At 41.8% G+C, this 121,896-nt stretch overlaps 2 protein-coding genes across 9 annotated transcripts; one reads left to right on the forward strand and one right to left on the reverse strand.

The window, feature by feature from the left end:
* Positions 1–26,896: 26,896 nt before the first annotated feature.
* On the reverse strand, positions 26,897–83,743 carry LOC127568130 (endoplasmic reticulum membrane-associated RNA degradation protein-like). 8 transcript variants are annotated; one of them, XM_052011486.1, is made up of 19 exons: positions 83,693–83,743; positions 60,696–60,768; positions 59,987–60,178; positions 59,756–59,898; positions 56,710–56,811; positions 52,811–52,900; positions 52,525–52,622; positions 49,393–49,514; positions 44,747–44,861; positions 43,052–43,154; positions 41,095–41,124; positions 36,957–37,025; positions 36,190–36,360; positions 36,017–36,100; positions 35,284–35,363; positions 33,841–33,975; positions 31,639–31,857; positions 30,019–30,132; positions 26,897–27,792 (listed from the first exon to the last, which is right to left on the reverse strand). In XM_052011486.1, the coding sequence occupies exons 3-19, from the start codon at positions 60,153–60,155 to the stop codon at positions 27,651–27,653; spliced, it is 1,986 nt and encodes a 661-aa protein (XP_051867446.1). In that variant the 5' UTR covers positions 60,156–60,178; positions 60,696–60,768; positions 83,693–83,743; the 3' UTR covers positions 26,897–27,650. The 8 variants fall into 8 exon arrangements, with proteins under 8 accessions (XP_051867446.1, XP_051867445.1, XP_051867447.1 ...); XM_052011485.1 differs by lacking the exon at positions 83,693–83,743 and adding an exon at positions 62,049–62,308; XM_052011487.1 differs by lacking the exons at positions 60,696–60,768; positions 83,693–83,743 and adding an exon at positions 83,619–83,662.
* Positions 83,744–84,135: 392 nt separating this feature from the next.
* On the forward strand, positions 84,136–121,631 carry phf10 (PHD finger protein 10). The gene is made up of 12 exons (XM_052011493.1): positions 84,136–84,245; positions 87,951–88,060; positions 88,649–88,779; positions 91,310–91,393; positions 96,391–96,524; positions 98,765–98,914; positions 101,628–101,737; positions 104,223–104,379; positions 107,295–107,447; positions 117,829–117,937; positions 120,613–120,801; positions 121,388–121,631. Exons 1-12 carry the CDS (start codon positions 84,174–84,176, stop codon positions 121,471–121,473), a joined length of 1,485 nt encoding a protein of 494 aa, XP_051867453.1. The 5' UTR covers positions 84,136–84,173; the 3' UTR covers positions 121,474–121,631.
* The last annotated feature ends 265 nt before the right edge of the window (positions 121,632–121,896 follow it).

Here is a 121,896-nt window from a genome sequence, read left to right on the forward strand (position 1 = left end):
CTCCCCTTCCATCAGACAGAAGATACAAAACCTTGAAAACACATACCACCAGGCTCAAGGACAGCTTCTGCCCCCCCTCTTATAAGACTATTGAACGAACTTCTTGCACGATAAAGATGAACTCTTAACCTCACAATCTACCTTGTCATGGCCCTTGCACCTTATTGTCTACCTGCATTGCACTTTCTCTGTAACTGTAACACTGTATTCTGCATTCTGTTATTGCCCTTCCCTTTGTAATACCTCGATATGCTTATGTTTTGAGGTGATCTGTATGGATGGCATGCAAAACAAAGTTTTTCACTGTATCTCGGTACATGTGACAATAATAAACTAATTACCAGAGGAGAGAAGGTGAGAGCAGAGATGTGTGAAATGGATGAGCATGCAATAGAATCAGAATCAGGTGTATTATCACTGACATATGTCATGAAATTAGTCGTTTTGCAGCAACAGTACAGTGCAAGACATTAAAATTACTATAAGTTACCAAAAAATAAATAAAATAGTGCAAAGGAGGAATAATGAGGTAGTATTCATGGGTTCATGGACTGTTCATAATCTGATGGCAGAGAGGAAGAAGTAGTAGAGGTGATGCCACGGTTCAGAATGATAGAAGACATTTCAGAGACACTTCTACAGAAAGTCTCATCATCGGAGAAAATAAAACAGAGTTGATGGAACTGGGAGAATGGATTACCCTCACAAGAGGCAGGAAGGGATAAAGAGTGAGGGCTTGAATTGTCAAGACAGAGAAGGCTAATAACCAAGTGCTGGTAAATAGGATTAATGTAGAAAGGTACTTGATGGTCTCCATGAAGCCCACAGACAACTGACTTTTTGATTGTTTCTTCTATGGAAATTTCAGGATTTCTGTGATGATTTGTGAATCTCCAACCAACCTGGTAGGCTCTGGTGACACACTAACTCTAAAGCCCTTTGCATTATTCCAAAAGAATCACATGTCCCAGGGTGCCAAGCACAGCCTGCCTGCACCCTGGGACAGGTCATGTGAAATATCAATGGATATACATTGTGGTGTGCTGCAATTGATGGAAGTTTGATTGTTCAGAGTGGGGAGAATATGTAGAAATAAAACCTTTGGCAGGTGGGGTGGATCATTACACCCTGATTGTCCACACAATGCCATTAATGAAAACCATTTCATTAATCGCTTGTAATGAGCATGAATAAACTATGCACCTATCAATAATGCAGGGCCCCTCCCATTTGATACGAGCAGACAAATCCAGTTGATGCTGTCAGATTTCCCAGATCTGGAACAATCTCATTAAGCAGAATTCTGCAGAGGAAACTTCCAGGGGACTCGAATGTTAATATGATCCTGCGGTGGTATACACTTCAACCTGTGGGATTCCTAAATTGAGACAACTCCATTTGATATTTTGCAAAGCATTTAACATGAGTGTGTAGTGACAGGTAGCAGGGAGCTGATTAAAAATTAAATTTAATGACATTAATTTATAATCAGCTCTTGAATGAACAATTTGTGTTTATATCATGCCTTTAATGTAGTAAATAATTCCAAGTCAACTTGCCTCATCAAACAAATATTTGACACCCTTTATGACAAGATGTAGGGCAGGTGAGCAAAAGTTTGGTCAAAGAGAGAGGTTTTAAGGAGTAAATTGAGGTTGAGAGGCAGAGAGGTGTAGGGAGGGAATTCCAGGAGGAGAGCATCGGCAGCTGAAAGCGTGATAGTGAAAGGTGGAAATGAGCAAAATTAGGAAGATCATGAAGCCTTGAAGCAAGAATGAGCACTGGGTATGTTTGAAACTATGGTGCCCCCTCTTCCTGCACACCACCCAGCCCCACTACCTCCATCCCAAACCCAATGGGCTGTTGGCACTCACTGACAGGGCTCCCACAGACATAGGTACTTAATAATCTTGAAAGATGAAAGTTCCCAAAGTGTGGTAAACTCAGGCGCAGTTCCAGTGTAAGGCTTTGCAACAACACATATCAGGGAGGATTCAAAAGAATAAAATCCCATCCTATCTGCTGGTTTGGGATAGCAGTGGGTGTTCCAGGTCTCCTCCAAGGCCAGACTTAAACCCATAGTGCCCACCTGCCTGACGAGATAGTTGATGGAAGTGACGGGTGGATATGAGACTGTATAGGATCCAGACCCTCAGACGTAGAGAGGGGAGGAAATTGTCAAGGAAAAAAGTAATCTTTGGAAGGATATTTTCATAATGACTGTGGGTGAGGAAAATAACAAAAGTATTTATATAGAATTTAGATAATACCTTTCACAAACAGAGCAACTGCCTGGATATCAATTAGTTTAAACTGCTTCTGGGTCATTTAAATTGTGTTGCTATTCCTTTAAAAGCCACAATTGAAAATTACATTCATACAATTTCCCATTTGGCTTTGAACTGGCTGTAGTTATGGATCTGCGAGTCTTTGAATGAAATGCTTCACATGTTTGATAATCCATCCCTCCACTCAGTGCTTTACACATTTACTTCACATAAAAGCTTGAAAATCTAACATTTATATAACAACTTTTCTCCACCTCAGGGCATCTCCAAGTGCTTCGCAGCCAATTAATTGGAGTCTATTTGCAAGAAACAACAAGCACATTTGCACACAGCAAGTGAATTTGCACACAGCAAGCTCTCCCAAGAGTCAGGAATCACCTACACCTATGGATCTGCACTCCAGCGAGAGCCAGCATTTGGAATTGGAATTGGTTTATTATTATCACGTGTACTGAGGTACAGTGAAAAGCTTGTCTTGGAGCAGCAGCTGAACTACACCAAGAGAAAGCTTATGAGCTGGGATTATGCTGGGTGATGTTAGCAAGGAAGTAATGTCAGTGGGAATTTGTGAAATTCTTCAGGAAGTCTTTATTGTATTTGGTTAGCTAATTTCAAGTAGGCCTGGATCTTTTCAATGCGAGTTGGTTTGTTGGGACATCCCCTTCAACCTCTGATCCTGCAACAAAAGATCTTTATTAAAGTGCAAGGTGTTAGCTGTGCTCAGCACTTAATATTCCAAGATGTTTCCTCCTCGTATTTCAGGAGCAGTCTGTGGTACATCATCCCCCACAGGGACTCTCTGTCAATCCTACTCATTTAATTAGCTAATTACAACCTGCTGACATTAAACACTGAATATGGTGTTCAGAGGAAGATCTTTTTTCAATTCAAATATTATTTAGCACCAGTGAACATCTGATATGTACTCCCTAAGGGTATTATGTGGTAATTGGTCCCTCCAACATAGAGAACCCCTTGCTAATCTGTTTTGAGCAGCGACCAAATGTTGCCATCTGTCATTGCTTGTGCAGTAAGATTACATAGCAATACTGTGATGAAATGACTGGGAGAGAGCTGATGTCAAGGAAATCGTTTGTCTGAAGGCCATACTTTGGTGGTTCCATATAAGGATGGCCATTCTATCCATGTGGTGTTAGATGGTCACATGTTTCTTGCAAAGCAAGTCTCACTGGTGGCATCTCATTAGAATATTGTGGGTTCAGGTTCTTCTGATTACAAAATGTCAGGCTGCTACTCCAGTGCAGTACTAAAGGAGTGCTTAAGTGTCAGGGTGCACCCTGACATTTAAGCACTCCTTCAGTACTGCATTGGAGTATCAAATATGAATGTGAAACTGAGACCCATGCCTCCTTTCTGGGTTGACAAGAGGATCCACAGCACAGCTTTGAAGAACAGTGTGTTCCCCACGGTATCCTGACCAATATCTATTCTCAATTGACAAAATGAAACAGAACTAATTATAACCTTGCTTTATATAGAATTGTGCCATGTGCACATTGCTTGCAATGTTTGGCATATCCTGTTGTGAAAGGCACTGTAAAAACATATCTCTTTCCTTTGGATGAATGTATAAAGATCAATTTGCCCTAATACAAAAATATTTCTTCAGTCCTCTGTCACATATGAAGAGACCAATTTAAGCTGAGGCTTGACAGACACAAGCCTTCTTCCTCTTTATACCTGGTCAGCACTTGACATGGGAATGGAGTACCTATTAAACTATTCACTCCTCAAGTCTGTACCACACTCAGTTAGATCATGACCAATCTCTGTCTCAGGTTTCCAGGTATTCGTAGTTTGTCCAAGACCCTTGATATTTTGGCCCTACACGTATCTATCAATACTCTTGAAAACTTCATTTGACCAAACACAAGAGATCTTGTGAGAGTGAGATCCCAATTTCTGCTGTTTTGTAGAGGAAAAGTGGTTTCAGATTTTACTCCTGAATAGTCCAGATCTAAATTAAGATTTGGCACTCTCAGAACATAGAACAGTACAGCACAGGAACACGCCCTTCTCTTCACCATTATGCCAATCTAAACTAATCCCAAATGACCCATATCCTTCTATTCCCTGCCTGTTCATGTGCCTGTTTAAATGCTTCTTAATGCAATTATATTGTATTCTGTTGCTACTGTATCTGCTTCTACTACCTTCCCTGGCAGCACTTTCCAGGCATGTACCACTCTGTGCAAAAAACTTGCCACATAAATCTCCTTTAAACTTTCCTCCTCTCACCTTAAACCTATGCCCTCTTGTATTTGACATTTCCACCCTGCAAAAAAGACTCAGACTATCTACCCTTTCTATGCCTCTCATCATTTTTTCTATTTTTATCAGGTCGCCCCTCAGCCTCTAAGCTCCAGAGAAAACAATCCAAGTCTCTCCTTATAGCTAATACTCTCTAATCCAGGCATCATCCTGGTGAACCTCTTCTGCACCCTCTCCAAAGCCTCCACATCCTTCCTGTAATGCAGCAACCAGAACTGCACCCAGTACTCCAAATGTGACCTAACCAAAGTTTTATGCAGCTACAACAATCTGGATTGTTCCACCAGAGAAGATAATTTCTTTAATAGAAAAGAACACTCTCATCTATACTGCTTTCCTAACCTCAGATACTCCCAAAATGTTAAACAGCCAATGAGCTATGAAATCAATTCTTTTTCAGAATGTAGGAAATGGGGCAGCAAATTTGCACCTAGCAAAATCTTACAAACAGCAATTTGTTACACAACCAAATAATTTGCAAAAATGATTGGAGCAAAAAAAGCTGCAGAAGTTGGTGAAGGGTTCATGACTTGAACCATTGGGTTTGTTTGTCTCCTCGCTGGTGCCTCTTGTTGAATTCTTCCAGCATTTCCTGTTTTGTAGTCTATTATAATGATACTGTTTGAGGAGTAGATGTTGGCCAAGATACTGGAAAGATTCACTCCTGTTTTCCTGCTTTCCTTCTGTGTTGGAAACTTTTACATCCACCTGAGGGGGCAGTCAGGTTTTTAGCTTATCACCGCATCCAAATGATAATGTCTTGAGCTGTGTAGTGATCCTCAATTCTGCACAGGTACATCAGCCTAAATTACATGCCCTTGGAGTTGGACTTGAACCACCCCTACCAACTGAGCCACAACTGACACCTACCCAGAACAATGTCCTTAAGCATTTTAAGTGTTTTGATTAGATCAATCCTCTGCCTCCAAGAGAATACAAAACAAATTTAAGTGTCCAATGTTATAAGGCAGGTATGAAAGAGGCATTTAAGAGACTCTTAGAAAGGCACCTGAATATGCAAAGGATGGAGGAATATGGACCATGTGCAGGCAGGAGGGGTTAGGCATCATTAGCTTAAGTAGTTCAGCACAACATTGGTATTGGAATTGGTTTATTATTGTCACTTGTACCAAGGTACAGTGAAAAACTCGTCTTGCATACCGTTCGTACAGATTAATTCATTACACAGTGCATTGAGGTAGTACAGCGTGCATTGGGGAAATTTAAAAGTGTAGAACGATTATAGTAAAAGTAATGAGTAGATGTGCAGAGAGCAGCTTGCAACGAGTCACCATGCTCCGGTGCCATCTGGGCCGAAGGGCCTGTTCCTGTGCTGTACTGTTCTGTGTTATATAATTTAACCCTGCAACTCTGGACTACCTTTTGGGGTATCCAGTCAGTACATTTCTAAGGCTAAGGTACCCTGAAGTTTGGAGACTGAAACTGAATACAGTACTTCAGATGGGATTTGGTGAAGGTTCTATAGAACTGAACCAAGATTTCTCATTTTTATATTCCAATTCCCCTGAGATAAAGACCAACCTCCATTAGTTTTAATTACTTTATTGTACCTAAGCTTTTAGTGATTCATACAAATTGACTCCCAAATCTTCTGCTGTTGCACAGCTCTCTCAATGTTCTTTCTTTTATAATATATTTATGAAGGCTTTTACTGCTAGTTTTGATTTGCATTTGCATGTTTTCTTCTTGCTATCTGCATGTTGGTGGTCAATTTGATTGCTAGAGCATCATGTTCAAAATTAATGTTGTTCCTGTCCACAGAAAGACATTTTCCATTTAGGACATTGACAACCAGCACAGGAACCTCAGCTGATTTTTGCTCTCCAATGCTACCTCAGATTGAACTAACGTTGAAGATACTCATGTATTGTGTCCAACACCAAATTTTTTAACTGTTAGTTATTGTAGTAGAGATGAAGAAACTTTATGGGCCTTGTGCTGGTATTTATCATTAATGCTGCTGGAAACTTACAGCACACATTGTGAAACAGCTATCAGTAATAAGAACCTAGCTAATTTTTCCTTCGAACCCAGTGTCAGTAAATCTAATTGCAGTAGTCTTGTGGCCACTCCAGTTATGGTCAGCTAACTGTACAGACTTTCCCAGTCACTCAGAATCAACCTTTGCAGTGGTTAATTTGTGAACTCCTCAGTTTTGAATCAGAGATACCCAAGCAATTGAGTTAGTCATAGAGTTGTACAGCATAGGAACAGCATAGCCTCACTGTGTCTATGCTGACCATCATGACTATCTATACTATTTCCACACTTACATAAATTCCATATTCCTGTATGCCTTGCTCATTCAAATACCTTTCCAGATGCCTCTTCAAAGTTGTTACTGTTCCTGCCTCCAGCACCTCCTTTGCCAGATACCCACTAGTCATTGTGTGAAAAAGTTACCCCTCAGATCCCCTTTAACCTCCTCCCTCTCACATTAAACCTGTGCTCTCTAGTTTTAGACACCCATAATATGGGAAACAGACACTGGCTATCTACACTGTCTATGCCTCTCATAATTTTATACACCTCTATCATGTCACCTCTCAACCTTCTTCACTCCAGGGAAAATAGACAGGGAAAACAGACCCAGCCTATCCAATATCTCCTTATAACTCCAGCCCTCTGGTCCGGCAATACCCTAATTAATCTTTTCTGTACCTTCTCAAACTTAATCATGTCCTTCCTGCAGTGTGGTGATCAGAACTGCACACAATGCTCCAGTGTGGCTAGCTGACTTATTGTGCAAAATGATAGCCCAACTCTTATACTCGATGTCTTGACTGCTGAAGACAAGTACACCATACACCTTCTTCACCACCCTGTCTATATCTGTTCCCATTTTTAGGGATCTATGTACTTGTATCCCAATGCCTCTCTGTTCAACCCCACTCCCCAGGGCCCTGCCATTTACTGTATGTGTCCTGCCCTGCTTTATTGGAATTGGTTTATTATTGTAACATGTACTGAGGTACAGTGAAAAACTTGACTTGCATACCGTTCATATAGATCAATTCATTACACAGTGCATCAAGGTAGTACAAGGTAAAACAATAACAGAATGCAGAATAAAGTGTAATAGCTACAGAGAAAGTGCAGGTAGACAATAAGGTGCAATGTCATAACGAGGTAGATTGTGAAGTCAAGAGTCAATCTTACTGTACTAGGGAACCGTTCAATCGTCTTAACGCAGTGAGATAGAAACTGTCCCTGAGCCTGGTAGTATGTGCTTTTGGGCTTTTGTATCTTCTGCCCAATGGGAAAGGAGAGAAGAGAGAATGTCCAGGGTGAGTGGGGTCTCCAAATATGCTGGCCATGCACAAAAGCATGTTGACTATCCCTAATTAGTCTTTGCCTTTCCAAATGCAAATAAATCCTGTCTCTCAGAATCTCTTCCAATAACTTTCCCGTGTAAGGCTCACTGGTGTGCAGTTCCCTGGCTAATCCCTGTTGCCCTTCTTAAATAAAGGCACAACATTAGCTATCCTTCAGTCTTTCAATACCTCACTTGTGGCTAACAAAGATACAAAAATTTCTGCCGAGGCCCCAATCTCCTCTCTAGCTTCCCATAACATCCTAGCATACACCTGGATACACCTGGGATTTATCCACCTTAATATGTTTCAAGACCTCAAACACTTCCTCTTTCATAATGCTGATATGCTCCAGGATATCACCTGAACTCATGAGCTTCCTTCTCCATGGTAAATACAGATGAGAAGTATTCATTTAAAGATCTCGCCCATTTCCCATGGCTTCACATCTAGATTGCCATGTTGATTCTCGAGGAGACCTACTCTCTCCCTAGCTACCTTTTTTTGCCCTTAATATACTTATAGAATCTTTTCAGGTTCTCCTTTATCTTATCTGTCAGGGATGGCTGTGGGCGCCTTTTTGCCATTGTAATTTCCTTCTTGAGTATACTCCGACATCCCTTATACTCCTCAAGGGACTCACTTGGTCCCAGTTTCCTATACCTGACATATACCTCCTTTTTCCTGATCAGAACCTCAAATCTCTTTCATCAACCAAGGTTCCATAATAATGCCAACCTTGTCCTTCACTCTAACATGCCGGCCCTGAACTCTTCCTATCTCACTTTTAAAAGCCTCTCACATGTCAGACATCCCTTTACCTGCAAAACAGCCTCTTTCAATCAACTTTTGCGAGTTCCTGTCTGATGCCACTGAAATTAGCCTTCCCCTAATTTAGGACTTTAACTTGAGGACCTGGCCAGTCGTTTTCCATAACTATCTTGAAACTAATAGAATTATGGTCACTATCCCAAAGTGCTCCCCCACTGACACATCAACCACTTGCCCACACACATTTCCTAAGAGGAGATCAAGTATAGCCCCTTTTCTAGTCAGGCCATCTACATACAAGCGACCCCCATGTTACGCAGGGATTGTGTTCCTAGAAAACGGTCTGCATCATCTGTGCATATGTCAAGAAATGCAAGTTGAAAAAATATTTGTGTTTATCTTTTTTTACACATAGATTTCATAAGAGTGAATTTTCATTCCGTATCCCAGATTTTTCGGCAGTGATTTGTGAATTCCATAAGGACGAATTTCTGCTGCCCAAATTGCCGTAATGCAGGTTTCCTGTATTGCTTCAGGAAACCTTCCAGGACACACTTCACAAATCCTACCCCATCTAATCCCTTCGCACTAAGGTAGTCCCAGTCAATATTAGTGAAGTTAAAAATCACCTACTATTGCAACCCCATTATTCCTCTTTGTTTCCCATTATTTCCCTACAATATATACTCCTCTAATTCCTGCTGACTATTGTGGGTGCCTATAGTATAATCCCATCAAAGTGATCATCCCTTTCTTATTTCTAAGTTTAACCCACATGGCCTCACTGGATGTTCCCCCGGGACATCCTCTCTATGTACTGCCATGATGTTCTCCTTAATAGTGCAACTCCCTCTCCCTTCTTACCTTAAAGTAAATGCAGTTTAGCCCATTAGACATTCTACACTCCCTGTCCTATCCCTGCCTGGCCTGCCGACTGGACTTACTCGCTTTAACCTCTATATTTGTTTATTACCAGTATGGAGGGGCATTGGCAGTGACAGGGGCGGCAGTGTAGAGTGAGGTGATAGGGAGATAGGATAAAGAACTGTAATTAGCAAGGTAGGGCTTTAGCTTATATAAAAACAGAAAATGCTGAAAGTATCTCAGCAGGTCAGTCAGTATCTGTCGAAGGAGAGACTCAGTTAACATTTCAGATTGAAGACCTTTCCAGCATCAACAGATTTTTTTTTGATTTTCCTTTAAGGATTTGGCTAACTTGCTATCTATCCACCCTTGGCATAGAGATTCACTTGTGGCTGGTATGCCAACAGAACACCCTTTTCATTGTTAATGTTCACTCCTACCAAATCTTCCTAATTTCTCTTTTTATAGGTCACCCAATGTATCTTCTGGCCCAGAGATTTTCTGGATTGGTAATGACCCCTGAGAGAAAATCGCATAACCATTGAAGACAATAATAACTTTTGTCTTATTGCAGTAGAACATCACAGTGTTATCAAATTAAAGGCACATGAGGAGATAAAAGGACAGATGTTCAAAAGCGTGGTCAAAGAATTAGATTTTAAGGAACACTATAAAGGAGGCACGAGTTGTGAGATAAAGCTTTAGAGGATACATCAAAGCTTACAGCCCTGGTAGCTGAAGGCACGGCCACTAATGGTGGAGCAAGAGGCTGGAGGATTATAGGAGATTACAGTAATGGGGAGGAGCAAGACCTAGGAGGAATCGGAAAACAAGAATGAGAACATTAGGAATTATTGGCAGTTTTCTGGGTATAAAGAGAAATTACCTTGTTATTTCAAGGTCTTTGTATTTGTCGGCCTTTTATTTGCATTTATTACCTGATACTTTTCAGTTCAAGGAGCTTTTAGAGAGGTGAATGAAGAACTATAACATGCCAGTTCCTCTGATTTTCCTTTAGTAAATGAAACTTGAGAAGAGGCCAGAATTGGGGCAGAGACTAGACCCAATGAAAAGAGGGAGAAAATAACTAAATGGAAAAAAATCGCAGGAAACTATCCACAACCAATGAGGAAGAAAAATAGCAATAAACTTAATTGAGATGACAAAGAGACATTTACTCGTCACAAGGCGTGTTACAAGGGTAGGCATCAGCACTGCCGGGGTGGTGGTAGAGACTGATAGAATAGGGACATTTAAAAGACTCTTAGATAGGCGCATGGAAGTAAGTAAAATGGAGGGTTATAGGCTGTGCAGGATCAGGGAGTAGGTGTTTATATAGGTCAGCACAACATTGTGGGCTGAAGAGCCCGTACTGTGCTATACTGTTCTATGTTCTATGTTCTGTATAACCTGCACATACACTGAACACATGAACAAGGTATACCAATTAAAAAAATCTCGATAGAATCTTCCACAATTTCATGCTTGCCTCTGTGACCTACAGGAAATAAAATACTTTTGAAGCATAGTCATAGTTCTAATGTAGGAAAAGGGACTGCTAATTTATGCACAGCAAGCTCCCACAAACAGCAGGGTTGTAATGAGCAAATAATCTGAATTCCTTTTGGCACTGGTATGGGGATAAATATTGGACAGGATGCCATGTGCAGATTCCTCTGCACATCTTCAAAACAATGCATGACATCTTTTATGTTCATCTGTGTCTAATCCAAAAGACGGAACCTTCAACAATGCAGCACTCCCTCAGTACCTTGACTGAAAATTGCCCTGAAGTTTTGTGCTCACAGCTTTGTAGTGAGACCTGAACCACAGATTACCTTTTCAGTAGCTTCAACTATGCAAAATTACTTAAAAGGCAGTTTATTTTGGGAGGAATTTAATGTCAATGCATTAAATTTCACCTGCTAATCAACACAGAGCATCATTTCAAAGTCTTAGTGCAAATATATTAGAGGTGTCAGATATTTGGTGGTGAGAGAACACAAAGACTGTTCACTGCACCACTATCATATTGCATATAATGGCTAACCTCTTCTCATTATGAGTAATGTGTTTTACTCTAATCCAACAGCTTTGCCTTCCATTTAACTAAGAAAGGAAAAATGTTGAATGAAACTGTTCACAGTATTGAAGTGATAATTTTACATCTGAGATTCCACAGTTGCAACTGGTTATAAAAGCTTCTCATAGTCGCTCACCTCAAACGCTGCCTTTCTTCTGTGCCAATGTACCGACTGATGTGCATGGAGGATACCTTAGTAGGTCACTGATCCCTTCATTAAGAACAGGTGACATCCGATGTTTTGTGTGTTTAAATGGTTGCACCATGTATTCAGTATCATTAGATCTAATTACATCCCTAGTTAATTATAGAAGATGATTAATTACAACAGGTACTCTCTGGGTTAGTGCATCTCCCAGATGTCATAGTTATCTCTCCCTCACATCTCCTCGTGTTTGAGTTTCAGAGAAAGTCAATGTAACAACATCTTAGCTGCAACCTTGTACAGCCGTTTATATTACAACCTGCTCTCAATTGCATTTGCCAGCCACTTCTGGGCACTCATAAAAGAGGGATGTGTTATTTATCAGATTTATTGGAGGCTTAAAGTAGGAGTTTGAGCCTAGATCTTCATTTGAAGCGGCTGTTTTATTGACACCCTGCTACACTGCAGGTAACAGGTCTACCAAGCAGATGGCTTGTAAACAATGACAGTTATTTTGGTCAGCCAAATGATGTTCTTCAGCTGCTTTGTGTTTACACTCTAATCTAAATTAAGGTGTTTGAAAATAGACAGGAGAATCACACTTCAGTGAGACTGGGAAATCAATGTAATTTAATCTACCTTGTGCCCAAGATTCTCTATACATTAGTGGATGACTGGTTTGGAGGGAGCAGGTAGATAAATGGATTTAATCTTTTGTTTTTACCCCTAACTCCAGTCTTTGGGGTGTCTGTGAGATCTTGTCCAGTCAGCATCAATTTATATACTATATGCCACAGTTCAGACATTAGGTTATCTGAAGACAGAGGCCTGGTTTATATCGGGCTTGCATGTTGATGAGAGGCTAATTCCTTTGATGGTTTCATTAGTTCCCCATTTATTCTTAGTAGCCCTGCTTTGCTGATCAATCACTGGAGCCCCAATGCCTGTTCATGCATTACATAATTGTAGTGAGGGAGTAAGGCCCTTGGTGCATCTGCATTTTGAGGTATATTGACAGGAATGGTGAGATGGAGGTACAACCAAGAACTATGCTAAAGTGGCAAGTGTCAGGCATGGCTCAACCGCTGACACTCTCACAACTCAGTCTTGTGTTGTTCACTGGAAGGGAACAGAACAGATTAGAAGGGCTTCTATAAGTATGTAAAAAGGAAAAGACTGGGAAGGGCAAATGTGGCTCCATTACAGACACTAAAAAAACCCTGCCATAAATATTAGAGAGCCAAGAGTCCAGTGGGAACAATGAACTGAAGGAAATCAGTATTGGTCAATAGTAGGAGAGAGGCTGGTGAATTAGAAAGTAAATACATTTCAAGGACCTGAAGACATGTTTTGAGCAATTAGGAAGGCAAATTATATGCTAGCCTTTATTACAAGAGTATTTGAATATGGGAGAAAGAAAGTCTTGTTGCAACGTGTATGGTGTTGGTGAGACTGGATCTGGACTGTTGTGTATATTTTTAGTACCTTACCTCAGTATTGATGGGCTTGCCAGAGGGGGATTGAAGTGAAGATTCATTAGACCGGTGCCAGGGATAGCAGGTTTGCTGTATGAGGGGAGATTGAGTGGCCTAGGCCTTCATTCTTTCATTTGGAGGACTGAGTGGCCTCATTGAAACATTCAAAATTCTAACTGCAGGAGGGATGTTTCCCCTAGATGTGGAGTTTAGAGCCAGGGGTCAGAGTCTGAGAATAAGGAGTTGGCTGTTTCGGACTGAGATGAAAAGAAATCTCGTCTTTCAGAAGCTGGTGGATCTTTGGAATTTTGATAGGTTGTCAATAGTAAGGGAATCAAGTGAGATGAGGATAGTGCAGGTAAATAAGGTAGATTGGCCATGCTCCTGCTCCAGTTTCTTGCGTTCTTATGTTGCTTATCCTAACTGATATATGGAGTAGCATCAAGAGAATGCTACATTGACGATGGTTCAGTTATGCTCTAAAATAAAAATGGAAAATGCACAAAATACTCAGCAGCTCAGGTAGAATCCGTGGCTAGAGAATCAGAGTTAATGTTTTGAGTTGACGTGTCCTATCTGCTCTCTCGTGGATATAATAGATTATTGTTTTGAAGGGCAGTTCTCTCTGGAGATTTACCAAGTTAACATCCCTAAAATAGATTCTCTGTTCATTACGAAATTGCTGTTTGCAAATTGGCTATCACATTACAAAAGAAATTGCATTCATAAGTGTTTCTTTGCCCATAACCTAGAATCTTTTCCTCACTCTTAAGTTTGAAAAATATTGGTTGGAACTGTGAATTGATAATTGGTCCAAGGATTAGGACTCCTGGGATGGAGTGAACTAGGGTCACTCATCTTTAACTTGTGAGATTTAAGGGTATGTGGAAAGATGGAAAAGATAGTCAGTTAGAGTCAAATCAGGTAGAGAAAGTGAAATAAAACAAGGGAAAGAAATGTAGAATTAGAGAGACAGAAAGGATTGGTTAGAACAATATTAGAATATATAATTGTTGAAATTTTAGAAATTTCTATGACCTCTACTAATGATATAGAATATAGAACAGTATTGCACAGGAACAGGCCCTTCAGCCCATGATGTTGTGCTGAACTAATTAAACTAGTCATTAAAGGCCTAACTAAACTAATCCCTTCTGCCTACACAATGTCCATATCCCTCCCTATATTCCATGGTTTAAATTATTCAGTCTCTGGGTAGGAGAGGTTAAGAGGGATTTTTGGAATGAAAAATCAATAATGAGAGGGTTCTAACAGTGTGAAATACCAACTCTAACTTGTTGGGTTATTAATTCAGGAAGTTCTTCAAACTCACAGGGAAGTTGACAAAAGGCCAGCAGGAGAATGATGCAAATTCAACAGTAATTTGAAAGTATCCACAACCAGTTCACATCTTTCCCTCAGCACAGATTGCTAAGTTATTTACATGTTAATAGTAACAAGTATCAATAGGCACATTTCCCAGGAAATTCCATTCCAATTTTAAAGTAAGACCTCGGTATCCTTCAGGAATTCATAGTACAGTTTTACATTTGGTGGGCCATGCCTGGAAATATAGAGACAGGAGGTGGATTTTCGGTCCCCTGAGCCTGCTCTGTTATTCAATAGGATTATGGCTACTCTGTAACCTAATTGCACATACCCGCCTTTTTTCTACTTCCCTTACTACTCTGGTTACCAAACTCTCAGATTTAAGTTTAACTATTGGCCTTGCTTCAAAGCCTTTGTGGAACAGAGTTCCAAATTTCTACAACTCTTTGCATATAGAAGTGTTTCCTAATTTCTGAAAGGCCTGGCTCTAATTTTAGGCTGTGCCCTCTGGGTCCAAGAGTCCACAACAAGGGAACATCCGCAACCCCCTCCATCCAGTGGAACTAACTAAATTAGCAAACAAGGGCTAGAAATTAATGGGAATTCCTTGGTGTTTTTATTTTGAAAGCTGTTTGATAAAGTTCCAGACTTTTAAAATCAGATTAATGAATGAACAGAGGGTTAGCTCTGTAACTGAAATCTGACAGCATTGGTGATTTGTTTTTCACTTCCGGTATTCTTTGATGTTACGATACTTATCAATTATGTGGGAACTAGGACATGGAGTGGGTTAGTCCCCGAGGCCATAATATTTTTTTCTCTGTTATGTTACACCCAGACATAGCTCGAGAGGAGTTCATCATAAAATCATGTTTCATGTCTCACTGCCAGCTCCTTGCTTTCATCTACCGTTCATTGCCCATCCCTAACTGCACTCGAGAAGTCCGTGTGATGAAGGTATTCCCACTCAGCTGTTGGGAAAAGAGTTCTAGGATTTAGACCCTGGAAAAGAAATGAAGGAAAAGCAATCTATCAAGATGGTGTGAGATCGGGAGATCAAAGCAGGTAGAGGTCTTTCCATTGCACCTTTTGCCTTTGTCCTTGCAGGGGGCAGAAATGATAACCTTGGGAGGTGTTGTTGAGAAAACCTTGCTCCCATCAAGCATACCATTATTCCCCAGCAGAGATATCAGCCATGTGCCTACAGTGGACCGAGGGAATTAATGAAGGAATCCTGCTGATTTTAACAAGACTCCAATTCCATTACAACATGGTTGAAGGTTAACTACTGCTTGCAAGTCTCGCAGTTGTTTTGGAGCACTAACCCACAGTTTGAAAGTGCAGAACATAGGATGGGCAATAAATGCCAACTATGACAATCGAGGCCTACTTGCCTCTGGAGCCATTATCACTGGTGGGAGCTTCATTACCCCGTTTCCTACATTGCAATTTACTGCACATCAAAACATTATTCTTTGGCTTCATTGGATCTTCTGAGTTCATGAAAGCCAACATATAAATGTAAATATTTGTTTTCATCTGGGTGCAAATGCTGGTGTGGACTAGTGGTGATGAAGATCCTGGTTTACCGCTGTGGCTTTCATGTATTTCATGCTCCACGTGCAAAAGATCTGAAACAAATTCACACACAAGGCTCTGGTGACACTAGTGTATTTTGCAGTGGAAGTCTTTCCTCTGTCGCAATTACTGTCAAAAAGCATGAATCAGTGATAGCTTGTGGTGTCCAGGGGGCAGGGTGAACATTCAGAGTGAGAATTGTGCCTGATAACAAATGAACTAGAATAGCAAAAAAGATAAGCAGGATGAAAGAGCTGTGGTTCTACCAGATCCCTTTGACACACAAACACATATCATCACGCACCTTATCTGGGTGAAGTAATGAACACATCTGAGCAAGGAGAGAAATATTAACCAAATCTAGTCATGCTGACAATTCTTGTTATCAGACAAGAGGAATTATTTAGAGAATTAATCTGTTTAAGTGCTCACCTGCCGTCCTTGTGAATGCTTTCGTCTCCAATAGCCACAAAATAAAAAGGCATCTTACTTAAATGTTCACCACACAATTGAAAGATTACTGCAGGTCAGATGCATTCAAATCCAGCCAGTGCACGGTAGCGTAGCGGTTAGCGCGACGCTATTACAGCGCCAGCGATCGGGGTTCGATTCCCGTCACTGTCTGTAAGGAGTTTGTACGTTCTCCCATGTCAGCGTGGGTTTCCTCCGGGTGCTCCGGTTTCCTCCCACATTGCGAAGACGTACGGGTAGCTTAATTTGGGTTTAAAATGGGCGGCGCGGACTCGTTGGGCCGGAAGGGCCTGTTACCATGCTGTAAATAAAATTTAAATTTAAAAAGTTTTTAAAAAATTTAAATTTAAAAAAATTTAATTTTTAATTTAAACCAGCAGTGAAATGCAACGGTCTGGATTGGGCACCTTGCATGATTTGAAATCATTAACAACACAATATTGATGCTGTAACTTGCTTTATTGCTTTTGTTGATGCAGCAACTCAATGCAAATTTCACTGGGTGAATTAGGACGAGTGAAAGGTGCAGAGCCAACAGAAGGCTTTGGGCTCCATCTGAACCAATTATTCTTTCTCATGGCACTTTCTTTCTCAGATAAGTATCTACTGAGTTCTTCATTCAATTAGGCAATACTTCCTCTCCAGGTATTCTAGGTAGAGAAGCTAAATCTAAACTGACTGTCCATCTTCTGTATCTTGGATTCCTCAACAGGATTAGTAAATCTTGATAGAAGAAAGAAGATGCAACAAAGTCAGCCCATCAATAGCACTTGGCACTGTTGTAACTGGGCAGTCTGATGTGTGAGTGACAAACCTTCCTACTTCAGGTCCACTGGCCAGATGAAAGAGAGCAGAATACTGGCCTGCCCATGGGCCTCAGCCTGGGCTCTGGTGTCTAACCACACGGAGGTGGTGAAAGGGTCAAGAAATAAGGCAGAATTGTAAGTTCTACAAATGGAAGCTGACCCACATCGTCTGCTGAGGGGCAAAGGGGCAGCATGGATGTGAAAGAGGAGCGATGCTTGACGAACTTGGTAGATAACATTTCAGGAGTAAAGCCCTTGTCCTGGCTGTGGTCAGGTAGTGGGGCCAAGCTGAGGCAATGCTAATCAACTGAACAAGAAGAAAAGGATGCTGTGGCCTGGTTGTGTTGACTATCTTACAGATTTTTGACAAAGAGGCACAGCCATAAGTTTGCCATCTTTGACTTTGGTTGGGGTTGCTTCAGAGGAGGTAGAAAGTTGAGTGGACCTGTTTAGATGTGTGGTAGCAAGGAATTGGGCAGAGATATGGGAGGCACTAACAAATTCAAGAAGGTTGGAGCTTGATGGCCTCTAGGGCTGTGAGATTGGAGGGATGTGAAAGAGTTTGTGTTGAAGTTTTTTTTTGTAAAGAGGCTGTAATGATGACAGTTTATATTGTGTCACTGAGATGCCATCTTGTTAAAGTCATAGAGAAGTTACGAAACAGAATATGCTAAAGTGTTGTGTGGGGGGGGGGGGAGTAGGAAGTGGGGGAGGAAGGAGTTGGTAAGTAAATCTTGTGACATTGGAGACTTAGGCTATCCATGGTACTGTTGTGTTGGATAGTCTTCCTTTGCTTGAGCCCCTTCAATGTACATTCCCAGGTCTATTAGAAGGCTGTAATTGCCCAGATATGAGCATCTGTGGCAAGGCCTGAATTATTGACAATCCTGCATTGTCTTGAAAAGGAGGCAGTGAGCAGCTCTCTCAAACCAATGCGCATCACGTGGAACAGCTATCATGGTGCAAAGCAAGACATATTTATCAAGCAGGTGTATATGTGTAACATTAATTATTTGTCCATGTTTTTAGGTTTATTCCATGGTAGTACTCATCCAAAAGACATGGTAAAAGAGACAGGATGCTGAGGTTCTTCCCAAATCTTCGAGAAGAATTTGGAGACCAGTGTCATTTCTTGGAATGCCTTTGTCCCTCTGTGCAGGAATAGGCTCTATGGCTCCTCGTGCCAGCTCCATCATTCAATGAAGCAATGTCCGATCTTCAGTCCAACTTTCCTGCACCAACTTTGATTCCCTTTATACCTAAAACTTTTGTCAGTCTCCATCCTGAATATATTCAATACTTAACCTCCAAAATGCTTATGGGTTCAGAATTCCAAAGATTAAAACCCCTTTAGTTGAAAAAATTTTTCCTCATCTCAGTCCTGAATGGCAGATCCATGTTTTGAGATTGTGACCCCAGCCATTATCCCTGCATCTACCCTCTCCAGCCCTGAAGGAATTTTGTGTGTTTCAATGATTCCTCCCATTGTGTGTTCCTCCCATTATAAACTGGTGAGACCACATCTAGTGTGCTGTGTCCAACACTGATCTGCTTAGTTAAGGAGACATTGGAAGCAGTTTGTTAGACTAATACGTGGAATGGCAAATTGTCTTACAAGAAAAATTTTGGATAGGTTAGACTTATATCTGCTGGAGTTGGGAAGAGTGATTAAACATATAAGGTCCTGAGAGGTCTTAACAGGTTGGATGTGGACAGGATGTTTTCCCTTGTGGGACAACCCAGAACTATGGATCACTGTTTAAAAATTAGGGGTCATCCATTTAAGGCAGAGATGAGGCAAATCAGAGATGAAGCAAAAGGTTTTCTCTCAGTGGGTTTTGAATATTTGGAACTCTCTTCCTCAAAGGTTGCTGGAAGCAGAGCCTTTGAATCTTTTAAGGCAGAAGTAAATAGATTCTTGATGACCAAGGGGATGAAAAGTCACCTCAGACATACAGGAATGTCGTGCTGTGGTTACAATCCGATCAACCGTGACCTTATTAAATGATGGAACAGGATCAAGTTGCCTTCTCCTACTCCAATTCACATGTTTGTGAATGGAGTTTAGAACCATCCTGCTTAATCTCTCCTTCCCACGGATCAATCAATCAATTTGTTGCACTCCCTCCAATATAAATGTATCCTTCCTTAGGTAGGGACACTAGATTTCAGGTTTGACCTGAGCAGCCACCTTTACACAATACAGAATGCAGAGTAAAGTGTCACAGCTACAGAGAAAGTGCAGTGCAGGTAGACAATAAGTGCAAGGTCATAATGAGGTAGATTGTGAGGTCCAGAGTCCATCTTCGTGCTAGGGAACCGTTCAATAGTCTTATAACAGCGCGATAGAAGCTGTCCTTGAGCCTGGAGTTACGTGCTTTCAGGCTTTTGTATCTTCTGCTCGATGGGAGGGAGGGAGAAGAGAGAATGTCCCGGGTGGGTGGGGTCTTCTTTGATTATGCGGCTGCTTCACCAAGGCAGCGAGAAGTACAGAAAGAGTCCATGGAGGATGGAGGGGAGGCTAGCTTCCATGATGTGCTGAGCTGTGTCCACAACTCTGCAGTTTCTTGCAGTCCTGGGCAGAGCAGTTGCCGTACCAAGCCATGATGCATCCAGATAGGATGCTTTCTATGGTGCATCAATAAAAGTTGGTGAGTGTCAAAGGGGACATGTCAAATTTCTTTAGCCGCTTGAGGAAGTAGAGGTGCTGATGAGCTTTCTTAGTGGTTGGGCAAGGACAGGCTATTGGTGATGTTCACTCCTAGGAACCTGAAGCTCTCAACCTTCTCAATCTCAGTACCATCTAATGTAGACAGGAGCATGTGTACCACCACCCTTCCTGAAGTCAGTGACCAGCTCTTATTTTGCTGACATTGAGGGAAAGGTTGCTATCATGACACCACGTCACTAAGCTCTCTATCTCCTTCCTGTACTCATTGTTATTTGAAATCCAGCCCACTATGGTGGTATCATCTGCAAACTTGTAGATAGAGTTAGAGTAGAATCTGGCCACACAGCCATGACTGTCTGGGGAGTAGAGTAGGGGGCTGAGGACACAACCTTGTGGGGCACCAGTGTTGAGGATAATCCTGCTGGAGGTGTTGCTGCCTATCCTCATTGATTGCAGTTTGTTGGTCAGGAAGTCAAGGATCCAGTTGCAGAGGGATGTGTTGTCCCAGGTCTCGGAGTTTGGTGATGAGTTTGCTTGGAATTATAGTATTGAAGGCGGAGCTGTGGTCAATAAACAATAGTGTAACGTAGGTGTCTTTACTGTCCAGATGCTCCAGAGATTAGTAGGACCAGAGAGGTGGTGTCCGCCGTAGACCTATTTCAGCAGTAGGTGAATTGCAGTGGGTCGAGGTTTTCTGTGGCTGGAGTTAATACGTGCCATGACCAGCCTCTTGAACCAATTCATGATGCTGGATGTCAGAGCCACTGGGTAGTAGTCATTAAGGCACATTACCTTGTTCTTCTTAGGTACTGGGATGATAGTGGTCTTCTTAAAGCAGGCGGGAACCTCAGGTTGAAGCAGGAAGTGGTTAAAAATGTCTGCAAGTACCCACCCCCTCCCACCAGCTGATCTGCACAGGATTTGAGGACATGGTCAGGGACACCATCCGAGCCAGATGCTTTCTGCAGGTTCACTCTCCGGAAGACTGATCTTACATCCTCAATGGGGACCATGGGTTAAAAGGCATGTCTACTCCAATCCTCTTGCAATGAAGGCCAACATACTGTTTGCCTTCCTAATTTCTTGCTGTACTTGCATGTAATCTTTCAATAATCTGGGTATAAAGTCATCAACTCCTTTCAAATTCTTGCCATTAAAAAAGACTTCTCTAATTGTTTTTACCAAGGTGACTTTGTATTTTCCACATTATATTCCATCTGCCATGTCCTTGCCCATTCATTTAGACTCTCTGCATCCTCCTCACAACTTACACTGGCACCCAGCTCTGTATCATAAGCAAGCTTGGATATACTACACTTGATCTCCTCATCTAAATTATTGAGACTATGGACAGATGGGGCCCCAGCACCAATCCCTGCCCCACTAAAATCACAACCTAGCAGCTGAAAAATGACTAGTTATTCCTACCATTTTTTCTGTCCATTAACCAACCTTCAGTATGCTGTAGTATTTTACCCCAATCACACGTTATCCTAATTTTTTAAAAAATCTCGTTCGTGGCAATCGTTAAAGGTCTTCTGAAATAAATCTCATCCACTGGTTCCCTTTTATCTATTCAGCTCATTACAACTTCAAAAAACTTTACCGAGTTTCTTCAATATGGTTTTCTTTCACAAATGCATGTCAACTCTCTCTAATCCTATAATTATTTCCTAAGTACCCCGTTACCACATCTTTAATAATAGATTCTAGCATTTTTCCTATTATTGCTGACAGGGTAATTGGTCTCGCGTCTCCCATTTTCATTCTCCTTTTTTTCTCATGCTTACTGGCTTCCTCTTTTGGGAGAAAGCATTCATACCACTCACATGTGCAAGTTCTAAGCAATCTTTGGTACTTGGAAAGGTTGTGTTGGCAGCCACATCTCACCTCCAACAATGCCGCATACCCCTGTCACAACCTGGACCCTGTGCTTAAGTGTGAAGCAAGACTTGAGTCCATACGCTTTGGTAACAGGAGGTGTGAATACTACTCAGAGACACTGGTTGGAGAGACAAGTACATTGGTGTCCAGTCTATTAGCATTTTAACACGTGACTCTGAATCAAGTCATTTTTAAACTCAGTACCATATATGTAATAAAACTACTTGTAGTTCCTACAATCAATGTCCCAAAGTTCATTTATGGGGTGTTGGCAAAGCCTGCATTTATTACCTAGTCTTAATTATCCTTAAGTAGGTCTTGGTAACACACCTTCTTGAAGCCCTGCAGTTCTGAAGGTAATGCTACAGTGCTATTTTGTAGGGAATTCCAGGATTTAGACCCAATGAATGGGAGTATGTTACAGAATCCACTTGGGCTTTGAACAACCCATCCTGTAGTTGGCATTGCCCTACCTGACAAATTAATCCAAAGATTTATTGTCTACCCTGTTGTCTACATTATAATTATCATCAATCAAACTGGAGCAATACATTTCCAACTGAGGATTGGGTATTACTTGGACGTGATGTGCAGATGGCAATGTTTGTGTGCAGCTACTGTCTTTGTTACTCCAGACAGTACTAAGAGTTTGGAAGCTTAAGAAGCCAACAGTTGAATCAAAGCATTTTATCCACAGTACCCAAGGCACCAGCTGTGTTTATCTGTTTGAGAGCCATTCTTGATGATCAATTCTTGATAATGACTTGGCAGATATCAGTCTTTCTGCCTAGAAATTTATGCCAGTCAATAGTGCTAAAGGCCCAGTGTACCATACATTGCCACTGAGATCCAGTTTACTTCAATGGGACTGAATTTCAGGAGTGAAGTAGAATATGTTGCTACTGCTATTTAGCACATTGAGTAATATGGGGCTGGGCGAAGTTCCAAGCAATCGACTTTCATCAGCCTACCTCATCAACTCTGAATGTATCGGTCTCTATAATTGCCAGGGCAACTATTATTACCAAATAAAGAGGCAACAGTGCATTATATGTAAGCACACATATTGGAGATAGCACATTGCTTTAAACAAGGAGCAACAGCAGCCAATATCAATTTGAATTAATGATGTGTAATGTAGAGATCAGAATGGACTTCTTTATTGAATGCATGATAAATATTTGGAATAATGTCAGGCATTGTAATATAAACTACAGAATCAGGGTTGTGCAAAGTACAGGTGGATGCTGTAATGAAGGGAAAGGTTTGCAATATATAAAGTACTTTAAAGTCCTAAACATTTCACATAAAACAAATTGGCTTGAAGTGAAGCAATGGTTGTCATGGTAGCCAATTTGCATACAGCAGCATTGTACAAATAGCAACAAGGCCAGCTGGGTTAATTCATATAGCTGTGGGATAAATGTTGGCCAGCAGCTTGGGAAAATTCTGTATTTTCTTGAATGAGCTTCAGTGTCTTGAATGCCCAAAGTGACAGAATATACTCTATTTGGCTGAATGAGTGCAGAGCCAACAATTCTCAAGAAACTCCACACCATCCAGGCCAAAGCAGCCTGTTTGAATGACATGCCATCAACTACCCTAAGTACGTTGTGGCTGCAGCACCATCTACCCCACTTACTTATTCAGGCCACTCCAAACACACCTGTCAAACCAGAAACCTCTGCCACCAGGAAGGATAAGGATATGAGGTACATGTGAACTCCACCACCTGCAGGATCCCCTTCAAACTGCACATCATGCTGATGTGGACATATAGCATTGGTTCTTCATCAGCACTGGGTCCAAATCCTGGAACGCCCTCCTCAACAGCACTGATGGAGCACCTCCACCAGAAGTACTGCAGTGGTTCAAGAAGATGGATCACTACCATCTTCTCAAGTGCAAACAAGGATGGGCAATAGATGCTGAAATTGCCTGTGATACCCAGAGTCCAAAAATGAATATTAAAGGAAAGCAAAGCAACAGAAGAACCAGAAGATGAAACTTAAATCAACCTGTGCATTTCAGATATTTAATTACTCTACAAATTGGAAAGGCAAATGCCTCTTTGATGAGATGTTATGTTTGGAATCAACCCTCACCACTGCTTTACACAAGGAGATTCCCCAGTACCACCTACATCTCATGTTCCAATATTTATACAATGTCACTTAGAAGATGTAAAGGTCTCCATCTCAAGTGCTCATTGTGGCAACTCTTTGTCTTCATTCACTTTAATTCAAAATGTTAAGTTAACAACTCCTCCACTTCATTAATGTTATAGCTAGAATAAAAGTCCATTAATGTCAAAGCTATACTACAAATAGAAAGCTGATGGGTAGTGCCAGTGATAAGGTTTATCCAATCATTATTAAACTGTTATCAAGTCAAAAGGAAATATTAGAGCTGGTAAACAAAAGCATAGTCAAGAATAAAAAAAGTGGGGAGGCTTTGAGATTCAGTAAGGGAGCACACATTTTTTTTTAAAAAGTAGTTAGTTTGAACCCAAATTTAACTTTGCAACAAGGCAATTAATTGTACTCATGGGATTGAGGCAAATTAGAATGAATCCTTCTAACAGAAATAGTATGGAATCAACTGCACTCCAGTGCTGTTTATTTTAGATAAAATAACATACAGCCCGATTGCTGTGGTATTTGAGAGACATTCCTCAAATATCAGTTCATTGCATCCTTTGTAATTTGACTGACAGATACTCTTGGTAATTATAGCTCTGGGTCCAGTCCAGTCAAAGTATTGTGGCTTGCATTTCCTATTAGTTAACAATTGTTGGAACCATACTCAGACTTAAAGAAAATTAGCAATTCACTGATAAAATTGTGGAGTGTGATTTTTTTTTTTAAAGCAAGGCATTTAGTTAACAGAATTTTTGATTTTAAGTATTTTACCCACCACTCTGACCACACAGCTGAGCTGGATTTTCAGTTCCAAGGGATCTTTTCCTGGTCTATACTGCCACTCAGAGTCAGACTTACTGAATTGCGTCCACACATTTGTTGGGTTTTGTTTTATCTTTTTGAACTAACTTCTGCTTATATTTATACCTCTTCCCATCCTGTTTCTTGGAAGTATCTCATTCCTTTTCCCCAGCTTCTGTCTCCACCACATCTGCTCTCAAGATGAGGTTTTTCGTTCCAGAACATCTGAAATGTCCTTTTTCTGGGAACATGGCTTCCCTTTTATTGTAGTTGATGGTGCCCTCTCTCACATTTCCTCTACTTTCCAGACGTGCTCTCACCTACCCTCTCTCCAAACAGAAGAGATGGAATTCTTAGTCCTCACCTTACCAGCCTCCACATCTACCATGTCATCCTTCATTATTGCAACAAGATCCCACACTAGCCACATCTCCCCACCCCTTTCTGCCTTCTGCAGGAACCACTCTCTCCATGTCTCCCTGGTCAATTCACTTCTCCCCATCTACCAAAAGAATGCCTGGTAGTCTACAACCCACTGGTATGAACATTGAATTTTTCCAGATTTCAGGTAACCCTGACCCTATGTTCCTCTCTCTCCTTCCAATCCACCTGATCCTCCTCATTTTTGCTCCTTTTCCCATACCCCACTCCCACAAGCCATTTTTGTTCCTCTCCTGATTCCATCCACCTACTACCCACACACTTCACCCACTGGATCTCCTGCCCCATCTGTCCATCGCTCCCTTAATGGTTCTCATTATCACCTTCCTTATCAGAGTCCAGCACTGGTATCCTTTGTGTCCCTACTCTTCACCCTCTAGCCTCTTCTCCCTTCCCTTCACTTGGCTCTGTCAACCTTCTGAGGTACTAAATCTATACCATCCTCTTTTTTTTTCAGGAAACTTGGCTTCTCTCCTTCTGTGGTTGATGGAATCCTCTCTTGCATTCCCCCACACAAACCATACTATACTAACCCCATTTACCAGCACTTAGTCTGTAGCCTTCTAGGTCTTGGCAATACACTTAAGTGTTATGAGAGTCTCTGCTTCCAGCACCCTCTGAGGTAGTGAGTTCCAAATTCTAATCACTCCAGCTGAAAAAAAACATATTTCCTTGTCTCTCCTCTAAACCTCTTGCTCCTTTTCCCACATAGCAGATGTGTCTATAACCAGAGGGTATGGACCTTAAATCTACATGCTCTGGTTAGACACCTCTGCTAAGGGGGAAAAGTTTACTACTGTCTACCCCATCTATGCCCCTCATAATTATGTACACACTTTATCAGGTTCCCCCCTCCGTCATCTCTGATATGAGGAAAACAAACAAGCCTATATAGTCTCTCCTCTAAACTGAGACACTCCATCCCAGACAACATCCTAGTGTATCTTCTCTGCACCCTCTCCTGAGCAATCATATCCTTTCTATACTGAGGCAACAAAAACTGCGCACAATATGTGGCCTTACCAATGAGCTGTGCCATAACTAACTTGCTCTTATATTCTATGCCCCAGCTAATGAAGGGTACCACCGTCTACTTGTGCTGCCACCTTCTTGAACACCAAGGTCCCTCTATTCCTCAATACTCTATAATTCATTGTATATGCCTTAATGTTATTTGACCTCCTGAAATGCATCACTTCATACTTAAATTCCATCTGCCATTGCTTTGTCCCTTATCACTGATCAATATCTTCTGTAGCCTGATACCATCCTCATTATCCGCATCACTACCAATATTTTTGTCATCTGCAAACTTACTAATCGCAACTCCTACATTAACATCCAAATCATTAATGCAGATAACAAGCAGTAAGGGTGCTGCTACCAATGTCTGTGATTGGCCACTGGTCACAGGAAGTGTAAGTTTCTTTAACACATCATTAAGTCTACAAAGCCACCAAAGTTACCATATCGAGATACTAGAGAATCCTCGTCAGTGCTGAGTGCATGCCTTGGCTGCAGGTCAATGTCCAACAAAACAGAATTATAGATCTTAACCAATTTATAAAAAATTTTAATTCAACGTAATGTTATTTTTACTCACTTTTTTTTTCCAAAATTAACCATTGGTTTAAGGTGCAGTTAAGTTCTAAAGTTTCCACAAACTCCAAGTTTATGCAGTGAGTATCCAAGCCATATCAATCAGACAGTCCCAGCAATCACTCCACATGTAATCAGGTTACCGGGATAGATTCTACAAAGGATTCAATGTCCCAGAAATCCATATCTGTTGATCCCGGGTGGGAGAGGCATGTGTGATATGATGACCCCTTTATTACAAGTCACCAGTAATGACTGCAAGTAATCTGGAACACTGGACCATCTGAGGAACTCTACCTGGTGAAAGGAGGTATATCTTTTGGGGGGGGGAGGGGGGAGGGGTGGTAAAAGCAGCAACTATTGAGAATGAATTTTTGTGACCCTTTCAATGGTTTATTCTGTAAGGCACCACCTGATGTACCAACAAAGGCAAGTTGACCAGAACATCTAGATCTGATCTGTACATAATCCTTGCTCAATTAGCTCCTCTTATGTCAGGACCAGTAAGGAAGGGGATTATGTTCTAGGGATCCTGTTCCTGATCAATGCTTAGTATGTACTGGTGGAGAGGTTTGAGCATGACTGCACTGGCCTCCACAACAAAATATCTCAATCCTTGCTCCAGGCTCACACAAGTAAACCTACATCCACAGATGTAGCTATCATGTTGCATAGCTTATTGTTTCCATCTGTTGTAAAACTCTTTAACTTTCAGTAGCATCTTTTCAGTCAGGTCCCAGGTTTCATCCCATTTATTTTTCTCTGGGCTTGTGTAGGTCACCATATTTTCTGCATATTGCAACAAGGACTTCAAGAATCTGCAAGTGAAAGAATAAGATTTATTATAAAAAGGGTAAAAAAATCATTAATACTGTCAAACCATATATAAAGTTATAGAAATGGTACAGTAGAGCCAATGTCTCACAGCTCCAACAACTCTGGTTCAATCCTGACCTCTGGTGCTGTGTGTCAAATTTGCACCTTCTCCTGTGACCACACTAGGTTCCTCCAGGTGTTCCAGTTTTCTCCATCCCAAAAACATCCAGTTTATTCACAGTTCATTGAAAGTTGCCTCACAGGTGGAAAGAGCAGTTAAGGCGGCCAATGGGATGTTGGCTTTCATAAATCGCGGGATTGAGTTTAAGAGCCGCGAGGTTATGATGCAGCTTTACAAAACTCTAGTTAGGCCACACTTAAGAGTACTGTGTTCAGTTCTGGTCGCCTCATTATAGGAAGGATGTGGAGGCGTTGGAGAGGGTGCAGAGGAGATTTACCAGGATGCTGCCTGGATTGGAGAGTATTGAATATGAGGAGAGGCTTAAGGTGCTAGGGCTTTATTCACTGGAAAGGAGGAGGATGAGAGGAGACACGATAGAGGTATATAAAATATTGAGAGGAATAGATAGAGTAGACAGTCAGCGCCTCCTTCCCAGGGCACCAATGCTCAAGACGAGAGGTCATGGCTTTAAGGTTATGGGTGGGAGGTTCAGGGGAGATGTCAGAGGGAGGTTTTTCACCCAAAGAGTGGTTGGTGCATGGAATGCACTGCCTGGGGTGGTGGTGGAGGCAGATACATTGAACAGGTTCAAGAGCTTGTTGGATAGGTATATGGAGGAACGTGAGATAGAGGGATATGCGGGAGGAAGGGGTTAGGTAGTGTGAGAGTGGTCTGATGGACGGCACGACACGGTGGGCCGAAGGGCCTGTTTTGTGCTGTATGGTTCTATGGTATACCACACCTCTCACCTTACCATCCCCTCACCCACAGGGTTCTGCAGGGAGCAAGAGAATGGTACACAAGAGAAAAGGGAAAGTTATCTTCTTCACACCACTGTGTTCAGAAAATCAATTCACCAGTTTCCCTCCAAATGATGCACGTTGGATACAGATGTCCATGAAGAAATCCTCACTGGGTCATACTTGAAAAGACATTTTCCAGGACCATAGGGAAAGCAAGACTAATGATTACTCTTCCAAAGTGTGGTAGGCAAGAAAAGCTAGATGTTCTTGTGTGCTGTAGGTATAATGTGCTGGAACTTGTTTCATTGGGAGCAAGTTCAAGGAGAAAGCACATTATAGTACCTTCTCAGGCCTACTAGGGATATATAGGAATGTGAGAATTAGAAGCAGAGCAATCCCACCAGTCCCATTCCCCTTCTCTGTATCCCAGCAACTTTTTTCACTAACCTGCCCTTCAATTGCACTACAAGCTCTGCACCATTTTGTTGCTTTGCACTCATCGCTGTATTTATTGTTGTATTTATTATTACCATATATACTGTTTATTCTGAGAGTTTCATGTGAGCAAGGAATTTCATTGCACCCTGGTGTATATGATAATAAACTGATCTAATCCAATGCCCCTTTGATTATTTTGCCACTTGCATATACAAATGAGTAATTCACACAAGGCCCATTAATCTACCAGCATGTATTTTGAATGTGGAAGGAAAAACCCACCTTTCCATGAAAAACACGCAAACTCCACACAGACTGCACCTGTGGTCAAGATTGAACTTGGGTCCCTGGAGCTGTGGGGCAGCAGTTCTACCAGTGGCACCACCCTGCCTTGCCTCCACTAACCCCCCTCCCCCCCCCCACAGTGCAATACCAATCCAAGGTACTTGCTGCATAAAAATGTGTTTCCTCGTGCCACTTTTGGTTCTTCCAATCAACTTCATGTCTTCTGGTTCTCATAGCTTCTGTCATTTCTCTTTAGTCTTTATTATTTTCAATACCTTTATTAGATCAACTTGTAACCACCTCTATTCCAAGGTGAACAATCTTCCACAGTCTATCCAGATAACTACCAAAGAAGTTCAAGGTTACATAAGTGGGATTAAACAAAAGCTACAGACATTTCCCATTTACACCTCCCACTTATACCAGTAGGTTGCATCACAATGATATCAATATCTGGCCACATTGGGTCAGTTTGCATTCTGACACAATAGTCATTAAAATATTTGGGGTACATATACACAACTTTTGTGAAATATCATATCAGTGATGACCTAATTGGCAACATAGACTGATGTACTTACTTCAAGTAATTATGGCATTCAGAAGAATCGATTTCACTTATTATCCATGTGTTCAGCAGTTCCACAGTTACTAGGAGAGTGATTAGGCTGAAGGTGGAGTGCAAATACTGAATGCTGTAAAATAAAACAGTACCTAATTCTGACTGAATACAACCAATATTGTAGCATGATACACTTGCTATATTCACACCAAACTCACTTGCAAATTTTGCTGTCTCTTCATAGTTGCTTTGTCAAGATCCTGGAGCACCTGAAAAAGAGTACTTGTACAGGCGTGCTTTCACCAGAATGTCTGCAGTGATTCAAGGCCGATTTCTTCGACCACATTTAAGAGGGATGTATATTAAATACTGGTCTTGCCAGCAAAGCATACACCTCATAAGAGAATATATTTTTTTTAAAAAAAGGAGATACTTTGAAACAAAGAAATATGCAATCCATTCTCTTTATTCAAAGCTGCTCAGTTGAACTGCAAGGACATTTGAGTTATCTATAAGCAACATCCACTGCTGCTTCATGGATGCATCTTAATTTGTGCTTTGGGTAATCTCAATTTTACTGAGCAAGAAACAACTGTGAAGTTATCAGCAGATGTGTGCAAATTGCATGTGCATTGCAAGCCATTTAAAGCTGGCATTAAATTTATTATTTGCTTGAGATACAAAACATCAGTTAGGTGCTGAAGTTAAGCATGGTCTTGTGTGTTTTACAAGACACATTTGACTGATAAATTTTTAGAAAGTACCAGTATATTAACCATAGCAGAGACACAATTCTCGCTGCCTTGGTAAAGCAGCAAGCATAATCAAAGACCTCACCCACCCCAGACATTCTTCTCTTCCCTGCCTGCCCCCTCCCCAATCAGGCAGAAAATACAGAAGACTGAAAGCACGTACCATCAACCTCAAGGACAGCTTCTATCCCGCTGTTATAACACTATTAAGTGGATCCCTAGTACGATAAGGTGGACTCTAATCTACCTCCTTACGACCTTGCACCTTATTGTCTACCTGCACTGCACTTTCTCCGTAACTGTAACACTTTATTCTGCACTCGTTATCATTTTACCCTGTACTACCTCAGTGCACTGTATAATGAATCGATCTGTATGAACAGTAAGCAAGGCAAGTTTTTCCACTTGGCACATGCAACAATAATAAACCAATTTAATGTATGGGCATTTTCTGTGATGTTGACGTGTCCTGTGGAGATGATGACATTTCAGTGCAGTTTATGACCACACTTTTTTTTTAAACAGAGGCAAGGCGGCAAACTTGTATGTAGTTAGGGAATGAGTTGTGTCTGCGGTGATCTCCTTAAATGTCACAACAGTCAAAACTTTGTGCAAACCTCAAGTTGAAATCACTGTTTAAATTTGGCAACTATGACACAGGAAGTTACATCACAACAGATCACTGTGTGAAACAGGGGAGACAAACAAGATGTTACCTTCATCAGAAATTCCATTCAACTAGATACTGGACTATTCATGAAGTATAAATACACACCAGAACTCAGGGGGTTACATTTTCACAAAAGAGACTTCTGAATTTCTCAGCTACATAACTGCAACTGTTTAAAACATCTATGCACACAAAGCATTTTGCAGGAGACCCTCACCTGCCCAACATCCGAAGGTAATTCTGCCTCTGGCGCGAGCGCAGAGATTTGCTCAACCACTGTTGCTGGCGGGTCACAGCACCATTTGTGACCTGCTCGAAAACAGTCAGGCACTGTAAGACCACCTTCCTCAGCAGGGTCACCACTTCCAAAACAGTCCGAGGACAATACAATGTGCGAATGGAGCAGGACAGCAGTTTGGTTACCAGGCGAAGTTGCCTGTAGTGGGAAGAACCATCCTCAGTACACTAAACATGAAGAGCTTGGGAAGGATACAACATTTGGAACTGTCATTTGCATAGTATCTCTAACATTGGAGAGTGTGTCCAAAGGCACCTCTCAGGAGGGTTATTGAACAAAGTTTCACATAAAACAGGTAAGAAGGTGATGTCAGAGCTGCTGACCAAAAGTTTGGCCAATGGAGGTAGTTTGTTTTAAAACAAAAGAATGCTTCTCTTTTTCCTCCTTCATATGGCAGAGTGGGAATTCCAGAGATAAGACAGTTGAAGCCAACCTGGAGTTGGGGAATGGGAATGTGCAAGAAGCAGAATTTGGAGACATTCAGAGATTTGAGTGAGGTAGAGCTAGAGGAGTTACAGACATAGGGAGTGACAACACCATGAAGAATTTCAAACACAGGGCTGGGATTAGGTGAAATGAAAATTCAAAGCAGTTTATTTTTAATTTAATGCAAGCATTAAATGGATATGGAATTAAGGGGATCAAATAGAGTTAAGACACAAATCAGCCATGATCCTAACAGCAGAACAGACTCATGGAGCTGAAGAACCTATTAAGAACATAAGCAGAAGGCCATTCAAAAAGATCATGACAACTTTTTGTGTTTCATGTACTAGGAACCTCAGATCCCTTTGTAGCACAACATTTTATAGTCTTATTCTATTTAATTAATTTACATTTTTATTCTTCCTTTCAAAGTCAATAGTGTCACATTTCCCCACAACATTATCTGCCAACTTGTTGCCCACTCATCCAACCACCTATATCCCTTCATGTTCTGACAAAGGATTCTAACAAGGAACCCAAACATTAACTTTATTTCTCCTTCCATAAACTGTTGTTGACCTGCTGAGTGTTTCTAGCAGTTTTGTTTCTATTTCAGATTTTTCTTTTACAGACTGTGCCCTCCTCACCACTTGCTAACACACATATCTTTTTTATCAAAGACAAATCTGGTGACCGCAGATGTGGTCCCTTTCCCCAAGTTATTAATACAGATTATAAATAGTTGAGGCCCCAGTAATGATGCCTGTAGCATCCCACTAGTTACCAACTACCAATCCAAAAATTACTTATTGATCCTGACTCAGTTTTCTGTTAGTCAGCCATTCCCATATCAATGCTGAACATACCATGAACTCCATGCACTCTTAACTTGTGCAGTAACTTTTTGTTGCACCTTATTGAATGCCTTATAGATTCACAGAATTCATACAGCATGAAAACAGACCCTTTGGCGCAAGTTGTCCACATCGCAAGATGACGCTGGAGCATGGCAACTTGTTGCAAGCTGCTCTCTACAGATCTACTCATTACCCTTACTATAATCATTCTACACTTTTAAAATTAAATTCTATGACACTTACTATTACTAATAATGTTCTTTTAAATCTTCTTACAGGGATCTTGGTGTGACCTTGCACTTGTTGTCTACCTGCACTGCACTTCCTCTGTAGCTGTAATACTTTACTCTGTACCATTATTATTTTTACCTGTACTACCTCAATACATTCTGTACTAACTCAATGTAACTGCACTGTGTAATAATTGACCTGTACGATCAGTATGCAAGACAAGTTTTTCCACTGTACCTCAGTACAAGTGACAATAATAAACCAATACCAATCGACCAAGATGCCCATCTCCACCAATCCCTTCTGGAAATCCAAATACTTTAAAGTTTATTGGTTCCCCCTTATCCATCCTGCTTACTACAACCTCAGAGAACTAGCAAATTTACCAACCACTATTTCCCTTTCATAAAACTATCTGCTTGATTTTCTTGTGATTTTCTACACGTACCACTCTCATGGGTTTTGTTTAATTTTCCAGTGCCTCCAAGTTGCTTACACAACCAGGACTGCACAGTGTCCATGCCACCAAGCTTATTTCAAACTAGCATCAATGCGTGTTAGACAATAACAGTGAAACTGTCACCAAATTCCCGGATGTGATACTTACTCCTCAGCTAACAAATGTTGCGACGTATTCAGTTCTTCATTGTAGACTGGCTGTAGCTGTTTCATTAAGTAGGAAACAAGTTCCTCCATGAGGCAGCCAGAAATAGCTTGTACTCTTGGACTTAAGTACTCAGACCTGCAGTAATGTTGGAGAAAAAAAAACCAAGTGTTTTGATCTGCAATTTGTTTGGCTCAACATGAAATTTTATGTTTTCCCCCTAATTTTACCAAGAATATATTTTCCATATTCTACTTTTGCATTAAAATATTTATTTCCTCTGATGACAGTGCTTTTATGGAGTCATACAATGCAGAATCAGGCCCTTTGGCCAATCAGTCCATGCAGACCAAGGTGCCTTCCTGAGCTAGTCCCATTTGCCTACATTTGGCCCACATCCCTCTACACCTTTCCTTTCCATGTACCTGTCCAAATGCAGAGAGTCAATTTTCTGACTCCAATTTACTTTCCTCTCCAAAGGATACGGTATCTTAGAACGTAAGAAACAGACTAAGTTGGCCAATCGGTGCTCTGCCATTCATTTAGATGCTGGCTAATTTTCTGCCTCAGCGCCACTTTCTTGCACTAATCCCACATTCATTGAGTCTCTTAATATACAAAAATCTATTGTTCTTTGTTCTCAGCTTCCACAACCCACGTCGGTGAAGTACACCGAAGATTCACCATTCTCTGGATGAGCAAGTAAACATCTTATTGTAATGCTGACCCCTTATTTGAAACCATGATGCCTGGCTCCCCAACCAGACTAAGCATCAGCTCTGCATTTTGCTAAGGAAGTATAGGCCTAGTCAACCTCACATCTCCTCAAGTGACAACCTGCCATCCCCGGAATCAATTTGGTAAACCTTGGTTTTGGAGACAAACACTCCATGCCTCCTAGCTCCACCCCCAGACGCCAGCAGTAACAAACTTTGCCAGCTTGCTAACATGCAAGCTTACAAAATCAGCAGGCTATTTAGCTGTGGTGGGAACCTCACTGAAGCCTGATTCAGCATCCAGATTTACATCTTCCATAACAGTGATTAGAAATGGCCACGTTAAGTCAGGAGACCCGAGGTCACCAGTGGTCTGGGTGAAATTAGCTGGCAAGAACCCATCCAATGAATCTATCTGGTCAGTACAGAATAGAGTCCATTCCTCTGAACACTGAATTGAACATCAGGGTTATGGCCAAGTAAAAGATCTTGCCCAACACCTACTACCCCATCCCCCTAAGAGGCTACATGGATGGCAGCTCCCCCCCCACCATGAAAGCAATGAAGCCACATTACTGCAACACTATGAAAATCAGCACAGATCAAGGATCAAACCTGTGACTTTTCCTGACCCTGCAATTCAGCTACACTAAGCTTTTACCAGCTTAGTTATTAACCTTCCAGTAGCAATTTCCTTAGTAAAAATAAGTTATTCCACTCATTTTCCTACCTTAATCCTTCCGAAACTTGCCCTATTGAAGGTCTGGGAATCTCATCCCATTTTTGTAGGCTGCCAACGCAGTGTCGAAGCTGTAAGAGAAAGCAGCTGAACAATCAACACTGAACAATCACTCTAACAACAAGCATTCAGCCACTTCATTCAATGGTGGGCCAACCTTAACTGCCACCATACAAAGACTTGGCCAAACTATGCAAGTTGCTGCCTTTAATAACTCAGGACTAGAATAAGAAACAAGAAATTACTGCTCAGAAATTCCATGAGTACCCCCACATCACAATTTAAGTAGCGGGGTAAACAAACTGAGAAAGTGTCAGACAGACACCAGTGTAGGTTGGAAAAAGGAACAGAATTGGAGTGAATTTTGGATTAACATATTTAATTAGTTTGAAGATGTCGACTGGCAAGACAGCACTGGAACAGCTGTCCGATGAATAATGCTGACTCCTTGCTTTTCCTGTAAGCATTTTCTGCAATTGGCAAAACAAATACTGAATCTCTGAAGAACTTTACACAAACACAGTATTCTAGAAAATCAATCATCTTCAATTAAACAGTACGATAGAATAGATTACACCTCATACCATTACTCGAGGTCAATGTGCCATTATTCTGTTCTGCAAATGTCAGACAACACTTAAAGGACTTTCACATTAGGAATTAGGAACAGAAATTCTGCCTGGAGGTTTTAATCTAAGAAAGTGGGCAGGAAAGAACTGGGTACCTGCTGTTTAAGTCTTCCAATGGGATGGAACCGAGAGCAGTAAGAATTCGTAGAACTGACGATCGCTCTCAAGCACTCGCTTTCCTAGATTCAATGAAGTATGCATCAGCTGACATCAAACATGCACATGACCGAAACTGTACAAATGGTGAATGTAAAAATTAGCTGGTTACTATAGCAATTTCATTTCCATTTCTGCAGCAACGATGTAGTAAAACAATGGCCAGTGCTACCACATGACTGGCCATTTCTTTAGGAAATATCTTCAAATCCAGTTCACCATGACTTAAGTGGTCTCGGATCCGCGGACCCTCCTGATGGTTTAAAAGATCCCAGAGAATTTCCTGCAAGGAATGAAAATTCATCAAATCAGCTGGTTTGAATCAAGATTTTCATAGATGTTAATCCTGAATTCCCATAATGTCTTCTCCAGTATTCTCAAATCCCACTAACCCTCTCCTAAATATCGATAGGGAATACCCCTTCCCTAAATATTGTTATCATCCCCATAGTACTTGCCTCAAGGTGCTCCTTATTCTGGATCCCAGACCCTGATAATGCTATTTCCCTCTACTTACAAGTTGCAAACAACACAAGATAAGAACCTGATGGTACATTTTTAATTATTCTTCTCTCTGGGAACATGGGGCACGCTGTTAAAACCACATTATGGTCCATCACTAGTTGCTCTGATGCATTGTGGAGGACCCAAGAGTTGTGATATTACATGGTCTTCATTCATACACAAGGCATTTGCACATTTGCCTCCGAGCTTCCTCACTTTGTGATGTTGTGCATTTGCTTTCACCAGCCCAATTCCACCACTCTCTAGGCAAATATGTTTGGAAATTGCACCCATACATTACCTATCCATTTTTTTACCTTCAAACAACTAATGTTGTACACATTTACCAAATGCATCTGTCAATGTGGGACATACCATTATAGGATCTCCTAGGGCTGTTGGAAGCTGGTTTGTATTATCATTCTCAAGGTATTTCGCCAGCATCTGTGAAGAACAACTAGTGAATCTCATTGGTTTCATAACTTGACAAAAGTAGCATATCACACAGCACAGACGTTGTTCATCACTTGCCTCCCTGAAGTCCACACCGCTGGCTAGTCCTGTTCCCCCACTCTCTCCAGCATAAAGCACTGCAAATTCTTTCCTTTCAGGTACTTACCAACTCCTTCTGAGTGGTCCAAGTGAATCTACTTCCTCTGCGACTCTGGGCAGTGCTTTCCTGACCATAATCATTGGCTTTGTAAAATGTTTTTCTTCATGTCACTTTTGGTTCTAATCACCTTCATTCTGTCCATTTGTTTTTGACTCTACATATATATCCTTCATGATTATCTCTCTTTTGGATTCCCTTGCAACCTCTTATGTCCCAAATAGAACCACCCTGGCTTCCCTAGGCTATCCACATAATTAACTTCCTCATTGGACACAGCAGTTAAGAAAGCAAATGGCACATTGGCCTTTATTGCAAAGGGGTTGGAGTTTAAGAATAGGGAGGTTTTACTGCCGTTGTATAGGATGTTTGAGAGGTCACACCTGGAATACCGCGCAGAGCTTTGGTGCCCTTTACATAAAAAAGGTAATAGTAGTCTTTGAAGGCAGTTCAAAGGAGATTCACCAAGCTCATTCTTGGGATGAGAGGGTCATTCCGTTAAGAGAGGCTGGACAGTTTGGGTCTTGTATTCCTTGGAGTTTAGAAGAATGAAGGTGACCTTACTTCAAGCATACAAGATCTAAAGGGGGCTTGGCAGTTGTTGAAATGTTTTCTCTCATGGGAGAGTCACGAGCTAGGGAACATAGCTGCAAAATAAAGGGCTGCTCATTTAAAATTGAGGTGCATAAAAATGTCTTCTCAGAGGATAGTGAATCTCTGTAATTCTCTGCTTCCATAGATGGTGGAGGCTAGATCATTAGATATATTTAAGGAGGAGAGAGGTAAATATTTGAAAGACCATTGAATTGAGGATTGGAATTGGTTTATTATTGTCACACGTATTGAGATACAGTGACAAAGTTAGTTTTGCAAGCCATCCATACAGATCATTTCAAAACACAAGTACACTGAGGTAGTACAAGGGAAAAGCAATAACACAAAGCAGAATATATTGTTACAGTTACAGAGAAAGTGCAGTGCAGGCAGAACAATAAGGTGCAAGGCCATGACGAGTTAGATTGTGAGGTCAATCCAGCAGGCAGTGCTCCTCCTCCCTGCCTACAAGTAGAAACTGAAGCATAAGAATCCAGGACAGAAAGTCGTACGGTGCTGGTCTGAGGAAATAGATGAGCATCTATGTAATTGCTTTGAGTCAGTAGACTGGTCCATATTCAAGGACTCAGCAGCCAATCTAAATGAGTACGTCACTGTCATCACAGACTTCAACAGCAAGAACATAGAGGACTGTGTACCAAAGAGGCCACTCTGGGTGTTCCCCAACTGGAAACCATGGATTAACTGAGAGATCCACTCCCTGAAGTCCAGGTCTGCAGCATTCAAATCGGGTGACCTTGAATTATGCAGGAAATTGAGGTATGACCTTCATAAAGCTATCAGAGATGCCAAGAGAAAATACCAGTCCAAAATTGAGTCCCAGACCAGCCGTCAGTTGTGGCAGGGCTTACGTGCTATAAACGGGCTACAAAATTAAGTCCGGCAGCATCACCGACAACAATGCATCCCTCCCTGATGAGCTCAATGCATTCTATGCAAGTTTTGAACAGAAGGACAATGAAATGATAGCACCTACCACAACAGCCTCCAATACACCTGTACCCAGTCACCACTGCAGACGTCAGATCAGTCTTGCGGAGAGTGAACCTGCGGAAAGCGAACCTGCGGAAAGCATCTAGCCCAGATGGAGTCCCCAGCTGTGTCCTCAGATCCTGTGTGGATCAGTTGGTGGGAGTATTTACAGACATTTTTAACCTCTCACTACCCCAATCCGAGGTTCCCATCTGTTTTAAGAAGACTGCCATCATTGTGGTGCCAAGGAAAAATAAGGTAATGTGCCTCGATGATTATCGCCCAGTGGTCTGATATCCATCATCATGAAATGCACTGAGAGGCTGGTACATGTCAATTCCAACCTCCCAGACAACCTTGACTCACTGCAATTCACCTACCGCTGAAACAGGTCCACGGCGGACACCATCTCCCTAGCCTTACACTCATCTCTGGAGCATCTGGATAACAAAGGCACCCGTGTTAGACTCCTATTTATTGACTACAGCTCTGCATTTAATACAACAACAATTCCAAACAAACTATTCTCCAAACTCCTAGACCAAGGACTCAGCACCCCCTCTGCAACTAGATCCTTGACTTTCTGACCAACAGACCGGAATCAGTAAGGATAGGCAGCAACATCTAACACGATTATCCTCAACACTGGTGCCCTGCAAGGCTGTATCCTCAGTCTCTTACTTTACTCCATTGACACTCACAACAGTGTGGCCAGATTCTGCTCTACCCCCTTCAAGTTCAGATGACACCATCATAGTAGGCCAGATCTCAAATAACGACAAGAGTACAGGAAGGAGATAGACAGTCTAGTGGCATGGTTTCAAAACAACAACCTTTCCCTTAATGTCAGCAGAACAAGAGAGCTGGTCATTGACTTCAGGAAGCTGGGCAGAGCACACACCCCTGTATGTATCAATTGTGCCAAGGTAGAGATGGTTGAGAGCTTCAGATTCCTAGATGTAAACATCACCAATATGGTCCTGGTCCAACCATGTAGGAACCATGGCCAAGAAAGCACACCAGCACCTCTACTCCTCAGAAGGCTAAGGAAATTCAGCATACCAAATTAACCCATACCAATTTTTTTTTTTTGTAAACAGATGTACCATAGAAAGCATCCTATCTGGATACATCACAGATTAGTATGGCAACTGCTCTGCCCAAGACCACAAGAAATTGCAGAGAGTTGTGGACACAGCTCAGTTCATCACGAAAACCAGCCTCCTCTCCACTGACTCTGTCTACACTTCTTGCTGCCTTGGAAAAGCAGCTAATGTAACCCTCCCACCCAGGACATTCTCTCTTCTCCCCCCTTCCATCAGGCAGAAGATACAAAAGTTTGAACACAAGCACCACCAGGCTCAGGGACAGCTTCTATCCCACTGTTATAAGACTCTTGAACAGAACTCTTGTATGATAAAGCTGAACCCTTGACTTCTTAATCTACCTTGTCGTGGCCCTTGCACCTTGTTGTCTACCTGTACTGCACTTTCTCTGTACTACATTCTGCATTTTGTTATTGCTCTTCCCTTTGTACTACCTTAATGTACTTATGTTCTGAAATTACCTGCATAGATAGCATGCAAAACAAAGTTTTTCCACTGTTCTCGGTACATGTGAAAATAATAAACCAGTTACCCTGAATCTAGGAATATTTGAAACCCATTCCTGCCCTTATTAGCCTCTCATTGCCAAACAGGTTTGTAATATCTTGGCCAACTGTGGTTGCAACTTAACCTCATTTAATGCACTTTTTGCATTAACAAAATGCACTGTAGACCAATCTTAGACTTCCTGTACATTCTCTTAGTCTTGTTCTGATGCTATGATTTGATATTTTCTGGAGCCTTTGAGTGAAAGCTGTTGATTATTTCAACACAATTATAATTATTGCACTACTGTTCTTGCCAATATGAACAGAATTCTCATCAGGGAGTGGTTCAGTAGCTAGAGAACAGATACAAGGTAAATTGGCAAATAACATCCAGAGACCTTCTGCAGGAAGGACTGTTTACCTCAAGAGTATTATGTCTGGCAATGTATTAGGTGAAAGCTTGGTGGAAGCAGATTCAGTGTTACCTTGAAAAGGGAATTCGATACATGTTTGAAGAGAAAAATTTGCAATGCGGTGGTAGGAAGTTGTAGAGTACAAGCTTTCAGTTTGTGCTGGTTCAAAATAGGCCAATGCCTCCTTTTGTGTACATAATTTTACAACTCCTCCAACCCCAAGTAGATAATTGGTTCATGCATAATCAGAGCAGGAACAATGAGAAGACAGTAGTTGCAGTTTCTAAATGAAAATGAAGTCAAACTTACCTCGTCAAAAGTGGTATAAAGTGTCGTAGACTGTAACAAAATAAATAGAATTTGGAACATAATTAAAGCATCAGTTTTCTTGCAATAAATCCACTGCACACCAATCAAAACAGCAGATTCTCTGCAATACAGAAAGACCAGGTAGGGGGAGATACACAAAGCAAATGTGCAATCATACTTTGGAACAGAAAAATGCTAGAATTGCTCATGAGGTTAGATAACAGATTATGAAACATTAGCTGTTTCTCTCTACCAGATGCTGCCCTGACCTGCTCGTAATTTCTTGATTACGTCTCAGTTTCCACTACACAGCGTTTTCCTTTCGAATCTTCCTCTTCCTTTCATCTACCTCCCTGCTTCAGACGTCTCCATGAGACAATCATCGTACTGCACCTAGAATCACACTAATACCAAATGGGTTCTGAATAGGGATTATGGGCTCCAGAATTTCACAGCCTCCTTTTCTCCCTCATCGCTATATGGAGCTTGGTTATAGAGTAAAATCCCATTGCATGTATAACCGTGAGGATTGTTATCCACCTCCACCAGCTGAATGCATGGTTAACTTCAAATGTCAACATTCAATCAATCACTGATTTATACCTCAATCTACTTGTTTATACAGAATGAGAAAAACCAGGCAAACCAAACATACAGCTCCATTGAGGTCAATGAAACCAAATAATTTGGGGGTGGGAGTTGGAAAATTATAGCCTACTGATCCAACATTCTGTGTCTTCCAGACTTTTACATTTAGCAGCTGAGCTACAGGCTTTTATCATTGTATTACATACAGTTTGAGAACTTGAGTTCAAGACCCACATATTGATGAGATTTTATAGGGTTACAAATTAAAAAGCTTCACATCATCCTGACTTGGAAACATTGTCATTCCTTCATTATCTGGATCCAAATCCTGAAATTCCCTATCTAACAATATTATAGGAATATCTTCACCAGAAGGACTGCAGCAGTTCAAGATGGCTCAGTGCCATCTTCTCAACGACAATAAATGCTGGCCTTATCAGCAACATCACAACCCAAAAAAAGTGAGCAAAATAAATAAAAACAAGAAATGAGGCAAATGAGGAATTAGTAACTACATGATACCACATTTGGGTTGAAGTTTTTGGATTCAGGGAGGCCTAGAATTTCAACATCTTGGTAGGGTTCAGTCATCGTCGTGGCTATCCCTCGAGGTCGAGGATGATGGTCTTTGTTCCGTTGATCTGTTTATGGGCTCTCAAGTGGCTGAAAAGTCCAATCTTGGCTCTGAAAATTCTTCTGCAAGTAGCCTACAGAGTGAAGACGCCTGTGCATGTATTTGTTTAACATGTACTTGATGTTGCACTACAAAAAGCACACAATACTTCACAGATCAACCAACTGATTCCAATGGCATGGAAACCACAACGATTGGAGCTGATGGATTTGTTGCAGCCTTCATAGCCGTTGAGTTCGAAATAACTTCGTCTGCCTGTTCCACCGTCGAGGTCTTGGTTGGATTATTCTTTGTCAGGGACCTCACCATCGACCTTACCGCCATGGGTGACCCTAACAGGAGCATAGCTCCAGACGGCATTGCTCTCGGGATCTCAGGACCACACAAGCTTCTCCATCATGACAAGGTGACAATCCACGGAGAAGTAGGGTTCAGTTTGGGTTCTGCTATCAGCCTTTTCATTAGTGGCTTCTGCAATCTGAAGATATAACACTGGAAATAATTTGCAATTGCTGTAATGCAGCTCCTATGATCATTAAATTTCTCTTAAGCTGTGCCAAGTGATGGGTAACGTACAACGTCCAGGTTACCCGAGCCAATAAAGTTCATGTATTTAAATAATACCTGATCATAATCTCAGAACACCAACAGGTTACTCTTTAATTGCACTCACTCCTGTGTAGTCTGCTGTTTAATAGATTTTCCCCTTAGCTCCACATATATGAATGCATTTACCTCTGCAGTTAGAAGCCTATTGGGACAGTTATTAACTATTGTGAAAAATTTCCGGAGTCCGGTTTCCAGCTGAGGTAGTAGTAGTATTACACAGTCCACGTACCTGTGGAAACAAGATTCAGATCACTGTGGATTGAAAATAATGTCCTGGCAGCAAGAAAAGCCTCCAGCACCATTTGTGATCACGTAATACATACCTAGAATTGCCAAATTTTGCAATTCTTATATTTGCCAAATCTATATTCCAATCCTTGTCTTCAAATGCATCACTTTTTTCCCCTAAAAGTTTAGATTAGAATGACAGCTGTATAAAACACTGAAAAGGAATGCATGGATGAACCGCTTGTGGGGGGTTCTCTGTTGTGATGCAGCAGAGAGGGACTTTGAGCTCTTGGCAATAGGTCCTCCCAAATATCATGGCCAGAGCATATTTCGTGAGTGTCTCTGGCAAGGCCAGAAATTGAACTGAATGGAGTTCCTGTAAAAACACCAACTAGAAATAGTCATCAGGTCAGGGAAAGAGTCTTAGAAGTTACAGGTTGAGGACCACAGACACCGCTGGACCCGCTGAGTATTTCCAGAATTTTCTGGTTTTATTTCAGATTTCCAACAGATGCAGTTTTTGTTTTGCTTTTCAATTACTGATGGTTTGCTAGGTAATTTCAGAGTCAACCCCATCGAGGTGGATCTGTAGTCATATTTGGCAGGCTGGATAAGGACACTAAATGACACTGGTGAACCAGATGAGGACTTTTAAAAAAGAAAAGAATCTGGAAAAGAGACACTCAGTTTCAGCCCCTAACCGGCTTCAGAATTGCCTTCAGAATTTAAAAGTCAGATTTCAGATCAGGTAACTGGCAGATCCTATTTTATTTTTCCTTTCACATATTTAATATTATTTCATACTTTGCCCATTTTTAGAAGTACCACTCGTAGGATCTTCTGTTCTACAGTGCGACTATTACAGCCCTGCCAACAATCTGTTCCTCTATGTTGGAATACAACACTGTTTTAAATAGACTGTCTTATGAGTAACAATCTGTTGGAGGAACTCAGGCAGCATCTCGTGGGGGGGGAGGGGGGGGTGGAGGAAGAAGCATCTCATGGGGGCGGGGGGGGGGGGGAGGGAGAAGGTGGCAACATCCCCTACAGAAGCTGCACGACCCACTGAGTTCCTCCAGAAGATTGTTTGTTGCTCCAGATTCCAGCATCTGAAGTCTCGTGTCTCTGTTTTATGAGTAATTGGACTGCGTGGTGCATGAGACTGTTCACTGCAAGTTACGCATATGTCCCAAATCCAACTCATTGGCTGTTGGGATGTTGTCACTTTATACCCTTTATAATTATAGAGGCTTTCACAACCTTGGGATGTTCTACAGAAGCTTTACAGCCAATTAAGCTTTATAACTTTATTTGAAAAGGTAAGCGATAACAATAAGATTGTGTTTTAAAATGACTATGTTTAGAATTTCCTGATTTTCTTCTCAAATAGAGTCACTGCACTGGATATTTCACGTACACTTGAGAGAGGAGATGGCATTTCATTTTAACATCTTATCCGTTGGATAGTACCACTGACAGTGCAGCAAAAATAGAAGGAAGACAGAATTTTATCTTACAAGACAATCCTTACACAATAATCAATAAAGGACAATACATGCATATTGTATAAGTGTACAACAGTATCAATCCTACCGTTGATTTCTGTAAGCTGCAATTGCCTCTCTCCAGTAAGGCAGCATGATTTCCACAACAAAATCAGATTTGCCAATAAAGTCTTCTGCCAAAGCAATAGCCTCCTCATTAATATCTGTTTTAGGAAAAAAAAGCATTTTACATTGTATTTCACAGACCCTTTCTCTACCAGCCAACTCTTTGATGCTTTAAATAAAAAGATACTTCCAACAAAAGGTTAGTAAAATTTGGTTACCGTTATTGTGGCATTGGAGGAAAAACTGGGAAAAGATGAAGTTTTTTATTAAAACAAAAGCTGTCTAGAAGAGTGAAGGAAGCAGACACAACAGTAAAAGGGAACTTCTTGTATATATATTTGGAAACATTAGCACTAAGCTGACCCAGAGACCCTTCAGCAAAATCTTACGTGCACTTGGGTCCAAGAAGTGATATTTAGGCTTTCCTATCTCGTACATGTAGAGAAGACTCTATAGTATACATGTAAGCAAGTGCCACACATAGTATGACCATGATACATTGTTATATCAGACTGTTTAGCTCGAGAATGAATGGCTTCAACAAAGGATGATCTGTTTGTTTTAGTTTCAGTCCTGCCTGGTCAGAGTGATAACAATACCAAAGAAACATGCAGACATTACACTGGTGATAGATTTTAGATGTTACTGTTTGTGAGAGTAAGGAGTTCATTAGAAATAGGTGGTGGCCATAGGGGCCTTGACTGAGCACAGAGAATGATGTAAAGAGGCTTCAAGTGGAGTGAGTGGGTGAGAACGTGACAGATGGAATATTGTGTGGAAAAATGAGAAGCTATTTGCTTTGGTGCACAAATCAGTAAAACAGCATTTGTTAAATGATGAGAGATTGGGTAGTGTTGACTTTCAAAAGTAACCTTTTGATATCCGTACACATTGAAGGCCAACATGCAGGTTGAGCAAGCAACTATAAGGATAAATGGTATGTTATCTTTACAAGTGGATTGGAATACAGGAGTAAGGTCAGCATAGAAGCAGGCTCTTCAGCCCACACCGACTATCAAGTAACTGATACTGATTTGATCCCATTTACCAGCACTTATCCTGTAGCCTACTATGCTTGGCAATTCAAGTGGTTGTCCAGATGCTTCTTAAAATGTTGAGAGTACCTGCCTCCATCACCTGGTGTTCCAGATTGCAACCACCCTTTGGGTAAAACAAAAACATCTCTCAGATTCCCTCTAAACCTTTTCCTCCTCACCTTCAACCTATGCCCTCTGGTTTTAGACTACCCCATGTTTCTCATAATTTTGAGGACCTCAATCTGGTGTTCTCCCCCACCCCACATCCTCTTTATTATTGTAAATCATAGAACCTTATTGAAGACAACATCTGGAGAACTGTGTTCAATTTTGGTCTCCTTGTCCAAGAAGGAGTATACTTACCATGGAAGGCATTCAGTGGAGATTCACTAGACTTATTCTAGGGATGGAGAGTTTGCTGGATGGAGTAAGATTGAGTAGACTAGGGCTATACACTGTAGTGTTTAGAAGAATAAGAGGAGATCTCATGGAAACATACAAAATTCTTAAAGCGCTTGACAGGCTTGATGCAGGGAAGATGTTTCCCCTGGCTGCTGGATCAAGACAAGGGAGCATGTTTTTAAAATAAGGGATGGGCTTTTTAAGATTGTGATGAGGAGCAATTTCTTCCCTGGGCAAACCTTTGGAATTCTCTACCCAAGGGTGGAGGCTCATTAGGGTCATTCAAAAATGATGTTAAGAGTTTTATGGGCATTAAGGAAATGCAGTCTTATGGGAATAGTACTGGAAAATAGCCCTGAAGTAGATGATCAAGTTCTCTGGAAAGGCCTCAATGGTCTACTCCTGCTAGCTCATAAGTTCTTAAGTACAAGTCCCCGAAGAAGCTAGTGGCCAATAGAGAAAAACACATGTCCCCTGGGTTCCTAGGTGTGCACAGCAAAACTCCAATCTTGATGTGCTGCATCTGGCTCACCAAATACTGATTCCCATGCTCCCTTGGATCTCACCAGGGCCCCATTTTCCCATACTTCCTTGAAACTTACCAGGTTCTCTGGAAAGTTTATTATACCGTTGTGCAACTTTTTTTTTGAAAAAAGTACATTAAATGAGTATCAATTCAAATAACATCTGATAGATCGGAAAATCTGCCAGTGTGGCACCACCATAATCATTAACAGGCTGGATTAACTGGAGAGACAGAGGATGAGGAGGCCACTCAATGGTTTGCATTTCTGTAAAGAGCAACAAGTAGACAAGGCTGTCCTGTGGGGGGTGATTATAAATAGGCGTCTAGACACCATGGTAAATCACTGTGACATGACAAGATGTATTTTAGGAATATTTTCAACACCTTTTGCTCAGCCAGAACATGCAATATTGGCAGCTAATAATGAGACAGCCTCAGGTCATGAGAGGATTGCTGGGTGTCTGGTAGGAACAGATGAGTCCTATCAGAGTGCTGGGCAATGAATGTGCACCAGCAATCGTGGCAGTGGAAAGACGTATGGGTTAGGAAGTTGTGGGCATGCTATGGTTGGCGCCAGAAGTGTGGCGACACTTGTGTGCTGCCCCCAGAACACTACACAAAAAAGATGTATTTCACTGTGTGTTTCGATGTACATGTGACTAATAAAGATATCTTACAAAGTCACTCTTATTGAGGTACTGTTTTTGAAAAGATCATAGCCTTGGACAATAAAGGGATTCTGAAGCCACACACACAAAACACACACACTCCTTTTGCTGCTCACGGTGCCTTCAATACCATCCCAAATACTTAGTCTCCACTTAGCTCGGATGTTGGCCAAAGGTTTGCACAAATCAAGGATGCTTTGAGCACATCAATGAATATATATGCACACACCAGTTTATGGCAGAATATATATTTTGAATATATAATTTGTCACATATAAATAGTCGATGGTTTGCCAGAGCTTATTATTTAAGGGAAGCAGTATGGTGTATATATGGGAAGGGAGTGTAATGCATGGTACAGTTGTACCAGACAGTACTTTTTAGTTTGACAATGCCTGCCTTCCAGAAAATTGCTTTCTTGATAACTCAGTCTAGTCCGAGTGGTAGTATTCCACAGCACAAAAAGAAACCCACAAACATTGTTGAACGAAAATGACAGCCATGTCAAAATCCAGTAGCTCAAGAGAAGGACGACTATGCACACAAAGTAAGCCCTAATTAAAAATGGCACTTTTAAAATGACCAGCAGGCTGGGGGAAAATCTGGAAATTTAACAGGTGCGGACATGGAAAGAAAAATTTGCAGGTTACAGTGGGGGAATTGGGACCAATTAAATATCTCTCTCAAAAAGAGAATATGTACATGATAGGTTCGAAGGTTCTCCTCTTTCTGCTCCAAGATTCTATAAATAAGTTATTTGCATGGCCATTAACAAATTGAAAACTCCCGCCTCCCAATTGTGTTGACTCCTTCATGGTGTTCCACAGATGCCATCTTTCTTGTACAATTTATGTTTCTCTTGTGAATGTTATCTCTGCTGCTATATGCCTGTGATGCTGCTGCAAGTAAGTTTTTAATTTCACCTGTGAACCTGCTTCAGTAAGAAAGCCCCATGTAGGCTTGGTTGCAGAATCATAACCTTAGCTCCCTCCAGTGGCTTGAATGGTTATTGCAGTGTCCAGTAATATCCTAACACATTGTAAACTGGTTCAGCTTGATATAGGTTAGCTGTAATGCTCAACTAGATTTATTTTTAATAACCAGGCACTTATTATTAGCTTTTTATGTCACATAAGCACTAGGGACTGGCGGTGTTGATTCGAGCATCGAGCATCCTCTAGAGAACTCTGGTTAGACCGCATTTAGAGTATTGCATGCAATTCTGGTCACCTCACTATAGGAAGGATGTTGAGGCTTTAGAGAGGGTGCAGAAGAGGTTTACCAGGATGCTGCCTGGATTAGAGGGCATGTGCTATTAGGAGAGGCTGGACAAACTTGGGCTCTTTCTCTGGAGCGGTGGAGGCTGAGGGGTGATCTGTTGGAAGTGTATAAAATTGAGGGGCATAGATAGGGTGGACAAGCAATATCTTTTTCCCTTTATTGAGCGATCCAATACCAGAGGGCATGCATTTAAGGTGAGAGGGGGTAGGTTCAGAAGAGAAGTGAGGGGTAAGTTTTTTTTACTCAGAGAGTGGTGGATGCCTGGAATGCGTTGCCTGATCAGGTGGTGGAGGCAAATTCATTGGGAGCTTTTAAGAGGGGCTTGGATGAGCAAATGAATGAGAGGAAAATGGAGGGATATGGGCATTCTGTAGGTGGGTGGGGGGGGGGGGAAGAGGAGGGATTAGCAATGTTGGTACAACATTGTGGGCCAAAGGGCCTGTTCTGTGCTGTATTGTTCTATGTTCTATGACAATAAACTTGACTTTGACTCTGTGTTACTGCCACCAAGTGGCCATTCTTTACGTGATGATGAACTACACTTCCCTCCCCATCCCTAATCAGAAGATGCTGCCACCTAGTGTTGCTGCAGGGGTCAGCTAATTGAGCACACACTTTGGAAGATGGGAGCATTCCCCATATTGACATCCTTTCCCTTCACTAGCTTGATACAGAGTTCCAAAATTAATTTCCTGCTTTACTTTGTGTTGCTTACCAGGAAATACAGCAAGTTCCTCTAGCTGTGTCAATCTGAAATAAGGTCGATGGAGCGGCATGGAATCCCTCGGCAGTATCTGCCCTAAACCAGCTGTAAGCAATAGCAGCATAGAGGTGTACCTAAGGATAATTAAACCACAATGAAACTCGTACATGTTTTAAATAAGTTATCAATATGCTTCAATAAAAAAAATTAGAAAATGTTGGTGATATTTTATCAGGCACATATGTAGACAACACAATGTAAAAAACATTTCATATGTGCTGGAGATACCACATTAAATAGTTTCAACTACATACAAAGAGGAAGAGGAATAGGGAGAAGAGATTAAGAGAAAGTCTGACCAGGTGGAAAGAAAGGGTAATTACATGATCTCAGAAACAAAATAATTACACGAGTTGTAGGCACGGTAATGTAGCAGTTAGTGTAATGCTTTACAGCGCCGGTAACCTGGGTTCAATTCTGGCCACTGTCTGTACGGAGTTTGTATGCTCTCCCCGTGTCTGCGTGGGTTTCCTCTGGGTGCTCCAATTTCCTCCCACATTCCAAACATGTACAGGTTAGAAAGTTGTGGGCACGCTATGTTGGCGCCGGAAGCGTGGTGACACTTGCGGGCTGCCTCCAGAACACTTTACGCAAAAGGATGCATTTCACTGTGTGTTTTGATGCACGTGACTAATAAAGATATCTTAACAGAAGGGACGATTGCATTTTCTTTTCCACTGAATGACAATGAAACTATATCTTCAGGAAATGTTTTGTGGAATCACCTTGTCCACTGTTTTTAATCTGATAACATTTTAGTAGTTCAGTGTTAAAACAGTGCTTCCATTATTGAATGGGAGCGTATTTTAGTAATATGATAGGTTTCAACGTGGTCAATAAGGAAAATCTTTAAAAGGTTAAAAATACTAATGATTCAGCATCAAGTACCCCAGTGTACTCCTGATATAGAAATGTGAATTTTGATTTAAATGAAAAAGAATGGCAAAACCTTGAATTCTGAATTACTACAAACATTAGAGATTGAAATATTTTGAATTTTAATTTGAAAGCACTTTTAAAAATGTAAGAAGAGGTGTATATTTATCCAAATTCCTTCCAAGCGTTCCCTTTCATTGGCATCAAAGGAGAAGCAGCCCATGTGCATGTTGTCCAGATCCAATTAGCTGACCCCTGCAGCATGTGCACTCATCAGGGTGTATTTGTGAAAAATATCATGAACAGCTGACTATAACTTAAAGATGTGTTTAGCAATAATTATGACAGATAACAGTATAAAAAAAATTCACCTGGATCTAAATGCACAAGCCCAAACTTTTTTTGTTGTGTTCTGCAGTGTCATACTCGTAAAAGTATTTTAGTACCAGATCTGTTGAAGTGTTAAAGAAGGCAGCTTATGGAGGAACAGTGCAAATCAGACATCTTCCAAATCTTCATACATAACCGCACATGCAGAATCTGGAAATTGCTGTCCATTTTACTTCAAAATAAAGGTGAGCACCACTAGGTTCACCACTATTCTTAATATGATATAGCAGTAATATATTGCTGCTGTAAATTATAAAACTGCACTCTTTTTATTCAGTTGACAGGATGTGGGTGTTGCTGGCGAGACCAGCATTGATAACCTATTCCTAGTTGTCTTTGAGAAGGTCAAGGGGTGCCTCGCATATCACAAATATAGCACCAAAACAAAAATAGATTTTATTTTAGATTTCTAGCAAATGCATTTTTTGGGGATTTTCGATATAGTACTGTATTTTAATTGTAATACTGGCATTACATTATGTAAAAAATACTTGTGACCTCAGACCCACTGTACACTGTTCCACCATCTGAGTACATCACTTCCCTTTTCATATGGGTCAGTGTCTTCCATCCCTCAGGCACACTCTTTAGAATATCAGCCCTGAACCCCTCTTTAAAAATCCCCCCAAAAACTTCTCATTAACCAAGTTTTAGTCACCACCACCTCAACCTGCATGGCTTCACGCTAGCCATTTGTTTGATGTGCCTATTTGGGAGGCTCCCCGTTTTCTTGCGTTAAAGTGCTATACAAACCCAGACTGCTGTATTTTTAGTAACAAACACTGCAAATCACAAATGGAATGAGTATGAAGCTGACTTCCAGAATCTCAGGAGTCATGGACATATAGTGGTTAAGTTACTGAACTATTAATTATTCTGATGATTCAGCACCTCGAATTTCAAATCCTAATAAAGGAAGCAGAGGAGTTTAAATTCAGCTAATTAAATAAAAGCCTAGAATTAAAGAAAATAGCTAGTTTCAGTAATGGTGACTACGAACCATCAGGCGGCAGTAAAACGCCATTTGTTTCACAGAATGTACAACACAGGGACAAGCCCCTTGGCCCACCATGTCTGCGCCCACCATGATGTCAATCTAACTAATCTCATATGCCTGTACTTAGGCTGTGTACCTCTACTCCCTGCCTGTTCAGGTATTTGTCTAAATGCCTCTTAAACATTGCTCTCATATCTGCTTCCATGACCTCCCCTGGCAGTGCATTCCAGACACCTACCACCCTCTGTATAAAGAAACTTGCCTTGCAAATCTTGTTTAAAAACATTCTTCCTCTCATTTTAGAGCTATGCCCTCTAGTATTTGACATTTCCACCCCAGGAAAAAGACTATCTACCCTATGCCTCTCGATTTTATATAATCGAGTCAGGAGGCCCTCAGCCTTCGATGCTCCAGAGAAGACAATCCAAGTTTGCCCAACCTCTTCTCATAGCTAATACTCTCCAATCCAGGCAACATCCTGGGAAACCTCTTCTGAACCCTCTGCAAAATCTCCACATCCTTCCTGTAATGTGGTGACCGGAACTGCCCAGTAGTCTTAATGTCACCTAACTGAAGTTTTATGCAACTGCAACATGACTCCCTGATTTTTGTACTCAATCCCCCAACCAATGAAGGCCTTCTTTACCATCGTATCCACTTGTGTTTATTAATAGTCTTTGGGGGATAAAAATCTGCCTGCTTGAATTGTGTCCAGTTTGTAATTCCTCTATTCTCAGAGTTATTACAGATGAGCATTAAATGCCAGCCTTGCTAGCAACACTCACATCCCCCATCAAAAATTTATACAAAAAAATCCTTACATGGGTGGGATTTCTGCAGGAGCTGCAAATCCATGCCACAAGATGTTGCGGATATTTAAGCTTTGAGGTGACCCCAGGAACACACGCAGAACATTCATCTGCATTTGAGCAACACAAAGCATTAATTTACTACAATATGAGCTAATGCACACATCATACTGAGCATTAATACCAATCAGGCAAAGTTAACAGACTTGACATTTGCATTCCTGGTTGGAGAAAAAAAAACTTGCTTGTTTACTGGTGAAGTAAGAACATCAGCATGAAGCAAAAAATACATTCTTACCGCATTTTGCCCAAACACTGTAGCCAGCTCTCGTGAGGCCAACAGGTCTCTCAGGAGAAAAGGACAATCTTTGCCAATCATGAGAAATACCTAATACACAAGAAAAGCATCTTGATATCAATATTCATTCTTAGAAATGATATCTATCCAGAACATATCTGCAGCTGAATCTTTCATTTGAATTGACCCAAGTGGCAGATGTTTAGTCACCCCTAAAAATTGTGATATTGTCTCACAAATGAGATTCCTCAGTTCACATACACAGATCTCTTGATTCCAAAAGAACAAAACTTCACATCATTTCTTTGCCCAACACTGATACTCACATGCTGGGTACCAAGGAGTAACAGACAAAACAAAATTATAAATTTGAGAATAAACCCCACTTTTTGAACCATAAGCTTATACAGAAGGAATTTCTAGAGAAGACCCATCTCCAATGTTAATTGCTTCTCAATTGTTGGGCTTGCCTTCTGCTGCCAAGGCCATAAACTTTCAGCATTGCAACTTCATATGTCCCTTCTTTCCTCTCTCAACTTTGCCTCCCTCCTTTAAATTGTTCCTGAAAACTCTACCACTTTGACCAAGCTTTTGGTTACCGGTTTCAGTACTTCCATGTGTGCCATGTGTCAAATCCGCACATCTGTGAAGCAGAGTGGGGTATTTTACCACTTCAACAATCCTGGATGCAAATTATTGCAGTGAAGCAGTTTAACAGGGCCACTCTACAACCTACTTCCAGCTTCCTGTCCTTCCCAAACATCATTTATTTCTGATATGGCACGTATTAACTCCAGCCTCTCAGACAACCTTGACCCACTGCAATTCGCCTACTGCCAAAACAGGTCTCTACGGCAGACGCCATCTCCCTAGCCCTACACTCATCTCTGGAGCAGCTGGACAGTAAAGATACCTATGTTAGACTATTGATTATTGACTACAGTTCCGCCTTCAATACTATAATTCCAAGCAAACTAGTCTCCAAACTCTGAGACCTGGGACTCAACACCTCCCTTTGCAACTGGATCCTTGCCTTCCTAACCAACAGATCGTAATCAGTAAGGATAGGCAGCAACACCTCTGACATGATTATCCTCAACACTGGTGCCCCACAATGCTGCGTCCTCAACCCCATACTCTACTTCCTATACACTCAAGACTGTGTGGCCAGATTCTGGTCTAACTCCATCTTGAAGTTTGCAGATGATAACACCATAGTGGGCCGGATCTTAAGTAACGATGAGTCGGAGTACAGGAAGGAGATAGAGAGGATAGTGGAATGGCGTCATGACAACATCCTTTCCCTCAATGCCAGCAAAACAGAAGAGCTAACCATTGACTTCAGGAAGTGGGTGGGGAGCTGGGGGTGCCCTTGCTCCTATTTACATCAATGGTGCTGAGGTCGAGAGGGTTGAAAGCTTCAAGTTCCTCGGAGTGAACATCACCAATAGTCTGTCTTGGTCCAACCATGTAGACACAACTGCCAAGAAAGCACACCAGGTCCTCTACTTCCTTAGGAGGCTAAAGAAGTTTGGCATGTCCCCTTTGACCCTAACCAATTTTTAATCGATGCACCATAGCAAGCATCCTATCAGAATGCATCACAGCTTGGTATGGCAACTGCTCTGCCCGGGACCGCAAGAAACTGCAAAGAAATGTGGACACAGCTCAGTACATCTCGGAGACCAGCCTCCCCTCCATGGACTCTTTCTGTACTTCTCGCTGCCTCAGTAAAGCAACCAGCATAGTCAAAGACCTCACCCACCCCAGACATTCTCTTTTCTCCCTCATCCTATTGGATAGAAGATACAAAAGCCTGAAAGCACGCACCACCAGGCTCAAGAACATCTTCTATTCTGCTGTTACAAGACTATTGAATGGTTCCTTAGTACAATAAAATGGACTCTTGACCTCACAATCTACCTTGCTACGACCTTGCACCTTATTGTCTGCCTGCACTGCACTTTCTCTGTAACTGTAACACTTTTATTCTACACTGGTGTTGTTTTACCTTGTACAACCTCAATGTACTGTTGTAATGAATTGATCTGTATGAACACTACGCAAGGCAAGTTTTTCCACTGTACCTCAGTACATGTCACAATAATAAACCAATTTACCAATATTCAGATCCTAATCCATGTTAACCTGCAGCCTTATCTCTGTAAAAATCTATCAGATTATATTTACTGTATTTCCATTGGTGCTCTCATCTGTCATTTCAAATGCTAAGTATACTGAGATACAGAGCCGATAGTTTTGTTTCTTTTGAACCTCTAGCTTTATGTACTGATTTAGTTGTTGATTTGTACTCTATCCTTTGTGACAATCCATTTATCATTTCCTTTAACATCCTTCTCTGTAGCCTTATCACTACTCTTTTTCCAAAGTGTTCAGTTTTTTTTGAACTGGAGAATAAAGAGAATAAAATGGCATTTTTAAAAATTTACGTACTTGTATCTTTCAGTTCTTGTGTTATGTAATAATTAGAAACCTTAAAACAAAAGTTCACTTGTATGTGACACTTCTTCCACTGCCACCCGAGTATTTGGCCTGGGAGTTGCTTCAAAATTTCTATCCATTTATACACATTGCCTGCAGGTCAGCATTTATCACCCATTCCAACTGCTCTTCAACTGGGCCATGTCAAGAGGACGTTAAACAAATCACATGTAGGTAAAGATTTCAGCCCAATAAAAAGCATTAGTGAATCTGATATAGTCATAATAACCTATCATAATTCCAGATTTAATTAATTGACTCAATTCCAACTCCCCAGCTTCCACACAGGGCTTTGAACATGCATCTCCAAATTACCAGTTGAACAACATAACCACTGTAATATTGTGGTTTTGTAGGTTATCTGCAAAGGGCCATCAAGGATGCTTGTACTATGGAATCAATTGACTCAGAGGCAAGCTTCTTAAAACACGCATGTTTTTCATAACATATCAACTGGTTTCCAGAACAATGTTCATTACCAGTACATGGAGACATGGATTCAAATTTACCTATGAATCAGTGAAGATATCACCTACACATAGGTGACAAGCGTATGAAATAGGAAATGGGGAGCATAATTATACATTTAAAAATGATGCATAAATGCTATACAACTAGATAGACTGAAGGGAGGGAATTGAGACACAAATTAGCTTGATGTTTGGAACTGCCAAGATGGTTGGCGATGGTAGATACCACTCCTATACAGGGCTATGTTAATTAATGAAAGTTCATGATTTATGGAGGAGAAGGAGTTACTTTTGGCATATACCTGGTGATGCCTCACAAATAAGAGTGGCTTGTTTGATATTACTTCACTGTCTTTGAGCCAAGAAATTCACCATATTCCTTTCCACAATATCATATTCCCCAGGCAGCTGGCATGATTAGTATTGTATGGGACGTTGCAACAGATCTGAGGACTGTGTAGCATAATGATTGTATAACTGAATTAACAATCGGGGTTTGAACTAATTCACAAGTTCAATGTTCTATATCTATGTTCTATCCTACCATTAATTTCCTTAGGGAGTGAAATCTATTCACATTATGTGTTCTGGCCTACTTGCAACCTCTGACCCACTGCAATGTTTGTTTTTTTTAAAATTTGTTCTTTTTTTAACTTTTTAAAATTTGTCTTCCCACTGCAACATAATTAAATCTTAATTAGCTTCTGAAATGGTCCAATATCTCACTTAGTTCAAAAGGCAAATAGGGATGGGGAATAAGTGATGGCCTTGTGAACAAACACACATTTCCTTTGAATGACTAACAGAATAAACATAAAGAGGCCCAAAGTCTTTCTCAACCCTTTAATTTGCACCCTGGCTGGAGAAACTAGAAGTACTTTCATCCCCCACCATAGAAAAACAAGGTAACATTGCCATTTTACTTACATTGCCCAAAGCTCGTTCCAGGTATGCTGTTAATTTCATCAACCCAAGAGCTATGGTTGTGTGTTGCGAACTCTTGATGGCTTCAAACACTTCAATAAACAACTGAAATCATGAAGAAACAAGCAGTTTTGATGAACTTTTAATGAAATAACAAGAATATGATATGTGTGGGTGCAACTACTTGCATTACATATAGAAACAGAGCAGAAAGTGGTGAATATTTTTCTACGGGGAGAAAGCTATAAGAGGGTATCAAATTTCAACAATCAGCCATGATCACATTGAATACTGACTCGAAAGGCCGAATAAGAACAGAAGTAGGAGCAGTCGAAGGCCAGCCCACCCCACCCCACAAGCCTGCCCCACCACTCAACATAATCATGGCTGACCTGCCCCAGGGCTCATCTTCTCTTCTGTTCAGCTCCCCATAACCCTCCATTCCCTTATCTTTCAAAAAGATTATCCACTTTTTTTTGTTTTAAAATAACCCCAATGATCTAGCCTGCACAACCCTCTGGGGTAGAGGGTCCCAGAGATTCACTGCCTTTTGCAAGTAGAAGCCCCTATGCAACTCAGTTTTAAATGACTGTCCCCTTGCTTGAGATTCTCCCACATTTGGAAACATTTCAACATCTACCCTCTCATACCCCACCCCAACAGGACTTTATGTTTCAATAAGATGACCCCTTATTCTACTAAACTCTAAAGAATATAGATCTAATTTCTTTAAATATTTTTGATAGGGCAATCCTCTCATCCCAGGAGTTAGCCTGGTGAATTGCTCTTGGACTTCCTCTAATGCCACTGTATCCTTACTTAAATAAAAGGGATTAAAATTGTGCTCTGGATGTGGCTTCAAATGTAACAATGCTTCCCCATTTCTAAACTTTAGCACTCTTGGAATAAAACCCAATATGCTATTTGCTTTCCTAACCATTGCTGCACCTGCTTGCCAGCTTTTAGCATTTTGTACTTCTGTACTTTACACGTCCATAATCTTTCTCCATTAGATAACAGTCTGCCTTTAGATTCCTCTTACTCAATTGCATTACCTCACACTTGCCCCAGATTAAACTTCATTTGCCAAGAATAGCTGACGCCTGCTCCTGTTTTCCTGTTTCTATATTCTATGAATTATTTGGCTTGTTGGTAGAGCAATCCTATCAATCCACTCCTGCTCCCCCCCTTAACTACACATGGCATTTATTCAAATCTCTTGAGATTCATGCTATTGAGTCTGCTTCCACTACCTTCTGAGACGGTGCATTACAAGTTGTAATTATCGGCTGCATGGAAAGTGTCTCCACATTTCCACTCCTACGAACCCCACCCTTCTGCATCCAAACGGTCACTCTTTCAGAATCCTGTATGTTTGGATGGAATCACTTCTCATTTTCATAGAATCATAGAAACCTACTGCACAGAAACAGACCCTTACAGCCCACCTCATCTATGCCTATCTAAGCTGATCCCATTTGCCCACTTTAGACCCATATCCTATTCAAGTACCTGGCCAAATGCCTTTTAGATGATGTAGAAGTATCTGCCTCCACTACCTCCTCTGGCAGCTCGTTCCAAATATTCACCAGCTTTTGTGTGAAAAACTTGCCCCTCAATGTCTCCCCTCTCACCTTAAACCTGTGCTTTGTAGTTCTAGATTCCCCTGCCCTGGAAAAAGATTCTGACTATCTACCCTACTTACAACCCTCAATTTTTCTAAACCTCTAAAAGGTCACCCTACATTCCAATGAGAACAAATCCAGCCCATCCAGTCTCTGTTTATAACTACAGCCCTCCATTCCAGGGAACATCCGGGCAAGTCTCTTCTGCACTCTCTATTGCCACCACATCCTCCTTGACCTCCCAAAGTGTATTACCTCACACTGTCTAGATTAAATTTCATCTGCCACTGCTCCATGTAAATGTAACTCAATGTAACTGCACTGTGTAATGAATTGACCTGTACGATCGGTATGCAAGACAAGTTTTTCACTGTACCTCGGTACAAGTGACAATAATCAATTAATACCAATACCAACCAAACCTTACAAGTCTTGCTAAAGAAGAAGCAGATTTATGTTTCCCCTGGCTGGTGTCTAGAACCAAGGCTGTAGTCTCAAAATAAGGGTTCAACCAGTTTGCAAGAAACTGCAGAGAGTTGTGGACACAGCTCAGCACATCACAGAAACCAGCCTCCCCTCCATGGACTCTATACTTCTCGCTGCCTTGGTAAAGCAGCCAACATAATCAAAGACCCCACCCAACCGGGACATTCTCTCTCCTTCCCTCTCCCATCAGGCAGAAGATACAAAAGCCTGAAAGCGCATACCACCAGGCTCAAGAACAGCTTCTATCCCATTGTTATAAGACTATTGAATGATTCCCTAGTAGGAAAAGATGGACTCTTGACCTCACAATCTACCTTGTTATGACCTTGCACCTTATCGTCTGCCTGCACTTTCTCTGTAGCTGTTACACTTTATTCTGAATTCTGTTATTGTGTTAGTTTCTACTCCTTCAATACACTGTGTAATGAATTGATCTGTATAAACTGCATGCAAGACAAGTTTTTCCACTGCACCTTGGTACAAGTGACAATACTAAACCAATACCAATTCCACCCAATCTTCCATCTGATTTATGTCCTGTTGTATCTTTTCTGTATTCCAGCAAATGTAGGCCAAAGCTAATCTCTGTTTAAAGGATCCATCCTATGGAATCAAAGGAATTCCCTTAGAAGAGTAAAAAAAAGTACTATTCAGGAAGTGGATTCTAAACTTAAAATGGTGCCTGTCCTCTGCCAATTTTTCCAACTGTTCTTTTATCATCAACCACAATCCAACAGCTCAAGTAGGATATAGGGTAAAAAGAAACCATCACATTGATACAAGTTAATAGTCTGAATAACCCAGGAAAGCAAGAAATTGAATCGGGAAAGCAAAGGGCTTACCTACAAATACATTGTAGTTCAGCTAACAGGAGATACTGATATTCGAAAGCAGTCATTTAGACTGAAAATATTACCAAGTTAATTTGTTGACTCTACCTCTGTGTTGTTTGTCCATATAAACCAAACACCATACTGGTCATTGAACTGTTTTGTGCTGAGTGAGAGTAGATATGAATGGACAGTTTTACATACAGGTCCCAGTAGCCTCACACTTTCTGCATAATCCAGATCATGCTCTTCTGTAACAATAAATAGAATTGAATCATCATAATTTTCTCAGTGTCATTACAAAATTTCACATGAATTCTAAAATATGCACAAGGCTACCTGTGTCTGACATGCGTAGGTTGGATGTAATAGCCTCCCAGCAGATTTGCCCAGATACAGTCACAATGTGGTCCAGATCTGCATGATCCACCCTTTCCAACCCAAGGCGGCAGACTATATGATGTACTGGTTCAGAAAGGCAGGTGGTTATCTGCTCAGTAGTTGTCATTTGGAGCCAACTGTATGTTTTATCTTTCAAAAGAACATTTAATAAACATTGACTTAGTTTGCGTGAAGGGTGAAAAGACCAATATTTCCCCTTCTCAACATTGCAACACAGAACTGAGCACTTAATACAGCAGGTCTATACCAGGCAAAGAAGCAAAACAAGTTTACATTTCTCTACTGTTCTTCACAGCCTTGGGTCATCTCAAAATACTTTAAGCCAACAGCTTACTCTTGAAATTGATCTCTGTGGTTTGGCAAATGATGCATCTAATTTTTCACAAAGCAAATTCCCAAAACCAGTAATAACCAAATAATTTTGGGATAAACATTGGCAAGCACAGCTGGGATAATTCCCTGCTCTCCTTTGAAATGATGCAATGAAATCTTTATATCCCACCACACCTCCAATATCATTGAGAGAGGAGTCAAGGCCTAAGTTTAATGCTTCTTCCTTGAGGTAGTACTTTCCCAACACTGCTGTGAATGGTTAGTCTGTGCTCAATCCCCTGCACTGGGATGGATCCACAAATATCCAACCCACCTTCAAGAATCACAGCCGAACTTTGCTCACTGAACCTCTTGGTGAACACATTCCCCCTCCCCCTTCTTTAGGTCTGTAAAATAAAAGGGAATCAGGCAAAGTGGAAATAATTAAATAATTCCCACATAAATCAGAATTAGTAACCACACTGCTTCAAGTGACAGGGAAATTGTGTTAGTGTCATCTGCTGTTTGAATACTTTCTCAGTAAATTTACTTCATTTATTGTGCAATATCTGGTTTGATGTAGGATGCACATGGATTTAAGCTCTAGCTGATGCAGGGTTGCCAATAAATGCAGTTCAACATTCCACAGTATTCACTGATCCAAACATCAGGATACCCAATACCAAGACACAAGACTGGAGTCCCCCCCTGCCCTCTACATTTACAACCAGCTGGTAATATTATCATCAGCTGTATAGAAGTCCTGACAGGATTTTTTTTTTAAAAAATGACAACAAACCAGATTTCCATACTCTGTAGTGACAGGCTTTTGAGGTTGAGAGATTACAGTAATCAATGTAACAGCTTACAGTAGGCTACCCCTCCTTACAGAGTTGAACTATCCATATGTTCAAGACCGTCTCAGTAGCCAATCCACCAAAGATGCAATAAGATACGACTCCCAGTGTATGATCAGAGATGGATACTTAAACTCTACTCTTGCCCTCACATTTGAGCATTTTCTCCCTCAACTCCATTTATCCTATCCACTGCCTGCACGTTAAAACTAACTTGTTTTCTCTTGTCCAGTTCTGATGAAGGGTTGTCTAATCTAGTGAGTGTTTCCAATATATTCAATTTTCAGCATCTGCTGGTTTTGAAATTTTGTTTTGTGTACAATGTTCCAGCTGGTTGAAATAAATAAACAGATAGAAGCCACTTTCATTAGTGAATAGTTCAAGGACAGAGGAACATAGATTATAATTTCCTGGGCAAAAGATACAAAAATAACATTTTTGTTTTACTCAGTTATGATCTGTAGGTCTCACTGAAACAGAATCAATTAGGGGTTTCAAAAAGGGAATCAGATAGGAAAATGAGAGATAATTTATTGAACTATAGGAAAGAACTAGAGATTTTGACTGAAAGTTAGCAAGTTCTATAGGAATTGGCAATAGACTCCATGGGTGACTTCTCTTCCATCACAATCTGTAATTCCAAAATAAATAGAAATCTAACTGTTGGAAATATTAAAGAGAGGGTAGGAAATATTCTGGAAGCCGAGCAATAAGCACAGAGAGAAGGAAAGTTAACATTCTTGATAGAAAAGCTTTCGTTACAATTAGGAAGGGTGAGAAGTGCACAACTTTACAGATGCAAATGAGGGTGAAGGAAGAATAACACGGACCTGAAAACAAGCACCAGGTGTTTCAGTCGGTATCCTCAGATAACATGACCCTGTTGGTCAGATACAGCTACCAATGGACGGTGATTACAGCATCTTCCCTGCAGCGTGAGACTTGCCATTGATAGTGTCTCCAGAGCTGACAACCGGGTGGGAAACCTCCGGCCCACTGCCGTGACCGAGCTCCAGCGCTCACGGCCGCAAGGAAACACCACCGCACTTAAGCGCTGCCACTCCATTGGACACCCGCTCCTCCGCAAGAGCCAATCAGCCGACAACCCAATCACCTCCAGCTCTTTGCCACGGCGTGTCCTTTGATTGATGTCTAACGGGGCGGGGAAATTGTGGCGTCATAGATCACGTGATCTGGTTACGCTCCACGCCTTACCACTCACGCCATTGGTCCAACGATTTTGGCGGGTGGACAACGTCACGTGCTGCCGGCAATTTTTCAAACAGGGAAACCAGTAACGGCCACCGGCTGAGCGGGCGGATGGAGGACGAGAAGGAGCACCAAGAAGATGTGTTCGGAGAGTCGGAGGGCATCGTGGAACTGGACGAGTTCAAGGCCGACGTACCCCTGGGCCGGATGGGGCTGCCGATCCGCTCCAGGACGTCGAGGACGTCGAGGGCGTCGGCGACGGGCTCCCAGAGTGGGAGGCCGAGCGGACGAACTCGCAGGTCCAGTGTGTTCGAGGAGAACGCGGTACGGAGCGGGCCCGCCCCCTGCGCGGCTGGAGACCTCCATGCCTCACCCTCGGCCGTCCATCATCACCAAGCCCCGCCTTCCGGCGGTCACATGCCCAGACACTCATCCGATTGGATGGCTTGGCAGGAGGCTAGGTGTGACCACGTGACCTCCCGTGGGGAGTGGGACAGCACAGAAACAGGCTCTTCGGCCCACTCCGTCCCTGCTGCCCGTTGCACCTATCTACACTAATCCCAATTGCATGCATTAGGCCTGTGGCCTTCAGCTTTGGCGATTCAAGTATCTGTCTAGTTGCTTCTTAAATGTCTTTCTGCCTCCACTGCTTCCATTTCCTTGGAGAGGGCTGGCAGTCAATAATTACATATGGAGTAATACAGCATGGAAGCAGGCCCTTTACCCCAACTGGTCCATGCCGACCACAGCATCCTCTCTCCTAGTGCCAGTTGCCTGTGTTCAAACCATAACCCTCCAAGCCCCTCCCCTCAAAGTACCTTTCCAAATGCCTCTTAAATGTCGCAATTGTACCCGCCTCAACCACTTCCTCTGGCAGCTCATTTGAGGTACTCACCACCCTCTGTGTAAAGAAATTACCTCTCAGGTCACTTTTAAATTTCTCTTGTATCTGTGCCCTCCAGTTATGGACTCCCCAGCCCCGGGGACAAGACTGACCCTCCACCTTATCTATACCCCTCATGATTTTATAAACTTCCAATGCGGTCACCCCTCATTCTCCTACGCTCCAAGGAATAAAGATCCAGAGTGGCCAACCTCTCCGTATAACTCAGGCCCTCTAGCATCCTCATAAATCTCTTCTGCACCCTCACAATGTCTGTCCTACCAGCAGGATGACCAAAACTGTGCACAATTTTCCAAATGCAGCCTTACCAACAATTCGTATAATTGCAACATAATGTCCCAACTCCTAAACTCGATGCCCTGACTGATGAAGGCCAGCATGCTAAATGCTGCCTTCACCACCCTGTCTACTTGCGCGGCTGCTTTCAGCGAACTCTGCGCTTGTACTCCCATGTCCCTCTGTTCCACAACACTTACCAGTGCCCTGCCATTCACTGTACTAGTCCTACCCTGGTTTGACTGTCCAAAATGTATGACCTCAAACTTATTTCAGTTGAAATTCATTTGCCATTCCTCAGCTCATCTCCCTAACTGATCAAGATCTCTTTGTAATTCATTTAAGCCTGCTTCACTATCAACAAGAACCCCTAATTTAGTATCATCAGCAAACTTGCTAATCATGCTACGTACATTCATATCCAAATCATTTACATTAATAATGAATAGCACAGGTTGCAACACTGACCCTGGGGCACCCCACAGTTACAGGCCTCCAGTCGGACAGTCGACCTTCAATCTTCACCCTCTACTTCCTATCATCAAGCCAATTCTGAATCCACCTTGCTAGCTCCCCCTGAATACCATGTCACTTAACCTTCTAGATTAGCTAGCCATGTGGGATCTTGTCAAAGGCCTTAGTAAAGTCCATATAGACAACTTCAATTGCCCTACCTTCATCTATCCCCTTAGTTGCCTTTTCAAAAAGTCCAAAAGATTCATCAGACATGACCTCCCCACAAAACCATGCTGACTATTCCTGATCAGGCATTGACTATCCAAGTGATGGCAGATCTTGTCCCTCAGAATTCCCTCCAGTAACTGAAGTCAGGCTCACCGGCCTGGAGTTCCCTAGCCTGTCCTTGCTACCTTCTTGAACAATGGAATGACATTAGCCACCTTCCAGTCTTCTGAAACTTCACCAGTGGCTAACAATGAAGCAAATATCTCTACAAGGGCCTGCGTAATTTCTTCCCTGGCCTCCCATAAGGTCTGGGGTGCACTTGGGCAGGCCTGGGGATTTGCCCACCTTAATGCGCTTCAAGGCTGCATATACCTCCTGGTAATATGCATATGATCCAAGACCTCACTACTTATTACTCTCATTTCTCTGGCATCCATGATATTTTTCTTAGTAAACACCGAGGAGAAATGGACATTAAAAACCTTGACCATCTCCTGCGGCTCCTTTGTCTTTAAATAGAGTCAGCCAGTGGACCTCAGCTAGATCCTGCCTATTGCCCTTAAAGTTGGCCTTGCTCCGCAATGAAAGTTCCAACGTGAATCTTTATTCCCTTGTTTCTAATCTTGTGGGGTTGGAAGTTGGTTTTCTAGATCAATGGTCTAAACCTCTGGAAACTAGTCCAGCAATTTAACCATCACAACCCTATCCTTTGTTGTGAACTCTCATTTTCTGTTAAGATCCTGGATAACATTCTTTGTCCTAATACAAACATTTCCTTTTTCTCTTCACTTCCTCCTCCACTGTGCAATTTATAACAGATTTGTCTTCTTCCTTTCACAGTTCTGATGAAGAATCATTGACCTGAAATGTTAATCTTCTCTCTCCACAGTTGCTGCCTGACTTGTTGAGAATATCCAGCACCTTCTATTAATGATTCTGGACTGTCATTCAAAGTGGGGGTGGGTTCGGGAGGGGGAGAGGGGCAACTATGTTTGAATGTACTCCTGGATGTGCCTTCACATAACTTCTGTCTTCAACTATATTGCCTCCATACTTACATGTATTCATGGTTGTGATGCACTACTGCCCATATCAACCTGAACACAAATAGGTTCTTCATTATCAGATTTGATGAGTTAGCCAAACATGGGGTTGTCTTCTATTGGACATATTCCTTGAGGTGCCTTTGTGTCTCACTGCCTTGGCTCCACGCTTTGCTTATTTATTGAACCAATATGCCCATTGTGACGCACCACTTTTCCACTCCTACACTCATTGGTACCACTGACTAACGTCACTCAGAATAGCCTTCTCCCACAGGTTTTATATTTGTCTCAAGTCTCGGAGTAAATGGTCTGCCATTCAGGACTGAGATGAAAAGAAACTTCTTCACGAGTAGAGAATCTTTGGAATTCTGCACTCGAGGGATGCGAAGGCCCAGTTGCTTAGCATATTCAGGGAATCACAGGATGTAGGGTTAGTGCTGGAAAATGTCGCTAATTTAAAAGATTAGCCATGATCTTATGAATAGCATAGCAGACACAAAGGGTCTTTCAGGATCTATTCCTGTTTCTTTCTTTAATGTTCCTGCTAATAAAGAATTACATTTAAAACAAAAAAAATGACCCACCCCTGAATCAGGACTGAAAGGAATTGTCAATGTTTCAGCTCGAAACCCTGCATGTCCTGACAATTCCTTCCCCCCCCACAGATGCTGCTCAACCCGCAGAGTTCCTCCAGCAGATTGTTTGTTGTTTCAGCTTTTAGCATTTGGCAACTTTTCATTTAGGTTTGTGCTTTGAATCCATGTAGAGTGGACTCCAACTGTCTCTCACACACACAAGGAGGAAACACTGTCTTGATATTGTGGTTTACTGATTTGTTTCAGAGATTTTTCTAGTGGAAAACTGGAGACCGAGAGACCCCCTTACAGATTTCCAAAAATTCATTTTATCATTGTAAACATAACCATTTCCATTGTACAGACGACATACTGTGAATTTAAAAAGCACACCAAGTAGACTTTCCCTATTAATCACTACAGGCGTTTATATTATTTGCCCTTGCCAGTCAAACAAAGTTGACTTTTAGATTGAATGGAACTTTGTATATGTTCACTCATTTTTCCATAAAGGTCTATTATTAGGCACTTTCAATAACCAAAGAACTTCATGTAAGGAATAAAGTCTTATAGCATGCAAGATATCATACTGGAAAATCTAATTATTAACAATTTTCTTTCTGAATGAAGTTTCATGAGATCTTAAAGGAAAGGCTACATGATACCATCCTTCAAGTTGTGCATACAGACAAAAGTGAACTAGAAGAAGAAGATGATGATGTTTTTGAAGAACCTTTGACGTGGAAACCTAGTCTGGTGAAACAAAAATTAGCTAATACCTATAAAATGGTTCCAGATAAGGAATTTGATTTTGCTGCAGTTGCAAGAAGGGTAGATGAGCTTTTGGAGGTAAAGTAAAACATAGCATAGTTTTGAAAAGAAAAATGTGAGATTTTATTAAGTCTGATTTACTGTGCATGAAAGATCTGTTCTCAAGGGTGGGATCAATGAAGCTGTTTCTCAGACATTTGGTCCTCATGTTTGCTCAGGCATTCAGTAAGATAATGACTGATATTTTACTCTGCACCACTTTCTTGCCCTAACCCTATACCCTTGATATCTAAATGTCTATCTTGCAAGTACCCAACAACTGATCCTCCACAGCCCTCTCGGGCAGTGAATTGAGGGAATTCTCCACCACTGAGTGAAGTCATTTCTAATCATTTCAGTCTGGGTGGTGGTTGCTTATTTCACAACTGGTTCTCAACAATGGAGCAGGAGAAACATCATCCCTGAATCTACCTTATCAAGCCCTGCAAGAGTTTGAGTTTCAATGAGATTACTATACAGTCTTCTACAGTCTAGTATAAGCCCAGTCTACTTAATCTCTCCTCAAAGACAATCCCTCCATCCCACAAGTCAATAGCTTGAAGTTGATAATGTACGGTAACACTTACTGCTTTTAATTAGCCATGTGCAATGTTATACTTGTGGTTTTGCGCAGCAGTTTAGAGGAATGATTAAGAGTTATATTACATATTTGAATTCTGTCTAGGGTTCTATCATAATTCTGCAAACCTACATCCTGCAATCATGCCTCAAATTGAACATCTACACCAAGAATGATCCAATTCCCTCCAGATGTACTCCAGAATGAAATTTCAGTAAAATTACAGTCATGTATTTTCAATAACCCCAATTCCACCCACAGGGGATGGTTAGGTAAATGTCTAGATGCAGGTATTGCCACATAACCACATAGTATTGGCCTTTAGCCTTTCCATGTGTTTGCATTGATTACATAATTAAAGGACACTTTGAAACTAATAGCTGTTACAGCTATTAAGAATTTACATTTAGTTATTGTGTGCTTTGATAATTAAAGAAACATAGTTAATAAATTGAAATAAAGCAGATTTTAATACTGAGGATTGATGAAAAGGGATTATATTTAATTAAATTTCCAAAAATAACAAGGGGTCTCTAGCATGCATAACTACATCAAGGGAGCAGTTAGAGAATGCCATGAATGGCTTCATGATTAAACTTATATTTCTTCCTTTAGTTTGCAATAACAATCAGCTGTTATCCTGCACTTGTTGCTGATTGATTTGAAGGCCTGCAACAATTTAGGGAACAATAATTACAGACAAATTTTGGACTATTTAACCTTTTTAAGCAGCCTTCTTAATAACTTGTATTGCTGAACCTGAAAGCCTATTGGTATTGGTTTATTATTGTCACTTGTACTGAGGTACAGTGAAAAACTTGTCTTGCAAACTGATTGTACAGGTCAATTCATTAACACAGTGCAGTTTGCATTGAGTTAGTACAGAGTGCATTAATGTAGTACAGGTAAAAACAATAACAGTACAGAGTAAAGTGTCATAGCTACAGAGAAAGTGCAGTGCAATAAGGTGCAGGGTCACAACAAGGTAGATCGTGAAGTCATAGTCTATCTCGTTGTATAAGGGAAGCGTTCAATAGTCTTATCACAGTGGGGTAAAAGCTGTCCTTAAGTCTGGTGGTATGTGCCCTCAGGCTCCTGTATCTTCTACCCGATGGAAGAGGAGAGATATCCCGGGTGGGTGGGGTCTTTAATTATGCTGGCTGCTTCGCCAAGACAACGTTGTCAGGCGAATACAGGACTTGTTTGAAATTTTTCAAATTTTACCTTTTAACTTTCCCAATCGCATCTGAGAAGTTGGCCCTATCTATTTCAAAGCTTTTAATAAGTTTAAACAGGATTTGCGCTGGAATTCTATTTCCAGTACATCAACTTGGGTGCAACAATAGCTATACTACTGGCAGAGTCATAGAAAGGGGACATAGCTGTAAAATAACGAGCCAGTCATTTAAAACTGGGGTGCATAGAAATTTGGAATTTCCACATTTGTTCAGAAGCTCAATGAATCGGTGCAACTAGCTTTTAAAAAAAAATCTTTTAAAAGAAAGATTGAAGCTCCCTGGAGTTGTCATTTGTCCCACAGCTAAATTTCTCAAACTTCGGTCAAGGTATGATCCTGGAACTTCTAGTGGCATCAGGATTACTGGATGGCTATGGCCAGGAGTGTCGACCTGTTGGAACTCTGATTCATGCTGGTCTCCCTTGGCAATTTACAAATGTATGAAAATGAGGAAGATGAATTCCAATACCTATAACCTGTATGATACAGCTACTGGTGTTAGAGGGTGATGAATGCTGAACTGTCATGGTTATACGGGTGGAAAAATTATAGAGTTAGTGAAGGAATTTAAACACATTGGCTCCCAATACCTTAAAGTTCATTTCAATAGGGATTTACAAACACAGTGGTAATAATTGTGGTGTGGGACTGTCTGGAAAGAGACAGAAGCAGCAGATTTCATATGAATTAATGGGGCATCAGTGGACCAGAATGGAGAAAAATTGAGTAGTCAAAAAGTGACAGCTGTACACAGTTTGTTTAGTAATCAATTTTTTAGATTTGTCCAATGACAATGCATTAGGAAAGAGCAATGGAGTTTTGATTTGTTACAGCCCAGATGGCTGATGCTGTTAGCAAATAGTGTCACACTTCCTTTGCCAAACATCACAAAGACCCATTAGACAGCCATTGTAAGGAAATCACATACCATAACATTTTTAATTATATTATGCAGTTTGGCTTTGATAGAAAGAAAGTAAACTTGTTCTAATTTTTATTAGTTAGGGAACAAAATTAGTTTAGAATTGAGAAAAGCAATATCAAATTTTATTTCTCTTTTTCCCTAAAAGGATAGACTAAGAAATAAGGATCTTGATAGTAAACAATTTAAGGCAATGACTCTTTCCCTTTCTGATGACATAAGATCTATAGCAAAAGAGTTGGCACCTGAACGATTTAAACTAATCGCAAGAGTTTTCATGGGAGAATTGAAAAATCAAGGTTTAACGGTAAGTTTTTTAAATATTTAAATATGCTTACTTAAAATGGGCTGACCTCGTTTGTTAAGTGTGATCTGGATCTGTCACCACATATTTTAAAAAAATGCCTGGATCTGTACCTGAAGAGCTAAGGCCAGGGATCAAGAGAGATTAGGTACGGTGGTTCCCCAGAGATCAAAGTTAAGGCCATTGCTATTTTTTGATTTGAATTGATGACTTGGATATGGGTGTGCAGGGCAACATTTCTATATTTGAAGATAACACAAAATGCAGGTGTAAATCTGAGAAAAACAATAGACTACAGAGTGCAAACAAGTAAACTGGTCAGACAAATGGCAAATGAAATTTAATGTTGGGGAGTGTGAAATGATACATTTTGGCAGAAAGCATGAGTTGAAAACTGAAAGTGTCAAGGGTGTCAGGAAGAGAGAGACCTGGGTGTATATGTAGTTAAATCCTTGAAGGTGGATAGGTTGAGAAGGTGGTTGGTAAAGCATATGAAATCATGGACTTCATACAGATGTGTAATTTAGGCCAGAACATTGAATATAGAGCCTAAATGTGATCACAACAAAAATAACATGGACCAAGAGAAGGCGCAGAAAAGATGTCCTAGAATGGTTCCAGAGTTGAGGGATGTCAGTTACTAGGATAGACAAAAGAATCTAGGAGATTCTTGGAGTATACAAGGTTGAGTGAGAGATGATTGATAGAGATGTGCAAAACTAACCAGGTAAATATAGAGAAGCTGTTCAGTTGAGTGTACAGATTAGGTAAATGAGGATGGGTTTGGAATTCAAGCAAAAGGTCTAGGGGTGGTGCAAGGATAAAGATTTTTTAAAGAGTGAGTAGTTATTATCTGGATTGCACAACCTGAAAGTGAGGTGGAAGCAAATTTAGTTGCGTAATTCAAAAGTCATTGGATAAATATTTTAAGGTTTTTATAAAATAAAATGCAAGGCTTGGTGGTGGTGGTCGAGGCTAGGGGGAAAATGGGGAAATTGAATGTAGATTGTTTTACAAAGAGCGACTACAGGGTCAATGGCTAATGTATCCCCTTCTTGTGCTCTTATTCTATTTTTGTGTTGAATTCAGAATGCAGTGTAACATGTCTGAAATGATTGTATATGTCAATCTAACAGATTTTACTTTAATTCCATAGATTGCCAGCAGATTTCTCTGGGATCCAGAACATGATAGTTGGTGTGAAAGTCGATTTCAAACCACTTCATTTTTTGTAGTAGGGACAGTGTATGCTGTATACTTTGAATAGATTACTATAATCTAATGTTTACCAATTACTTAAATATTTAAAGAGTGTTTTAAAAAGTGAATTGTATTTTGTTGAAGAAATTAAACCTAGAATTTACAAAGTACATAAGCATGGAGTATAAAGTTGTTTTAGCTAAATCCAAAACTTTATCTGCACTTTCAGTTTTAATTAATAGTTGAGCGTTTGTTTTGGTAACTACGTTAAAGTAAAATTTACATAATTTGCAATTATTGGCAGTTAGTAATAATATCACAAATTAATGTAAAGTAAACAGTTTTTCTAATGCAAGAAGGCTGCACTGCCATTTAATATGATTATAACTGATCTTTGCTGGCATCAACTCCTCTTCTTTGCCGGTTCCCCATAATCCTCAGTTCCTTGATCTTACAAATATCTTTCTATTTCCACCTTAACTACCCATAATGATCTGGCCTTCACTACCCTTGGTGCAGAGAATTCCAGAGATTCACTACCCTCTGACAGAAGAAATTTCTACACAACAGTATTAAACGACCAAGCTCTTATTTTGCAGCTCTGTCCCCATGTTGGTGATTCTCCCACTAGTGAAAATATCTCAACATCGATCCTTTCAAGACCCCTTGCAATCTTGTAAGTTCATTTTGCTAGACTCCAAAAATTACAGACCCAAACTGTCTAGCCCCTCTCATAGGACAACGCTCTCATCCAAGGAATTCACCTGGTGAATCTCTTTGGATTGCTTCCGATGCAACTGTCTGCTTTTTTTTAATGTAAGGGGACCAGTACTGTGCACGGTATTCCAGATGTGGCCTCACCAACACCCTGTACAACTGTAACAAAACCTTCCTATTCTTAAACTCCAACCCCTATGCAATAAAGGCCAAAATGCCACTTGCCTTAACTAGTTGTTGGACTTGCCTGCTAACTTTTTGTGAGTCATGCATTAGAATACCTGGATCCGTCTGAACTTCACTCATTTGCAGTCTCACTCCCTTTTAGATAATTTGCCTTTTGATTCCTCTGACCAAAGTGCATGACCTTGCCCTTCCCCATGTTAAACTCCATTTGCCAGGTTTTTGCCCACTCTATTTATATCCCGTTGCAGAATCGCAATGTCCTCATCACAACATGCCTTTCCACCTAGTTTCATATCAGCAGCAAATTTCGAAACCTTGCGTTTTGTTCCCTCCTCCAGTTCATTAATATAAATATTAAACAATTGTGGGCCAAGAATCGATCCCTGGGGTACTCCACTAGTTGCCTCCCTCCAGCTTGAAAAGGATTCATTTATTCCAACTGTCTTTTGCAAATCTAAATATACTACATCTACTGGTTCTCCTCTATCAACTCTCATTGTCACATCCTCAAAGAATTTGAGCAAGTTTGTCAAACGTGATTTGCCTTTCTTAAAACCATGTTGATATACGTATTTCATTTTATTCAGCTTTCATAAGATTAGTTATTTCCTCTTTGATTATTGACTCAAGCATCTTGCCAACAATAGATGTTAAACTAACTGGCTGATAGTTTCCTGCCTTCTGTCTTCCCATTCTGAACAAGGGAATCGCATTGGAAACAGAAATAAGCATCTCTTGGAAAACAGCCAATGGTCTAGCCAGTTGTAAAAACATAAAACAGTACAGCACAAGAGGAGACTATCTGGCCCATCAAGTCTGCAATACCTATTGACTGTGCCAGTTAGTATCACATCCTTACTCTTTTCCCTCATTTTTCCTTAACACGTTTGTCCAATTCCTTTCAAAAGCTAACTGTTAATTTTGCTTCCACCACCCTTGACAGACAATTTCTAATTGTGTGTGTACTGTGTGGCTTTCCTCCGAGTGCTCCGGTTTCCTCCCACATTCCAAAGATGCACAGGTTAGGAAGTTGTGGGCATGCTATGTTGGTGCCGGAAGCATGGCGACACTTGCGGGCTGCCCCCAGAGCACTGTACGCAAAAGATGAATTTCACTGTGTGTTTGGATGTACATGTGACTAATAAAGATATAAAAAAATAAATAAACAGTGGTGACACTTAGAATTTATGCTTCCAAGTACTTTAAATGCCCTCCCTGATTATTGATGCTCTGCCACCAGGAACAGTTTCTCCTTTTGTTCCATCTAACATTTATTTTATAAAGCACATTCAACAAATCAGTAGATGTAGCAGAATTATAAACAGAATGGAACAGAATTTCTGTATGGATCACCAAATCTTCCTATGTAATTTTGGCAGGAAATTGACAAACTATGTGGTAGTGCTAGCTTGTTTATCTTCTCAGTTTCTGTCATCCAGAGGTCTAAGTATCCCCACAGGGACTCCAGCCAGTTAAGCAGCAAGGCCTGCTGAGCAGACTGTGGGAGTAGATTGGCATCATTCCAATTCAGGGGTGTGTTCTGATGGTAGGCTTAGCCTGAAGGTCTGGGTGAAAGGACTCTTGGTTCACAAGGAGTACCAAAAAAAAATTCAACTTCTCCCAGAAGCTGTTCTTTCCTGGACCGCAGAGAACCAACTTCCAGATGAAAAGCAGATGAAATCAAACACTTGCAACCTCATTAAAATAAGAAGATGCCAGTGGACCTTGCCCTGATCCACTTCTGCAAAGTACATAATGTGTTTGAGAAAAGCTGACTTTCCACAGTACATTGCTTTCCCTATTTAATCACCATACGCAGTCTCCGCTACACAATATATTAAAACGCCTCTGTTTGTTCTGCACTTTTTATATTTCTATTAGTAATTCCGATGCCCAAAATGTTTATGGTAAGTACCCACATCACATGGTGATTAAATAGGCAAGTACTGGCCTTTACCTAAATTATTGTCTGTACAAATGCCTTTCATAGTGATAAAATAAATTAATCGTGATGTTTTCATCTTGCCTTTTCCTCACTCTAAATATTGTCAAATTTTCATTTCAAGAGTAGTGACTATGTTACTGGCCGAATATTCCAAAGACAGGTGCTAGTAATCCAAAACAGGAATTAAAATTCCATGAGGACAGTTTGAGAACTTGAATGCAACTTTCAAAGTCTGGTATTAAAAAACTAGGTATCAGTAAAAGTGAAATGAAGCTGAAAGATTGTCATTAAAAATTGAACGTTCATAACATCTATCTACCAACCTTACCTATTCTGAACCACATTTAACATTAATATGGTTAAATTTAAAAAATGTATAAAGCAATCTACTTAGTTCGTCCTGACAAAATGCTTGGAGCTCAGTAGCGTCATAAGCAACAATGTTTCATGAGAGAGACAAGCATGAGATCTCAATGCAACATCTCAGACACTGGCGTCTATTAGATTATGTCTGCATCACCCGTCCCATGACAGGTACCGATGATTTGGACTGATACCACTCCATCAAACTGGCCCTTAAGCAACAACAGAAGATGTTGCCACAAGAAAATTTATGCTGAAGTTCTTAAAGACTCTGGAATGTTATCTCCTCTTAGACAACGACTCATTGTTGACCTGATGACAATCAGAGTGTGCATAGACTGCCCTGAACTCTACCATAATTACCACCTGTGTAAAGACTCTTGGCTTCTCGACTGGAAACATTAGGACTGATTTGATGGTAAATACCAGGAGATCCAGGGATTGATTAACTGCAATCACTGCATTGGAAGCTCCACTATGTCTCAAAGGTAAAGAAACAGTTTTATTGAGATCTGAAGGCTGAGGTCCAACAGAAAACCCATGACCTAAAGAACAATGGGTGAAGGAGATCCAACAATTGGTCAACGGGTGTGACGTGCAGATTCTTCAGTGCTGTCAGGGTCATCTAGGCTCAGAACCCAAGGCCCAAGAACCGCACTAACAACATAGGTGAACTTATCAAGGACAAACCAGGCAATCAGCACCCACTGTACGAAACACTTCCGTTTCCTCAACCCTGACTCTGTACTTGACACAAGCACCCTTGACTTCATTCAAGAGTTTGAAAAGGCCATATGCCAGCTAAACAAAAAGCTCTGGGAGCAAACCATATCTCTGATGAATTTTTAAGAGAACTTGTGACAACCTCATTGCGCTAATAGTGATCATATCCAAGAAAGGAGACAAATCTTACTAAGGTAACTACAGAGTGGTCTCACTGCTGTTTACACCAGGGCCCTCCTTAACCACATCCTAATGGCTGATGAACAGTTCCCTGAATCACAGTGTGATTCTGTTTATCTAGAGGCACGTGGACACGATCTTCACCATGTGACAACTTGGAACAGCATCAACCACTGCATATGGCTGCCTTTGACCTCAGTTAGGAGGGACTCTGGAACCAGCATCCTCAAATTTGAGTACTTGCAGAAATTTGTCTGTCTTACCATTGCTCCATAGTGGAAGGTTAGCTATGATCCGAACAAACATGTCCACAACAAATTCATTCTCAGTGCGGACCGGTGTCAAACAAGGTTACGTCAATGCCCCGACACTTTTTTCAATCTTTCCCATAGTTCTACAACACAACTTCCCACTGGAGTGAAACTAGTCTACAGGACTGATGGAAAACTTTTCAATATACGTCACCTCCAATCCAGAACTAAAGTCAGCCAACATCAGTTGTCAAGCTGCAATGGGCAGACAATGCACACGTTCAGAGATTGAGCTCAAAATCATTGTTGACTTTCACTGAACCATTTGAAAGAATGGCTTTACACTCAATATCCGCAAAACAAAAGTTCTCTAGCAACGTGCCCCCATGGTACAAAACCACCCTCCAACAAGAAAGAATCCCTCTAGATTGGAAAATATGAACCTCTTACAATATCTCAGGAGCCACCTCCGAACGAGGACAAACATCGATAATGAAATTCACTATCATGTTCAACGCACCACACAGCTGCTGGCTGTTTGAGGAAAAGGGCACTGGAAGATCAAGATCCCAAACAAAGCTCAAAACTCATGGTCTATTGGGCAGCAGTGATCTCTGCCCTTAGACTACTTAAAAGTAGTAACCTTAAACTAGAAGAGAGATACCAAGAACACTGCTTCTGCAAAATCCTCCAAACCACGGACAGGACTGCTGTCAGCATCCTTTCTCAGGCTCACATCCCCAACAGTGAGGCCCTAGTTACACTCAGCTGGGCAGGCCACATTGTTCACATACCCCACATCATATTCCCAAAATGGACACTTGATTCCAAGGTCTGACACAGCAAGAGATTATCAGGTAGACAGAGGAAAAGATTCAAGGATTTTCTCAAAACTTCCTTGAAAAACTGCAATGTTCTTTGAGGAGGTGACTAGGAAGATCGATGAGGGCAGTGTGGTGGATGTGGGTTACATGGATTTTAGTAAGGCGTTTGATAAGGTTCCTCATGGTAGGCTTCTTCAGAAGGTCAGAGGCCAAGGGATCCAAGGAAGCTTGGCTGTGTGGATTAGGAATTGGCTTGCATGTAGAAAGCAGAGGGTTGTGGTGGAAGGAGTGCCCTCGGATTGGAAGGCAGTGACTAGTAGTGTCCCGCAGGGATCGGTTCTGGGACCTCTACTTTTTGTGATATTTATAGATGACTTAGATGAGGGGGTGGAGGGCTGGGTTAGTAAGTCTGCGGACGACAATAAGATAGGCGGTGTTGTGGATAGTGTGGAGGGCTGTCGGAGCTTACAGAGGGATATTGATAGGATGCAGAGCTGGGCTGACAAGTGGCAGATGGAGTTCAATCCGGAGAAGTGTGAGGTGGTACACTTTGGAAGGACAAACTCCAGGGCAGAGTACTGAGTGAATGGCAAGGGACTTGGCAGTGTGGAGGAGCAGAGGGATCTGGGGGTTCATATTCACAGTTCATTGAAAGTTGCCTCACAGGTAGAAAGAGCAGTTAAGAAGGCCAATGGGATGTTGGCTTTCATAAGTCACGGGATTGAGTTTAAGAGCCGCGAGGTGATGATGCAGCTTTACAAAACTCTAGTTAGGCCACACCTAGAGTACTGTGTTCAGTTCTGGTTGCCTCATTATAGGAAGGATGTGGAGGCGTTGGAGAGGGTGCAGAGGAGATTTACCAGGATGCTGCCTGGATTAGAGAGTATTGAATATGAGGAGAGGCTTAAAGTGCTAGGGCTTTATTCACTGGAAAGGAGGAGGATGAGAGGAGACATGATAGAGGTATATAAAATACTGAGAGGAATAGATAGAGTAGACAGTCAGCGCCTCCTTCCCAGGGGACCAATGCTCAAGACGAGAGGGCATGGCTTTAAGGTTATGGGTGGGAAGTTCAGGGGAGATGTCAGGGGGAGGTTTTTCACCCAGAGAGTGGTTGGTGCATGGAATGCACTGCCTGGGGTGGTGGTGGAGGCAGATACATTGAACAGGTTCAAGAGCTTGTTGGATGGGCATATGGAGGAGTGTGGGATGGGGGGATATGCGGGAGGAAGGGGTTAGGTAGTGTGAGGGTGGTTTGATGGACGGCACAACATGGTGGGCCGAAGGGCCTGTTTTGTGCTGTATGGTTCTATGGTTCTATCCCCTTTGACCTGGGAATTCCTGGCCCATGACTACTCAAAGTGTAGAGGAGCCCAAGTCCATGGATCAAGAGCAAACAGAAATCCTGTGTAAGTGCAGGAAAGACAAACTACTTACCCACAAGCTACTTAACCCACCCACCATGCCAAGCACTTCCTGCCCCATCTGTTGCAATATCTCATTGGTCTCACATTACCGTCGCCTCAGATTCCACAGAAATGGAAGTCATTCTCAATCCCATGGGACCACCTTAGAAGAAGAAGAACAAAAATAAGACTCAGAGACAAGATTAGAGATGAGCAATGAAAACTGTACATCTACGAATAGGTATAGTCCCCAAATAGTCTTCCACTGTGTCTTATATTTCTGATGAAAGAGCTGGTCATTGACTTCAGGAAGCAGGGTGGAGCACACGCCCCTGAATGTATTAATGGTGCTGAGGTGGAGATGGTTGAGAGCTTCAAGTTCCTTGGTGTAAACATCAACAATTGCTTGTCCTAGTCCAACCATGGCCAAGAAAGCACACCAGCGCCTCCTGAGGAAGGTTAAGGAAATTCGGAATGTCCCAGTTGACCCTCACCAATTTTTATAGATGCACCATAGAAAGCATCCTATCCGGATGCATCATGGCTTGGTATGCCCAAGACCACAAGAAATTGGAGAGAGTTGTGGAGACAGCTCAGTCCATCACGAAAACCAGCCTCCCCTCTATGGTCTCTGTCTACACATTCCACTGCCTCGGAAAAGCATCAACATAATCAAAGACCCCTCTCACCTCGGACATTCTCTCTTCTCCCATCTTCCGTTGGGCAGAAGATACAAAAGCTTGAAAACATGCAGCACAGGCTCAAGGACATCTTCAATCCCACTGTTATAAGACTATTGAACGGACCTTTTGTATGATAAAGGTGAACTCTTGACCTCACAATCTACCTCGTCATGGCTCTTGCACCTTATTATCTACCTGCACTACATTTTCTCTGTAACAGTAACTGTAACATTATATTCTAAATTCTGTTATTGCTTAATTGGTTTATTATTGTCACATTTTGTTTTGTATGCCATCCATACAGATTTTATCACATCAGTACATTGAGGTAGTACAAGGAAAAAGCAGTTCTCTGTAACTGTAACGCTATATTCTACGTTCTGTTATTGCTTTTCCCTTGTACTATCTTGATGTATTTATGTTTTGAAATTATCTCAGATCAGATCAGATACCTTTATTAGTCACACACAGTGAAATGCATCTTTTGCATAGTGTTCTGGGGCAGCCCGCAAGTGTCGCCACGCTTCTGGCACATCTGTATGGATAGCATGCAAAACAAAGTTTTTTACTGTATCTCAGTACATGTGACAATAATAAATCAATTACCTTTATCAACATCCCAAAAATCATTTCTTTTTAAACTGGGAAAATTGTTTTTTTTAGCTAATTGAGGTAATTTAAAATGAACAGTTGTAGAATAAATGTAACCTTTCATCTCACATAGTCATAATGGTTGATGCACAAAGGGTGAACCTGCTCTGACCGACAGCCATGAATCAGGCTGCTAATGGGGACACAAACAAAAGCTGCTTGCATCCTTAATAGCAAAATACCTTTGGGTGCTTCATGGAGTGTAATCAAAATGACATTTCCACCAATGTGTTAGGGCAGATGGCCAAATGCTTTTAAAGCAGCAACTTAAAGCATAAAGAGGTGTAATTTTGGGAGTGTAGCGGCCCGTACTCATGGAACTCGAACTGCCATCGGCGGCCGCGTGGGAGCGGGGTGGGCCTTCCGGCAGGAACCTTACATCACGTCTGCCGGAGAGGCTCTCAGGTACTTCTGCGCACGCGCGCGTTTTGCTTGTTACAGTAAAGTGTGCTCCGTTTCAGCCTCCACATCTCTTGAGTTTTCCTTTCAGCAACGCGCCACGTTTGGCTACATTTGGTAACCCCGACGCTTCCAGACGGCATCTGGAACCTGCGACATGAATTCCAACGACTCATACAACGCAGTCTCGCTCAAGCTCCTGACTTTCTGGGCCGCTCAGCCCCACGTTTGGTTCGAGCAGGCTGAAGCCCAGTTCAGTATCCGAGGCATTACAGCCGACGCCACGCGGTACTACTACGTGGTCAGCGCGCTCGACCAGGACACGGCAGGCCAGATCATTGACTTCCTGCACCATCAACCAACAGAGGACAGGTACGCTAAGATCAAGGCGCTCCTCGTCCGCACTTTCGGACTCTCCCGCCATGAACGAGCCGCACAGCTTCTGCACATGGATGGCCTGGGCGACCGCAAGCCATCTGAGCTGATGGACGACATGCTGGCGCTCATGGATGGCCATAAGCCCTGCCTCCTATTCGAGCAGTTGTTCCTCGAGCAACTGCCAGAGGACATTCGCCTCCTCCTCATGGGTGAAGATTTCAGCGACCAGTGCAGCCTCGGGGCCAAGGCAGACATTTTGTGGCAGAGTAAGCAGCGGGGAGCGGCTTTCATCTGCCTAACCGCGACCGTGCAGCCTAAGGCCAAGACCCCACAACCGAAGCCACTGAGATCCACGGGGGACATGGATGAGGGTTCGGATCAATGGTGCTTTTACCATCAGAGATGGGGGTCAAATATGCGCCGCTGCCGTCCACCGCGCACCTTTCTGGGAAACGCCGGGGCCGGCCGTCGCTAGTGGCTTCGATGGCTGGCCATCGCGACAGCCTCCTGTTCCTTTGGGACCGACACTCCGGGCGACGTTTCCTGGTGGATACTGGGGCCGAAATCAGCATCCTTCGCCCCTGAACATGGACACCCGTAACGTGGCCCCAGGCCCCGACCTCACCGCTGCGAACGGCACTACCATCCGGACATATGGCTTACGTACCATCCCGCTGCGTTTCGGGCCCAGCTGTTTTACCTGGACCTTCACAGTAGCAGCGGTGTCACGGCCATTACTAGGGGCGGATTTCCTACAGGCCAACCGTCTTCTGGTCGACCTGAAGGTCCGGCGTTTAGGCCATGCTGAGATGTTCCAGACCTTCCAGTTCGGAGAAGCCCAGTTCCCAGCCCTCCACCTAGACTCCGTCACACTCTCAGGTGACAAGTTTGCCAGGGTGCTGGCAGATTTCCCCTCCATCATCACCCCACAGTTCTCCATTACCGGTCCCAAGCACGCCGTGCAGCACCACATCCTCACACAAAGACCACCGCTGCACGCCCGAGCCCGTAGGCTCCCACCCGACAAGCTCCACCTCGCCAAGGAGGAGTTCCGGATGATGGAGGAGATGGGGATCATCTGCAGCTCGGACAGCCCTTGGGCATCTCCGCTGCACATGGTGCCCAAGTCCGCAGGAGGTTGGAGGTCCTGTGGGGACTACAGGAGACTCAATGACGCCACAACCACCGACTGATACCCAGTGCCCCACATCCAGGATTTCACGGCGAACCTCCATGGGGCGACCATCTTTTCAAAAATCGATCTGGTTCGGGGGTACCACCAGATCCCCGTGCACCCCGACGATGTGCCCAAGACAGCCCTCATCACCCCCTTCGGGTTGTTCAAATTCCTAAGGATGCCTTTCAGCCTCAAGAACGCCGCCCAGACTTTCCAGAGGCTTATGGACTCGGTGGGGCGAGGCCTGGATTTCGTCTTCATCTACCTAGACGATATCCTGGTGGCCAGCAAGTCACGCAAAGAGCATGTGGCACATTTGCGCCAACTCTGCCAGCGCCTGAGTGACCACGGACTGGCAATCAACCCGGCGAAGTTCCAGTTTGGGCTGACGGTGATCGACTTCTTGGGCTACAGGGTCAACCAGCACGGAGCTGCCCCTCTACCGGACAAGGTCCAGGCCATCCGCCAGTTTCCCAAACCCAGCACGGTCAAGGGCCTGCAAGAGTTCGTGGGGATGGTAAATTTCTACCATCGGCTCGCGCCGGCGGTGGCGCGCATCATGAGACCCTGGTTCAGTCTGATGGCCGGCAAGGCCAAAGAGGTGGCAGGGACGCAGAGTTCACGGAGGCTTTTGAGCGGGCCAAAGAGGCGTTGGTGAAGGCGGCCCTCCTAGTACACCCGAGAGTCGATGTACCCACGGCGCTCACAGTCAACGCTTCCAACACAGCGGTCGGCGGAGTCTTGGAGCAGCTCATCGAGGGCCAGTGGCGACCGCTTGCCTTTTTCAGCCGACACCTGAGACCACTGGAGGTTAAGTACAGCGCTTTCGACAGGGAGTTGTTAGCGCTCTACCTGGCTCTCCGGCACTTCCAGTATTTCCTCGAAGGAAGGGATTTCACCGTGTATACAGACCACAAGCCCCTCACCTTCGCCCTTGCAAAGGTATCGGACCCATGGTCGGCTTGGCAGCAGAGGCATCTCTCCTTTATTTCGGAGTTCACCACAGACGTCCGCCACATCGCAGGGAAGAACAACGTGGTCGCCGACGCGCTGTCCCGCCCCCACATCCACTCAGTGACCACCACAGCCCCAGAGATCGACTACACGGCGCTGGTGCAGGCGCAACAGGTGGACACCGAGATCCCGGCCTACCGCACTGCCGTTTCGGGACTCCAGTTGGAGGACATCCCCGTCGACCCGACAGTGGTTCGGCTTGTGTGCGACACGTCTACTGGCAGACCTTGGCCTGTGGTACCAGCAGCATGGAGGCAACAGGTGTTCGACATGCTACACGACCTGGCCCACCCGTCCATCCGGGCGTCTATCAAATTGCTAGCGGACAAATTCATTTGGCACGGTTTGCGCAAGCAGGTCGGGCACTGGGCCAGGACCTGCGTACACTACCAGACCGCCAAAGTCCAGCGGCATGTGAAGGCCCCTCTCCAGCAGTTCCAGCCAACGCTCGGGAGGTTTCAGCACATCCACGTGGACATCGTCGGCCCCCTGCTCGTCTCCTGGGGCGCCAGGTATATCTTTACCATGGTCAACAGGTTCACCAGATGGCTGGACGCCGTGACGCTAGTGGACATGTCCACCGAATCCTGCGCCAGGATGCTCATCGCAAACTGTATCGCCAGGTTTGGACTCCCAGCGGACATCACCTCCGACAGGGGCACATTTCACGTCAGGTTTGTGGACAGCACTGGCGCAGCTCCTGGGCACCCGGTTACATCACACCATGGTGTACCACCCACAGTCCAATGGTTTGGTCGAGCGGTTCCACAGGCACCTCAAGTCAGCCCTGATGGCATGCCTCAGGGGCCCCAACTGGACAGATGAGCTCCCCTGGGTTTTACTGGGCATCCGCATGGCCCCCAAGGAGGACCTGGGCATCTCCTCAATGGAGTTGGTCTACGGCACTCCCTTGACGGTCCTGGGCGAGTTCATGCCAGAGGCCCAAGGTCCAGCAGGGACGCCGGCAGAAGTGCTGACGAGGCCACAGGACAAGGTATGGACCCTGGCACCGGTTCCAACCTCCAGACATGGCACTATCCCTAAGGACCTCCGGGATTGCGAGTACGTTTTCATTCGCAGGGGCATGCACGTCACCTCTACAGAGGCCTTATGAAGGACCCTTCAAGGTGATCCAGCACAACGGATCTACGTGTGTCATGGAGGTGGGTAGCCGCGAGGACACTTTCACAGTGGACTGCCTCAAACCGGCGCATTTGGACATTGAGCAGCCGGTGAAGGTACCCTCAACGCGCCAGCGGGGCAGGCCACCCAAGAAGGACACACAGACTGGGGGTCCCACGCCCCCGATGGACGTTTCTGGGGGGGGGGAGGGTGGTGTAGTGGCCCGTACTCACGGAACTCGAACCACCATCAGCGGCCGTGGGCGGTCGCGCAGGAGCGCGTCGTAGATTAACCGTGGGGCGGGCCTTCTGGCAGGAACCCTATGTCACGTCCGCCAGAGAGGCTCTCGGGTACTTTTGCGTGCGCGCTCATTTTGCTTGTTACAGTAAAGTGTGCTCCGGTTCAGCCTCCACATCTCTGAGTTTTCCTTTCAGCAACGCGCTGCGTTCGGCTACAGGAGATACATTTCTGGATGACCAAGAGACTGGAATTGGAAGAGTACAGCAATCTCCCAATATACAAACAGCCTCACTCTTGAAAAAACATCTTTGTTAATAAGACATGGCAGCATAATGGTTACATTACTGTTCTGAGGTCTGGGCTAATGCTCTGGGGGTACAAGTTCAAATCGTACCCTGGCAGCAGAGGAAGTTTTAGGGCAGGCACGGTAGCGTAGCGGTTAGCGTAACACTTTACAGCTCCAGCAACCTGGGTTCAATTCCGGCCACTTGTCTGTCAGGAGTTTGTACATTCTCCCCGTGTCTGTGTGGGTTTCCTCCGGGTGCTCCGGTTTCCTCCCACATTCCAAAGACGTACGGGTTAGGAAGTTGTGGGCGTGCTATGTTGGCGTCGGAAGCGTGGCGACACTTGCGGGCTGCCCCCAGAACACTACGCAAAAGATGCATTTCACTGTGTTTCGATGTACATGTGACTAATAAAGATATCTTATATCATAAAATGAATATGTTTGCATTTTCTCTGATTCCCTTTTTTTCATTCCAAAGCCCATGATTATTCTGTGGCGTAAAAAATAACAGGAGACAATTTTCTGTTTTGGACTCAAGGGTTGGATTCAGATCAGGTGCTGTGGCTGGTGGGCCGACCATGACGATGGCCGAGGTACCCAGCGTCTGCGGGCTCCGGGAAGGTTAATGGTCGGCCCACTGGCGGTAAAAACAGTGCAGTGAAAATGGCTGCCGCGGTATCGTCGAGCCGTTTGTGCGATAGCAACCCGGCAACTCCCGGAGCGCAGTCTAGCAGGGTGAGTGGCCAGGGAAACGGCGCCGGGATCTCTTTGCTTTCCTCTTCCTTCGGTGCCCGGACTCCTGGTGGCTTGGGTTAGCGGCCGTGGCTTTAACCTTCCCTCGGGCTGCAGCGGAAGGTTGCCGGGCGCTTGCCCGCCCTCTCGGAGCGAGGGGCTGGATTGATCTTGTGTTTGCGGCTCAACGAATCCGCCTGAAAGCAACACGGGCGGTACAATTCAAAACAAACCGTGGGAGTCCTGGGGAGAGGTCGCTGACCTGAAACATTATCTATGTCTCCCACTGCAGGGACTGTATGATTTGCAAAGGGCTTCTGGCATTCTCTGCATTTCCAGTTTATACTGTTTTTTTGCTTGGTAAAACGGAAAGAAGCGGATTCCAGTCACCAGGTCCAACCATATCCACGTGTTAACTTCTCCTGAGTAGAACAAGACCTGCATTTATATGGTGCCTTTCAGGATGACCTGGAGTGCTTTATAGCCAATTCGGTACTTTTGAGTCTTAGCGGCCTTGGAATTGTGATAGGTTCTTTGTGCAGAGCAAGTTCCCACAAATGTCAGTGATACAACATGTTTTGGCAGTGTTGAGGGAGGAATAAATATTGGTGAGGGCAATGCAATCAATAAGGGAGATAGTGTAATAGTGGTTTATGGGCTATAATAAAGACAGAAAATCTGGAAACACTCAGCAGGTCAGGTGGCATCTGTGAAGAGAAAAATAGTTTACGAAACCTTCATCAGAACTGGGAAAGAGATTAAACCAGTTAGAGGTAGCAGCAAAGGTGGGGAGGGATGAATAGAACAAAGGGAATATCTTTGATAGGGTGAGACCAGATGACATAATATGGCAGTGAAGTGGTGTACTGAGAGACTTGGTGCAAGGTCCCTTTCTTTTCGAGGTAGTATCAGTGATTTGGACTTCAATGTGAGAGATGTGATGTAAGAAATTGGCTGATGATACCAGTAATGGCCAAGTATTTGATAACAAGAAAGAAAACTGAAGGCTGCAAGAAGACATTAATGAACTGGCAAGGTGGCCAGGAAAATACTAAATGGCAGTCAATTCCCAGACCAGCGTGTGGTGATGCACTTGGGGGAGAAAACACATCATGAAAACGCACAATAAATGATAGAAAACTGGCAAGTGTTTAGAACAGAGGGACCTTGGAGCACGTACCCATAGGACAGGTAGAAAATGAGGCAATTCAGAACGCAAGTACTTTTCTTTATATACCAAGGCTTAGAATATAAGTGAGGAAGTCATGTTAAAGCTCTCCTGTCACGATGCCTCTTCAGTTTTTTTTATATATATATGTATATATATTTTTTTAACATTGTGCCTTGATTTTTCTTCCTCACCTTTCTCTTTATCATTATAACCAGAATAATTATTTTCATCGACTGTCCATTTCTCTCTCCACAGATGCTACCTGATGCTGAGTTCCTCCAGTATCTTGTTTTATTTTTGCTCCATTTTCCAGCATCTGCTGTCTCTTGTGTCTCTAATTCTTTTCTTCCCACTTGTGCTTCATGTCACTAACCTCTTCATATCTTCCAGTAACTTCGCCATCCTGTAATTCTAAGAAACCTTCCACAGTTCCCTGCCACTAACATTTGTTCAACAATTGTTGCCTTTCCTAATTTGGATGACTTTCACTTTCTCTTCATTCCAATATGGGAATGAAGAAGGCTGAGGGTCCATTTTATGTAGGTGTATAAGATAGTGAGAAGCCCAGAGAGAGTGACCAGAAAGGCCTGTTCCCCTTTTAAAGGGATTAATATTTTACATTTGCAACTGATTTGTAATTGGTAGAAGGGTGAAAGAGGTTCATTAACACTTGAACCTAGATATTCCATATTGCAGGCGAGGAGTGAGATTAGCCTAAATATCTTTTTTCCCCTAGCTTGGACATGATGGACAGAATGCCTCCCTTGGCACCGTTTTCTATTCATGTGTCTCAACACAGCATTTAGTGTCAAATTTAAAACTTCATTGTAATAACAACAACCTGCATTTACACAACAACTCTAATGTAGTAAAATTTCCTGAGGTGTTTCACAAGAACACTTTGAAATATAATTTAACATTGAGCTAAAAGCGTAGTCAGCGAGGTACGTTCTGTGAAGGAAGGAGAGAGGTTTGGGGATGAAATTCTAAATTAGTTTATTATTGTCACATGTACCAAGGTACAGTGAAAAACTTTGTTTTGTTTGCCATTCATATAGATCATGTTATCACATCCATACATAGAGAGAGTACACGGGAAAAACACTAACAGAATGCAGAATAAGGTGCTACTGTTACAGAGAAATTCTAGAGCTTGGGCTCTTGACAGCTGAAGCATCTCTGATAGTGGAGCAATTGGGGGTATGTTTATCTTGAAAGTTTCAGAAGGAGGTTATAGAGTTGGGGAGCAATGAAATTTTAAGAGATTTCAGTCACTCCTGGAGAGATTTTAAAATGCCCAGCATGATGGGGAGCAAGTGTAGGTGATGGGTGAACATTCAGTCAGAGTTTTCTATGTATTTAAGGATCAAGGTAGATGGGAAATTGGAGGGATTGGGTTTAAATAGTGAAGTCTGGAGCTTACAAAAAGACATGGGTGATGGTTTGAACAGCAGATGAGCTGCGTCAGGAATGGAATTACGCTGGTAAGAGATGGAACTGGTTTTAGTTGATGCTTTGCATATGTAGGAGTTGGCTCTAATGACAAGGTTTGCGAACAGTCTGGTTAGTGTCAAGCAGAAATTAAGGAGTTGGGGGGTGGAGACCTTGACTAGTGAACCAAATTTGTAGCATATTTAATGGAGAAAATATTTATTGGAGAAATCTTCCATTGGTCCAGGACCAGAGAGACTGGTGAGATCAAGAAAGGTGGTGTTGAGATAGAGCCGAGAGTCATTGTACACATGGAAGCCTATGGAAGGTGTTCACCAAGATATAGTATGTCGACAGGAGGTAGAGGGAGAGATGCCATATAAGAATGGAACCAGGCGAGTGCAATTTCACTCAGCTGAATGGTATAAGGGAGCTGTTGAGGAAGAATGCTATGGTCAACCATGTCAAAGGCTGGCAGTAGATTAAGGTGAATCATATCGATTGTCTTTGGTGACTGTAAATAGAGCCACTTCTATACAGTGCCAGGAATTAAACTAGACTGGGTGGGGTTTCAAACATGATGCTTGTACCCAAGAGGACTAAACCCCAGCAACAAATCAATACTTTGTGGAGAAGTTGAATAGTGACAATTAGTCAGCAAACTGGACTTGATTTTAATTTTTCTGAATGGATTTTACTAACCCAATCTCCTTTTTAGGGGATGAGATAGATTGATACTTCTGGTGCTTATCTTGGAGAGTAAATGCTCAGCATGAGAACAACTTTAGATGCAGTTGCAAAGGCACTTTGCTATTTTACTAAAATGAATCAAAAGAGGAATATTAAATTGCAACAGTCAATGTTAGAAAAAAATGTCTTCCATGCAACTTCACCTTATATTTACGCAGCACAGTTAAGGCAGAAGTAGACAGGTTCATGATAAGTGGGGGTGGGGTGTGTGTGAATCAATGGTTACTGCAGGTGGAATGGGAGTGCAGAATTGAGGATACATGCAGAAAGAGGTAACTTTAAGGAGTGTCTTGAAAAGATTTATCCAAACATGATTGATCTTGTACAGTATTTTACATTTTTATTCATTGCTTTAGGAAGACACAGAAGAGACTTCAAATGATGATGCTGCAAGTCAGCCTGCCAAGCGCCGACGCATGGGATCTGGAGATAGCTCAAAAAGCAGCGACACCGCTCAAGACTTCAGGTAGAGAATTATACCACTTCTTTCCCTTGCCCTTTAGAAAACTCTACACGTTAATACTGCATAAACTGTCTAACATAGTTATGTCCCAATAAATCAGGGACTCTGCTTCTGTCTTGTTAACTCTGGACTTCATTTTTGTTTTTAGTGGCCATTTCTTCCAGGCTTCCAAGATCTCTGTACACCAGCACTTCAGGCCTCTCGAGCATCTCTGATTGTAATCACTCCACTGTTGGCATTTCCACCTTCAGATGCCAAATCCTAAGCATTAGCCGAAACCTTTCTGCCTGTCTTCCTCTGCTTCTTTGCTTAATACTTTAGAACCTACCACTATGACCAAACCTTTGGCTGTTTGTCCTGATATTTCTTTGTGGCTTGGTATCAAATTTTGTTTGACCATGCTTCCTGTAAAGCCCCTTTCAAGATTGAAGGTGCTATATAAATAAATTTGTTGTTGCTGTCGTCGCACTAAAGAGATTGTATTCACGGTTTGTACCATGTTCAATCCAACTGGACCTATTAGAACACTTGCTGTTTAAACTGTAAAATTCAACTATACCAGAGAGATTTTAAAATAATTTTTCTTCTCAGCTCAACCTATTTTCCAGCAGAGATGTTGACGGAGTATAAATGGCCAGGTGACGATACAGGGGAGTATTACATGCTTCAGGAACAAGTTAGTGAATACTTAGGTGTGACTTCATTCAAGCGTAAATATCCAGGTAGGCTTTCTTGAGCTTGCAATATTTTGCACTTCATTTCTTTTTGTTTATTTAATTACACTTAAATGCTATGCGTAATTCTAAAAATACCTGAATGCTCGTGAATATCATTAGTAGGGCATTCAATCCAAATATATAATGGCCTGGATTCTGCTGGGAAATGTTGGCATTTTCTCACTGACCTGCCAGCAACTTTGGGATTCTGAGCATGTGCAGTTGATTTCTGGAATTGCAAAGTTGTACTTTGGCATAGTTTCTCTGACTGCCCTCCAATACAGGCTCCCCATGGAGGCAGTAAGTAAATCATTATTAATATTAATGGAGTGGACTGATTGTGAGGGGCTTAATTTAAATTTTTAATTTTTTTCCAGTGCTTTTAAATGTTTTAAGTGCTTTCTTTAAATTTAAAATTTTAAGAGTTTTTTTCTTTTTAGAGTTGTTTTTGAATGCTGGGGACATTCAGAGTGTTTGACAGCTTTGTCAGTTCTGCTAAGCCAGTGTCATGGCTTCAGCAGTTGTCAATGTTTTTGTTCTTTTGTGGCTGAAGTTTGTTCTGGCCCTGGGCAATCTGGTTATAGTATGGAAGGCCCTTGCGAGGCATAAGGCCTTGCAATGAGATCTCCAGGCTGCTCCCCACAGTAAGTTGCAACTGTCTGGATTGCTCTTCGTAACTTTGGAGTTAATTTGTAAGCCAGCAGCTAGCTCACTGCCTACAGCAAGTTCTGGCCTGATGGAATGCACCATATATTTGGCCATTAATGTACTGTGGTACAGTGAAATCTCCTGCTGCACACTTTTACTATTTGATGGTCCTTCATAATTTTCAACAGCCTATATAGCATTGCACAAAGGACATTCCATTAACCTTAACTTTCCATGTTTGATTGCTGTGTTGTGGATCCACCATCTACTGTAGCAGCTGTATTCATGTACACAACTGTTACACGTAGTAGCTTGGAAATTCCTCCATGCTGTACTGGCCCTTCAACTCTTGAGCACTGAGATCCTAGATCTACAGCCTATTCTGCTGGCCTGTAAAAGCACAATCTCCTGGAGGTAATGAAGTTACAGTTGCATTTGGTAACAGGAATAGTGGATAGAGCTAATGTGAACAGCAAACTGTTCAACTCAGGAAGTCTTAACCATGGCTAGTTCCCACCTGAAATCAGATGATGCAAATTCAAACTATAGAGTGAGACAGTGAGGTTGAAACTGGGGAACGGGAAGTATACGGTATCCTTCACTGACTGGTGTTATGTAGCTGGGATCCATGGTTCTGGTAGCTTTTGTTTTTATCCTGAATCAATTCCAAGGTTAGAACAGCATGCATATCCCAATGATATTATCGGGACTTGTCTGTGCTGTTTATATTTGGCCCTTTACTTCAGGACCAAAAAAGTCTTCAGGCGTCTGATTAGAATACTCCCTCGTGTGATGAACAGCAAAACTATGACTCAAGGTTCAATAGCCTCAGATGTTTTCAGTGTAGACTGAATGGGTTGTTGAAATTTATAGCCCAGAAACCTAATTGGTCATGGAGCCCTGACATTAAAATTTTGACATTTTTTGGGTTCTTCAGCTATGAGGAATCTCAAAGAGAATACTGCAGGTTTTGATCAACAACAACCTATTCTCGAGCTGTCAACTGGTGTGGGGTTATTGATTATCTATTGCCGACTCTTGTAGTTTAAAATGTTCTCTGATTTATATGCAATAAACACCATCACCCAAACACAAATAAGACAAGATTGTGGCGACTCACCGTCTAGTCGGGCGAACCAGCTCGGCAGTCAGGTCGTGCGGCGTCGGAGCGACGAGGCCCAAGATGGCGGCGGGCCTCGTCTTCCCGAGCGACGGGGAGAACCCACGCGCGGGAAAGTCCTGATGACGTAGGACTTACGTCATTGCCGGTTGTTTTGGGCGGGAACATTCTCCCTTAAAGGGCCCGCGCAAGGCGGGAAAATAAACCAGTACTTGTTTGGCAATCCTCCGAGTAGAGTCTTGTTTTATTCCGCGGTAGCAACTGCTACAAGATATCTTTATTTAGTCTCATGTACATCAAAACACACAGTGAAATGCACCTTTTGCGTAGTGTGTTCTGGGGGCAGCCCGCAAGTGTCGCCACGCTTCCAACGCCAACATAGCATGCCCACAACTTCCTAACCTGTATGTCTTTGGAATGTGGGAGGAAACCGGAGCACCCGGAGGAAACCCACGCAGATACTGGGAGAATGTACAAACTCCTTACAGACAGTGGCTGGAATTGAACCTGGGTCGCTGGCGCTGTAAAGCGTTAGGCTAACTGTTACACTACCGTGCCTGCCCTATATGATTGCTGACTGGTAAAAGGGTGTAAGGCCTTAATTATTATTTTCCTTGTTATTATGGTTTTATTCTGAACTCGGCTTAATTTGCTGTACATGTGTATATGCATCTGTCTAGAAGGTTTATTTCTTCAAAAGTCACAATAACTTTTTAACTATCAATGGAACATGACTTTCTAAATTAAATGGCACATGTCCTTTGACAGATCTGGAACGACGTGATTTATCGCACAAAGAGAAGCTTTATCTCAGAGAGATGAATGTTATCACAGAAACACAGTGCACCTTGGGTAAGCTGTCCACCTTGATACTATTCAGTTTGTATGGATGGAATAGCTAAATTAAATTTATTCTAAATGCATGTTTTTAAAAACAATCACAGTATTCATGTCTGGGATGTGGATGTCAGTGGCAAGGCAAGCATATGTTGTGCATCCTTAAATATTCCTTGAAATTGAGAAGTTTGTTAGGCCACTTCAGAACATGGTTAAGACCCAGTAATGCTGGTAGGTCTAGAATCACATCTAGTCCAGTTAATCTGCTTTCATTAATGTGATTTAAGGATAGGTATTGCCCAAAGCAGAGTAATCTTCCTATTCTTTGAAATAGTGCTGTGGGATATTTTATGGTTATAGCTTATAGCTTTGGTTTAATAACGCATCTAAAAGATAGTTCCTCCAATAGTGTAACACTCTCCTAATACTGTGTTGAAATCAGCCTAGAGTTTTGTGCACATGTTGCTGGTGGGGCTTGAACAAACAATATTCTGTCTTAGGGCCAAGCCATTGCGCCACATCAGGCACTTTTATCATCAACAAAAATATTTTTCAATATTTAGAAATTCCAAACAGAAGTTGAAATACCTCAACGTTAGCCCACACTTGCCAGAATATGTGGACTATGCTTTATAAGCACTCAAACTGCTAGAGAAAAATTTGACCTCTGTTGGAATTTTAACCAACATTCATTGGTTGTGATCAATTTAACTCTTTAGGAGAGAATAGAGCTCATTGCAATTTATCCTAATTTTCCTATTAGAAAACTTATATGATTGCTGTTTTTAAAGTCTATCTGATTTTGCTCGCTGTTGACTTTGATGGGGTGTAATAGCAGAGTTGCAATTGATGCTGTCAGTTTCCCCACAGATGACGGGCTGACTGTGTGTCCGTTGTTCTGTCATCTAGGATCTGTGGATGATTAGTCTGCACCAAAAATAAATGAATGTGGCTTCTTTGACAGAAGCTAAAGAATCTGCTTGTCATTTCAGAAAAACGATAAATCATGTTTCTCTTCACAGTTTGATTTCGAGACATTTCTCAAGACGATTATTCAAGCTTGCTGTTTGATTTATCAGGCAGCTTGATTGCTTTTATTTAATAAAATGCTCTAAGTTGCTTTGTTCAAACAAGATCAATATAATTACTTGGGGGATCTATCAGAAAGAAGTGGCAAAGAGTCACCAGGACATTTGTGGTTTAAGGTGATTTACTTATTGACATCTGTGCTTTTCCTATATGGTGGATGCTGGTGGCAGGGCACAGTCAAGCCTTCTCTAGTTTCTTTGTTTCTCCCATCAACTTGGTAAAAGGAATCAATTAACATTTGAGAGCGACTTCTCGGCCCCAACAGAAATCTCTAAGGCCATACATGGGTTGGAAAACATAGATGTGGAGAAAATATTTCCATTTATGGAATAAGCTGAAAATCAGGGTCATAAATAAAATAGTTGTTAATAAGTCCAGAAGGGAGGTAAGGAAAAACTTCTTTACTCAGGGAGTGCTGACATTGTGGAATTTGCTACCACAGAGACAAGTTGATAAATAGCTTGGCTATTTACAAAAGGAAACCAGATAAACACATGAAAGAAAAGGGAACAGAAAGATGCAGTAAAAGGCTGAGATATTGAATTGAAAGGGAGGATAAGCATCAAACTGGCCAGGCTGAATTACTTCTGCTTTCGGTGTCCTCGTAATCTTACCTGAATTTTAACGCAGATGCAGAGACCTGGGTGACATATGTACACTTTTGTGAAAGGACAACTTGAGAAAACTTTTCATTAGCAAAAGCACAGTAGAACATTGTCTCTATAAAAAGGAGGAATGTCAAAAATAATATGAGAGCTGGAGTACAAAATGTAGTCTGGCTATGTCACATAAATCTAGCAAATCCAATTTTTGCTTAGTGGTCCTTTTCAGTTTAGTCACAAAGCACAACAAATTTAAAACCAGCTGTAGTTTTATTTTAATATAAAAGCCCTGTTCCAAAGTCAAAGTTGGCTTTATTGTCATATGCACAAGTACGTGTATGCACAGGTGCAATGAAAAACTTAGTTGCAGCAGCATCACAGGCACATAGCATCAGATAAGCAGCATTCACAAGAAAAACATAAATTAAACACAAATTATACACAATTTTTACAGAAAAGAACACAATTAGAACAAAAAAACACAAAGTCCATTTGGTGCAAAGTGATCAAAGTGGTCATGGTGTTGCTGTACTGAGGTAGTGATAAGTTTGTGCTGGTTGGTTCAAGAAGCGAATGGTTGAAGGGAAGTAGCTGTTTTTAAACCTGGCAGTGTGGGACTTCAGGCTTCTGTACCTCCTGCCTGATGGTAGCTGCGAGAAGATGGCATGGCCCGGATTATGGGGATCTTTGATGATGGATGTTGCCTTCTTGATGCAATACATATATTGAAAGATTCTTGAGCTAAAGCTTAAATATAGGAAGCAAATTAGCTCTGAGTAGACGCAGTCTTTTTTTCCCACAGAAGACTACTGGGAATTCGACCATTATTTAAAGTTATCCTGAGTTTCCCATCGTGGAATGTACATGATTGATGTTTTTTAACCCTGCTAAGTTTTGCTTTCTGTTGACTTTGGGGTGTAATAGTAGTGTTGAAGTGATGCTTCAGTCTGAGCACATGTGAAATAATGTGTTCCGTTTTGGACATCTCACCCTGGGGTGCAACTCTGATCTACTAGGCTTAAATTGTGCAGAGTTTGCATAAACCTGGGTTGTGTTCCTTCGTTTAGAGGGTGAGATATCTAAAAATGGATCCTGTGGTAAAGAAACTGAGAAAGAAGCCGCTGTATTAAAACTAGAACTAGGCTCTTCAGGGAAACCGGGAAGCATTCTTTCCTACAAAGGGTGGAAATTCAGAACTCTTTTCCCCTAGAAAGTTGTGATTACTGGATCAGTTGGAATCTTTAAGACTTATTCGGTAAAGCTAGCAAAGGAAATGAAGCAAAAGGTGGGCAAACTCTGAAGTACCGATCTGTCATGGTGAATCAGTCTTGACGGATGGCCTATGCCTGTTTCTATGTTTAGTTAAATGTATGACAGGAAATTATTTAGGAATTGTATACCATTCACAAAAAGTAAGTTCTTATTTCAAAGGATATTTAAATTGTAGGAGCTGTTCATTCAATTATTCGTGATTAGTCGGAAACCTTTATGGGGAAAGATCAGTTGAATAAGCAGCTCTTGAGAATAGGAATGGAATATATATAAAAGCTGTAAAGAGTAAAACTATTAAGAATATCTTGGCATTAGACTGTGTTTCCTTCCACTGGAGCATTGATGTAGTAGAATTTTCATCATTTTTTTTAAATCACTAAGGTTGGACTGCTTACCTCCTGTGCCATCCCTGTGGTCACACTAACATTCAGTGGCCCTGCAGGTAAAATTGTGCTCCAGTTGTCATTGCCGTGGCTGTCCTGTGAAAAGAAGCTGTTTGCAACAATGATCAAGCTTCGGGTGGCACATCCCGTGGCCCTGCCCTTCGATAACCCCCTTGTCACTTTCATTGGTATTGGTTTATTATTGTCACTTGTACCGAGGAACTTGTCTTGCATACCGATTGTACAGGTCAATTCATTACACGGTGCAGTTACATTGAGTTAGTACAGAGTGCATTGATGTAGTACAGGTAAAAACAATAACAGTACAGAGTAAAGTGTCACAGCTACAGAGAAAGTGCAGTGCAATAAGGTGCAAGGTCACAACAAGGTAGATTATGAGGTCATAGTCCATCTCATTGTATAAGGGAGCTGTTCAATAGTCTTATCACAGTGGGGTAGAAGCTGTCCTTGAGCCTGGTGGTACATGCCCTCAGGCACCTGTATCTTCTACCCGATGGAAGAGGAGAGAAGAGAGAATGTCCCGGGTGGGTGGGGTCTTTGATTATGCTAGCTGCTTCACCAAGACGAGAGGTAAAGACTGGTGTCCAAGGAGGGGAGACTGGTGTCCGTAATGCACTGGGCTGTGTCCACAACTCTCTGCAGCTTCTTGCTGTCTTGGGCAGAGCAGTTGCCATACCAAGCCATGATACATCCTGATAGGATGCTTTCTATGGTGCATCGGTAAAAGTTGGTGAGAGTCAAAGGGGACAAACCACATTTCTATTTCAAATACCTATTCAGCTGTTTCTCAATGTCCCATGGGTGTGGAAGTCAGGAACATTCTGGGCTGTGCAATGCAATTCTTGTTGCACTACAGGTTGCACCACAATCTTTGCACCATTCTGTTTTGCACTCATCATTGTATTTATTGTTACATTTTTCATTATCATAAATACTGATTACTCAGAGCTTCAAGCGAACAAGGAATTTCATTGCACCCTGGTGTATATGACGATAAACTAACCTAATCTAATTAGCTGGTGGTTCGCTACAGTAATAAGACCAGATATCTTTATTAGTCACATGTACATCGAAACACAGTGAATACATCTTTTGCTCAGTGTGTTCTGGGGGCAGCCCGCAAGTGTCGCCACGCTTCTGGCGCCAACATAGCATGCCAGAACTTCCTAACCCGTACGTCTTTGGAATGTGGGAGGAAACCGGAGCACCCGGAGGAAACCCACGCAGACACAGGGAGAATGTACAAACTCGCTACAGGCAGTGGCCAGAATTGAACCCAGGTCACTGGCGCTGTAATAGAGTTACGCTAATCGCTACGCCACTGTGCCGCCCATAATAATTATGGTGATTACCTACCCATACTTGGAAGAGATGGATAGAATAAATTAATGTTGCTTAATATATTCATCTGGACATATTACTATGTGGTTATCCAGATCTCAAGATTAAGATAGATGTTCTTGAAGATGGGGGGAGCTGGTCTTGCTTTTGAGAATGATCTAAGGTTCAAGAGCTGGGGAATGTGAGAAGACCTAAAGGCAAATATGGATGATTTGTTTAGACTCTTAATTGGTGTTGGATCAACTGGTGTGACACGCTGTTCATTTATACAGATTTTTGAAATGGTAAAATCCTCTGTTTTTAGGCTTAACTGCTTTGAGAAGTGATGAAGTTATTGATCTGATGATCAAGGAATATCCAACCAAGTATGCTGAATATGCAGTGGTTCTCCAGGAAAGAGAGCGACAGCAGATCACCGACCGATACAAGGAATATTCGGTCAGTACTGGGGGCAGGGTGACAATTGTAGTTAACATATAATGCTTTATTCACCATCTGCCCCACCCTGAATTCATGCTGAGACGTGAGTTCAAAAGCAAAGTACTGCAAATCTGGAGTAAAATAGAAAATGGTGGAAGTACTCAGCAAGTTAGGCTGCATCTGTGAAGAAAGAAACAGACTTAAGGTTCCAGCTCAAAGACTGTTCATCAGAATACTTGAAAATTGTGCAGTACAGAGAGAGCTTTTGTCTTTGCTGATTCTTTCCATTCCCTGCCCTTGCTTCAAAACCCTGGAAATTTTCTTCAACAAATATGCATCAAACTTCCCTTTCAAAGATGCCTAGAAATTCCAATGCACTCTATAGCGTATGCAGGAACCAATTTAATGTAATGTCTCAGCAACAATTTTGGTTGCTGTTCCACTGCATCATTAATAACTTGCAGATGAAGCTTCAGGCTTTGGTCTTGATGTAGCTATTGACAATGGTGGTGCAAAGTTGGGGAAGAAGGGAGCGAACTAGTCTTGTATTTGTGTGGTGGGGAAGGTTTTTATCTTTTTGGGAGGTAGTTATCACTGTCAAGGCTAGTTTTTATTGCCCATTTCTAACTGTTCTTGATATGAGTGACTTCCTTGGCCATTTCAAAGTAGATTTTAAAGTCAACCGCATTGCACAGCATTGGAGAAAAACATTGTTTGCAATCCAACTTCTAGGTACATATCTGTGATCCAGAGTATGTAGAAATTGCCTAATCTCACTTTTTAATCTCAGTGATCGACCTTGGATTTCTAAATTTGTGCACCTTAGATCAGTTTTTGTCTCTTTGCCAGGCCAGTGATATCATTGCTGCGTAACAGAATGTGATGGTTGCTCCTCTGAGTGAGATGGTCAGTTTAAAGCTGAATTGTTGCCATGACTATGTGGATTTGGGTTCAGACATGGCCCAAAATTACCCCAATTAGGACCACTTGTACAATTCGCCCACTCCCAGCACTCCTCTCGCCTACCCTGTATCTGATTTTAGCTTCAAGTATTTGTTATTTTTTTCTAAAAAAAATTCACAATAGTCTGTAAGAGTAACAAAAAGATTGTGACTATTTCCTTCCCTAATGAATGCCTGAAATTGTAGGCCTGGCTTTTCCTGAGTGTGGGTCACCACTTGCATTTGCTGCCAAGGTCCACATTTGGCCTGCACTTGCCTTCTGTGTACCTAAAGGAGGACAAGTTGGAAGAGAGGCTCGAGAACCCAGTTGGTGAGCCTCTGAACTGAACCAGGGCATCACACAATGTAATCAGGTTGTGTGGGTGGTTGGAACAAGCCCTGCGCAACAAACTGCTAAGAAAACCCTTGCTGGGTGGCAAAGCTGTGCCCCAGTTTACCTACTGATCTGACATTTAGAATGTTGGAAAATTATTGAAAATGGGGGGAAAAAAATTAAAATATTAAAAAAGAGAAAAATTTGGCCAAAAGCACTTAAATAATTAAGACATCACTTCAAACACAGATAATTAAAAGGTTTAACTGCTGTGGTAGTGAAGTGGTTAAGTTACTGGGCTAGCAGCCAGAGTCCTGTACCATTAATCAGAGACATCAGTTCAAATCCCACTGTGGTAGCTGGGGAAATTAAATTCAAGTAATTAAAATTTCACAATTGGAATTGAAAGCTGATAATGATTATTGTGAAGCTACTAGAATATCATAAAATCCATCTGGTTCTTTGCTGCCCATGGGGATGGTTAATACCAGGATTGCCAGAAGCCTCTGGATCTTGTGAACAAATAAATAAGAGAGAAGGCACCTTATTATGTTTATCCAACATAGCTGTCAAAATCTCCAGTCAAGTGAATGGGCTTGCAGACTGTGAGAAGGGCCCATGAGCAGATTCCTGAGCATAGTTAATGGAATTCCCCAATATTTACCTCCTCCCATTGAAGAGTAGTGACAGGTTCGCCAGCAAGAATCTGTCAGCAAGCAGGGAAGTGCTGCGTTATGGAGTTATAGATTCGTGCAGTGCAGAAACGGGTCCTTCGACTCACTTTGTCCATGCTGACCATTCTACTTATCGATACTAGTCCTGTTCTCATGCATTTGGTCTGTAGCCTTCTATGGAAGTGTTCTGGATACACAATCTCAAACCAGCCAGTAAATTGGGTAAATACCTGCAGTTTGCCATGCAACTGATGGCAGATTCCGGGTCCTAGTTTTATACTTGAAGCAAACTTGTGATTCTCCACACAGCAATTGCAGTTGCAGAACACACAAAAGGTTGAGCCCAGTAAAGTTCCAGAGTACATCAAGAAAGCTGCAAAGAAAGCCGCAGAGTTCAACAGCAATTTCAACAGGGAGCGGATGGAGGAAAGGCGGGCTTACTTTGACTTGCAGACACAGGTAAGGATGATTCTACACTGATGCTGGTCTGAGGTGATTATAAACCCTAAGTGTCTGAAGTGCAACAGTGACTAACCAGACTTGACTTATTACACACTTATTGATCACAACTTTAATTTTGATGTTCTATGTACTGCTTGAATAATTATAAATTGCTTACGTGACACAAGTACATTGCTTTGGTACCATTCTGTTCCCTGGAACATCGTGCCACTGGTACAGCAGGTAGTGCTCACAAATCCAACAACCCTGGTTCGATCCTGACCTTAGCTGCTGCCTGTGTGGAGCTTTCACGTTCTCATTTGGCTGCTTGGGTTTCCCCAAGATGCTCTGATTTCCTCACATATGCCAAAACTGTGCTGCTGGTGGGTTAATTGCCCCTAGCGTAAGTGGGTGATTGGAAAATTAATGTTCATGTGAGAGAGACTAGATTGCAAGGAAAAGGTGAAGGAGTGGGATTGCTTTGAGAGCTGGAGTACACTTGATGGGCTGAATAGCCTCCTGTGTCATAAGGAAATATAAAAATACGAGAGCAAAAATAAATTTTCTGCAATGGTATGAGTTTATTGCAGCCTGTGTTTTAGATCAAATAGAATAGAGCTCACAGAAGATGAGGTTTGGAGGGATTGTCATGGTCATACAACACAGAAACAGGCCCTTCAGCCCAACTGGTCCGTGCCGACCAAGATGATATCTAAGCTAGTCATTTGGCCAATTGTGATTGGGATCTTCAGGCGGGTCTTGATCCTTATTAAAGCTTTTAAATTGGGATCTCCTCTGCTTGAAATATCCATGCTATTAATGTAGGCAAATAGTGGGGAGTGATTTGCCTTGTTGGTCGTCAGACATTGAATTATCTAACCAAGCCATAAAAGATCAGAGAACCACACCCTGTTTTTCTTGTATATGGATAACTTTTGGGGGAGGTTCCTTCAGATCTGTGACCAAGTATTCAGTAGCAAACAACACCCTCCCCCGTACCCATGCAGGAAACGTTTCACCATTTCAGAGGGAGGTAAAACCAGAGGAGACAGGTTTAGGATAAAGGGGAAGAGATTGAGAGGGGATCTGAGGGGGACATTCTTCACCCAGAGAGTGGTAAGTGCCTGGAATGCACTGCTTGAGAGAGTGGTTGAAGCTGGGTTGCTGACAGTATTCAATAAGTGTCCAAATTGGAATTGGTTTATTATTGTCACATGTACCGAGGTACAGTGAAAAACTGTCTTGCATACTGTTCATACAGATCCTTTCATTACACAGTGCATTGAGGTATACAGAATGCAGAATAAGTGTAACAGCTACAGAGAAAGTGCAGTGCAGGTAGATAATAAGGTGCAAGGTTGTAATGAGGTAGATTGAGAGGTCAATTGTCCATTTTATCGTACTAGGGAACCGTTCAATAGTCTTATAACAGCGGGATGGAAACTGTCCTTGAGCATGGTGATACGTGCTTGCAGGCTTTTGTATCTTCTGCCCAATGGGAGGGGGGAGAAGAGAGAATGTCTGGGGTGGGTGGGGTCTTTGATTATGCTGGCTGCTTTACCGAGGCAGTGAGAAGTATAGGCAGAGTCCATGGAGGGGAGGCTGGTTTCCGTGATGTGCTGAGCTGTGTCCACAGGTGAGCACTTGAATTGCTTCGGCATATAGGGCCCTGGACCCAGTGCTGGGTGATGGGATTTATATGGAAGGGCGCCCACTGGTTGGCATGGACGTTGGGCCGAATAGCCTGTTTCATTGCTCTACGGTTCACCCTCTGCCCTCCCCACACAAGCCCTGCCTCCCACCTCTCCCAGATATCTAAACTGCCTCCTACCCTTGGGGCAAAACAGAGGATTCCTGCCCCCTCAAATACCTTTGTATGCCCAATTTGTAACCTGGCATCTTTTACTATCCATGGAATTTGTTCTTAAATCAGCCCTTTTCTTTTGCATCATGCAGGTATTTATTACTTTGATTCAGAAGTTCTAGTTGTGGTTGTTAGCTCCATGGAAACATGAAAACTCTGCTGATAAGTCCATACTTTTTTCTTCCACTGCACTTCTGTCCTTGCCTGAATTCTTTTTTGGCTGTTATTTTCATTCTGCCAGGTGTTTGGCGCCAGTGCATGCAGGGCAGGTCCGTTGTGGCGTGATTGTGAAATGTAAGCCTCCCTCTGAAGAAAGGATTTAGATGGTCTCAACATTGTGCAGAATGATGTGAAAATGAAAGAAAGGGAAGCACTTCACACCTCCCTTTCAGGACATTTTAAAGTGTGTCTCACCACACAAAGGAGCTGGAGGAACTCAGCGGGTCAGGCAGCATCTGTGGAGGGAAATGGACAGTTGACACTTCAGGTTGAGACCTTTCATCAGGTCCTGATGAAGAGTCTTGATCCAAAACGTTTCGTTTCCCTCCACAGATGCTGCCTGACCCACTGAGTTCCTCCAGCTCCTTTATGTGTTGCTCCAGATTTCCAGCATCTGTAGTCTCTTGTGTCTCTATAAAATATGTTTTTAGCTTTTGAAGTGTAGTGACTGGAACAGACATTACTGAGTGCATATCAGGCAATTAAATGCAAAACTGACAAGTGTCCTGTTATCAGTATTATGCCTGTATGGAATCTTTATTCTTTATGTAAAACAAAAATGCTTGTTTCCTAATCTGTGATGTGGAGAAAAGTCTGCTAGGTTTCGCTATTTTTTTTTGTTTCTTGTTTTGGTGTCTCCTAATTCAGGTAATCCAGGTGCCACAAGGGAAATACAAAGTTCTTCCACCAGAGAGGACGAAGGTTGGGGCTTATCCAGTTGCTCTTATACCAGGTCAATTTCAGGAATATTACAAAAGGTAAAAAAAAGAACAAAAAGCAAATCCCTCTGCAAAAGAGCTCATGGCCAGTAAAACACTTATTATTTCCAGTTGCGCAACAAAATGTCAAAAGCATATAATGTATAAGAGGAATATTTCTTATAAATACTCCCTATTTTCAATGCTGAATATTTGGCCAGTATTAATAATCACATTTTGATTGTATTATTTTGCAAAGACTACTCATGCCAGATTAGCACTTTTGAAAAATGTTTCAGAAGAAAGAACTTTCATTAGAGGCAGACTTTTCGTAACTAATCAATTTTTTTTGAACATCAATTGTTGTTGTATGCAAATTCTTTATGTAACAACAGAAACAAGAAGAATGTCTAGTTCCAAATGAAGGATCTTGACCCAAAATGTCGATTGTCCATTTCCCTTCATCGATGCTGCCTTTCCTGCTGAGTTCCTCCAACTCTTTGTTATTGAATGTCTAGTCAATCTACTTTGAGTGAGGAGAGAATATTGACCTATTTTCCTTGTAGGTAGGATAGGCCACAAACCTTAAGTACAAAGTAACTATAGCAACCCTTGAAGAACTTCTTTCAAGACAGCTTTGTCAATGGCCTTATTGCATATTGTAAGTAATGTCTGTGCAGCAGCTTTCATCTCCCTAGGATATCCCAAAGTGAAGTACCTTCGAAATACAATGTTGTAGGGAATGTAATGTGTACATAAAAACAAGACTCTTTATTAGTTACATGTACATCAAAATACACAGTGAAATGCATCTTTTGTGTAGGGTGTTCTGGGGGCAGCCCACAAGTGTCACCATGCTTTCGGCGCCAACACAGCATGCCCACAACTTCCTAACCCGTACGTCTTTGGAATGTGGGAGGAAACCAGAGCACCTGGAGGAAACCCACTCAGTCATAGGGAGGACGTACAGACAACAGCCGGAATTGAACCCAGGTCACCGGTGCTGTAATGGCATTACACTAGCCGTTACACTACTGTGCCTCCCCTAAAAGTCCCATTCATATTGCAATACTTGACCAGATGCTAAACCACAGGGGGAAGATTATAATGTATGGCAAAATGATTCAGTTAAGTCATTTAAGCTGGAGTGAAAGAGAGCCGCTGGAAAGTTGTGAGACTAAGGCCAAAGAGACTAAAAACTCAGCCATTATGGGAAAAATGAATGCATAAAAAGCCACTGCTAGGACAAAGAAGGCCGCCTCTTTTCCTTTCATTACCAGTCTCTTCATCTCAATCTCTGCTCCTATATAGGCCTATCTTAGATAGCCACATGAATGATAGAAAAATGGAGGGCTATGTGGGAGGGAAAGGTTAGATAGATCTTAGAGCAGGTAAAATGTCGGCACAACATTGTGGGCCGAAGGGCCTGTACTGTGCTGTAATGTTCTATGTAAAACTGGTTTATCCATTATTGTCCACACTAGTATTTAATTGATAACCTTCCCCTATAGTGGCATCAATATACCAAAAGTAAAATACTGCAGACAGTGGAAATCTGAAATCCAAACAGAAAATTCTAGATGTACTCAGTTGTTCAGGCAGCACCAATGAAGAGAGAAACTCTAATGTTTCAGGTCAATGATTTTTCGTCAGAACAGTATCAGTATAGCTGTGTTACATTGAAGAATCCATAGAAATTTTATTAACACAGAGGAGGCCATTCAGCCTATCTGAGCTGTACTAGTTGAAAAAGAACTACCCAACATAACCCCGCTTTCTGGATCAGGGTCCATAGCCATGCAGTTCAGCAATGAGCAGGTTGTCTGTATCAGTTGAGGTAATAGGAGAGGGGATGGTTAGAGGTTGACAAAGGATATGAATCAGATGCCATGAAATTTTGAAAAAGATGTTTGACCTCTTATTTATTACAACACAGAAGGCCACCATTTGGCCCATTGCATCCCTGCTGGCTCCCAGAAGGGCAATCCCATTGTTTCCTTTCCCACCTCCTTACTTCACTACAATTCATTCTCTATAACGTCCAAATCAAATCCCCACTGATTCTTTTGCCACTCACTTAAACTAAGGGATAATTTGCAGTAGCCAGTTAACCTACCAGCGTGCCTTTGGGGTGTGGGAGGAAACCAGAGCAGCTGCAGTCACAGGTGGAACACACAAACCCCACACTGATCGCACCGGAGGTCGGAGTCAAACTAGGTCCCTGGAGCTGTGAGGCAGCGGCATTAACTGCTGTGCCACTGTGCTGATTCAAGGTTTTTCAAGCCCTATATATAAAAAAAACAAGCACTTTCATCTTGTGCTCTCTTTCATTTAGAAAGGATAGTAGGGGTCTAAATTTTATAATGCTAGCAGTGAAAAGCGAATGAGATTTGTGTTTAAGAGAATTCCCCTGACTTTATTTCTCTAATATTTAATTATGTTTAATTTATAGCAGATTAAAATTTCGTGAGTGATGTAAAATAAAAATCTACACTGAATGCTGAATGTTAATTAAGTATCATTGTAATTGCATTTACCTTATTAGGTACTCTCCCAATGAACTGCGTTACCTTCCTGTGAACACAGCCTTATATGAACCACCTTTGGACCCAGAACTGCCAGCTCCTGACAGTGACGGAGATTCCGATGATGCAGAAGATGGTCGTGGGGAAGATGAGCGGAAAGAAGACAAAGGCTTCTCGGTAAGAAACCAGTCAAAGAGAAACCTGACTGTGATTACATACAAGAAACCTGAGCAACAGCATCTCATCTTTCTATGAGGCACATCATGACTTTCCAGACTCGAAGGTTTCAGGTGGTGATGCTGCTCTTGCGCCATCTTGTGCCATTACTATTTCCTGTTCACCATATTGCTTTTGGTTCTCACTTCTCCTCTCACTTTCACTGCATCTTAAAACTGGTTTATCTTCAGCTTTTTCATTGACCTCCAGCCTTATCTGTTTCCTTCTCTGAAGGTGCTGGCTAACCTGCTGAGTACTTCCCTCATTTCCTGTGTTTGGTTCAGATTTCCAACACCAACACCATTTTGCTTTCATATTTATATCTAGATCTCTATTTCTTTGTGCAAAGTAAAAATTCCAGTCTATTTTGCACTAATGTGTATCTTATGTGAACAGATTAAAAGAATGAATCAAAAATCAATTTATTTTGTTCAATATAGTCTACTTCTGTTAAGTGTATAGCAACTAAGCATGTTAAGTGTCCAGAATGATGGTATTACTACAGATAATGAGCCATTAAGACTGATTTATTCTTAGATTTGTGTATAACTCCCAGCTACTAGTGATGTGATGTTAGAACCTTGCGTGGTAACATTGCTACATTTAATGATACCAGCTTGCAAGTGGAAACTTAACTAAGAGTGGATTTAAGTGTTAATGTTATGCCTGTAATCAAATGTGATAGAGGTGTTTTCTCATCTATGCAATACTTCATTATTTGAAGTTTTCCCTCCTTTTGAAGAAAGAATTTAAATAAACTTCAAGGGTGACTTGCTCTCGTGAGACATGGATTTCCTACTGAGTGTTCTTGCTTCACCTACCAAAGGAATTAAAGCTAATTTTATTGTAAAGGTCCTGTCTCACTGATACAGCACAATTGACAAAACTTGTGTCAATTTTTGACTAGCCATATTCTCTCATTCCATTAGTATCCAAAAATCTGTCAATCTCTGCCATGGACATAATGACTGAGCATTCGCCAACCATGCTCTGGAATTTAGAATTCCAGGATTACCAACATTGGCTGAATTTTTTTTCCCCCCAAAACTCAATCTTAAATGGCCAACTCCATATTCTGGACTGCAGCTCCTAGTCCTAGAGCAGGAATACTTAACTGTGTCCTAGCTTTTAGCATTTCTTGCTGTGATCCATAACTGAGTAGTTCCAAGCCTTTCTTAATTTAATCATTCACAGGACACAGATGTCACTGGCTACATTGGCTTTTATTGTCCGCCTCTATTGTCCCTGAACTGCAGAGGCTTAAGGGGATGGGTGGTGGGGGAGGAAGGTAGGACTGTAACAGTTGGATAATAAAGTGGGAAGTGGGGCAAGCGATGGGATGGTATCGGGCCGATGATGTGGGGGGGAGTTGTTCTGAGGACGTCAATGAAGAAGCTGGGGGTAGTTAACAAAAATGATATAAACTTAAAAGGCACTAACCAGGAGAAAGGTAGACCCTTCAGTCTCTCTCGCCAGGTAGGATGGAGCGCTTTACCACTGAAAAGATCCAGCAGATCTTAAGAAATGTTCACTGTTAATTAGAGTTTTGCATAAGTGGTTTCAAGCAAGATCGGTTTGGCCTTTGCTTTCCTTATTGCTTGCTGCACCTGCACATTTGCTTTCTGCACTTGTGTACAAGGTCCCACAGGTTACATTGGCAACATTTGTTAGACTCTTGCCTTTCATCGTCACATTTCTTTACGCTCTATCCACAACATCCTGTGGCCACTTGCCTCAACTCTAACTCTTACAACACTACTCCCATTCTTTGCAAGATCTTTTCCCCAACTCACTTCCTCTGCCTTCTCCCCTTCCAGCATCTGCAGCAGAGGCTAATCCACTGTGTACAGTCTGGTCACTTCAACTGTATCTATTTTAATTCTTTACGTCCTTCTTGCAGCTTGCTTTCCCATCCACCTTGAACCACCACCAAACATGGATATATTACACTTGATCCATTCATTCTGACCATTGATATGGATTGTAATTACATGTATTAGGCAGTATATTACTGAGTGTCCTACTCTGTTGTGGCACATTATTGAATATTAACTGAAAATCCAAATGCATTAACTGGTGTTGAGCACAATTTCTCTTGTATTATGACTTTGGAAGCACCCTCTTTTTTGTTTCCTTAATCACTGATTCTGCTATTTTCTTTTTAGTGATATTGTCCAATGGTTTCTCTTTTCCTCCTCCCCCTTTCTTGCAGGGAGGAGAAGGAATCTACAGGGTCCAATTTAAAATCTCTGGAATTCTGGAAGATGTATACCAATGCTTCCATTATCTCTGTAGCCACCTCATTTGAAAATCTAGGGTTAGGTCTTTACCAGTTTTAACTTCCTTGTGCTGGCTGGATCTTTGTTTCCCCAATATTTCAGAATGATTTTTGCATATTCTACTGTGGGTATATATATATATATATATATATATATATATATATATATATATATATATATAATATATAGTATAAACATGTCTGGCCTCAAGGGATTTTTGAATTCCTCATTTCCACTCTACCCATCAAGGGAAGAAGTGTTTTTAGTTTCACCTCTGAGCAGCCTTCCTCTCATTTTGAAGTTATGCCCCTCATTTTAAGCTATCAAGAGAGCTCTGCTGCGTCTTGAATTTAAGGTTTTTGGCATGCATTCTGGCAGCAAGACTGAGTAAGTTTGAAGTTTCTAAAGACATTTCCATCTGGCCTTTGTTTCTTCCCATTCACTTTGTATTGCATTTGAATGATTTATCTTGAATCGCCAGCAACTAATGTTGATGATTTGTGTTTTGGTCACCTTCAGCTCATCAAATGAATTCCAATATCTTGAATCCTCTTGTGTTTTGGCACCCAACGGGATTATTGTTCAATTTTTCCCCAGGATACATCATCTGGGAGCACGACAGGCGGTGAAAGTCCTACTGAACATCAAGACGACTCATCACAGGGAAAGCAGACACCAAAAGAAAGAGGACCACGGGCATTGAAAGATGCAAAACGCAGTGTAACACCCAAATCAGTTACTGGGTACAAGGTAGAAGATAAAAGCCCCTGAGACTTCCTTTCTGATGAACCTCTTGCTGATTTTTATTTTGTTCTGGGTAGAATTGGTCAGCCTATACTAGCCAGAGTCCACTAATGCATCTCCTGCGTTTATTGCCCTCTGCTTCCTTACCTTATACTATTTTATTCCACCTGAGGCTTACTGGTGAAGCTGCCTGGATTCTTTCTCCTATTGGAACTGTAGTAGGCTTGTGTTTTATCTCCTTGGAGCTTGCTATACTCTCTCTGCTGAAGCCGCTGCTCTCTTAGTACATGTGTACTATGTGACACAATTACTAACTTTACAGTTACTAGATTCTAATGATTCTATTGCTAAAGAGAATACTTTATATAAAAGGTCAAAGTTGTATTTTTGACAAAATTTTTGAAATGCAAATGTTTTTACTTTACATTGTCACGTAGCTTGGCAGTATTGTATGTTTTTCTGGCTTCACTATTTTCCCTTGGACGTTTTAGGCCGGTGTTGTGTTTTATGTAAGTAAATGTTCATAGAGAACAATTTGCTTGAGAGTGAAGTTGCAGAAGTTGGACTTTTGGCACCGTCAGGTTGTCGGATTCAGATTGACTGGCACTTGGACTAAAACCAAAGCACGTTGTACACTGAAGAGTCAAGTGGCCATAAATTCAAATTGGCAGCTTGTGTTGTGGTGAAACAATAATGGTTTGAACCTCCTTACTAAAATATGTTCCACTAAAACCATACTTTAGAAACATTACTGCCCATAGTGTCTTAGGAGAATTGTGCATTGTAATTACTACATAGTACTTTGTAAGTGAGGAACAAATTTGTGCTTGGGTTTAATTGTTCACTGCAGTCATTGAGGTCGGTATTGATCTGTTGAAGGACAAAATTAAATCTAGATCATATTTAATGTCTCTTGTACTTAAGATAGGATTTAGTTTGGAAAGTTGACTTGAAATCCCTGAGAGCTTTACAGAAGTTTGAACTTTGCGGCAACTTTGTTAAGGGTCATGAAGAAGAGCAACAATCAAATCCGTACAGGGTGATCATTTTGTAGGCATTGAAAGCTATTTTAAAATGAAGCAAATTACCAAATGCTTGAAATGTTTCAGTATCAGTGTTTGAAGCTGCTTTCGTGCATTTTTGTTACACTTCAGTATATTGAGTGTTGACCGGAAAGTGGAAAATAATGAATGAGCCCAGGAGTGGTCACCAGGTAATCTCGTTATGGGATTCAGATGCTCGTATATTCTGAAGCCATTATCTGTAGCCCAGAATGAGGTTACTCCCTGGAAATATTTTCCAAGGAGTATTTGTCTTTTTTGAGGGTGCCAAGATTAACATCAGTGATTTGCAATGGAAGGTTAACTGCTTTTAGCATTACAGCATTCATTAGTATAAGTGGATTATTGAAGAAGTGCATACATTACAACAAACTCTGGAACGTGACTTAATGTCAAGAAAAAAAGATATTGAATCTGGTAATGTTTATTCTGGATATCACTTTAAATACAGATGGATCTCTGCCATGGCTAAGTTGGCCATGTCAGTGTCTCGCTGAGCCATACAGAGCTCCCCACATTCCATATAAGTTTCAAATTTGATTGCAAGCTTGTGTTGAGCTAGCTGCTGTCAACAAGGGCCAAAGTAAGAGTGTGAGCATTGATCTCAGCAGTCTGAGGCTGGGGGGATCCAACTGATCCTAAGGAGGGTGACGTGGCCATTGGAGCATTATCTGTTCTAGTTAACGACCTTCGATTGGTTCATAGTTATACAGCATGGAAACAGGCTTCTCAACCCAATTCGTCCATCCATGATACCTATCAACTCTAATCCCATTTGCTTGCGTTTGCCCAATTCCCTCTAAACCTTTCCTATCCATGTACCTGTCCATGTTTTTTTAAATGTTGTACTGTCTCTAGTCTCTACCACTTCCTCTGGCAGCTCATTCCGTATACCAACCACCCTCTGTGTGGAAAAACTTGCCCCTCAGGTCCCTGTTAGATCCCCCCCCCCCCACCCCCCCACTTTAAACCTAAGCTCTCCTACCCTGGGAAAAAGACTGAATATCTACCTATCTATGCCTCTCATATTTTAATAAACCTCTATAAGGTCATCCCTCAAGCCTCCTTTGCTCCAGGGAAAATAATCCCAGCCTATCCAGTCTCTCTTTATAACTCCAGTCCAGGCAACGTTCCTGTGAATCTTTTCTGCATCCTTTCGAGCTTAATCACATCCTTCCTACACACAATACTGTTAAGTGCAACCTAACCAATGATTTGTACAACTGTAACATGACCTCCCAACTCTTGTACTCAATGCCTCAGCCAATGGAGACAAACATACCGTACCCCTTCTTCACCCACTCTGTCTACCTGTGTTGGTGCTTTCAGGGAACTATGTACTTGTACCCCAAGATCTCACTGTTCCATAACATTCCCTAGGGCCTTGCTTCATTGTGTACGTCCTAGCCTGATTTAACTTCCCAAAATATGTCACTTTGCATTTGTTTGAGTTAAATTCCATCAGCCATTCCCTTGCTCACTTTCCCAGTTGATCTGGATTGTAGCCTTAGACACTGTCTACTACATCATCAGTTTTGGAGTCATCTGCAAACTTAATAATTATGCTAGCTACACTCTTCCAAATTATTCATGTGTATGATGAACGATCTCTCTGCAGCACCACTGATCACAGGCCTCCAATCTGAAAAGCAACCTTCCACTACCACCCTCTGCCTCCTACCACAAAGCCAATTGTGTATCTAGTTTGCTGTCTCACTCTGGATCCCATGTATTCTAACCTTCTGGACCAGCCTACCGTGCGGGACCTTGTCAAAGGCCCTGCTATGGTCCTTGTAGAGAACCTCCATCATCCTGCCCTCGTCAATCCTCTTGCTCGCCTCCTTGAAGAAGCTCAATCAAATTTGTAAGACATGATCTCCCAACAAACAAGTAGCCATGCTGATCAGTCCTTGCCTTTTGAAATGCAAATAAATCCTGTCAGTCAGAATCCCTTCCAGTAACTTTCCCACCACTGATGCAAGGCTCGTCAGTCTATAGTTCCCTGGCTTGTCCTTGCAGCTCTTCTTAAAGGCACAATATTAGCCATCTTCCGGTACCTCACTCATGGCTAACAAAGATACAAAAATCTCTGCCAGGTACCCAGCAATCTCCTTCCTTGCTTCCTACAGTATCCTCGGATGCACCTGGTCAGGCCCCAAGGATTTATCCACCTTTATGCTCTTCGAGACCACTGACAGTTCTTTCTTTGTAATGTCGATAGGCTTCAGGATATCACAGTTCTCATCCCTGAACTTGTCCATTTCCTGTGACTCTACACATTGATTACCACACTGATCCTTAAGGGGACCTACTCTCTCCCTGGATACCCTTTTGCTTTTAATTTACATAGAATCTTTTAGTATTTTCCATTATCTTATCTGCCAGGGATATCTCGTGTCTTTTTGTTTGACTTCTTAGTTTCCTTCCACATCCCTTTATTCTCAAGGAATTCACTTCCCATTCCTGACTTGCACCTCCTTTTTCCTGACTAGAACCTCTTATCCTTTGTCAACCCAGTTTCTCTTATCCTGCCAGCCTTGACTTCACTCTGATAGGAACATACTGGCCGTGAACTCTTCCTGTCTTACTTTTAAAAGCTTCCCACTTGCCTGGTGACTCTTTACCTGCTAACAGCCTCTCCCAATCAACCTTTAGTTAACGTAGAATGAGATACCTTTTCTGAGGGATGAGAAGGAAAGGTGGGAAAATCTGAAGGGAAATTTCAGATATTTGCTGTACTTTTGTCAAAATCCAAACAGAACAATTGTCAGAATTTGGCAGAAGAAAACGAGCAGTTTCCTATCTATTCCTTTTGAAGAGCAGGAAAAATTAGTATTTAATTTTTTTGATAAATATCCACATTTTACACTAAGCAGCTACAATAATCTATGAATTTTTCCTCTGTGTTAAATATGATGTTTTTCAGTGCTTAAACGTTTGTCTTTTAATGTAAAACTGTTCGCAAGATGTTTTTAAGCAAAGTTGTACTATACTGAAATACTAATTTGACTCCTGCTGACTGTGCAAAAGGACAACTTCATTCTTAGTAATTCTGACATTCTAAAAGCTCATTTGTTGTTGTGATATTTAGCCTGGGTCTAATTAAACAGTGGGAGTGACAGACTTACTGCCTTGATTTTGAGCCCAGGGTGACGCTTTATTGATATTTCTTTTGAACTGTTTCACCTCCACATATCACCTTCAGTTGTAATTTTCAATTATCAAATTGCCTTGGAATTGAAATTGCCTGCCTCAAAACTGTGACAAGAAGACAGCTGGTTTGAAATGGCGCCTTGTGTTAGTAATTTGAAGATGTGACTACAGTTTCACACCACTGTTCATTTTCATTCATCACCATTAGTCCACAGGACAAGTTCAAGCCAAGAAGTCTGGTACTAACATTTCCTTCTGTCTGAGGGGAATGTTTTGTTCTTATTCGGAGTGTAGCATTGGCCTAAACTTGGCTTTTTAGATTTTCTATACATGCTGTACTTAAGCCTTAATGTCCTGTGCAGAATAGGATGCTACAAATGTGAATTTAAGTGTTGGATGTTAATTGAGAAATCTTTGTGGGGAAAGGGGAAAAATGTGTCTGGTCACTTGCACTAAACGCTTGACTTCAATGGAGATGGATGCATGGAAATGAGTACAACACTAGCCAATCCTCATCACTGCATTTCGTGCTAGCAGCCAAACACACATTTTTTCCCCCTGAATTGGAAATAGGAACTATCTGACTGACTTTAATTTTACTTTTCCTTTTTTGGCTGGGGAGTGATGAAGGAGCATCATGCTAATGTTACTTTATGACGGCATTGTAAGCAATATTTTGAAATGCTTGTTCCTTACTTATCCTATTTTACTGGTTGCCATGAAACACAATCAACAACAACAAGTTAAAGTTACATGGCGCCCTTAATGTAACAAAAATATTCCAAGACACTTCTCAGCAACATGATCCAATAAAGAAGGATCATATAATATTCAGGCAGATTTGGTCAGAACATCACAGAAGAGGGGCGTAGGGAGGTAGGTTTGGGGAACAAATTCCAGAGCTTGGGGCTTTGGCAGCCGTCATTGATGAAATGATTAAATTTAGGAGTTGAGGATTCCGATTCATTCAGAATAATTAATTTTCTCTAGAATCATTCCCGTTTGGCTCAGGAAATGGTCATGTAACACTATATCCTTGTGCTGCCACAAGTGAGTTACTGTTAATGTTGTCATGCTGCTGTGCGTGAGGCAAAGGGATCCCAACAGCAGACCTCTTCACTAATCCAGATAGGTGGTTGGAAATTTCGGATATTTTAACCAGCGTGTGGTCAGTTGTGTTGTTCTGTAGTTGTGAATACTAGTGGTTGAAGTGAAATTTGTAAGGAGATGCAGCATTTGCTGAGTGAGATGAAGCTTCTTTCTTCCAATAGCAACACTTAACCTATCAGTCTGACCCTATGGTTGTGTTCTCACTGCTTTCAGGTCATAACTTCAAGCCCATTCTCGGGCTGGAGCGCAGAACCTAGGCTGATGTGAAGGTGTGCTGCGCTGTCTGAGATGCATCAAATGGTCTGTGCTGTGCAATTATTTTCCACTTAACATATTATATATTTTAAAAATACTAGCATATCCTTGGCATGTTGGAGAGCACTCAGATATATCTGTCTCACAGTTGCACAATAACAACTTGCGATGTACGAAGGTGTGGAGGAACTGCCGGTTAGGACTGTTAGGAGAGTGGGAACAAAGTGTTGGGAAGACGGCAACAGAGGATTGAAGGTTAAAGCATAATGTCGTGATTAAATCTTAGACTATTGAACGGTTGTCTTATACGATGAGATGGACTCTGACCTCACTATCTACCTTGTTGTGACCTTGCACCTTATTGTCTACCTGCACTGCACTTTCCCTGTAGCTGTGACACTTTACTCTGTACTGTTATTGTTTTTACCTGTACTACCTCAATGCACTCTGTACTAACTCAATGTAACTGCTCTGTGTAATGAACTGACCTGTACGATCGGTATGCAAGACAAGTTTTTCACTGTACCTCGGTACAAGTGACAATCATAAACCAATACCAAAATTAGTTTATGATCGTCACTTGTACCGAGGTACAGTGAAAAACTTGTCTTGCATACCGTTCGTACAGATCAATTCATTACACAGTGCATTGAGGTAGTACAAGGTAAAATAATACAAGCATACAGAATGAAGTGTTACAGTTATAGAGAAGGTGAAGTACAGGCAGACAATAAGGTGCAAGATCATAACAAGACTGCTGATTTAGAGATGTCGAAATCCCAGCATTAACCCCAAAAGTGCCAGATAATTGTAAAAAATGGATGCTAGCTTTATATCACAGGGTTATTATTTAATAAGATGAATTTAAATTTCCCAGCTGCCATGTTGGGATTTGGGCTTGCATCACCAAGTCAGCAGAGTGTGGCTTTGGATACAATCACTGCATTATGCTGTAACCTTCAGTCCTAAGTTGCTGTCTTCCCAACACCGTTCTGTTTACGCTCTCCTTTCAGTTCTAATCTGCAGTTTCTCCTCGCTCTCGTACATCCTAACTTGTTATTGTGCAACTGTGCAAGGGCACGTCTGAGTACTGTACACCATTTTTCACGGAAGAAAATCTGCCATCTCTACACAGTCTGGCCTGCGTGTGTCATCAGATCCACAGCAGTGTGGTCAACTCCTTGCTGCCTTCTGAAATGGCCTGGCAAGCATTCAGTTGGGTAATAAGTGCTGACCCAGACAGAAATGCCTACATCTTGTGAATGAATATATTTGAAAAATGTTGGGCAAGTAGCTGGACTTGAACCACAGATGGCCCTGGCACACTGTAACCATTGGTTCCAATCATAAATGGAAAATCTCTGAAACACAAGTCCCTGGTTTGACTGCAAATGTGAAAATTATTTGGTGAGCTTTGACAGAAGTGTTTGAGAATTTCAGTTACATTTACATATCGAGTGTCAATGTGTTACTATGTACGTTGAATGTACAGCATCAGCATTTAGTTCTTGGCCATTGTAACTGCAGTATTATTAGGCTACAAGAACGTGACATTAACTTTCTAAAACTCTAGGCACAAAGCAACACTTCTCACTGCCATCCATCAAACTGCACTTTTTTAAAACAGACTACATATCCAACACAGATACAGAATACTTTAATATCTTGCATCCTATGCATATAAGCACTTTTTTTAAAATGTATGTAGCTGTTTGTGTCTGTGTTGATGGTTGTAGAATGATCGTAATTTATTGAGTGGATGCTGCACAGTTTCTCCTAAAATTTCAGAACTTGGAGAGAAACTGAAAAAAAGAGGGTTACAACCAATCTGAACTGTTCTTTCTGATATTGCTGAGGGCTACTGCTCCAGTTGTCAGTACGGTCAATCGTACAATGTTTTAATGTTCAGACATTGGGTTTTATGTTAGTTTTCTGCAAAAAAAATGTAGAAGAGTAATCAGAACTGTAAAAATAGTTAAGATGTTTCATTGTTTGAATAGTTTCCAAACTGTAGAATTAATTTTATAGTGTGATATTTGAGAGGCGCTGTGTTTCAGTTCTGCAGCCTCTAGTTGTTACCAAATTTTTGATGTAAACTTTTAACATCTGAACTACTTTTTTTTAAATAAAACATTAAGCCGATTTTAAGAGTGCCTCTGTCATCTTTTAGAGAGTGAATAGTGAATAAGCCTAACATAGACTGTCAACAGTCCAGAACCAATTCTTTTGGGTAACTTGTATTAATGCTGAGATGACAGCAGCACCAACAGTGTACTAGAATGCAAATTATTTAGTGCAAATTATTTGATTTACTGAGGATAATTTGTGAAATTAGTTTAATGATCTCTATTTTATGTACCTTTACATACTTTGCTTGATAAAAAGGCATTTTTTTTAAATGGTCTCTGTTGACAACTCTATGTCAGCAATGAGTTGGATACAGGATGGGTCGTATGTCTGGGCTCACAGCAAACTTGCAATGTACAGTTAACAATAACAATTACATAAAGGACAGTGGAAACAGAAGTTATGAAAAGCTCAGCAACTTTGCCAGACTGAGCAGGACATTTTTTATTCTCTCCAGAAGTGCATAGAATGGAGATGATTACACGCATTACGTTCTTCAGTCAGTTATAGCAATGGGATTACCAGGCTTGGTGGACAGCGTAATGACCCAGTCACATCTATTCTGTCTTGAAATGGTCACTTAAACACTTTATGGATTTTAAAAGAAATACTTCTTTCAAGAATTTTCAAAATTGGCTAACAAAACAAACTTCAATAGCTTTTCATCATAAGAAGCAGGAGCAGGCCATTCCACCCCTCATACCTACTCTGCCGTTCAATATCATGGCCGAACTTGCAGATCGAGTCCAATTTCCCATCCTGTCTACATATCTCAATTCCTTAACTGAATTTAATCCCTTTTAATGGGATTGCGTCTCACTCTTCTAAACTTCAGAGAATATTGGCACATTTCTATTAAATCTATTATCAGGAATTAATCTAAAGCCGGTGTTTCCTGCCTTTTGGTATATACACAGTGCTCCATTTGTGGTCTCATCAAAGCAGTACACAAATGCTGCAATTTCTCACTGTACGACAAATCTCATGCAATAAATGCTAAAATACAATTTGCCTTTCTAATTGCTTGATGTATTTGATTTTTTTGACTCTGCAATGCTTGTACAAAGATGTCCAAGATCTCTCTGAGCATTTTTTAGTCCCATACTTTTTAATTGGAGCAGTGATTGTGTGATCTTGTCATGCCCCTGGTGAGTACCTAGTTAAGCAGACTCACGACCAGTTTGTATTTGAATGGGAGACCACCTGGCTGTTCTAAGTGCAGTAGGCTCACTGCCTGGAGAAGCACATAATCCAACCACAGTACCGAACTTGTGTCCAAGCAGGAATCTTAGTCACACTGCATAGGCTTAAAAACAAAACTTATAATATTTTCTCTTTTTTCCAATCTTCATGCCAATACATCCAATAACTTCATACATCCCCATGTAGTACTCCATCTGCTACTTTCTTGCCTACTACTTTAACTGTTTTATATCTCTTGTTGTTTCTTCCCTTCCTCTTCACATTACATCTTCCCACCACCTTTAGATAATTTACACTTAATCCCTTCATTTTATTGATTAATATAGATTGTAACTAGCCGAGACCCCAGCTTGGATTCTTGTAAAGCTCCACCAGTTACTCCTTGCCATGCTGAAAATAACTTGTTTTCTGTTTTCTATCCATGAACCTTAGTGTAGCCTAATCACGAGCACTTACTTTGTGTAAAAAAAAATCTTGAACATTCTGGATTAAGAAAGGTAAAATTTATGAAGGAGTCAAGCTTAACTATTCTACTCATGTTATTTTGGTATAAAGTTATCTAATGCAAGTCAATTTGTTTTGGGAGGAATAAGGGGAATAAATGTTATGCATTTATCAAGTTCTTCAAGAGCATGTGACTGTCTAATGATCACGTTCACAATTGTTGCAGTTTTATTACAGAGGTGTTATGCCACGTAATAAATGGTATGTTGTTCCTGCTGCTAAGGTGGTTAGGCTCAACTTTGCCTATTTGACTTTCCTACCCTGCCTCCCTCTGTAAGACCACATGAATTTATAAATAGGTACATCTTCACTTTAAATGCTGTTGATAAGAGAAGTTTACTTACAAACACATGCTTGTAGATTTTTGCTTTCTGGTCATTAAAAAAAAGCCTTTCTTTTGGTTATGGTAAACATAATGCAAACATGAAGGATGTAAGATGTTTTGTACACGTACTATTTGTATACCTGTGTGCATTTGCATTCTTTAGAAAATGTTAGTTTGGGAACAAAATGCTTCCAAGTCTGTGAATTTGGTTATAATGTTCCAAAAATGTCCTTTCTTTTTCTTTACTAATTCCAAATTAGTGCACATCATCTGAATTCCTTGTTACTGTTAATTGTAGAGATCTTTGTTTTATTAATTATGGTCTTCTATCTAAGTAGCTCATGCTGTTTAGTCTTTCCTCAATTTTTCCTTGCAAAGATTATGCTTATTATTCTGTCTATGCATGCTCTAAGTATACCATTTACTTGTTTTTTTTAATATGTGCCTTTATGTAGTTATCACTGTAATGTTTAAGGTAGATCCACGGATTTAAATTAGATTGCTGGTTTGTATTTTTGCATCCAGAAGAGAGAAAATCTTTTAAAGCCTGGATTCTCTTTGCTCCTGCTGAGCCCTTACTCTGTGTTCTGGACTACTAGGTTCAAGTGACATAATTTTTACAGTGCTGTTCTAACTATTGCCCTTCCAGCCTAAAATCATTCCAAATGCAATATGTGGGATTTGTCTAAAGGGTAGAGAATCCAACAAGAAAAACAAACCTGAAGCACTCATTCACTGCTCCCAGTGCGACAACAGTGGTAAGTTGGCCTGAAATCATTCTGTCTTGAATGTATGTGCTTTTGTTTTGAAAATGACCATGTCAGTGAACTGGATAACTAGGTACCAGTGTGATAACAGGGAACTGATACTTCAAATTACTTGTGGATAAATCATTCAGTTATACAATGCAAATACAAACATGCAAATATGTTCTTGCTTTTGGATATGGGTGAGTTGTGTGGGAGAGGACATGATGAAGGTTAAACTGCATTAGCTTTTTAAGAACATAGAACATAGAAAAACTACAGCACAATTCAGGCCCTTCGGCCCACAAAGCTGTGCCGAACATGTCCCTACCTTGGAAATTACTAGGCTTACCCATAACCCTCTATTTTTCTCATCTCCATGTACCTATCCAACAGTCCCTTAAAAGACCCTATCGTATCCGTCTCCACCACCATTGCCGGCAGCCCATTCCACACACTCACCACTCTCTGAGTGAAAAAACTTACCCCTGACATCTCCTCTATACCTACTCCCCAGCACCTTAAAACTATGTCCTCTTGTGGCCACCATTTCAGCCCTGGGGAAAAGCCTCTGACTATCTACCTGATCAATACCTCTCATCATCTTATATACCTCTATCAGGTCCCCCCTCATCCTCCGTCGCTCCAAGGAGAAAAGGCCAAGTTCCCTCAACCTGCTTTCATAAGGAATCCTCCGCATTCCAGGCAGATCCTTGTAACTCTCCTCTGGACCCTTTCTATGGCTTCCACATCCTTCCTGTAGTGAGGTGACCAGAACTGAGCACAATACTCCAAGTGGGGTCAGACCAGGGACCTATATAGCTGCAACAATACCTCTTGGCTCCTAAATTCAATTCCCTGATTGATGAAGGACAATACACCATATGCCTTCTTAACCACAGAGTCAACCTACACAGCCACTTTTGAGCGTCCTATGGACTCGGACCCCAAGATCCCTCTGATCCTCCACACTGCCAAGAGTCCTACCATTAGTACTATATTCTGCTATCATATTTGACCTACCAAAATGAACTACTTCACACTTACTTTTATTTTTGTTTAGGGAATTGGTTTTGGATTAAAGATGATACAGATCATTCCAAAGTAATAATTCCTCAGCAACTTTTCTGGTAAATTTAACAGTGTAATATCTGGTCTCCACATCACAAAACTAATATAGGTCTTTAATGTTGCAAGTGCATTTTGATAGTGTAGACCTAGAGAAGATATTTCCACTTGTAGCAAGTCCATTACCAAGCCCCTTAAATTTCTTGCTGTTAAATCCTCCTTTGAATTCGGGAGAGTGGTTAAAATATGGATCTCAGTACCTGAGGTTGTTGAGGTGAACAGCTCAGATACTCGAGGGAAAATTAGCTGAGTATGAGAGCAGAAAAAGGAGACAAGGAATGTTGATAGGATGAATTGGTTTATTATTGTCACTTGTACTGAGGTACAGTGAAAAACTTGTCTTGCACACCGATCGTACAGGTCAATTTATTACACAGTGCATCGAGGTAGTACAAGATAAAACAGAAAGCAGAATAAAGTGTTACAGTTACAGAGAAAGTGCAGTGCAGGTAGACAATAAGGTGTAAGGCCATAACAAGATAGATTGTGAGGTCAAGAGCCCACCTTATCGTACTAGGGAACCGTTCAATAGTCTTATAGCAGTGGGATAGAAGCTGTCCTTGAGCCTGGTGGTATGTGCTTTCAGGGGAGAAGAGAGAATGTCACGGGTGGGTGGGGTCTTTGATCATGCTGGTTGCTTTACCGAGGCAGCGAGAAGTATAGACAGAGTCCACGGAGGGAAGGCTGGTTTCCGTGATGTGCTGAGCTGTAGCCATGACTCTCTGCAGTTTCTTGTGGTCACGGGAAGAGCAGTTGCCATACCAAGCTGTGATGCAGCCAGATAGGATGCATTCTATGGTGCATCGATTAAAAACTGGTAAGGGTTGATGGGGACATGCCAAACTTCTTTAGCATCCTGAGGAAGTAGAGGTGCTGGTGAACTTTCTTGGCCATGGCGTCTTCATGGTTGGACGAGGACAGGCTATCAAGTTGAAAGGGGGGTGGCAGGAGGTTGTGTATTGTCGGCTAGGACAAGGTGTTCTTTCCGGACAATACAAGGTAGTAGCTCAGGGATACCACAGTAGCATAGCTAGTAGAGCAGTTGCCTCGTGGCTGCAGTGACCCAGTTCAATCCTGAACTCTGGTGCTGTCTGTGTGAAGTTTGCACGTTCTCCCTGTGACTGATTTGGGTTTCCTCTGGATGATCTGGTTTCCTCCCACATGCCAAAGACATGTTGGTTGGTCGGTTAATTGGCTACTGTGAATTGACTCTCATCTGGGTGGTCGAATCTGGGGTCAGTTGGTGGGAATGTGGGGAGAATAAAAAAATGGGATTAATGTAGGATCAGGGTTTGATGCCGGTGGGATGAGAGGCCTATTTCCGTGCTGTATGACTCCAGCACAAACACTGGCATAGCTTTGTTGGGCTGAATGGCCTCACTCTGAGCCTTAAATCCTGCGTACATTTTTTTAAAGATGCTGGGTAAGCTTGCTAGTTGTAGCAATTGGAATCATAAAGGATCTGTAATTCTAACTTAGTCATTTACTCACTGATCTGTTTATATATTTTTTAAAAAAGCCTACTTTCTGAGTGGATAACTTGCCGACGTTTCCTTTAGGACATCCGTCCTGTCTGGATATGTTTTCGGAGTTGGTGGCTGTAATAAAAACCTATCCGTGGCAGTGTATGGAATGCAAGACGTGCATTGTGTGTGGTCAGCCACATCACGAGGAGGAGATGATGTTCTGCGATAAGTGTGACCGTGGGTATCATACCTTCTGCGTGGGAGTCTCCGCCATCCCCTCAGGTAATTCATGTGAGGGTAGAGAGTAGCAACTATTGATGTATGTGTGCTGCTGTGTGTTATATAATTGTTAACATTCGTCTGGACTGAAAATATGACAGATTAAATTGTTCAACACAAGAGAAAGCTATCTTAAATTTTTGACTGGTGGCTCTCCAAAACATTGTGATGTGCATGGTGGTTTTACAGCAAGGGCAGAGTTGTTTTATTGTGGAATATACAATGCCTAATTCTAAATGACGTAGTCCTGATAATTGTTGCTGTGTGCACTTAAAGACTATGAATAATATTAGTTAAGCAATATAAGTAACATAGCAAATTAGATTTTTATGTATTTAAAAACTCCACTTAAGTTTCATATTTAGTTCTAGCTCTTTTTTTTGGTTTCATATTTTGACTGATATTGAGCAACTTCAAAGGAAGCCAGATAGGCTGAAGGCTGACATAGAACAGTCTCTGCTTGTTATTGATATCTTGTTTACGGTCGGCTCCCACTGATCCCAGTTCCAAGGAGAAGCTGGGCACTCCTGGGTCTGCGTATTGCCTTTTCAACATTATCCAGTGTGACATTCTTTTAACCTTTTTTCAGGTCGTTGGATTTGCGATTGCTGTTCAAATATCCCTTCCACAACCAAGAAAGGGTCACGGAGAGGAAAGAGTAACAAAGAAGGTTAAAGGATAGAATCAGTCCAGGGATGGTGGCCATATTAAAATCCCCAATTCAGTGTTGGTCAGTTATCAATGGCAGGTGCTTTCATGTTGTCAATGTGTTTTATAAATATACTTTGTAAGGAAATTATTTTGAACTAAATAAAATAGCAGGATGAAATGGTGCCAGGTGGTTGAGTGGATTTATTTTGGGTGACATTGTGCTAACTGGAGTTTTAAGACAATTCTCCACTAACTAGATGAATTGGTCCCATTAGTAGGAAATCTGGAGCAGGCCACTCACTCTTGAGTCTGTTCCATCAATTAGACAATGGGCAACGTGTACCTCAACTCTGTTTTACCCGCCTTTACTTCATATCTTTCACCCTAATCTTTTAGTGTTGAAAGCTCCAATTAACACAGAAAGATGGTCATATTTTTACCATCCTT

Source organism: Pristis pectinata, chromosome 3, assembly GCF_009764475.1.
Source record: "Pristis pectinata isolate sPriPec2 chromosome 3, sPriPec2.1.pri, whole genome shotgun sequence".
Lineage (NCBI taxonomy): Eukaryota > Metazoa > Chordata > Chondrichthyes > Rhinopristiformes > Pristidae > Pristis > Pristis pectinata.

What these genes read in the sequence shown, in the direction of transcription:
- LOC127568130 (XM_052011486.1), bottom strand. Translation starts at nt 60,155, where the DNA reads ATGACAACTACTGAGCAGATAACCACCTGCCTTTCTGAACCAGTACAT. An exon ending in TATGGACAAACAACACAGAG is followed by an intron (nt 56,812 to 59,755) that starts GTAGAGTCAACA and finishes TCATGATTTCAG; the next exon opens with TTGTTTATTGAAGTGTTTGA. An exon ending in CCCTAGGAGATCCTATAATG is followed by an intron (nt 36,361 to 36,956) that starts GTATGTCCCACA and finishes CATTCCTTGCAG; the next exon opens with GAAATTCTCTGGGATCTTTT.
- phf10 (XM_052011493.1), top strand. Translation starts at nt 84,174, where the DNA reads ATGGCTGCCGCGGTATCGTCGAGCCGTTTGTGCGATAGCAACCCGGCA. An exon ending in ATTCAAGCGTAAATATCCAG is followed by an intron (nt 88,780 to 91,309) that starts GTAGGCTTTCTT and finishes GTCCTTTGACAG; the next exon opens with ATCTGGAACGACGTGATTTA. An exon ending in AATCAGTTACTGGGTACAAG is followed by an intron (nt 107,448 to 117,828) that starts GTAGAAGATAAA and finishes TTGCCCTTCCAG; the next exon opens with CCTAAAATCATTCCAAATGC.